Source organism: Engystomops pustulosus, chromosome 1 (assembly GCF_040894005.1).
Source record: "Engystomops pustulosus chromosome 1, aEngPut4.maternal, whole genome shotgun sequence".
Taxonomy (NCBI): Eukaryota; Metazoa; Chordata; class Amphibia; order Anura; family Leptodactylidae; genus Engystomops; species Engystomops pustulosus.
This window is the reverse complement of record NC_092411.1, coordinates 25,752,833-25,897,011: the sequence shown is the minus strand read 5'-3', so window position 1 is coordinate 25,897,011 and position 144,179 is coordinate 25,752,833. Positions and strand designations below refer to the sequence as shown.

Genomic DNA, 144,179 nt, shown 5'->3' with positions numbered 1-144,179 from the left:
CCGGTGCATGTGAGTGCTTGATCTTGCGACACAATTTGTTTTTTAAATTCCGCGTTTTTTCCTAATCCGTCAGGTTGTCCGATGGCCACACCCCCAATTTCTGTTGCGTGAAAGCCGCTGCCGAGGCACCACAATCCAATTGTGTGCACCAAAAACCCAGGGCAATTCGGCGCAAAATGGAAATATTCGGGAAACTCGACAAAAGTGCGGCGTTCAGACCCTAAGTAAATGAGCCCCATAGCATTTACAAATCACATACATACAGTACCATATACAAACATGCAGAATATACAAACACAAGGAGCATATACATACCACACACACACATACAACATTTTACACCCAATACCCCAGATGCAAGGGCCCTCAGACACTGCTGGCCCCATGGCAACTGCTATGGCTGTAACTGCTTTAGCTACGTCCCTGCTGCTCAGCGAACCCATAGGAGGGATGCAGCTGCTCCTCATAGGCTTGTATGGCCTCCGCTGGACGTATACGATCCTCAGCAAAAGGGAACAAGGTGGAAAGACATGGCATCCTGCCTTTTTCAGTGGATGCGACATATACTGGTCAGACGGAGGCAACAAACATGCCTCCTACTACCATTATGGGGCATATTTACTCACCCGTCCCGTCACAATCCCCGAGGTGCGTTGTCCGACGAGGATTTGGAGCTACCGCCGTTCACTAAGATCATGCGTCCAATTTCATGCATGTGTCACTTCCCCGCTCAGGTCCGCCGGAGTTCACCTTCTTCTTCCCGGTGCATGTAAGTGCATGGCTTGCGACACAATTTTGAATGTTAAATCCCGGGCTCAGTCCGAAGCCATCGGATCATCCGACAGCCCGCCCCTTGTTTGTGTCGTGTGAAAGCCAGGACCGATGCGCCAAAATCCAATCACGTGCGACAAAGAGCCCTTCTAAATGCAGCGCACATCGGAAATTGTTGGATATTCCGACATTAGTGCGGTCTGCAGACCCTTAGTAAATGAGCCCTGTGAAGGAAACCGCAACGTTCCGGACCCCTGAAGGGTACGTAAGTTCACTCAGTTATCCTTTTACAGACACTCCCAGAACGCACGGGTTCTGAGAGGCGCAGGAAGTGATTTAAAGTTGTCCACACAACTTCCGGATATGGCACAACCCTAAATCAAATCCCTGAATGGCTATAAGATCCCTCTCACTAGCCGCAGTGAGACAGAATATTATCAGCCTTATGCTGCCACCAGTTCTCCTTTAATATAAGCCCGGTCCGTAACGGGATTATATTGGGTGAGGAACCAACCCGGTAGCATGTATATAAGCGAGAAACCCGGACGTAAGATTCGTGATCGAGATAAAAGAGCAACACAGATTAGATTTTATATTTAATTGCCTTAAGGGCACACTAGACAATACAGTACACACAATAGATATATACAGTAAACAGAGTACAAATTACACGGGTAGCACCACAAGTCTAAGCAGTTCAGTTAGTTACCTTTGTGTGTGGCCTAATGGGGATGGATAGTCCACACTTTTAGATCCTCCCTGCGCTTAGTTGATGTTAGTTTTCCCCCAGGACAAAGACAACTGGCCCCTTCAATGGTGCCCGATTATATCAGGTGTGGACACACCTCTGTCCACCCTAAAGGTGTGGTCAATGGTCACTCCTACCTGATATTACATCCAGAGCCCTGGAGAAGCCACAGCTACCCCAGGGGAAGTCCTAGGGTCATGGTTCTGGTATCATTGGATCCGGGTGAATCCTAGGATCGCATTGATACCAAACCTGACCCATTTTCTATGGTCCTATCCAGAGATATTGATATCTCGGGATCTGAGTATCCTAGAGCAATGAACAATGGGTTGTTATGATGTACGGAGAATAACCAATCCAAAAATGTATTTGGTGTTCTGGTGAGATGGACCATAACTTCAGAACGGTCTCTATTCAACCTGGTGATTCAAAAGTTTTAATGGCTCTTTGTTTGACGAGTGGGGGTGATGCCTGGAGTCGGTTTGTCTGTATAGGTCTTTGAAGCCTGGCCACATGCTGGTTTTGTCAACAAACTGGCTCATTTAGGTTAATTTACTGAGGCTGGAGGATGGGGGGGGCTTGATGACCAAGACAATACCTGCAGGTTCCTCACACCTCCCTCCTATAGAGGGCGCTAAGGGGTAATACCTTTGTGTTTCCCCATGCGCCCACTCACTACCTCTCTATGCCTGAGAGATACCCAGCTTCAGCATCACGTCAGTCACCCAGCTGTGGCGCTGTTGCACCTCAGGAGGGACCCGGTATGCTGAAAACTGGGATGGGGTTTGGTCCCCGGGGTCCATGTGATGGACTGCCAACGGGTTCCTCCCAGGTTGGTTGCTAAGCAACTCCCGGAAGGGGTGAAGGGTTGCCCACAGCTGGGACCTTTGGTCCGCCCGGAGCTGCTGGCAAGCCTCTACATCCGCAATGGGTTCCTCTGCCCAAACTGGACAGAGTACCATTGCATGTGGGTCACTGGGCCATACCTCTGGTGTACCCTGCTGAATTGTCCTCTGGTACAGTCGCCCTTGGTCCCAGGCCCGCTTGGAGTCGGAGTCCAAGGGAGACTCTACCACCTGCTTCTCCTTAATTTTCAGGCAAGCGTCAGCGTCTAACGCTACCGTAAACTCCTGGCTGGACGTGGCAAGAATTGGTGCAACTGCCCCATCTTCTGCTGGCTTCCCAGGATCGATCTCCTGGCCTCTGTCTGACTTGGCAGCCAATTGGTCGGAAGGGAGGAAGGCAGTGGACCCCCAAAGGGCCTCGACGCTACGCCTGCACGTCACCGCGGCGATGGTCGCCGTGACCGCAGGTAGTGTCTGCTTCCTCTCAGCTTCCAACCCAGTCTCCAAGGCAGACAGACTGACCTGGTGCTGTGACATTCCAGTTGGGGATGGGCCATGTAGCGAGTCCTTGCCGTGAAGACCTACCTCTACCGGCACTTTCCCGTCCTCGCTGACAGGCCCTCCTTCCTGAGACCACTGACTCGACGTGGTGAGAGTAGAAGAAACCCCCACGCCTTCTGCCAGTTCCTCCGGATCTGTCTCCTGGCCTCCATCTGACCTGGCAGCCACTTGATCAGAAGGGAGGAAGTCGGCGAGCCCCCGAGGAGCTTCAACGCTCCAGCTGCGCGGCCCAGCGGCGATGGTCGCTGTGACCGCAGGTAGCGTCCGATTCCTCCCTGCCTCTGACCCAGTCGCCAGGGCAGACAGGTGGGCCCTGTCCTGAGACAGTTCAGTTGGGGATGGGCCATGTAGCGAGTCCTTGCCGTGAATACCTACCTCTCCCGGCACTTTCCCGTCCTCGCTGTCAGGCCCTCCTTCCTGAGACCACTGGCTCGATGTGGGAAGAGTAGAAGAAACCCCCACATCTTCTGCCAGCTTCCCCGGATCTGTCTCCTGGCCTCCATCTGACCTGGCAGCCACTTGATCAGAAGGGAGGAAGTCGGCGAGCCCCTGAGGGGCTACAACGCTCCGACTGCGTGTCCCAGCGGCAATGGTCGCTGTGACCGCAGGTAACGTCCGCTTCCTCTCCACCTCTGACCCAGTCGCCAGGGCAGACAGGTGGGCCCTGTCCTGAGACAGTTCAGTTGGGGATGGGCCATGTAGCGAGTCTTTGCCATGAAGACCTACCTCTCCCGGCACTTTCCCGTCCTCGCTGACAGGCCCTCCTTCCTGAGACCACTGACTCGACGTGGTGAGAGTAGAAGAAACCCCCACGTCTTCTGCCAGTTCCCCCGGATCTGTCTCCTGGCCTCCATCTGACCTGGCAGCCACTTGATCAGAAGGGAGGAAGTCGGCGAGCCCCCGAGGGGCTACAACGCTTAGACTGCACGTCCCAGCAGCGATGGTTGCTGTGACCGCAGGTAGCGTCCACTTCCTCTCCACCTCTGACCCAGTCGCCAAGGCAGACGGACAGGCCCGGTCCTGAGACAGTCCGGTTGGGGATAAGCTCTGCACAGAGTCCTTACCTGGGCACTTCACTAGTCCCGGTATTTTCCCGTCCTCCCCTGCAAGCTTTTTCCCCGCAGCTGTTAGCCCCCTGTCTCTCCCTACTCTAGGAGTGTCAGAGGACAACAGGTATCCAGAGAATGACAGGCCACTCCCCATAGTAGCCTGACCCTCTGCTTGGATGGTCCCCTCCCCCAAGGGCAAAGTGGGACCCATGACCCTACCCACCCCCACATTCCTGGCAGTAGGTAGGTCACACACATCAGTATTATCATTGACAATATCAACATCAGAGTCATAACAATCAATCTCAACAGTTACAGCGGCCGGCTGCATATTGCTGTCTGAGCGATCAGTCCCTGATGATTCTGGGGTCACATACTGTGACACTAGTCGGCCCAAGTCTGTTCCCAGCAGAACACTCACAGGAAGGTCAGGTGACACGCCCACCTCCCTCATGCCCCTCCCCGCACCCCAGTCCAAATACACCTTGGCGATGGGCAGTGCCGGTTCTGTTCCTCCAATTCCGGAAACAGTGAGGGTTTTCCCGGGTATCAAATCCTGTGGTGACACCAGTTCAGGCCGTACAAGGGTCAATCCAGCACCAGTGTCTCTCAGTCCCATGGCCCTAGCCTGGCCTATGGTGACGGGCTGCAAATTATCAGGGGACCTCCCACCACCCCCACCCACAAACAAAACAGGAGATGGTGTCAGGGACGGTCCTTGGCCTCTCTGGCGCTGTGGACACATGGCCTTGAAGTGTCCTGGTTGTCTGCAGAAATGACACAGATGGTTTTCGCCCACTGATGTGAAGAGGGGAGGATGGGCAGGTGCCCCCTTAGGTGCAGGGGTAACAGGGATGGTGTTCGTCTTACCCCCTCTCCAACCAGCCGGTCTCCTGGTCTCCAGTGTCCGGTTGTTGCTGTATTCATCTGCCAGGCCAGCTGTTTCCAAAGCATCCTTGGGTTTCCGGTCACGAAGGTGCTGCTGTAACTCTTCCGGGCAATTCCACAAAAACTGCTCGATGGCGATTAGCTCCTTCAGCTGCTGGAAGGTGGTAAGCCCCAGTCCTGAGGTCCACTGGTCCACTGCTCGGAGAAGAGCCCTCATGTGATCAGTCCAGCTGTCAGCAGACCCCCGCTGCAAACTCCGGAGCTTCTTCCGGTAATTCTCAGGGGTTAGGTTGTACTGATGGACCAGAGCCTGCTTGATATCCTCATAAGTCAGGGTGGTCTCGCTAGACAAATAGCCGAATATTTCAAGGGCCTTCCCTCTGAGACGAGGGGTAAGGTACCGAACCCATTGGTCCACAGGCACATGGTACTGTTGGCAAGTTTTTTCAAAAGCCAGCAAAAAAGTGTCCAAGTCAGTACCCTTATCCAGCAGGGGAAAGTCCTCAGTCCGCAGCTTTGGGACATGGTTCTCCGGCAACACTGGACTAGCAGGAGCAGACTGTTGTAGCTGGAGCATCTGCAGCTGGTGTTCACGCTCCCGTTGTCTTTCTGTGGCCTCTGCTTCCACTCGCTCCCGCCGTTCTGTAGCCTCTGCTCGCTCTCGCCGCTCTGCAGCAGCCATGAGGGTCTCGTATGCAGCATGGTTCCCCGCCTGTAAACTGGACAAGGCAGCTTGAAAGATGGCCGCCGAGCCCATCAGACCATGTGGGTGGGCGGGCAGTGGGCGGTCCAATGTGGGACTGACCACTGGCGACTGGCTCCTTGGGGAGTCTGGGCAGAGCTCCCCCTCGCCTTGAACAATAGCGCCCCCCACCTCCTCCTGGTCCAACTGCGGTACTGCATCGTCCTCTGTAATGTCCACAGCACTGGCAGCATTCTTCCTGCCTTTGTTCCTACCGGCCATTATCACAGCTGTTGGTAACTAACAAAGAACTGCAACTTGATGTACCTCACACCTTACTGTAATTGCACTCTGCTTGTGTCTAGTGCTGAATTGGTCTTAAGATCCCAACACAAACGCTGCTGTTGGCAATCTTTAGTATTTGAGAGTATGGATTACACAATCAAACACTATTATCTCGATTATCCCACCGCTTGCCACCAATGTGAAGGAAACCGCAACGTTCCGGACCCCTGAAGGGTACGTAAGTTCACTCAGTTATCCTTTTACAGACACTCCCAGAACGCACGGGTTCTGAGAGGCGCAGGAAGTGATTTAAAGTTGTCCACACAACTTCCGGATATGGCACAACCCTAAATCAAATCCCTGAATGGCTATAAGATCCCTCTCACTAGCCGCAGTGAGACAGAATATTATCAGCCTTATGCTGCCACCAGTTCTCCTTTAATATAAGCCCGGTCCGTAACGGGATTATATTGGGTGAGGAACCAACCCGGTAGCATGTATATAAGCGAGAAACCCGGACGTAAGATTCGTGATCGAGATAAAAGAGCAACACAGATTAGATTTTATATTTAATTGCCTTAAGGGCACACTAGACAATACAGTACACACAATAGATATATACAGTAAACAGAGTACAAATTACACGGGTAGCACCACAAGTCTAAGCAGTTCAGTTAGTTACCTTTGTGTGTGGCCTAATGGGGATGGATAGTCCACACTTTTAGATCCTCCCTGCGCTTAGTTGATGTTAGTTTTCCCCCAGGACAAAGACAACTGGCCCCTTCAATGGTGCCCGATTATATCAGGTGTGGACACACCTCTGTCCACCCTAAAGGTGTGGTCAATGGTCACTCCTACCTGATATTACATCCAGAGCCCTGGAGAAGCCACAGCTACCCCAGGGGAAGTCCTAGGGTCATGGTTCTGGTATCATTGGATCCGGGTGAATCCTAGGATCGCATTGATACCAAACCTGACCCATTTTCTATGGTCCTATCCAGAGATATTGATATCTCGGGATCTGAGTATCCTAGAGCAATGAACAATGGGTTGTTATGATGTACGGAGAATAACCAATCCAAAAATGTATTTGGTGTTCTGGTGAGATGGACCATAACTTCAGAACGGTCTCTATTCAACCTGGTGATTCAAAAGTTTTAATGGCTCTTTGTTTGACGAGTGGGGGTGATGCCTGGAGTCGGTTTGTCTGTATAGGTCTTTGAAGCCTGGCCACATGCTGGTTTTGTCAACAAACTGGCTCATTTAGGTTAATTTACTGAGGCTGGAGGATGGGGGGGGCTTGATGACCAAGACAATACCTGCAGGTTCCTCACAAGCCCCATTATGTCATTATATAGGCTCAGCCTATACGTTGGGGGCTTTCCCGACATATATGTTGAGCATAAACAAAAAGTGAGATGTGAACCCAGCCTTTTAAGACAAACTTATAGAGATTGTCTGGAAATCTATTTGTGCAGCTGACAATGTACATGTGTTCTTTTATTTTACCCGTGTGCACACATCCCCGTAAGATTTCTAAGGAAAACTGTCATTTTAGGCATACTCTTAAATAGGCATTGTCGTGCGCGGCTCACAAGCGATTTAGTCTTTGTTTTCTTCCAATACGGCAGGAAAGTTGCACTTTTGTCACAATGAAGTCTTCTCGGGCTGCGCTCCGGCTCGGCAATCAGTGTTGATTACTCCTGGACTTCTTACAAACCAAACAACCGACTCCTTGTCAGTCTATATTCATGCCCGGCCATTTTCTGTTGAAATAAGTGCCTAACAAACAGTGACAAAGTGTGTCTCAATAATACCGGGAATATTTCTTTTTTCTTATAATAATTGAGCAGACTCGGTGAAATTGTCAGCTAGTTGCTCAATATAAAATTTCTCGAGAAAACTCCGGCTTTACGCCGGTGAATGGCAGGTCACGTGGATCGCACCCATTGTAGAGGCGCAGTTACTGTACAAAGGGGCGCAGATTATATTTTATCTAGCTCATGGACAATAAGTTTCTCATTGTATTTCTGGGGTTTCGCTGCAATTGTAGTCGCAATGCCTTGGTCAAAAGAGTTAGATTGCTTTACGTGGTTTTTAATGTCTTTATTGTCCAGTTAGATTGTTCCATTAGCGTAAATTATAATATTTTGGCCACTTTACCTCATAATGTTTTGTAATGTGTGTGTAAGTGTGGGTGGGCAGGATATTAGTTAATTTACTAATTTACATCTATCAATTAATTAATCTCTTTAATTTCTTCAGGGGTCAGGAACCGTTTTGGCTGAGAGAGCCATGAACGCCACATATTTTAAAATGTTATTCCGTAAGAGCCGTACCATATGCACATGCCCTCCAGTAGATAGGTAGTCCCAGTGTCATGGGTGCCCCTGCGATCTAGGTCTCGTGCCCCTCTCCGTGGGGGTTCCCCTTTCCAAGCTCACTCAACTCACCACTTTCCGCCTCCTGTCCCGGCTGGCCAGCGCGTGCGCGCCGGCACTCGCAGATTTAAAGGGCCAGTGCGCCGCTGTTTGGCGCTGCCCACTTCCCGGGTTACTATAAAGACCGGCGGTTCCCAGCATTGCCTGTCGGATCTTAGTGCTTCATGCCTATGAGGAAGCTTTCCACAGTGTTTCCTTCCCAAGGGTTGACCTCCCACTGTGACCTCAGACCAGTAGATAGGTAGTCCCAGCACATACCCCCAGTAGATAGGTAGCCACAGCAAAAAAAAAAAAAGAATATTCACTTACCAGCGCTCTCTGCAGCCAGCTTCTCATCACTCCCACACTCTTCTCTTTGACCCTCTAGAAGACCCGGCTTTTTTATAGTGAGTGGAGCCAAAGGTTTACTATAAAAAGCCGAATTCCCATCACTACTGCATATGGAGGGTCATGTGATCTCTAACTGTCCATGAGCAATCGCCCTGCCAGGACCTTCTTCAATTTACACATCAATAAAGCAGTGCAGAACTTTTACTAGATGTATATTGGTAAATGACCTAATATCCTGCCCCCCACACTTACACCCGCAGTACAAAATACATGAGGTAAATTAGCCAACCCCTTTAATTGCAGTTCTTCAGGATCCCCGAGTGACCTTATTCTATGAGGTCAAGTTGGTAGAAGAACGGCAGCTACCCAGATTACTCTATTCATCTGACCTGAACATTTGCAGATATTTTTTCTCCTCAGTTTCCCTCTACAACAAAGTCAGTCACTGGAAGAGTAGCCGGTTCCCCCTGAGTGGCCGTGTACTTCAAGGTCCAACTGCTGGAAGAGCACCAGCAACCCTGGATTGGGCCTATACTACAAGGCCCTCCTGCAGGTAGAGTAGTATCCCCCCTACATGGCCCTATTTTCTGGGAGAATGTCCTATGGACGGATGAGACCAAAATTCAACATTTTGGCAAAGCACATCAGCTCTATGTTCACAGACGGAAAAATGAAGAATATCTTGTAAAAAAAAACACTGTCCCTCCTGTGAGACATGGAGGAGGCTGTTATGTTCTGGGGCTGCTTCACTGCATCTGGCACAGGGGGTCTACGTGTTCTCTACGTGTTTGCGTAGGTTTCCTCCGAGTCCTCCGGTTTCCTCCCACAATCCAAAACATACTGGTAGGTTGATTAGATTGTGAGCCCCATTGGGGACAGGGACTGATTTGGCAAGTTTTGTGCAGCGCTGCGTAATCTGTGTGCGCTATATAATAAAGAATTATTATTATTATTTGTAAGATGAGACCCATTACAGGTGCCCTACCGAGGCCTAAGGTGAAAAGTCATATAAAGTCTTATGAAAATCCGGTGCATCCACTTTCTTCTTTCTTCTCTTCCTTTCTATCCTGCTGACTGGAGATGAGCGCACCCGACGTTCATGGTTTGGCCGTCCAACACAGACATATTGGTTGCCAATCTGCAAAACTGATGCCCCTAGCAACTAGCCATTGCTATGACCAGGGTAGTTGCTAGGGGCAACAGGCAGATCTCCCCCTGGCCAATCATAGCCACGACTAGCTGCTAGGGGCATCAATTTGCCGTATGTGCTCATTTCTACTGCTGACACCACTGGGCAGGGTATAAAGTATAAAACGGGTGCACTGGCAGCTACAGCCCCGCCCCTGGTCCGCCTTTTCAGATAATTTGCATATAAATAAAAACTGAATTTTCTCTAAATTGACAGATCCCTGGATAATACTGTCTGAGAAGTTTGTAAAGTGTCTGCTATTACTTGTTGGGTGATACTGGATCCCTGTAATCCAGTTAATGGAGTTAATAATAATGGAGGTATAAAAATGCATAAAATATCTTATGATTCTTTTTATATCAGAATGTGAACATGTCTGTGATGCTGTAATGTGTCTCATACTCGGTCGGCCCAGATACACAGCGTAACACGGCGCTGGTTGCATCTACCAAGTTTTCCATTATCTAAAATTTCACTGCAAATGGAGAAAAATCCCAGCTGGGATATTTAGGAACCTTTCACCTTCACAGAGCTGGAGGCAGCAGATATAATGGTATGATGTACAATAGAACAAAGTTAAGAGCCCCTACAACATAGCCTTTGTTGTGCCACTACAAGGGTTTTATAACATGTAGCTACATTTTTTGCTCTCAATGGACATCAGAAGTATCTCTGCTAATGGAAGCAGACACGGGACAAAGTGCACCGAACGGATACAAGCCGGAGAACAGCAAATGGATCATAAATATAAGAGAAAAACAAGTCAGATGTTTCTTTTTTTATTTTGTAGCTGCTGTTCTGTTCTCCATTCTAGTTCAGAGTTTGGCTGTATATATAGTATACGGTATCTGCACTACTCAACGTTGAAATTGCCCCACCAAGAAGGATCGCTAGATATGTCATTAATATGCAAATGTTAGAAAATGGGGAGAAAATCTGAACATTTATTCATGGTTTTGTGCCTGTTTTTTGTCGTGCCATCACAGTGTTATTTCTTCTTCTGTTCCATGTACGGAGTGTTGGCACCACAAATACAAAATGTTTCTGACACTTTTTTTGAATTATGACACTTTTCCAGCTCAAAAGTCCAACTGCAAACGTGTTTTTACAGCCTTTCCACTTCACAAGCCTGGACAACCCCTTTAATCATGAAGGCCATGGGGCATATTTATCATACACTGGCGCTCGTGTGCCAGCGTATGATAGCCCCGCCGCTGCATATTCGCAGCCCGATACATCAAGAGGCTTCCCCGTATCGTGGCGTGGCGCAGAGGTCCTGATAGATATCCCCCCATGTGTGTATATACGAATATACTCACACACACAGAGACTTGTATAAATACATGAAAACAAAAACAAAACCAAGCTCAGTGTTGAGTGGATAATTGTGAGATATTGGGGGACATTTACTTACCTGTCCTGCATTGTCCGACCCGAATGCACATCTGCCACTATTCTCGAAGATCATGTGCCCGATATCCTGCATGTGTCACTTCCCCGCTTAGGTCCGCCGGAGTTCACCTTCTTCTTCCCGGTGCATGTAAGTGCATTGCCTTGCGACACAATTTGAATGTTAAATCCCAAACTCAGTCTGAATACGGCGGATCGTCCAATAACCCGCCCCCCCCCAACCCCCCCCAATTTCTGTGGCATGAAAGGCAGCGCAGCCGCGTGCGACACAATCTCCTGTTAAATACGTGTCACAGCGGGGCAAATCCCGAAAGTTTTGAAAATCCGACAAAAGTGTGATCCGCCGACCTTTAGTAAATGGGCTTATTTACTAAGGGTCGGCGGATCACACTTTTGTCAGATTTTCAAAACTTTCGGGATTTGCCCCGCTGTGCAACGCCGGCAATTACTGTAAATCCAGCAACACACATGGCGTCTATAGTCGGTGGATTCTCTTTACTTTCTCTATCCTTCTATTTAAAGGATACATCACCTTGTAGCACCTATAACTCTAAAGATCTAGAAACACAAAAGGGGCACATGTATTATCGCGTAAGCGCCCAAAAAATGCCGGTATTTTAATGTTTTTTTGACACAGAACTGTCACGGTTCATTTATAATGAGTTTGCGCCAGAAAGAACAGATGTTTCCGACTATCCCGACACCTCCGGGTTTTTTTCCGCAAATGGGCGTGGCCTAATATTTCGACATTATTCGTCACATTTATGTATATTTTGTCGCCATTTTTAGGCACAATTTTTGGCGCACGTTAGACCAGGAAAAAATTGGTCTGAGAGCAAAGTTAAGGTGCAGTCCATGAAAGATTTTGGCGCACACTTCATTACTGTCAGCATTTTTCTGGTGCACGACTGGTTAATTCCGTCTACACAGTAATGACTAACAGCCGAGCACCACTTTAATACATCGGGCTGTGCTTTGCGGACACTGATCTCCGATGCCGAGAGTCGTCCTTGCGGCACAATTAGTAAATCCCCACAAAAAGTTACGTTTCTCATTTTATCATCATCTCCTCCACCTTCGTATGACAAATGTAATTGTGTTCTGTTGTTCCCCTAGAGATCACAAGTATTCTCCTATAGTGGATATAGTCCCTTCCCCAAGTAGTCACAGGGCGCGCCCCAAGTAGTCACAAGGTAATCCCCCAGAAGCCAATGATGCTCCAGTAACCCCCCCAAGTAGCCACAGTGTTTGTACCCCCCTGCATAACAGCCATATCACCCTGCACCCCCACATTACATCCATGTCACACAGCACCCCCACAACCTCCTGCACCCCCACATTACATAAATGTTACACTGCACCCCCACATTACAAACATGTTACACTGCACCCCCTACACCCTTACACCCCCACATTACATAAATGTTACACTGCATCACCATATTTTTCCCCCTTGCACAGCCACAGCATAGCTTCCCATACCTCAGTAGAACACACGGCATCTCTACCAGGGCCAGTCCGACCCTGATTCTATCTATCTACTTGGTGAGCGGACGTCAGTGGGGGAGGGAGGAGCTGTACAAAGGTGGGGGCCAAGAGCTGAGGAGTGAGAAGCACAGACAAGTCACGTGTTGTTTTTTGAAATGCATCCAAACCAAAGCTCAACCCCTAGGACTACAAAGAGGATTCTGTCAGGGTGCAAGGTGTGGGGTACACCTGACTGTTTAAGGAAGGTACCCCTAGACTGGGGGGTAAATGTTTGGGTACTATTGCACTTTAATAGGGTTGGTGATCTGTGTCTTTAAGATGTGTTCTCACTCCTCCCCTGTTGTTTACCTCATAATGTCCTCCCATCCTACTGGACCTGAGGTTGTATATGTGACTGATCACTCAAGGATATCTCCCTCTTTTAGGCGACACTTAAGCTATTCCTCCCTCCCTCTCTATGTTATTAAGATGTTATGTGATTTTGTAATGTTTTACCTTTGTATTTTGTAGTTAACAGCTGGCGGAATGGTGGAAGATGTGAGATGGTGGTTGCTCGGTTGGCCAACTTGCCAGCTGGGAGTCCAGCTGGGCATACAGTTTCCAGAGCTCAAAAATGTGTAATTCTGTTCCAAGTGCCTGGATTTGGATATTACGGATTAATCTATTAAATAAATAAAGCTGTGACCTAATTTCTCACCCAGCAAGAAGTGTCTGTCATATTTTGGAAGTTACTTATATAGTTAAAGTTTACTGATATTTGTGTTATGGGTAATCAATTAAAGTGCCCTTACAGGTGGTTTACATAAGGTGTTCTGATTAGAGATGAGCGAACACTAAAATGCTCGGGTACTCGTTATTCGAGACGAACTTTTCCCGATGCTCGAGTGCTCGTCTCGAATAACGAACCCCATTGAAGTCAATGGGAGACTCGAGCATTTTTCAAGGGGACCAAGGCTCTGCACAGGGAAGCTTGGCCAAACACCTGGGAACCTCAGAAAAGGATGGAAACACCACGGAAATGGACAGGAAACAGCAGGGGCAGCATGCATGGATGCCTCTGAGGCTGCTTAATCGCACCATTATGCCAAAATTATGGGCAACAGCATGGCCATGACAGAGTGACAGAATGAAGCTAGATAGCATGTAAAACATCCAATAATTGACCCTGACACTATAGGGGACGGCATGCAGAGGCAGAGGCAGCGGCAGCAGGCTAGAGAGTGGCATGGCGACATACCCTAATTGGACTCAGGCTTCAAACCAATGGGTGTCAGAGAGGAACCAAAGGAGGTGAGCAAGAAGCGCTCAAATAATATTGGTACATGATAAAAGTTTGCCAGTATATTTTGTGGATTACACAGCAGGGTGGCGACAAAGTTAACATGGAAGCCATGAAAACAACCCAAAATTCTGCCTGACACAGCTCGTTTGATAAGGGGACCATGTATGCTTACAGTTCATGCCAGTCGCTGCACTGGCTGCCAGTCTCCTTTCGAATACAGTTTAAAATAATAATAACCCTCATCCATAAAGCTCTGTATAATGCTGCACCCCCCTACCTATCCTCTCTTATCTCAGTCTATCGCCCAACCCGTGCTCTTAGATCCGCCAGTGATCTTAGATTAACCTCTACCCTAGTGCGGACCTCCCACTCGCGTCTCCAAGACTTCTCTAGAGCTGCACCAATTCTATGGAATGCTCTGCCCCGGACTATCAGACTAATACCTAACCTCCAAAGTTTCAAACGTGCTCTTAAAACCCATTTCTTTAGGCAAGCCTATAACACTCATTAACTGCATGAAGTTTTAACTCTTCTACTAACCCGTCCTGTGTCGTCCTCCCATCTGTTATCCAGCAACCAACAGGCACCAGACTTCTCTGCAGTCCCATTCACCCTGGACCTGGTATATAAGATGACGGCTGAGTGGTTCAAGCGACAGCAATTCCATTTATTATATTTTTTTCTATTCCCTAAGAAGAATGGCTTGACCATTAAATATTCTTTTACCTCGTGTTACCCCATCATCTTCATAAACCGTAAGCTCTGGCGAGCAGGGACCTCACTCCTGTTGTTCCATACAAATGTTGTGCTCTGTTACATTACATTTGTATTTGTTTCCTATGATTTGTAAAGCGCTACAGAATATGATGACGCTATATAAATAAAGATTATTATTATTATTATTATGGAGGCAGTGAACTAGTAGTAGATTAAAGGTGCTGCAACTATGTTAGTTGGATCTTGGGATGGAGCTGGCGCTCTGCAGCCAGGCGAGCTTTTGCCAATCCAAGCCCCTGTCTCTAGGCTACTCCCCAAACAGCACTTCTAAGAACCTTTTGTATAAGATCAAGTGTAGTAGCGTTCTTATAAGTTTAGGATATGGCGGGTGAGGGGAATGTAAACAGATGCGCAAGAAGCGCTGAAATAATATCCCTAAATGGTAAAAGTTTGCAAGTATATTTTGTGGATTACACAGCAGGGTGGCGACAAAGTTAACAACTTTGATGTGGAATGCCCTGTAATAGCTCTTGGGCGGTGTGCCTTTTATCGCCTAGGCTCAGCAGTTTCAGCACCGCCTGCTGTCGCTTAGCGACGGCACTGCTGCTGTGCCTAGAGCTACCGACTGATGGCGCCATGCCCACGGATGGTAATTCGGAGGAGGAGGAGGTGGAGGAGGGGTGGGAGGAGGTATAGTAGGCCTTTGAGACCTGGACCGAGGTAGGCCCCACAATTCTCTGCGTCGGCAGTATATGACCAGCCCCAGGGTCAGACTCGGTCCCAGCCTGCACCAAGTTAAGTGTAGTAGCGTTCTTATAAGTTTGGGATATGGCGGGTGAGGGGAATGTAAACAGATGCGCAAGAAGCGCATGATGCGCATGGAGCTGGCGCTCCGCTGCCAGGCGAGCTTTCGCCAATTCAAGCCCCTGTCTCTAGGCTACTCCCCAAACAGCACTTCTAAGAACCTTTTGTATAAGATCAAGTGTAGTAGCGTTCTTATAAGTTTAGGATATGCCGGGTGAGGGGAATGTAAACAGATGCGCAAGAAGCGCTGAAATAATATCCCTAAATGGTAAAAGTTTGCCAGTATATTTTGTGGATAACACAGCAGGGTGGCGACAAAGTTAACAACTTTGATGTGGAATCCATGAAAACAACCCAAATTTCTGCCTGACACACCTCGTTTGATAAAGGGACGATGTATGGAGGCAGCTATATGGACGACTTTTGGAGGTAGCAATGGAGACAACGTGTGGAGGCTGCTATGGAGACAATTTAATTTGGATAGTGCCTGTATGTGGCAGTCCCAAACATTTTTCAAACCAGAGGAGCAGGTAGGTGGCCCTGCAGTAAAATGGAATAGATTGAGTGCCTGTATGTGGCAGTCCCAAAAATTTTTCAAACCAGAGGAGCAGGTAGGTGGCCCTCCAGTAAAATGGAATAGATTGAGTGCCTGTATGTGGCAGTCCCAAAAATGTTTCAAACCAGAGGAGCAGGTAGGTGGCCCTGCAGTAAAATGGAATAGATTGAGTGCCTGTATGTGGCAGTCCCAAAAATGTTTCAAACCAGAGGAGCAGGTAGGTGGCCCTGCAGTAAAATGGAATAGATTGAGTGCCTGTATGTGGCAGTCCCAAAAATTTTTCAAACCAGAGGAGCAGGTAGGTGGCCCTCCAGTAAAATGGAATAGATTGAGTGCCTGTATGTGGCAGTCCCAAAAATGTTTCAAACCAGAGGAGCAGGTAGGTGGCCCTCCAGTAAAATGGAATAGATTGAGTGCCTGTATGTGGCAGTCCCAAAAATGTTTCAAACCAGAGGGGCAGGTAGGTGGCCCTGCAGTAAAATGGAATAGATTGAGTGCCTGTATGTGGCACTCACAAAAATTGTTTCAAACAGAGGACCGGGTAGGTGGCCCTCCAGAAAAATTAAATGCATGAAGTACTATAGCAAGAGCCAGTGGGCCCTGTCAAAAAATAGCCATTTTCCTCTGCTTTACTGTACAAAGAGGAGGAGAAGGAGGAAAATGAGGAGGAGGAGGAGTGGATCAATTATTCAGGTTGAGCTTCCTTCACCTGGTGGAGATTGGAAATTCTGAGAAATCCAGCCTTTATTCATTTTAATAAGCGTCAGCCTGTCAGCGCTGTCAGTCGACAGGCGTGTACGCTTATCGGTGATGATGCCACCAGCTGCACTGAAAACCCGCTCGGACAAGACGCTAGCGGCAGGGCAGGCAAGAACCTCCAAGGCGTACAGCGCCAGTTCGTGCCACATGTCCAGCTTTGAAACCCAGTAGTTGTAGGGAGCTGTGTGATCATTTAGGACGATGGTATGGTCAGCTACGTACTCCCTCACCATCTTTCTGTAAAGATCAGCCCTACTCTGCCGAGACTGGGGACAGGTGACAGTGTCTTGCTGGGGTGACATAAAGCTGGCAAAAGCCTTGTAAAGCGTACCCTTGCCAGTGCTGGACAAGCTGCCTGCTCGCCTACTCTCCCTCGCTACTTGTCCCGCAGAACTACGCACTCTGCCGCTAGCGCTGTCAGAAGGGAAATACTGTTTCAGCTTGTGCACCAGGGCCTGCTGGTATTCATGCATTCTCACACTCCTTTCCTCTGCAGGGATGAGAGTGGAAAGATTTTGCTTGTACCGTGGGTCCAGGAGAGTGAACACCCAGTAATCGGTGCTGGAATAAATTCTTTGAACGCGAGGGTCACGGGATAGGCAGCCTAGCATGAAATCTGCCATATGCGCCAGAGTACCAACGCGTAAGAATTCACTCCCCTCACTGGCCTGACTGTCCATTTCCTCCTCCTCCAACTCCTCCAACTCCTCTTCTTCTGCCCATACACGCTGAACAGTAAAGGACTCAACAATGGTCCCCTCTTGTGTCTCGCCAACATTCTCCTCCTCTTCCTCCTCATCCTCCTCCACCTCCACCTCCTCCGATATGCGCTGAGAAACAGACCTGAGGGTGCTTTGGCTATCAACAAGGGAATATTCTTCCCCTGTCTCTTGTGACGAGCGCAAAGCTTCCGACTTCATGCTGACCAGAGAGTTTTTCAACAGGCCAAGCAGCGGGATGGTGAGGCTGATGATGGCGGCATCGCCACTGACCATCTGTGTTGACTCCTCAAAGTTACTCAGCACCTGACAGATATCAGACATCCACGTCCACTCCTCATTGTAGACTTGAGGAAGCTGACTGACCTGACTACCAGTTCTGGTGGAAGTTGACATCTGGCAGTCTACAATCGCTCTGCGCTGCTGGTAAACTCTGGATAACATGGTCAGTGTTGAATTCCACCTCGTGGGCACGTCGCACAACAGTCGGTGAGCGGGCAGTTGGAGGCGGCGCTGCGCTGCCCTGAGAGTGGCAGCATCTGGGCTGGACTTCCTGAAATGCGCACAGATGCGGCGCACCTTCGTGAGCAAATCAGACAGATTGGGGTATGTCTTGAGGAAACGCTGAACTATCAGATTTAACACATGGGCCAGGCATGGCACATGTGTCAGTCTGCCGAGTTGCAGAGCCGCCACCAGGTTACGGCCGTTGTCACACACAACCATTCCCGGCTTGAGGTTCAGCGGTGCCAGCCACAGATCAGTCTGCGCCGTGATGCCCTGTAATAGCTCTTGGGCGGTGTGCCTTTTGTCGCCTAGGCTCAGCAGTTTGAGCACCGCCTGCTGTCGCTTAGCGACGGCACTGCTGCTGTGCCTAGAGCTACCGACTGATGGCGCCGTGCCCACGGATGGTAGTTCGGAGGAGGAGGTGGAGGAGGGGTGGGAGGAGGAGGAGGCATAGTAGGCCTGAAACACCTGGACCGAGGTAGGCCCCGCAATCCTCGGCGTCGGCAGTATATGAGCAGCCCCAGGGTCAGACTCGGTCCCAGCCTCCACCAAGTTAACCCAATGTGCCGTCAGAGATATATAGTGGCCCTGCCCGGCAGCACTCGTCCACGTGTCCGTGGTCAGGTGGACCTTGTCAGAAACGGCGTTGGTCAGGGCACGGATTATGTTGTCTGACACGTGCTGGTGCAGGGCTGGGACGGCACATCGGGAAAAGTAGTGGCGGCTGGGGACCGAATACCGAGGGGCGGCCGCCGCCATGAGGCTGCGAAAGGCCTCGGTCTCTACTAGCCTATAGGGCAGCATCTCCAGGCTTAGCAATCTGGAAATGTGCACATTAAGGGCTTGGGCGTGCGGGTGGGTTGCACTATATTTGCGTTTCCGCTCCAGCGTCTGGGGTATGGAGAGCTGAACGCTGGTGGATGCTGTGGAGGATCGTGGAGGCGACGATGGGGTTTTTGTGGCAGGGTCCTGGGCAGGGGGCTGACTAGCAGCTGACACAGGGGAAGGAGCAGTGGTGTGCACGGCCGGAGGTGAACGGGCTTGTTGCCACTGAGTGGGGTGTTTAGCATTCATATGCCTGCGCATACTGGTGGTAGTTAAGCTAGTAGTGGTGGAACCCCTGCTGAGCCTGGTTTGGCAAATGTTGCACACCACAGTCCGTCGGTCATCCGGTGTTTCCTTAAAGAACCTCCAGACTTCTGAAGATCTAGCCCTCGCCGCAAGAGCCCTCGCCACGGGAGCTTCACTAGTTGACACATTTGGCGCTGATGCACCAGCTCTGGCCCTGCCTCTCCGTCTGGCCCCACCACTGCCTCTTCCAACCTGTTCTGGTCGAGGACTCTCCTCCGTCTCAGAAGCACTGTGTTCACCCGGCCTCTCAACCCAGCTTGGGTCTGTCACCTCATCATCCTCCGATCCCTCAGTCTGCTCCCCCCTCGGACTTCCTGCCCTGAAAACAACTTCCCCACTGTCTGACAACCGTGTCTCCTCATCGTCGGACACCTCTTTACACACTTCCACTACGTCAAGAAGGTCATCATCACCCACAGACTGTGACTGGTGGAAAACCTGGGCATCGGAAAATTGCTCAGCAGCAACCGGACAAGTGGTTTGTGACTGTGGGAAGGGTCCAGAAAACAGTTCCTCAGAGTATGCCGGTTCAAATGCCAAATTTTCCTGGGAGGGGGCAGACTGGGGGGGAGGAGGCTGAGGTGCAGGAGCAGGAGGAGTGGCGATTTCGGTGACATGGGTGGACTGCGTGGAAGACTGACTGGTGGTGGACAAATTGCTCGAAGCATTGTCAGCAATCCACGACATCACCTGTTCGCACTGTTCTGGCCTCAACAGTGCTCTACCACGAGTCCCAGTAACTTCAGACATGAACCTAGGGAGTGTAGCTCTGCGGCGTTCCCCTGCTCCCTCATCAGCAGGTGGTGTCTCACCCCGCCCAGGACCACGGCCTCTGACCCCTGCAGTAGTTGGACGCCCACGTCCCCGCCCTCGTCCTCTACCCCTAGCCCTCGGGTTAAACATTTTTAAAATGAGAGTTATAACTTTATTTTTTTTTTAACTTTTTTTTGTTTTTTTTTGTGTTTTTTGTTTTTTTTTGAGATTTTAAAACCAAACAATGCTATCCTATTGCTATGGCTATTTTCTAGCCAAGTATCAAAGCACACTACTATGCCAGATGAGATGACACTGAGTTAGTGCCTAATTGAAATCCAACCCCTACTAAATTTTCCCACTTCGGTCTTTGCTATGGATATGTGCGTCACTAAGCGCAGAACACAGCGGTCGCAAGTCTCACTACAAATTGCTCAGAATTGGCTAGTACATGCACTGCAGAAAGTACAGCCACCAGCAGATCAACCAGAAATCAAATATATAGAACGCTACTGTATGCGTAAGTAAGCTCTTTGTATTCTCCTATGGCTATTTTCTAGCCAAGTATCAAAGCACACTACTATGCCAGATGAGATGACACTGAGTTAGTGCCTAATTGAAATCCAACCCCTACTAAATTTTCCCACTTCGGTCTTTGCTATGGATATGTGCGTCACTAAGCGCAGAACACAGCGGTCGCAAGTCTCCCTACAAATTGCTCAGAATTGGCTAGTACATGCACTGCAGAAAGTACAGCCACCAGCAGATCAACCAGAAATCAAATATATAGAACGCTACTGTATGCGTAAGTAAGCTCTTTGTATTCTCCTATGGCTATTTTCTAGCCAAGTATCAAAGCACACTACTATGCCAGATGAGATGACACTGAGTTAGTGCCTAATTGAAATCCAACCCCTACTAAATTTTCCCACTTCGGTCTTTGCTATGGATATGTGCGTCACTAAGCGCAGAACACAGCGGTCGCAAGTCTCACTACAAATTGCTCAGAATTGGCTAGTACATGCACTGCAGAAAGTACAGCCACCAGCAGATCAACCAGAAATCAAATATATAGAACGCTACTGTATGCGTAAGTAAGCTCTTTGTATTCTCCTATGGCTATTTTCTAGCCAAGTATCAAAGCACACTACTATGCCAGATGAGATGACACTGAGTTAGTGCCTAATTGAAATCCAACCCCTACTAAATTTTCCCACTTCGGTCTTTGCTATGGATATGTGCGTCACTAAGCGCAGAACACAGCGGTCGCAAGTCTCACTACAAATTGCTCAGAATTGGCTAGTACATGCACTGCAGAAAGTACAGCCACCAGCAGATCAACCAGAAATCAAATATATAGAACGCTACTGTATGCGTAAGTAAGCTCTTTGTATTCTCCTATGGCTATTTTCTAGCCAAGTATCAAAGCACACTACTATGCCAGATGAGATGACACTGAGTTAGTGCCTAATTGAAATCCAACCCCTACTAAATTTTCCCACTTCGGTCTTTGCTATGGATATGTGCGTCACTAAGCGCAGAACACAGCGGTCGCAAGTCTCACTACAAATTGCTCAGAATTGGCTAGTACATGCACTGCAGAAAGTACAGCCACCAGCAGATCAACCAGAAATCAAATATATAGAACGCTACTGTATGCGTAAGTAAGCTCTTTGTATTCTCCTATGGCTATTTTCTAGCCAAGTATCAAAGCACACTACTATGCCAGATGAGATGACACTGAGTTAGTGCCTAATTGAAATCCAACCCCTACTAAATTTTCCCACTTCGGTCTTTGCTATGGATATGTGCGTCACTAAGCGCAGAACACAGCGGTCGCAAGTCTCACTACAAATTGCTCAGAATTGGCTAGTACATGCACTGCAGAAAGTACAGCCACCAGCAGATCAACCAGAAATCAAATATATAGAACGCTACTGTATGCGTAAGTAAGCTCTTTGTATTCTCCTATGGCTATTTTCTAGCCAAGTATCAAAGCACACTACTATGCCAGATGAGATGACACTGAGTTAGTGCCTAATTGAAATCCAACCCCTACTAAATTTTCCCACTTCGGTCTTTGCTATGGATATGTGCGTCACTAAGCGCAGAACACAGCGGTCGCAAGTCTCACTACAAATTGCTCAGAATTGGCAAGTACATGCACTGCAGAAACTACAGCCACCAGCAGATCAACCAGAAATCAAATATATAGAACGCTACTGTAGGCTTCAAGAAGCTGTTTGTATTCTCCTATGGCTATTTTCTAGCCAAGTATCAAAGGAAGCACACTACTATGCCAGATGAGATGACACTGAGTTATTGCCTAATAGAAATCCAACCCCTACTGAATTTTCCCACTTCGGCCTTTGCTATGGATATGTGCGCCACTAAGCGCAGAACACAGCGGTCGCAAGTCTCACTACAAATTGCTCAGAATTGGCAAGTACATGCACTGCAGAAAGTACAGCCACCAGCAGATCAACCAGAAATCAAATATATAGAACGCTACTGTATGCGTAAGTAAGCTCTTTGTATTCTCCTATGGCTATTTTCTAGCCAAGTATCAAAGCACACTACTATGCCAGATGAGATGACACTGAGTTAGTGCCTAATTGAAATCCAACCCCTACTAAATTTTCCCACTTCGGTCTTTGCTATGGATATGTGTGCCACTAAGAGCTAAACACAACGGTAGCAAGTCCCCCTGCTAATTCCTCACAAAATGGTAGCCCTAAGAAGGGCTGTTGGGTTCTTTGAGAATCACTCCTGCCTAACAGTAAGCTAATAGAACACCCTAACGCTTTCCCTGACCAGCAGCAGCTCTCTCCCTAGCGGCATCCAGACACAGAATGATCCGAGCAGCGCGGGCAGCGGCTAGTCTATCCCAGGGTCACCTGATCTGGCCAGCCAACCACTGCTATCGACGTGTAAGGGTACCACGTCATGCTGGGTGGAGTGCAGAGTCTCCTGGCTTGTGATTGGCTCTGTTTCTGGCCGCCAAAAAGCAAAACGGCGGGAGCTGCCATTTTCTCGAGCGGGCGAAGTATTCGTCCGAGCAACGAGCAGTTTCGAGTACCCTAATGCTCGACCGAGCATCAAGCTCGGATGAGCATGTTCGCTCATCTCTAGTTCTGATGCATGCCCTTCAGTCTAAGTTATAACACACAATTATATTGTAATACAAATGCTTAGAGAAAGCAAAAAGGCAGATGTGCACTACAGGTGTAAGGGGCTTCTGTAACCTGTCTTTAGTGAAAATGAGGTCCTGGTGACAGGTTCCCTTTAAAGGAAATCAACTTTTAAAATCCACCCCATGATAGACCAGTGCAGCGCAAAACAGTTCGTAAATGTGTCCCAGTGTCTCACCCTCCCTCCTGCTTCCGTCTACCTTCTGTAATCTCCTACAGTGGAAGCGGGGAAGTGTACCTGCACAGTGAAACAGCCTATGAAGCTACAGCACAGAGGGGCTCTGAACAGACCCCCTCAGGCGTTTAGCACAATATCATTCAATATCTCGAACAATGGGGCAGCATCACAAAATACAGGACTGTCCTGCTTAATTTGGGGTGATTGGGAGGTACGGATACAGGACTACAGCTGAGAACTGAATTTTTGCTGTTGGTGAAAAATACTGCGTGAGTCCTTTTTTGGCACATGGGATTTTAGGATGTAAGAGTTTAACAAATGAGTGCACAACCAAAAAGTGTCCGAAATGACTTCACTTTTATGAGGGTGAAATAGACTTTTTCCAGTTGTTCTCATTGAGCACAAAAAATTGCACCAAAAAATGTTGGGTAACTAGAAGGGCAGGAAAAGTGTTGGGATTCAAAAGCTGCTCCCAAATACAGGCGGTCCCCTACTTAAGGACACCTGACTTACAGACGACCCCTAATTACAAACAGACCTCAGGATATTGGTAATTTACTGTATTTTTGCCTTAGGCTACAATGATCAGCTATAACAGATATCAGAGCTGCAGTTAAGCTTTATGGTTAATCCTGGTTCTTAGGACAATCCAACATTTTTATAATCCAATTGTTACAATTACAAAATATACAGTTCCGACTTACATACAAATTCGAATTAAGAACGACCCTACAGAACCTATCCAGTACGTAACCCGGGGACTGCCTGTATATAATATATAATGATGAAATATTATTAGTTTCATTATTACTGTTATTGTCCCTCATGTCGGAGCTTCCATCCTCTTGTAGGAATAACACCCCCATCTAGTGGCAGATAGGAAATATGGCCCCTGCACCACAATCCATTTGTTTAGAGGTTCAGCTGTGAATTTCTAACACATTTACCAAAAAATAGGTACAATGAAGGCCATTGGATCCAGCATCAGCAGATGAACGTTAAAATATAAAGGTTTTATTGAAATCTACATAAAATCAATGTAATAAACCATTATACACGCGCTACTGTACAGCCAATGGGTTTCACACGCTCACATTATTACATTTCATTTTTTTCTGATAAAGAAAACTATAACTTACTTCATTCTTTGATTTTCTGAAAGAAAATACTGGGTCAGATTTAGGAATATAGGAATTATTTGCAGTATTGGCAGTGTGTGTTTGTTACACTGGATAAAACCATAGGATTCAGTCACAAAGTATCACAAAGTCAACTCACTGCACATTTCGAGCACACATTGGGGGACATGTTTCAAACTTGTGTCTTGCCTTTTTCTCTAATTTTTGAGACTTTTTATGGTGTTTGTGCTCATTTGCACCGTTTTTTTGCGCCTAAAACTGTCTCTTTTCAAAGTTCACCATTGGGAAACATGTATCACTCCTATTAGTTTCCTTTTCTTTGTGCAACTATATAATATTTCCTTTATTTATATAGCGCACACAGATTACGCAGCGCTGCACAGAGCTTGCCATATCATCCCCTCACAATCTAATCAACCTACCAGTATGTTTTGGAGTGTGGGAGGAAAACAGAGGAAACCCACGCAAACAAGTCACAGAAGTGATACTAAACAGGCAACATGTATCACAAAGGGGAAAAACTTAAGATACACTGCAATGGTCAAGTAGGCCGAGTCCAGGAAACTTGAAAAAGTGGCAGCTGAAAAACTATGATACATTTGCCACTAGACATTGGGGCTCATTTGCTAAGGGTTGTGAGCGTATATTTGTCGGACTTTGCACCTTTTTCCGGGCTAAAAAGGCTTGCACAGGTATTTTAGTAGCAGGTGCACTGGGGTTGTGGCGCGTGACTCTTTTTGTGGTGCAGCTGCACTGGCCTCCTTGCGACACAATTTAGGGGGACAGGCCATTGGACGATCCGACTGATTGGGACTGAGCGCGGGATTTAACATATCAAATTGCATCGCAAGATCCAGCACTTACATGCACCGGGAAGAAGAAGGTGAAACATGTCGGACCTGAGTGGGGAAGCGACACATGCAGGATATCGGGCGCGCGATCATGCAGGATAATTTCCGCACGATGCATTGGAGTCGGACAATGGACTTTCTGTGACCGGGTAAGTAAATGTGCCCCATTGTCTTGTTTTCTGCTGTGTTCCCTGAGTTATCACCTGAATACAGATGTGCAAGTTGCAACATTTTTAAAAAGTCATAAAAATTTTGCAAATTCTGGCGCAAATCTATGGCTGCCCCTGATCAAGCGTAGAAAATTGGTTGGAACTAATTGCAACTTTTGGAGTCTTTTGTTTTAAAAAATTCCAATTCACTAAAGGCCAGATAAGGTAATCCTTTATTAGTCCCACAGTACGGGAAATTCACAGCGTTACAGCAGCAGAGAGGGTACAGAGAGTGAAGCACAAACTATGACAACAATAATAATAAGGATAAATGAACAAAAAGAAAAAAAAGGGGATAAAGAGACGAAAAAAGAGACAACCAATAATCGGCAGTTTGATGTTTAGTCTGTGGATGGGACCTGCAGGGACTGGTTAGGTGGGGGCGCAGGTAACTTCTGTTGTTGAACAGCCTGATGGCAGCGGGGAGGAATGACTTCCGATAACGCTCCCTCTCACACTTGGGGTGAAGCAGTCACTGAAGGTGCTCCCCAATGCCACCACAGTCTCATGCATGGAATGGGAGCTATTCTACAGAATAGACTTCAACTTACACAGTGTCCTCCTCTCAGCTACCACCTGCACTGTGTCAGGAGGACCCCCAGGACAGAGCCGGCTTTCCTAATCAGTTTGTCCAGTCTTCTCCCCTCCCTCGCTGAGATGCTGCTTCCCCAACAGACTATGCCAAAGAAGATGGACAATGCCACTACATAGAAGGTCTAAAGAAGAGCCCCCCGCACTCCGAATGCCCTCAGCCTCCTCAGCAGGTGTAGCCGGCTCTGACCCCTCCTGTGAAGTGCATTTATGTTCTCTGCCCCCTCCAGTTTATTGTTGAGGAGGACACCCAAGTCCTTACAGAACTTCACTGCCTCAATGTCTGTCCCCTGGATAACCACCGGTTTAGAGAACAGATGCCACATGTATCAGTAAGGAAAACGCTATTATACATCTGACCAGCAGAAAAGCCAAGAAAAGTCCCAAAAAACTGACGTATGATACATGTGTAAATTTACATAAGTAAATTTTTCCGGCTGCAGGCAGCGGTCTCAGTTAAAGACACGTCCAGCAGACATGAGACCGGCCAGACAAGGCACTTATTGTGGTTTCATAGCGATTCGCCTGGTGACAGGTTCCCTTAAATAATAATCCCTGAATATTCAGCAAGTGATGCCTCAGCACAGCATCACATGTGCAGCTAGAGGCGTACCATCTCTCCTCGGAGGACAGTGTATTTATCCCTCGAGGCATATTCTACAATGTCTATGAGATCATAGCTATAATAATAATATAGGCTGTTAGCTACATCCCTATACTATAGCTGTGCCTGTCTAACCCTCAGCAGTGCCTAGTGACTGCACTGTATGGCAGCCGTATACAGTCTACAGCCTCCATAGTGCTTGTAGGGTGCACTATTGGCTGTAAGTTCATATCTTTCTCACTTCAGACCAATTTGACCTTTTGCCAGAAAAGAACATTTAGAAAACATGACAATTAGGAGGGTTTTTCTTTCTCCATCACAGCTGCCCTGAAGCCTCCCACCATGTGGCTTATTTAAAATACTCTTTCTGTGAACACCACGTGGGATCACCCGGTAGCTCATCCCATTCTGCCTTCTATTTATTATCTGGAACCTTGTTAATCCTGTATTGGAGGAACCTGACAGCCCAAACTATGAAGTTCTGCCCTTTAGAATGGAGGAAATGCAAAAACATAATACCCTGTAATATACAAATCAACCACTAGGAGGTGGTCAAGGACTCTAGTACTGCACATGATTGGACTTTTTCTTATTGTCTCTCATTAGAGGGAACATCGGGGCAGATACAGGGATGTTATGGATGTTATTGTCACCTGCAGACTATCTCTAATCGCTATGTCCCAGGGACGCCCTATTTTCTAGCTAGAGAAACAAGTTCAACCGACATTTGCATTGAGACGTACAAAAGCTTCATCACCGGGGGGCGGGTGTACATTTCACTTTCCAATGCAGTTTTCGAGTATAGTTAGTATACACACATTGATGTCACAGTACAGAGATAATACACACAATGGGGCTCATTTACTAAGGGGGCTGAATCGCTGGGTTTCCCAAATATTACAGATTTGCACCGTTTTTGGCGCACGCAATCGGATTGTGTCTCATCGGCGCCGGCTTGCACTTACATGCACCGAAGAGAAGAAGGTGAACTCCAGCGGACATCGGTGCAGCAGCGACACTTGGTGGACATCAGGCGCACGGACCTTAGTGAATCCTGGCAGAACCTGAATCCTCATCGGATGAGCTGCTGGATAGCGACTGGACCGGGTAAGTAAATGTGCCCCAATGATGTCACAGTACAGGGATAATACACACAGTGATGTCACAGTACAGAGATAATACACACAGTGATGTCACAGTACAGAGATAATACACACAGTGATGTCACAGTACAGGGATAATATATACAGCGATGTCACAGTACAGGTATAATACACAGTGATGTCACAGTACAGGGATAATACACACAGTGATGTCACAGTACAGGGATATTACACACAGTGATGTCACAGTACAGAGATAATACACACAGTGATGTCACAGTACAGGGATAATACACACAGTGATGTCACAGTACAGGGATAATACACACAGTGATGTCACAGTACAGGGATATTACACACAGTGATGTCACAGTACAGGGATAATACACAGTGATGTCACAGTGCAGGAATAATATACACAATGATGTCACAGTACAGGCATAATGAACAGTGATGTCACAGTACAGGGATAATACACACAGTGATGTCACAGTACAGAGATAATACACACAGTGATGTCACAGTACAGGGATAATACACACAGTGATGTCACAGTACAGGGATAATACACACAGTGATGTCACAGTACAAGGATAATACACACAGTGATGTCACAGTACAGGGATAATACACACAGTGATGTCACAGTACAGGGATAATACACACAGTGATGTCACAGTACAAGGATAATACACACAGTGATGTCACAGTACAGGGATAATACACACAGTGATGTCACAGTACAAGGATAATACACACAGTGATGTCACAGTACAGGGATAATACACACAGTGATGTCACAGTACAAGGATAATACACACAGTGATGTCACAGTACAGGGATAATACACACAGCGATGTCACAGTACAGGGAAAATACACACAGTGATGCCACAGTACAGAGATAATACACACAGTGATGCCACAGTACAGAGATAATACACACAGCGATGTCACAGTACAGGGAAAATACACACAGTGATGCCACAGTACAGAGATAACACACACAGTGATGTCACCGTACAGGGATAATACACATAGTGATGCCACAGTACAGGATAATACACAGAGTGATGTCACATTACAGGGATAATACACACAGTGATGTCACAGTACAGAGATAATACACACAGTGATGTCACAGTACAGGGATAATACACACAGTGATGTCACAGTACAGAGATAATACACAGTGATGTCACAGTACAGGGATAATACACACAGTGATGTCACAGTACAGAGATAATACACACAGTGATGTCACAGTACAGGGATAATACACACATTGATGTCACAGTACAGAGATAATACACACAGTGATGTCACAGTGCAGGAATAATATACACTGTGATGTCACAGTGCAGAGATAATACACACAATGATGTCACAGTACAGGCATAATGCACAGTGATGTCACAGTACAGGGATAATACACACAGTGATGTCACAGTACAGAGATAATACACACAGTGATGTCACAGTACAGGGATAATACACACAGTAATGTCACAGTACAGGGATAATACACACAGTAATGTCACAGTACAAGGATAATACACACAGTGATGTCACAGTACAGGGATAATACACACAGTGATGTCACAGTACAGGGATAATACACACAGTGATGTCACAGTACAAGGATAATACACACAGTGATGTCACAGTACAGGGATAATACACACAGCGATGTCACAGTACAAGGATAATACACACAGTGATGTCACAGTACAGGGATAATACACACAGTGATGTCACAGTACAAGGATAATACACACAGTGATGTCACAGTACAGGGATAATACACACAGCGATGTCACAGTACAGGGAAAATACACACAGTGATGCCACAGTACAGAGATAATACACACAGTGATGCCACAGTACAGAGATAATACACACAGCGATGTCACAGTACAGGGAAAATACACACAGTGATGCCACAGTACAGAGATAACACACACAGTGATGTCACATTACAGGGATAATACACACAGTGATGTCACAGTACAGAGATAATACACAGTGATGTCACAGTACAGGGATAATACACACAGTGATGTCACAGTACAGAGATAATACACACAGTGATGTCACAGTACAGGGATAATACACACATTGATGTCACAGTACAGAGATAATACAAACACTGATGTCACAGTACAGGGATAATACACACAGTGATGTCACAGTACAGAGATAATACAAACAGTGATGTAACAGTACAGGCAGTGGCGTAACTAGGAGAGGATGGGCCCCATAGCAGATTTCTGCATGGGGCCCCCCCCTTCCCCCCCAAAAAAATAGACATATGTAGGCTACATTCACATAAACGTGTACACGCCAGGCTAGAGCCTGGCAGGCACACATCAGACGCGCTGGGGAGGTGATCGCGGCTCACCCCTCCCCTCTCCATAGAGTATAGAGCCGCATGGTCATTCTTATGGCCACAGATCTCTGTTGCGGCCACGGCTCGAAACAGTGAGTACTCGTTGTGCTCACTGTACCGAGCCGAGGCGCTATAGATGCCTATGAGGGATGTATATCCGTCAGCAAATTGCAGCCAGATATACGTCCCCCATTCGTTCTTGTGAATTGCCCCTACACAGACATATTTCTACAATTACACAAATTTATACACTGATATATACACACCTTTATATACTTATATACACACACATAAAGTTCTACACGTGTATAGTTGCACCCATATACATACAAGTATACACACACATTTATGCACTAATACAGAGTGTATACAAACTCACAGTATATACACTGACCATATATACACATGCAGTATAAAAAGACCAAATACACACATACTGCATATACATATTGAATATACACACATACAACAAATACACACACATTCAGTATATACAGCATATACATACATACTATATGCACAGCATATACAAAAACACACATACATATATTTATATATATACACACAATAAATACAGCATTTGCATCTATGCATATATACACGCTATATTAATATATACACATATACACAGTATATTAATAAACACAGTATATACACATATACGCAATATACACATACACAGAATATACATATATATACACAATATACAAAGTATATACACAATATACACAGTATATACATATATACACACAATATACACAATATACATATATATACACAATATACACAGTATATACATATATACGCAATATACACATACACAGAATATACATATATATACACAATATACATATATATACACAATATACACAGAATATACATATATATACACAATATACACAGTATATACACAATATACACAGTATATACATATATATACAGGCAGTCCCCGGGTTACATACAAGATAGGGACTGTAGGTTTGTTCTTAAGTTGAATTTGTATGTAAGTCGAAACTGTATATTTTATCATTGTAGTTCCCGACAATTTTTTTTTTTGCCCCAGTGACAATTGGAGTTTCAAATTTTTTTGCTGTAATAGGACCAAGAATTATCAATACAGCTTCATTGCAGACAATTTTAAGCTGATTATTGCAATCTGGGACTATTTTAAAGCATCCAGAGAGCTTCACCAGAGGTCACAGTGGGCAGAGGGGTCTGTCTGTAACTATGGGTTGTCTGTAAGTCGGGTGTCCTTAAGTAGGGGACCGCCTGTATATACAATATAGACAGTATATACATATATATATATACAATATACACAGTATATACACAATATACACAGTATATACATATATACACAATATACACAGTATATACATATATATACACAATATACATATATATACAATATACACAGTATATACATATATATACAATATACACAGTATATACATATATATACAATATACACAGTATATACATATATATATACAATATACACAGTATATACATATATATACACAATATATACATATATATACACAATATACACAGTATATACATATATATACAATATACACAGTATATACATATATATACAATATACACAGTATATACATATATATACAATATACACAGTATATACATATATATACAATATACACAGTATATACATATATATACAATATACACAGTATATACATATATACACAATATACACAGTATATACATATATATATACAATATACACAGTATATACATATATATATACAATATACACAGTATATACATATATATATACACAATATACACAGTATATACATATATATACACAATATACACAGTATATACATATATATACAATATACACAGTATATACATATACACACACAATATACACAGTATATACATATACACACAATATACACAGTATATACATATACACACAATATACACAGAATATACATATACAGACCGATAAATACATATGTATTTACTTACCTTTTAGGATGTGTAGGTGACCAGCCGGCCGTGGCGTCAGGCGGTTGTTCCGGCGGTGTTCGGGCAGGAGGGGGGGGGGGGGTTATGGTTGTGCGCTCGGGCGGGGGAGGGGGTGCGTTCGCCGGGCGGGAAGGAGAGGGGGATGCGTTCGCTGGGGCGGGAGGGAGAGGGGGATGCGTTCGCTGGGGCGGGAGGGAGAGGGCGATGCGTTCGCTGGGGCGGGAGGGAGAGGGCGATGCGTTCGCTGGAGCAGGAGGGAGAGGGGGGGGTGTTCGCTGGGGCGGGGGGCGTGGTCATCAACTGTGCCTCGCTATGCAGGGGGTAGGCGGGCCGCGGTTACCTGTGCCGGCGGACGGGGAAGGGACTGGGCGATCCAGGAGTGGAGGGTGGGCCAGGAGAGAGGTGGGCGGTAGCCGGAACGCAGAGGGAGGGGCCCGGGGACACGATGTGCCAGGCACCTGGCAGTGCACTGCCGGACCACTTGGCAAAGCACTGACCACAGAGTCCGTGCATCCCCGGGCCCCTGAACCTCATGGGCCCCGTAGCAGCTGCTACTGCTGCTACGGCGGTAGTTACGCCACTGAGTACAGGGATAATACACACAGTGATGTCACAGTACAGGTATAATACACACAGTGATGTCACAGTACGGGGGTAATACACACATTGATGTCACAGTACAGAGATAATACAAACAGTGATGTCACAGTAAAGGGCTAATACCTCATCTCCTGGCGTTCCTATTCTGCACGGGCCATGCTAAACACACTCACAGACCAATGTACATCATATAATAAATACCAAAAAACAAGATAAACCCAAAACTAGGTATACTACTCCTATTACCAATACAAAAGCATATAATACCAAAAAAGATATATAGGGCAACAAAGTACTCAATTACATATTGCTCATAATCACTAAGTAGTGAAAAATATTAGATAAACTTTATTATTAAATATGGCCATCAAAAGACATTAAAAACATCAATTAAAATTCCACAGAGACAAGAGTGTGGCAATGGTCAACAGTATTTTAGACACATCACAAGCATTATCCAATGCATATCGATCAAAACAAATAACAGTGTATTCAATTTTGGTTATAATCAGTATATTACCTACCCGGGTGTTGCATAATACCAAAATTTGTCAGCCACTAAGTTAATGACCACCGCCACAGCACCCCGACGCACGTTTCGCCGTCGCTTCCTCCAGGGGGTGTGTGACACACCCCCTGGAGGAAGCGACGGCGAAACGTGCGTCGGGGTGCTGTGGCGGTGGTCATTAACTTAGTGCAGTGGCGTAACTACCGCCGTAGCAGCCGTAGCGGTTGCTACGGGGCCCATGAGCCGCAGGGGCCCGCGGCGGCTCATTCACAATGGCTGCACTGCAATTCCCAACCCAATCCAGCCTCCGCCCGGGCCCTGCTATTCTGCGCAACGCTGTCTACACAATCTTCCCGTCCCCTCTCTGTTCCTGCCTCTCTGTTCCTGACCTGCCTCTCTGTTCCCGCCCCCTCTAATTTTCTTACCCAGCGCTGCGTCGGCTGTCCGGTCCGCCCACTGTCCGTAGCTCCTCCAGGCTCGGCTCCTCCAGGATGCACTGCGCGCCCCTTGTCATGTGATTGAAGCCACCTGACGTCACTCACGTGACCAGAGGCGCGCGGTTTACCATGGAGGAGCTTGAGGAGCCGAGTCGCAGACACAGGTAAGAAGACTCGATCACCGGAGGGTGAGTATATAAGTTTATTATTTGTAAAGGGTGGCTGCTGGGGAATTTTATTTGTAAAGAGAGGCTGCTGCTGCTTGGGCATTTTACTTGTTAGGCAAGGCTGCTGGGGCATTTTATTTAAAAAAGAGGCTGCTGGGGCATTTTATTTAAAAAAAAAGAGGCTGCTGGGGCATTTTATTTAAAAAAGAGGCTGCTGGGGCATTTTATTTAAAAAAGAGGCTGCTGGGGCATTTTATTTAAAAAAAAAGAGGCTGCTGGGGCATTTTATTTAAAAAAAAAGAGGCTGCTGGGGCATTTTATATTAAAAAAGAGGCTGCTGGGGCATTTTATTTAAAAAAAAAGAGGCTGCTGGGGCATTTTATATTAAAAAAGAGGCTGCTGGGGCATTTTATTTAAAAAAAGAGGCTGCTGGGGCATTTTATTTAAAAAAAAGAGGCTGCTGGGGCATTTTATTTAAAAAAAAAGAGGCTGCTGGGGCATTTTATATTAAAAAAGAGGCTGCTGGGGCATTTTATTTAAAAAAAGAGGCTGCTGGGGCATTTTATTTAAAAAAAGAGGCTGCTGGGGCATTTTATTTAAAAAAAGAGGCTGCTGGGGCATTTTATTTAAAAAAAGAGGCTGCTGGGGCATTTTATTTAAAAAAAGAGGCTGCTGGGGCATTTTATATTAAAAATGGAGTGAAGTAGGTCCTTTTAGGTGTTTGTTGCATCATTTCTAACCCCTTATTGTAATTACTTTTAAAACTGTATAATTACAATTAAAAAACCCTATATATGTTGTATATGTTCAAAATGGGCAGGGGGTGGGAGGAAGTGCTGAGGTCGGCGTGGGGATGGGGGGGGGGGGGACGGGGCCCAGGCAAAAGTTTGCTGTGGGGCCCACTCATTCCTAGTTACGCCACTGACTTAGTGGCTGACAAATTTTGGTATTATGCAACACCCGGGTGGGTAATATACTGATTATAACCAAAATTGAATACACTGTTATTTGTTTTGATCGATATGCATTGGATAATGCTTGTGATGTGTCTAAAATACTGGTAGGAGTGTGGAGTGGGGTCTAACAATAATAATTTATCAGCATCCAATGAAAATATTAAAGTTGAACAAAGAGATAAGGATGCCCAAAATATGTAATAATTTGTAAATACTTTATTAGAAAGTCAATTACATACATTTAAAAACATTTAAAAAAGCACAGATTGTGCAAACACAAACCAGAAAATCCCGTGCCTAATTCATATTAGCTATAAATATCGTAAATAGTACATGATTAGAGTCAAAAAGATCTATATATATAATTAGTAAGTACTCAATCCACTAGTGTGGTATAGACAGAAAAGGGTATACAATAAATTAGATCATGATTACCTATATAGCATGAATATAGGAGCTGGGCACCGGGAGCTGGATAGATCCCCACGCGTTTCGCCTGTTAACCAGGCTTCCTCAGGGGTACCAGAGTGTATAAGCGCAAACATTATATAGTCCTGTTGCCCCCGGACGTCCGGCACAGACCAATCACATGTTGCGGTCCAAAAAATGCGGCGTGCGTGCCATACGCCGGAAGTATGTGGGTCACGTGTGCAGCTCGAACTGGAAGGGATGGAAGGAAATCCATGTAGATTATGGCGCATGCGCAGATGGCGCGACGGACACAAAGGTCACGTCACGTACTTACGGTAATTCATTCACTCCATATAATCGCGCATGCGCAATTGTGTACCGGCAGGGTTCACAATTATTGGCAAGGATTGTGAACCCTGCCGGTACACAATTGCGCATGCGCGATTATATGGAGTGAATGAATTACCGTAAGTACGTGACGTGACCTTTGTGTCCGTCGCACCATCTGCGCATGCGCCATAATCTACATGGATTTCCTTCCATCCCTTCCGGTTCGAGCTGCACACGTGACCCACATACTTCCGGCGTATGGCACGCACGCCGCATTTTTTGGACCGCAACATGTGATTGGTCTGTGCCGGACGTCCGGGGGCAACAGGACTATATAATGTTTGCGCTTATACACTCTGGTACCCCTGAGGAAGCCTGGTTAACAGGCGAAACGCGTGGGGATCTATCCAGCTCCCGGTGCCCAGCTCCTATATTCATGCTATATAGGTAATCATGATCTAATTTATTGTATACCCTTTTCTGTCTATACCACACTAGTGGATTGAGTACTTACTAATTATATATATAGATCTTTTTGACTCTAATCATGTACTATTTACGATATTTATAGCTAATATGAATTAGGCACGGGATTTTCTGGTTTGTGTTTGCACAATCTGTGCTTTTTTAAATGTTTTTAAATGTATGTAATTGACTTTCTAATAAAGTATTTACAAATTATTACATATTTTGGGCATCCCTATCTCTTTGTTCAACTTTAGTGTCTAAAATACTGTTGACCATTGCCACACTCTTGTCTCTGTGGAATTTTAATTGATGTTTTTAATGTCTTTTGATGGCCATATTTAATAATAAAGTTTATCTAATATTTTTCACTACTTAGTGATTATGAGCAATATGTAATTGAGTACAATGTACATCATAGCTGTAGGGGGGGGGGACACAGCGACAAACAATATTCTGGATTCAGAATGGATCAGATGCAGAAGCAGCGGCCACGTCCTGTCAAAGCGAATGGTTTTATTGACATGACTTAAAATTTGATGGAAAAGTAAAAAAATACTAAATGTTTCGCCTTCTCCTCCTGCGGCGTCTTGTGACCCCATTTCCAAGAGCTCGGTGGCGTCGGTGGGTTAGTTCAAGGACGTTCTGGCGAATTCGTTTTAAAAAACCCTACATCACGGACTAGTTCTAAATCTTTCTGTTTTGGCTTATAACGATTTGATGTTTCCCACCGTCAGGGTGCATCTCCGCTAGAAGGAGGGAGATATGGCGTCCAGCAGCAGTCGCGACACGTTACAGAGCCGTCTGCGGGGAAGGAAGACACGGGTTATGATCCAAAACAGGGGAAGGCAGAAATCCAGCCCCTAAACTCACCTCTCGTGTCTTTAGGCCTTGTTGGAGTCCTGTGCGTGGGGTACATCAGCGCGTGGATCCGCTCCAGCAGGTGCAGAGGTTTCTCCGCTCTGCCCCAGAACAGATCCTGAAAATTACTACACGAGGCAAAAGAAATAGGTCGCATATCATGGTAGTGGTCATATTTTGCCTGAAATGAGTCAAGTTTAGAGGATGCAGTGGGAGTGTGACTTCAGACTCTCCTATCTTCTATAGCACTGAAATATTCACAAATACTAGCTTATTGCTAGCATGAGGGGGGCCGCGACCAGCCGAGTGGGGGGGGGGGGGTGGCCGCCCGGGAGTGGGCCGGCGACATGTGAGAAGTCGCCGCCTGCGTTTATTTCTACGCCAGTCCCTGATAAACTTTGCGCAAGACGTTGCGCAACGTTGCACAAGACCTTGCTGGATACGCCGCCAGCCTCTTGATGTATCGCGCTGCGCCGCCCTATGATAAATATCACCCCTTATCTTTAATAGGGCACCATCATCAGAATCCTGTTTCTGGGTGCTATAGAGTTAAAGATAGGGGCGTCTAAAGTGACCCTCCCACTGCAGTTTTTAAGCTGGTCTCATCTAATGCAAAATATGACTCTTCTCTGCTCATTGTCACATGAATTTGGAGGAAGTAAACGGGTGAGATTTCACAGAAAAGAGGAGTTCTAGCAGGAGCATTTGGTACCCATCCACAGCTATTTTAGCTCTTATAGTGGACGCTTTGGGGCTCATTTACTAAGGGCTCCGCACTCGCACCGCCTTTCAAGCAACAGAAATGGGGGGCGTGGCCGTCAGACAACCTGACGGATTCGGAAAAACTGCGGAATTTAAAAACGGAATTGTGTCGCAAGATCAAGCACTGACATGCACCAGGAAGAAGAAGGTGAACTCCGGTGGACCTCGGCGCAGCAGCGGCACCTGCTGGATATCGGGCGCATGACCTTAGTGAATCCCAGCAGAACCCGAATCCTCGTCGGACAACGCGCCGCAGGATCGCGACTGGACCAGGTAAGTAAATGTGCCCCTTTGTCTCTTTTCATAACTTTTGAATCTCTTAAGACTTTGGGACAGAATCCTCTATGGGGCACAACCTGCTGGATATTTGGTTCACTTTTCATTATATGATTTTACATTAAAGCAGATTTTTTTCCGCTATAAATGACTCTCCATAGGGAATGGATTTGATTTTCTGGGACGGGGGCGACTACTGGCCACTGATAATCGGGTGTGCCCTTAAATGATGGCAAAAGTTAAATTGAAAAATTAAAAAAAAAAAAAAAGTTCATTAACAGAATATCTAAAAGAAGAAACATTTTTAACCCTATTAATTTATAAATTTTAATCCTGGAAATGCAATTGGCATATGGTCCATACACAAATCAGCCCAAAAAAAGTATTATTAAAACATAAAATATTTGAGCAAAAAAAATCAGGGGCCAGGATGATTCATTGTTGCAATTCAACATATAAGTCTTATTTACCAAAGCCATCATCAACTCGTGATCAGAACACAACTTCAGCCCAGAAGCTACAACCTAGTAAGTTAATAATACAGCAGACCCAATATATGGCTGACAGCCACCACTAGAGGGAACTCACTGTATATGGGTTTACTTCCATACAGTATTAGGGTTCATTCACATGGCCGTCTGTGGGGACGTACAAGCTGACGCAAATTTGTGGCCGCATGTACGTCCCCATAGACGGCAATAGCGGCACGGCCGGGATCCGAGCCGCACACCGCAAAAAGATAGAGCATGCTCTATCTTTCGGCGTGTGTGCGGACCGTGCACCGCTATTCTCTATGGAGGGAGGAGGGGGTCACCTCCTCCTCCTCTCCAGCACACGGCGGTATGCTCGCACGGCGGGCATACCGCGTGTGAATAAACCCTTAACGCTAGTCCTCCATAAGTACATTTATCAGAAAGATGGACTTACCGCAAAAATAACAACAAAATCACCAACCAGCACCAACTCTGTAAAAGGGGAAAAATAAAGAAGTGGAGAGGAGAAGCCATGACACCTACCTCCCAACTTTTGGGCAAGCAAAAACTCACACATAGTACTATCTGTACTCCTACCCCTCCTCACATGGTGTGGTCCCTGTTCTCCATCCTCCTCCATCCATGTCCGTATGTATATTGTCAATGTCACCACTTTGTCCCTTAGAAACAAGATGCAACGGGACGGGTAAGTAAATGTGCTTGGAGCTAAAGCCTGCAATTTGAATCTATATCAATATCGCATACCAGTAGCAAAGGGAAAAAAGAAAAAAGTGTGTGGATGAGCTTAGGTCCATAATGAATCACCTTTATATATGGGCAAATTCGATAAAATAGAAGATGAGTAACTCAGCCATCTCGTTATTATTTGTCAGCCGATGATTATTATCTCTCTATTTATCACTGTATAAAGAAAAAAATAACATACAAAAGAGATTTTGACTTTCCACAGGACTGCAACTTTGTGAAAACTTTGCAAAAATAAACAGTAGGGGGCGACCTAAGCCAATGATAAAAACAAAGCAAAAAAAAGCAGTAGGGAAAAAAATATTGGGGCTCATTTACTAAGGGCCCGCAGAGCGTATTTTTATCGGGTTTCCCGACAATTTCCATTTTGTGACGCATTTAACACGGGATTATGGCACACGTGATCGGATTTTGGCGCATCAGTGCCGGCTTGCACGCGACACAAATCGGGGGCAGCCAGTCAGACAACCGACGGATTCGGACAACGCGCAGGATTTCAGGATTTCAAATTGTGTCGCAAGACATGCACTTACAAGCACCGGGAAGAAGGAGGTGAACTCCGGCGGACCTCAGCGGGGAAGCGACAGTTGCAGGAACACGGGCGCACGAGCTACGTGAATTGCGCCGGACTTCATCTTCGTCGGACCGTGCAAATCAGGGATCGCGACAGGACCGGGTAAGTAAATTTGCCCCACTGTGTGGCTTTTGTGTGTTTTTTTACAGTAGTAACCAGCACCCTCAATGCACCAACAACCACAGTACAGTACACAATGCCGCTCCAGAAACCAAACACTGCATTTGTACAACTGCTAATACAGACCCCAAACCAAGCAATATATAATAATACAGACCCCAAACCAAGCAATATATAATAATACAGACCCCAAACCAAGCAATATATAATAATACAGACCCCAAACCAAGCAATATATAATAATACAGACCCCAAACCAAGCAATATATAATAATACAGACCCCAGAGCAGACAATAAATCCAGTGCTCAAACTAGACAATAATAACAATACTAAATGATATCGTCAAACTGATAATAATAATGAAGAAAACCTCCCCCAGAGCAGACATATAATACCGAAGACTCCCCAGCACACTAAAATACAAAAGACCCCGAAGGGTAGTATAATACAAGAGTATTTTCTGGGGGAGATTTATCAGAAGTGTCTGAGGTAAAACTGTTCCAGTTGTCCATGGAAACCAATGAGAGCTCAGCTTCAATTTTATAGACAGCTGTGGGAAAATGAAAGCTGAGCTCTGATTGGTTGCTATTGGTAACTAGTACACTTCTGATAAATCTCTCCCTCTGTGTCCTAAAGCTGGAGATGCTGATCCTCTTATACTTTCTACACTCCTGGTTTGGACATGAAAAACAGTTTTCTTCCAACCCCCCCCCCCCCCATTCTTATCTCGGCAGTCACATTGCCATATACAGACATTTCTTCAATTACATTTGATTAAGAAAATTTCCATGTGTGAAGATAATTTCCCGTCAATGTCACCACTTTGTCCCTTAGAAACAAGATACAACTTGGATGAACATGTGGTGTAAACATAGGGGCTCATTTACGAGGGGTTCGCGGAGCGCATTTTCGTTCGGTTTCCCGTCAATTTCTGTTTTGCGCCGCATTTAACAGGAGATTTTGGCGCACGTGATCGGATTTTGGTGCATCAGCAATACAAATTGGGGGCGGGCCGTCTGACAACCAGACGGATTCGGACTACCCGCGGGATTTAACATTTCGAATTGTGTCGCAAGACACTCATTTACATGCACTGGGAGGAAGAAGGTGAACACCAGCGTATCTCGGCAGGGAAGCGACGGATGGAGGATATCAGGCGCATGAGCTACGTGAATCGCGCCGGACTTCATCCTCGTCGGACCGTCCGAATCGGGGATCGCGACAGGACCGGGTAAGTAAATTTGCCCCATAGTGTTCACATTTATAAAAAGTAGTGCTGCACTTCGTGCCTGTGTAGTGTGCAGGGGGCGCCACATTCCGGATTTGTGGCGCTGCTTGTGAACACACTAGTAGGGGTCAATCTCTGCTGACAGGTTCTCTTTAAAGAGTTATTTCAGTTTCTTATAAATAATAATCACTGTACCAATGAAAGTTATACAACTTTTTGATGAACGTTATCTTCTCAATCTTCTCCAGGATGTTTGTCTATGTTCACATCAGCCTTGGAGGATGGAGGACCAAGTCCAGTGGACCGGCTGTAGAGTTTCCTGCATTGGCTCCCCGGCCGGCCTGGCTTCAGATCTCCTACATCACATTGGATGAACACTGCAACAGGTTAACCTCCAGAGATACCGCTGATGCCTCCTGTGACATATCTGACATAGACAGACCTGAGCTCTGAGAACCTCCTACACCGGAATATATCTACTAATTATAGCAAGTGACTAACACAGCAGAAGTCAGTACAACCGCAATAAACTCCCACTACTCTAGTCCACCCTGGAGACAGGGTGAGGGTGACACAGGCGCTGAGCGGAACGAGGAGTGAGGTATGTGCAACAAGTACTCAGCACGACTCTTGGTCATAGTATAAACGAATTAAAAAGATTATACACAGCTTACCTGAGGAACTGTGCCCCAAAGTCAACGCGTTTCGAAGCCAAGCATCATAATCATAACTAGGAGCAAGGTAAATGGAAATGTTTTTTTTTACTATGCGCACGCGCACAATTATCATACAGGATTCATAAGAATGGTGGTTGAGTGTCCCAAATCGCCCCTGACAGGTTCCCTTTAAGATTTCTTGGAAAGGCGAATACACAAGTCCATACATTTACTCAGGAGCTGCAGAGCGTGCGCATACTTAATAATTATCAACAGACCGTAAACCAGAAGATCATTATAAATATAATCGTGAGCTACAGTATGTAGCGTGCCAACTCCGGCGGTAAGCGTGCGCGCTCGGTATAGCGCTATCATGTATTATATACAGTGCAGATGTTCCAGGGAGTTTATCCTTTCCACAGACTTACTGTAAACAGCGCAGCCCGCAGGATCTGACTATATTTGTACATCTTAGGACGGGGATCACTTGTTCATTCACAAAGGTTAACGAACTTCTTAGCAAAATTTTTTTTTTACCACGAGAGGAGCCGATAGCAGGAAGATTGTCCACTCCCCCCCCCCCAACCCATACATCACTGCAAACAGGAAACTTCTTCAGTGCGAACCACAGACTTTTCATCTGTTCTGACTTGTAGGATCCAACCTCAGTCGTCTCTACCAGAAGAACATTTCCTATTTTACTTTGTTTTTATTTATTTATTTTTTAGGATAAGGAAAGAAAGTAAGAAAGGGAAAAGAATATATATTATTATTATTATTATTATTATATTTTCTTTTTTTAGCTTTTTTTGGGAAAGACCGCAGATTTTCTTTTGGAGCCTGGAGGGATTTGTTTGTAAATCTTAAGCAGATTTTCTCACGGAGATGCTGGCACTCCAACGTCTTCAGGAACTTTTGCAGACGCCTCTTTATGATCCATCTTGCAGCGCTGCTTGGGAAAAGTGACATATTGCTTTGGGAAGTTTCCTCGGAGAGACTCGTATATACAGGATCTCTGAGAGTAGGAAGATCAGCTGCTCGGCACAATGTGCTGGAGTCTGGCTGCACGATGCTGCCTGCTCACAGGTAAGGGATGGGGTTCTTGAAAGGGAACTTGTCAGCAGGTTTTACCTTAGTAATACTCATACTGAAAAGGAGCGGAGACGAGTCATATTTGCCTGGCTTTAGGGGGGATATTCTTTAGGTAAACATATAGGATTTCACATAAGAGGGAATTCTAGAAAGGATGTTTCATCCCCTACCTTCAGGGTGCTGGTAGTTTAGTGGGATAAAACCTGGTGACAGGTTCTCTTTAAGGGCTCTTTTATTTATGTTATGTTGTGTATAATGCAAAGTTATATTTGTTATTTGGGCTTTAGCTAATCTTATGTGTTCAGTAAATCATTAGTGTATGCGATGCATAAAGATGTAACAGAGTTTACATCGCAACTTTGAAGTTGAGAACTTTGAAGCAAACTTTAACTTGACTTTTTTTGCCATGTGAGTTGTTATGATGTAGCATGTTTTCAGATTCCATTTAAAATCTGTTGCATCCTTACTATATCATTATAGTTCTTTATGGACTGTGAATCCTGCAACAGAAGCTGCATTTATGTATATAGATACAGAGAAGGAGAAATGGGATGGACTTTCTTCATGCTTCAATATAAGACTACCTACAGCTTAAGTTTGGAGTCTACCATCAAAATCAAGCATGGGTAAACCAGTGACACTCATAGATCAAGGGATTGTGACTGTAGTAATACTCTTAAATTTGTTCCTTCTAAAATCAATTTTTAAAATTATGCACATTTTTGCTCTGGCTTCACATGCTGTTACACTGTCTCACTCTCCCCCCTCGCCACCTCTGCACTTCCCCCTTTCTCTGCCTGATGTAATCTGCAGGGGTAGCAGTGTCAGTGGGCGCTAGGTTCTGGGGTATTTGTATATGCTGTATGTGTGTGTGGTGTGTGCATAATTTGTGTATGTTTATCCTGTATGTGTGTATATGGTGTGTGTAAGTATATAAATATGTGTGTATATATGAGATTTAGAAATCTGCTAAAGGGCCCTGCCTCACCTAAATACGCGCCTGCCTTCCCCATCGAGCATAATTGTGAAAGTTGATTTACAAAGGAAGGAGGCCATTGATAACAAATCCAAATCCCTGGTTTATCATGCTTGAATGTGATGGTAGATTCTCTTTATAATTCACCCCACATACATTGGTAACAATCAACTCAATATACAGTAACTAAGCTATTATTCTGGATATCATTGGTCAAAGCCTTTGCCAAACTCCAGAAAAATGGAAAATTCCTTTAAAAAGTAAACTCTAGCAATAGACATATATTTCTTCCTCCCACACTAAAAACGGAAAGCTGATTATATCAATATCCTAAATAAACCTCATGCTAGGAGGAAGCATGGCAGTGCCACGGCAGAGGGAGATACGTGACTGTTTGGTGGAAGTCAAGAAGTCATCTGTGGGTGCTCCATCTGGTGTCTAATGGCCATGACACACCATCATAGTGTGATGGAGATATGTGTATTTGGTAAGATGAGCAATGTGAAAGGAGATGAAACACCATTCCTCCTCTGTCCACTATCCACAGCTGGAATCCGGTGGCTTTACATGACATTGCTGTGAATCTTATCCATATAGATTGATACTCAGTAGTTAGTTTCAGGGGATTCTAATGATGTCCCAAAAGAAGTAACAATTTTACATTGAATTCTAGAAAACAAAAGCATCTCCAGCAGTAATCTTCATAAAAGTGGATCTTCATTCTTACATACCTGCTCAGCCATTTCCTTGTAACATGCAAGAATAAAGATCTTCTTTTATGAAGACTGGTGCTGGATATTCTTTAGTTTCCAAGAATTCATGACATAGTTCCGTAGCCAGCGGACACGTTTCTCTACCTGCTCTCACCTACCCGGGGTAATAGGAGTTGGCGGATGTTTGTCTTTTCTGAATTATAACATTTTTACAGTGCTGCCAACTATTCAGGAGAATCCCTGGAATCCCTCCATTTATAATAAACTGGGGGGGTCATTTATCTTATTTCCCCCTTCTCTGCGCTCATTTTGCGCCTATTGTGAGTCTATTTTTTGCACCTCATTTGTCTTTGTCGTTTTGGCTCTTTGTCAAATGCAGGGTTGTTTTTGTGCCTTATTAGGTGCAAATTTTAGAAAAGTTGCACAAACCATACTATTGCCTTTCCTATGCATGGTCAGGACTGGCGTGTTATTGCACAATTATTTGCGCCCATATAGGCGCAATAGTATATTAAATCGAGGCGCAAACATCTGTAAAGAGTCGCAATGTAATAACAAATAGGGCGCAACAAGACATGGCGAATTGAGGCGTAACATGGCAAAAAAAGGAAAATAGGCACAAAATGACCAATACTTAGCAGAGGCCCAAAAACACCAATGGCATGGAAAAAAAAAAGAGATAAATGGCCCCCTATGTATTACATTATCACATTGATTGTAGATCATCTGGCTAGAAGCGAAATAATGGGAAGTTTATAGAACCGAAAAATTGTGATTTGTATGATCCAGGATATTGGGGCTTATTTACTAAGGGTCCACAGATCGCATTTCCTTTGTGACAGGGATTTAGAAGGGGATTGTGTCACATGCGACCGGATTTTGGCGCAGCGGTGCCGGGTTTCATGCAACAGAAATTGGGGGGGGGGGGGGGATTGGTGTCTGACTGATGATCCGACTGATTCGGACTGAGCACAGGATTTAATATTCAAAATGTGTTGCATCCAATGCACTTACATGCAACGGGAAGAAGAAGGTGAACTCCTGTGCACCAGAGCAGGGAAGCGACACATGTAGGATATCGTTATCGTCCGACAATGCACTTTCGGAAACTCTGAGGGACAGGGCAAGTAAATGTGCCCCATTGAGTGTGACAGACCCATAGACAGAACTGTATGATATTGAGTCTGACATACCCAAAATTTGAAGTTTGGTTTACAACATTATTTATGAACAATTCAGAATGAGATAAGTGCCACCATCCGTTCTCTCCCTATAAATAATCTGTGGGACAACAGCAGTTTCTAACCTTGTGTTGTACTTGTAGACATATGTAGAGGTTAGTGAATTCTTCTATCCTCTAAAAGTATCACAAATATAAGGATTCCATAAGAAGAAGAAAAACAGGAATGGGATGGCACTCATCAATCTTCCAATTCTTCAAACTTTTATTGAGGTAATATACTCTCATTGCCAAGCATGTCATGATGTAGGGGAGGGATAGGACAAGCTGGTAGTCTTCTCATGGCTGAGGGCCACCAGCTGGTCCTACATCATGAAAAGTTTGAAGAATTGGAAGATTGGTGTGCTCCATCACATTTCTGATGACTAATGTTGACTAGTTGACTAGTTGATTCTTCAGTTCTAGACCCTCATTGGGAGAACTTGATACACAATGGGGGTCATTTACTAAGGGCCCGATTCGCGTTTTCCCGACGTGTTACCCGAATATTTCCGATTTGCGCCGATTGTACCTGAATTGCCCCGGGATTTTGGCGCACGCGATCGGATTGTGGCGCGTGGGCGCTGGCATGCATGCGACGGAAATCGGGGTGTGGCCGAACGAAAACCCGACGGATTCGGAAAAACCGCTGCATTTAAGAAAAAAAATGTGTAGCGAAAATGACACTTACCTTCACCAGGTATAGGCCGGTGAATTTCAGGGCATTCCAGCGCGCCTCCAGGGGAACTTCAGCGCAGCAGCGCCACCTGGTGGACGGCGGAGGAACTACCTTAGTGAATCCCGGCCGGACCCGAATCCACCGCAGAGAATGCGCCGCTGGATCGCGAACGTACCGGGTAAGTAAATCTGCCCCTAAGTGTAAGCATAGTCACCATCGATGGACCTCACGAGCACCTTGTTTTACTTCACTTGTGCTGCTGCAGGGGCTGAGCTTTCGGTGTCCCTACTAACAAAAAGCGATTTTTATAACATCAGACGATCAAACTCTACCATAGATTCTCCATGCATCCAGTTAATGTGCTCAAACTGTTATATGGGCCTTCAATATCTCTATCAGTTTGGAATTTTGGTCTCCATGTGCTTAAAAATTTCTCAGCTTCCTCTTCATTCACATGAAAGGTTTGTGATCAGTGGGGTCCAAATGCAGATCAGCTTGTCTGTTAACTCTTGAGCACTGGAACCTTTACACTGGATGGACCCCAATTCAGAAGTCCCTATTCACTGGATAACCACAAAAGCTTATTCTTAGAATAGGAGCTCAGCAATCATTGGCTGCCGTTGCCAATATACAGTGGATACGCCCAGGGGTAGATTGAGACTGCCCTGGGCACTTGGATGTATGAAAATTGTGGGTCCCCCACACTGCAAATTTGTTTTAATGGTGTCACATATGGCCTATATATGGTGCCAGAACCAAGTGCCTTGGGGAAGTTGGATGGTCCTTTCTGTCACCTCTTAGTTCTTTAGTTTGAGAACCTTTGGAAGACCTTCAAAGGCCTTAGAATGGCTCTTGTATACATGTGTGACCAGTGTTGGACTGGCCCACCAGTTCCTGCGGATCCTTTGGTGTGTCCATGCTTTGATACAATTATGGGCTTCACAGGTCCTGCACTAGGCAACCTAATTAGAATGCTAGAAGGATTCATGGAGGATGGCATGGTGGGCCCAAGAAACCCCAAGATCCAGCAGGTATGTATGAGGGATGCAGAGCTGTAGGACTCTCTCTTTATTGTCTTGGTGGGTGCTTTGAAAGGTCATGGTTCCCCAAGAGCCTTGGGCTCGGGTGGTTCCCAAACCACCTACGTTATGATCCAATACTGGAAGGGATTTTCTGCTTCTGGCTCCATCAAGTGCACAAGTTCCAGGATCCAGAGGCTTCTAGAACAGTTGATTAATATGGGATCCTGCTGACTGACCCCCACAATCACATACTGACAGCCTATCCAGTGAATACAGTAGGTCATCAGTAAATTCAAGGCTGGCTTAAAAAAATCCATTTCATCTCATTCATTTGATTGACTTAGCACAAAACATAAGACAGCAGTTAGAGGTTTTTATGGCATTAGGGTGGAGCTAACAGAGATCATTGGCAGCTTTGACCAATCACGTTAACAATAGGGCAGCACAGTGGCTTAGTGATTATCATTACAGCCTTGCAGCGCTGGGGTCCTGGGTTGAAGTCCCAACATCTGCAAAGAGTCTGTATGTTCTATCCATGTTTACGTGGGTTTCCTCCGGGTCCTCCGGTTTCCTCCCACAATCCAAAACATACTGATAGGTTGATTAAATTGTGAGCCCCATGGGGACAGGGACTGATTTGGCAAGCTCTGTGCAGCGTTGCAGAATCTGTGTGCGCTATATAAATAAAGGAATTATTATTCTAATTATTATTGCTGAGCTGGGACTCTTGAGTGACATGACAGGCCAATCAGGAGGGTTTATTGGAGCACAACTAGGTAGGGGGCGGGGCTTCAATAACATCTTTATGATCAGCCATTCCAATGAAAAATGTTAAGAAATTTGGGAAAATTATAACATTAAATAAAAATGTATGTATTATACCTTACTAATGTAAAAGCCCCTGAGGTTGATGACAGAAGTTCTTCAGTCTCTGGAGCCGGATAAGTCGTGATAGAAAACACTTAAAGAATGTTCATACATACGAGATGCATCTGGTGGGATTCCTCTGGAGAGTGTGAGGATCTCTTCACTTGTGCAGCCGTTCACCCAGCCATGTGCAGCATAGTCCGAGAAGTTTGACACATTCCAAAATACAGAGGCTTGTTTCTGTGTGCGCTTCCCTCGCTGCTATCTACTGCGTGCCCCAGAGACTGCTGGAAGACTCCCAAAACCCCGGAAGATTGTGTAGACCAGAGCAGAGTCTGGGAAGATAAACTCCCCCCTACTGCTGATGCATTGCAAATCCTTATCAATGACACAGTGTTACTCGGTACCTAGTAAGGAATATGCAAATACGTTTTCCAGGGTGGGAAAGGAAAGCAATGCCTCCAGTGCTTCCTTATAAAGACACCTCCTCTACATCAATGTCTGACTTTTAAGAAGCCAAATAATAGCCAAACCACTAAGATGTTTCCAAAAGTTATAGACAGAGTAGTGGAGACAGCGATGTTTCAATGTTTGCCCGTACATTGTAGAGAACTGGATTAACTGGATAAAAGTTCATTGACATGGGTCAGGAAGGGATACATTCTCCTTTTGGAGAAGTCATTTTCAGGTCACCTTTTCAGGCTTATAGATTCTTAAAGGGAACCTGTCACCAGGAGACCCATTTAGCACTCCCCCAGTCCCCACAGAGCATAGTACATACACTGCCAAAGTGTTATTAAAAATTGGTTTTACAGAAAAAAAGATATGTTATATTGTACCTTTCATTATCATCTGCTGTGTGACTAGGCAGTTGCCCCCTGGGAGGGGCTGGAAAGGAGCAGTCCCCCCCCCCCACCCTTGGGGAACAGCTCTTCCATGTGACCTTTTCAAATATATGAAAACACCCATCACTTGGCTTAGCGACGCCCTTTGCTCCTCTACAGCCAATCCCGAGTGAGGGGAGTTATTCATATATTTGAAAAGGTCACATGTTTCCCAAGGGTGGGGGGAAACTGCTCCTTTCCAGCCACTCCCAGTGGGCAACTGCCTAGTCACACAGCACATGCTAATGACAGGTACAATATAACAGATCTTTTTTTCTGTAAAACCGATTTTTTATACAAAAACACTTTGGAAGTGTATGTACTATGCTCTGTGGGGACTGGGGGAGTGCTAAAAATGGGTCTCCTGGTGACAGGTTCCCTTTAAAGACAATCACTGGAGATTCTGGGTAAGGAATATGTTTTCAATGATAGGAAATGGAAAACGATTTCTCCAGTTCTCTAAAATGCACAGTTTTCCTTCTGAAGACGACTACATATGGTACTAGGATCAGCTTCTTTGGGAATGGATGATGCTGCCCTTCTAGATGATTTCAATCTGCAGTTTCAGGACCATTGGAGGTCCCATTCAAAGGTTCCGAAATGGCTCTTGTGTACATGTTTATTGAGAGCAGGAACAGATGTACAGGGGTTTCATGGGTGAAGGTCCTAGACCAGTGATGCCAAACCTTTTAGATGCCAAGTGCCCAAACCATGACCGAAACCCAAATCTTAAAGGGAACCTACCACCACAAATCTACCTATAAAGGTAGATCGGGTGGTAGGTGGATCAATAGGACGTGAGGATCGCCGGGCGAGGGCGCTTAGCTGCAAGGAGCTGCGCGCCGAAGATTGTGGGTAGGAGGAGTAAAGTGGCTACTGGGGCGTGGAGTACGCGCCCCAGTAGCCGCATAACAAAATTAAAAACATTTTTTTGGTGGCACTTATCAGACTTATCTGGCCGTCCTTATGTGCTGCTACCTTAACCCTCAAACACCAAAAGGGAAAAAAAAAAAAACTAAGTGGTTCGTAAAATATACATAGGTAGGCACTAAATAGGGATCGGCTCCAGATTTCTTATTAAAGGGATTAAAGGCATAACAAAATTAGCATAAACCTTTTATATAAGTTCACGAAACAGTGATTGATCCACCTACCACCCGATCTACCTTTATAGGTAGATTTGTGGTGGTAGGTCCCCTTTAAGCAAAGTGCCGATTTGACAATTTAAATAGTAACTTATCACTCACTGCTCTGTTACATGTTTAAATTTTATAGGCACCTGAGGACACCAATACAGTAGAAATAAGGAGAAGAAGTTTTGGATTATCATTGTAACTTCCTTCTAGGGTTCTGGGCTGCCTGGGACTGCAGGAGGCCTTGAGTCCTGTCTGGCGAACTCTGCGTTGGGGTGATTGCGCAGGTGCCCACAGAAAGGGCTCCAAGTGCCACCTCTGGCACCCGTGCCATAGGTTCGCCATCACTGTCCTAGACAGTAAAAAATTTGGTTGGTGGCCATTGGTCCCCTTGAAGGCCTGAGCCCCGGGCTACCACCCAAACTGCCTGTATAACTAGTGTTTGGATTTAAACCAATGTCATGTCACTAGGTTTCTTGAAAGTCAGGCATTGATGTATAAGGAGCTCCTTATTTAAAGTTGCACTAAAGGTATAGTTTTCTTTTTTCTACCTTGGAAAACTTATTTGCATATTCCTGACCCAGATTCCCCAGTGGAGCATGAATGGTCTTTATGACTCTTTATGACCTGCAATCTTATCTTTTTGCAATCTGGGCATCAGACTTAGCACAAAAATGGACTGTAAATGTCCTGCATATTGTCATTTGGATCTGACATTGGAGTCTACTTGATACTGAGGTTATTTTATGCATAGAGTAGCAAACCATTGCATTGTATTTGCACATAAACAGTAAATGGGGAGATTTATAATTTACAATGCTTTATGAAAATTGCATATGATCAAATCCCACCCAACGGAGCTTCCCAATACATCAGGAGGCTCCGACCTCTTTTGCGACCAGGCTGCGCTGATGCACTTATTACGCCGGCTTTGCGCTGTTCACTGTAGCGAGTGTGCAGGCACGAGGCGAGAATGAACGTGCGGGCCCACTCCACCCCAGTCTGCCATAAAGCCAAACCTGGCAGATCCATTGGCTTTATGGCATATATAATGTTACTATCATTTCAGAAAACGATGGGTCATCACTTTCAGATTGGTGATGGCCGAAAACCAAGGGTGATTACAGGGTTAAAAAAAAACCCAGATTTTTTCCAGCGTATGAATCTGCGAGATAACATATCTGGTGTATATCAGTGTGCACGGCGTCATACCGCAGAGGACATAAATGGCCATGTAAAGGCAAGAGATTCTTCGTATTGTAGAAAGACTGCAGGATCGCCATAAAACTGCAGGATCTCTGTAATAACAATCCCAAATCCTGTATGAGATGGGGCCGGGCCGCTCGCTGCGCTCCATATCCTGCCATTGAGCAGCTGAACAGTTGAAGGGTTCAGAGTTTTATCTGAAATTCTCCAGGAATGACACTGAACATCCTGCTCCGCTCCACCAACAGATTAACAGGAATCGTGTTTCTTCTGAAAATATTTGGATAAAAATAGTTCCATTCATATTTTGTACATTATTGCTCTGTGCTGATGGGGTGCTAATGTGGGGCACTGGGGAATGACACTGGAAGGGAACTTATCACATTGGATGTGAAGTTCAGTCTGCAGACAGCCTAGGAGTCCAGTGGGCGGTCCTACTCAGTGACTGATAGGTCTATCAGGTTATGTTTAAAGGGGATGTCCAGTGATTCCCAAATGACGATTGCAGTTTGTTTCCGATGGCTGTGGAATGGCGGTGGAATCCCCCTGCGGAAAATCTTGCAACTACCGTGTGCAGATACTCCTATTAGGTGCTGGTCCTTTTATCCGGTTTTAGTCTCTGAATGGCTGCTGGTTAAACCAAAAGATCATCTGTTGTGTCCAGCTCTGGCACTAAACCGATATGTGTAAATTCACCCTTGCGCTTAATGGGGCAGCGCCCCAGCAGTCATGGATCCATGTGGTGAGTCTGAATGGGTCATATTAAATCAAGTTTTTATTCACTTGGACAATCCCTTTAACGGGGTTGTATCAAGTTGTTATCCCATTTCCACAGGAGAAGGAATAACTATTGGATTCATGAGGGTCCAACTTCTGGGTTCCCAACTGATCATAAGAATGATGGTCCCAATCTAACTTTTTGGTGGAACCACCAACTGTGCATGTGTCCTAAAGCTGAATTCAATACTATGAGAACATCAGAAATTACAGTGCATAGCATTCAGGTATCTCCAGAACTCTCATAGACAGTGAAGGGGAGTGACAAAAATACCATAGCGCTGGTATCTATACAGCATTTTTTTTCTATAAAAGGGTTCGTCATCATTCTTATAAGGTATAATCAGTCCCTATATACAGCACAGTGAGTACCGGTAGTCCTATATACAGCACAGTGAGTACCGGTAGTCCTATATACAGCACAGTGAGTACCGGTAGTACTATATACAGCACAGTGAGTACCGGTAGTCCTATATACAGCACAGTGAGTACCGGAAGTACTATATACAGCACAGTGAGTACCGGAAGTCCGATATACAGCACAGTGAGTACCGGTAGTACTATATACAGCACAGTGAGTACCGGTAGTCCTATATACAGCACAGTGAGTAATTGTAGACCAATATACAGCACGGTGAGTACCGGTAGTACTATATACAGCACAGTGAGTAATTGTAGACCTATATACAGCACAGTGAGTACTGGTAGTACTATATACAGCACAGTGAGTACCAGTAGTACTATATACAGCACAGTGAGTACTGGTAAACATATATACAGCACAGTGAGTACCAGTAGACCTATATACAGCATAGTGAGTAATTGTAGACCTATATACAGCACAGTGAGTACCGGTAGTACTATATACAGCACAGTGAGTACCAGTAGTACTATATACAGCACAGTGAGTCCTGGTAAACATATATACAGCACAGTGAGTACCAGTAGACCTATATACAGCATAGTGAGTAATTGTAGACCTATATACAGCACAGTGAGTACCGGTAGTCCTATATACAGCACAGTGAGTACCGTAGTACTATATACAGCACAGTGAGTCCTGGTAAACATATATACAGCACAGTGAGTACCAGTAGACTTATATACAGCACAGTGAGTACCGGTAGTACTATATACAGCACAGTGAGTACTGGTAGACCTATATACAGCACAGTGAGTACCGTAGTACTATATACAGCACAGTGAGTACTGGTAAACATATATACAGCACAGTGAGTACCGATAGTCCTATATACAGCACTGTGAGTACCGGTAGTCCTATATAGAGCACAGTGAGTACCGGTAGTCCTATATACAGCACAGTGAGTAATTGTAGACCTATATACAGCACAGTGAGTAATTGTAGACCAATATACAGCACGGTGAGTACCGGTAGTACTATATACAGCACAGTGAGTACCAGTAGTACTATATACAGCACAGTGAGTACCAGTAGTACTATATACAGCACAGTGAGTACTGGTAAACATATATACAGCACAGTGAGTACCAGTAGACCTATATACAGCATAGTGAGTAATTGTAGACCTATATACAGCACAGTGAGTACCGGTAGTACTATATACAGCACAGTGAGTACCGGTAGTACTATATACAGCACAGTGAGTACTGGTAAACATATATACAGCACAGTGAGTACCAGTAGACTTATATACAGCACAGTGAGTACCGGTAGTACTATATACAGCACAGTGAGTACTGGTAGACCTATATACAGCACAGTGAGTACCAGTAGTACTATATACAGTACAGTGAGTACTGGTAGACTTATATACAGCACAGTGAGTACTGGTAGTCCTATATACAGTACAGTGAGTACTGGTAGACTTATATACAGCACAGTGAGTACTGGTTGACCTATATACAGCACAGTGAGTATCGGTAGACTTGTATACAGCACAGTGAGTAATTGTAGACCTATATACAGCACAGTGAGTACCGGTAGTACTATATACAGCACAGTGAGTACCGGTAGTACTATATACAGCACAGTGAGTACTGGTAAACATATATACAGCACAGTGAGTACCAGTAGACTTATATACAGCACAGTGAGTACCGGTAGTACTATATACAGCACAGTGAGTACTGGTAGACCTATATACAGCACAGTGAGTACCAGTAGTACTATATACAGTACAGTGAGTACTGGTAGACTTATATACAGCACAGTGAGTACTGGTAGTCCTATATACAGTACAGTGAGTACTGGTAGACTTATATACAGCACAGTGAGTACTGGTTGACCTATATACAGCACAGTGAGTATCGGTAGACTTGTATACAGCACAGTGAGTAATTGTAGACCTATATACAGCACATATTTCTGTCTAGGTCTGTTTCATGAGTTTTCATCTTTTAAAGATTCTGCTGAAGCATGGTTGATAAGCAATGTCTGCCTTTCATTTATTCATTTTCATAGAAGTGTAATTAAACGAGGGGTACCAACAATTTTGTGTAGAACAGAAGATCGGGGCTCCTGAGGTGTCATTCCACCTGCAACCACTAAACTTATGTAATAATGAAGTAAGAAGAGTCATACTTTCCTGACATTGGGGGATAATTATAATAATAATAATTCCTTTATTTATAGAACGCACACAGATTAGGCAGCGCTTATAGGTAAACAGGTGAGACTTCACATAAAAGAGAGAATTCTAGGAAGGATATTTCATCCCCTACCTGGGGGGGCTAATAGTTTAGTGGAGTGAAACCTTTAAATACTTTGTTTTTTTAGTTCTTGGTCATTTTCAAAGTGACTGAGACTAAAGGAGATTGTTTCATGTTTAATTATCCAGTAGAAAATTTTAACTAAATAGAATCCTTTTCACGGCTGGAGGTCTGTTACAGTTGTATCCAGTCTAGACAGAACAGTAATAGAGTTGTATCTCACACCATGATAATAAGATGCAGCCGGGATCCACTGCAGTGAATGGTGAGAGGGTATCATAGCTCTGCTTGCTTGCTTTGTATCCATGTTTTAAAGTCACTGAGCTCTAGGGAAGAGTAGAAGGGGTTAAGGAAGGACATTTGCAGGCGTGTAATAATAACCTCTGTCCCTGGTTACATCGAAGTCTGTTCTGGCTCAGCTCTTTCGGGTGAGAGTTTACTAATCTGAGAAAAGTTGGAAACAAAAGAAGTTTGACAGGCAGGGAAAGGGATCAGCGAACTTCCTGAGCAGAGCAATACTGGGGCGATAGAGAAGGGACCATCAGATAAGGTCAGAACAAACTTTATCTGGAGATTCGGGAGTGTACAAGACTCTTTCATTTGCTTCTGTGAGTTCAGAAGAAGCAGCACCGAATGTGCCAGCATAGCAGAGCTGAGTATGTCACTTGGCAGCACTTGATACACTTTATTTCTATAATTTTTTATAATGCAGCCCTCGGGGAGTGTGTGCGGGTCCCAAAGTCAGAGAGAGTCAGGGAGATGCTATATATATATATATGAAGCCCATATGCTTCAAGAACAAAAACGCTATATTTTTTCTCAAAATTTTTTTTATAATCAATCCTCATTAAACATTAATAAGAAATACATTCAATTGAAACAAGAGGTTCCATTCAACAAAGAGCCAGCAATTGAGATTATTTCCCCCAAGTGGGCAAGGAGGGGTGTGAGGGGGAAGGGGGGGGGGGTGTCTGGTGGTGGATCAAGCCAGTGTGGGGCGTTCCTCTCCTACGCCTACTGATATTCCTATATGATGAAGGCTTCACCCCTCCACATTACCTTTAAGAATCATTGTATTATATCCTATCAGAGGAAAGTGTTTCTTTCTCCCCATATCAGGCTTTTAATGCAACTTCTTTTCCTGATGGAGTGACGTTCACATAAAATCTCTACTGAAATTTCTCTTGCGAGCAAGAATGACAGGATCATAGTAAGGTGTTACAAATCTATGGAGGGGGGGAGAGAATAAACAGAAGCTAAGTGTAATGAAGGGACCACATACAAGAACACGGGAGGCTGGGAGCACTGTCACTGAACCCACCAGAGGCTCTAAGTTCTTGCCCCAACTATACTAGGCAGTACTGGACAACTAGACGGCAATCCCTCCCTACACTAAAGTGCAAAACACAGACTCAAGGACTAAACAATGCAAACGGATAAGAGTAGATGACAGAAATGGTTCAAACAGATAAGGCAGCGTAGTACAAAAACTCTAGACAGTGGAGAAGTCAGAATAACAAGCCAAAGTTGGAATACAAGAAATCGAAGATGCAAATGACAAGTAATGTATGGAGCTGAAAAACTTTGTAATAAATCTTATCAGAGGAAAGTGCTTCCTTCTCTGATTATTTTGGCTCTTATCATCTGTCCTTTTTTTTTAATTCCTAATCTGTTTGCCATTTCCGCTGAATTCTATCTTGCTAGTAAATCGAGCGGAAGCTTACTGAGGAGTCAGATGACAATGTAGATCTACGGAGAAGGGAGGAGAAGCAGTGAGCCACAGCAGCTAGATGTCCAAGTACCAGATGCAAAAACCGGAAGCCACATAATGCCCAAAAAGTGTGTTACTTCTCATGTCCATAGGTGGTATGCTCTAAGTATTGTTGATATCCAAATATTTTGACATTATTATAGCTAGTACCTTTCCAATTGTACATAAAGAATCTTCAACATGGAAAAATATTCTGTTCAGAAGGCAACATAACTATCCACAATACGGGAGCAGGATGGATGACTGTAACATGCTGTAACTTTCCAGGGACTTAGTAAGTGGAATTGTTTGTGACCAGGATAAACTGACATTTACAGTCCTGATGGTTTTAAGCAGGACGCATTCCTAAACCTCCGTTTCAGAAGTCAGATAACATTCCTGACAGAGGTTTGGATTTATTTTAAGTCTGAATGGTAGAACGGGTCAAGTTCATATGGAAACAACACAATTTCCCACCAGTTTTGAAAAATTGATAATTTAGTGGAAAGAAGTTTAAGTTCAGCATTCAGGCTTACCCCCTCACCCCTTCCTCGCGCCGGTAACAGGGAGTGACTGTCCTCGGGAGAAAGGGCATATAGAAGGTAACATCATCGATAGTAGGTGTCACTGTTGGGGGTGAGTGGTCAGGTTTGGAACCCAAACATGAACAGGTCCGTGTTATCCTTAACAATTAGGGATATTTATCAAGACTTGTGTTTTTTCATGTCGATTTTAATAGCCCCATGGCCCTGGCACACAGCAACCCTACCAGGCCTCACGACAACTGACTCCAGCAAAGGAGTGGGATCTATGATAGCAAAGCTTTTGTGACCGTTTCCTGGTGTGAAAGATGACAAATTCATTTGGTCTATATGCCTGACTTTCCTCGTCCTTGACAGTAATAAGCCTCCATCTGCACAAAATTTTAAGTAAAAATGGAGGATAAAAAGATGAAACCCGGACAAAATAGAAGGTGTTTATAACGATGCCCATTTTCATCTATATCCCCACTAGTGTTAGATGTGCCAAAGATATTAAGGAGTGGGTATCTCTAATAATTTTAGTCTGTCTCAGATGGTCCATCTACAAGATTCTAAAATCTGCACCAGCCAGGAGACAGCATCAATTAAATCATATGCACCAATTATCTATTACATTTGTTCGGCCACCGACCCCGTCCCCCTCCATGATCACAAAAGTGAAGACAGTGGTAGTGAAAGCGTAAAAAGTTGCTATTTTTTGAGCAAATACCACCATGTGCCAACATTGTAACTTTTATTATTCTTTTTCTAAACCCTCACACCAAATAAAGACCACGGAAGAAAAGGTGTACATTCCATATGGACGACCCATTTGGCTCTCAAACGAAATGGCTCCAACCCTGGTCAAAATAAATTTTAATGGATGAAGAAGCTGGAAACTTTCACCAATACTGGAAATCTGTTGGACAGTGGGCTAATGTTCTTTAAGAAAATCTACTAATGTTGAAGTGTTAAACTTTGAAAGCTCAAAGTTTGTGTCCTTTCCGAACTTTGAAAGTTTGGGCCCAAAACCCAGATGTGAAGTTCATTTGCTTCGTGTCTGTGTTTGGCTCAAAATAGCTGGAACCAATCTCGGGTAATATCTACTTAAAGGTCACCAGCGTCTTTTAAATGAATGTGGGGCACACACCGGCGCAAATAGCCGTGGCTGGTAAAAGCCGGTGCACACACCAGCACCAATTGCGTGTGTTACTGTTTGGAAAGGAATTTTAACTTTGGGTCAGGGCAAACTCAGCTGGCTCAAAATTTAATAGGGTCAATCCTAAAATCTACCGTCAAAATCCATCATGATAAACCAGGAACACGTACTCATAGATCCAGGAAGAAAGTGCTTATCTTATATTTGTTTTCCATGGCCTCTTTCCTTCTAAAAAAAAAATTAAAATTATCCTATAAAGGGGTATTAGAGTGTTAGAAACGCCCTCTTTGCATTGGGTTCACATACTGTGGTTACACTGCAGCAGCACAGCTCTCCCTCTGCACCTACTTCCCCTCACTTACTGTAATCTCAGCAGTAGAGAGCAGTGAGCAAGCAATGAGAGGGGGAAGTGCTCCTGCACAGTGTAACAGCCTGTGCAGCTACAGCACCAAGGGGATCTGGTAACACGACCACAGCCCTTCAGACTCATTAGCATAATTTTAAACATTGACTTAAGAAAGAAGGAGTCCATGGTTTATAAATATAAGAAGATTACCACAGTCAAAGTGCCTGGATCAATGAGTAAGTGCCCCTGGTTTATCATGATGGATTTTGATGTTAGACTTCATTTAAATCATTTCGCCCTGGGTCATCAAGTGTGTGGGAGCTCCATTTAATTTTTTTCTATAGATCATAATTTTTTTTACTGTATGGCCCCTGTTAGACAACCTCCAAATCCAAGATCTCATCTGGGGGACCACCCTGAAAGATTTCCAGTAATGTAAAGCATGTAAAGTGTTAGCGTGGCCCCTTGATATAATATTATCCTCCTGCTGTGTTCCTCAACCATTATCTGTAGGGAAACCACAGTGGAAAAAATTCATTACACACACAACCCGGTGCAGGAGAGGTCTTCCCCAGTAATGGATAGGATGTGCTTCTAATGTTGGTCAGACTAAATTTTGAACCCTCTGAATTTATTATTTCCAAAGCCCTCTATAATTTTCACATTATCAGTACAATAAGACAAAACATGTTTTCCAAGTTCTAACAATGATTTCAGGACTGAATCCGTGGACGTATAACCAGACCTCCAGCCATCCCATAATACTAATAAACCCGCTCTTCTTCTGGAGTATAACGTGACTTTTGTTCATTGAGACCTTCGGAGACTTTTACCCTTTCAGTTACTGAGCCTCGGCTGGTGAGATACATTCCAGCAGTCGGCACTAGTGCTTTATTATATGATTGTATGCGAGGAATATTTGTGAGATGAATCACTTGCTGTGTTTCTAATTTTGTAATTATTGTTTAGTATTTTTTGTATTTTCTATAAGATGAGACAGATCCTTGGATTGAGCCGAGAGCCTAGATCTTGTTATTGTGGTTTTACCTATTTGGTCTGCACTGAAATAGGCGTTCCAGTGCTCAATGGGACCTTGTGCCACATTTATCATGCAGTGTCTGACAGAATTATATTGCACGCCTTATATTTATGGTGCACCAAAAAAGAGTTGGTGCACTCTGTAGGAGCAGAGCACGGGGCGCCAGATCCATGAAGAATGTGCGCCACAAATGCTGAATCTGGCGCTCTCTGTACTATTCACTGGAAAATGCACTGTTTTTGATAAATGTGCGTCATTGTGTTATATTAAAATAATCTTTTATATAAAAAATTGTTATCGTTTTCATGTTGAGCCAAAAATGCAACTATGGGGGAAATTTGTTATTGTGCCACTGGCTCTGACAAAGCTCAACAACACTTGTGATACGGCAGATCCATCATTGTGATAATGAATCGGTCACAGTTTAAGACTATCAAGTTCTGTTTTTATGTTTTAAGACCTGCTTTTAGGTGGTCTAAAACTCTGTACCACAATGTTGTGCCCCCTCCTAATTTTTTTTTGGGGGGTGGGGAACCGACAATTTCCTGTCTGTCCAAGCCCCTTTCTTCTATCCCACACTTTATATCTCAGCATATTTGGAAAAGGCTAATAACCTTCACAAATGTGTCAAAAGGCAGTTATGGCACAAATTACGCCAGTGAAGCCAAAGAGGCTTCATTACTTCCCCTAGAGTTTAAAAAATTAAAGTGTGGTTTACATAGGAATTAAAAGGTTGTGCAATCTATAGCAAAACAATGACCTTGATTAATTGATCACCGGCAAGTGTGACAGCCTCTATAAAATCAGAAGTTTCTGTAGTTTGTATCAGCTAAAATAATGTTGTGAAGGAAAGATATCAGTAACAATTATGGATGTCCATCATTCTAAGGAGGGTTATGTAATGGCCGGTTCAGGGCAACATCTGCAAAGAGTTTGTATGTTCTCTCCGTGTTTGCGTGGGGGTACTTCGGTTTCCTGCCACACTCCATAAGCTACTGGTAGGTTGATTAGATTGTGAGCCCCATTGGGGACAGGGACTGATTTGGCAAACTCTGTGCAGCGCTGCGTAATCTGTGTGCGCTATATAAATAAAGGAATTATTATTATTATATGTACATTAACAACATAGCAATATAATTTCCCACTCAACCTCTTTAATAACTAATTCATTGAATAATATATAGCGCAGGGCCTGAAAGGAGGAACAGGACCCTTTTTTCAAGAGTCCTGCTCCTCCCTTCAGGCCCTGTACAAGGTATCATACAATGAATCAGCTGTGAATGGAGTGTTCCTTTAATAACATTATGTTGGCTGATGCTAATAATGCAATCTGAAGAATGTTTCATCATACAAATTACTATACAGTCTACTTTATTAGATGTATGTATCACTGTCTCTAAGACATTAGAGGAATACACTGCTCACTAATGTTGTAGATGGGTAATAATGCAGATGACCCCTTTAAGTCTTGCACTACATTCCCTTTTGAGGTCTTCTTGGTAATAAAGGTCTTGAGAAGCGGCACCAGGAATCCAGCATGGGGTGATGGCCCCAGCGGTGCTGTCCTGTGAAAGAAGTTATAAAAGTTGGAAATGTAGTCTCCTCCTAGTCCCATGTCCTCCTGGGGTTCGCTCTCAGCTGTGGTCCCTGTGAAGACCATCTTCCAGACAGTAACAGAAAAATAATGTTATTGACTTTATCTACTGGGAGCAGCAGAAATACAGACAGGAAGCAATGGGGCAGTCTGGCTTCTACTTATATCTCCTGTATATTGTGATAACCTCTCTCTATAGTTTCCTGGCTTCCTCTGTCTTGTATAGTGACGTCATGTAAAGTACTGTGCAAAAACTATAGGCAGATGTTGAGAAAAAATCAATTTGAATTAAAAACTGCATCTAGAATTCTTCTAGATTCACTTGGACACGGGTTTTGAAGGAACTCAGCAGGGAGGTTATTCCCAACATCTTGAAGGACTAAGCCCAGATCTTCAATGGATGTAGGCTTTCTCAGATCCTCAGGTCTCTCCATATACTTCATATCATCCCAGACAGACTGGATGATGCTTTGTGGAGGTCCTATGATCACTTCCAGGACCCCTTGTCCATTCTTCATAATGACATTGGCTGGATGTTTGGGATTATTGTCCTGCTGTAGAATAACACTTTTAACTTTTCTATTTACACTTCTTTTTGTGAAAGCATTCATTCTTGTTTGCACATTTGTCCAAAAAGTTTCCACACTACTGTATGTGACAGAAATGAATATTTTTGGACAATGATGTGGATGGAGATTAGATGCAGCTTTGTGCACTTTTTCACGACAATTTTATTTTCTCAAATATAGAACTAATTATACAATTAAAAAAATCATATTTCAGTATGTGTCCATGTGTATTTATCAATGTTGCATCAATATGTAAACGTATTTACTAGCAGGGGTGTAACTATAGGGGGTGCAGAGGTTGCGGTCGCACCCGGGCCCAAGAGGTTTAGGGGGCCCTTATGGTGTCACATTCCCATATGAGAAGACTATTACTATACATCATTCATTATAGTCGGGGGCCTGGCACAGACTTTGCACTGGGGCCCATTAGCTACTAGTTACACCACTGTTTACTAGAATTAGCGTCTGTAGCTGTAGGTACATCCTAATGTAAAGTAGAATATTAGATTGAAAGATATTTAGAATTTACGCATAATTTTTTTATTTATCAAAACGTGTATTTATCTTCCATTTTCAACAAAGTTAACTTGACCAAATATCTTTAGATGTTCCATACCAGGGTTGTACAGAGAACATTGGGTTGTGACCCACATGATGCTGAGAGCCGAGACCAATGCATGAGGTCGGGCAGCGGTGGGCACATAAGACAAGTCTTCCCCGCTACTGTGGTTATTGGGGCATCTAGTGTTCTGGTTACTAGTGCATGAGCGGGATGACAATGTGGCCCTCAGATCGATAAAGGTTTAACACCCCTGCAGTAAATATTTGAGACAGATGACAAGTGGCCTGACAAAGAAATACAACTTTTCAAGATTTGGTCCCAAGAGTAATAGGAACTATAGAAAAATTGTGTGATCCATAGGAACCAGCAAAAGATATATATAAAATCTTCAGTTTATTCTCACATTTTTACATCTAGATCTAGCAACAAAACCTTTTATTTTAAAAGGTACATGAATTGTGAAACGATATATGTAGTGTATCTTATAGAGTGCATTCATGCAAATTGCAGTACATGGGGCCCACTGCCCAAAAGTAAAAGTACAGAATCGCAAATCACATCACAGGTGCCAACCCCAAAACCATTCCTAACATGGACTGAATTAATGGAGCATCCAAACATTTCAAGGACCATCACTCTGGATTAGTTATATCCATGAAAGTCATTGCAGTTGATTTTGTTGCTCCCGATAAGGTGGTGGGGGGGGGAGGTTGAAGCAACCAACTTTTTTGCTGAGGGTGGGCAGATGGATTTTACTTTTAGAGACAAAGGGGCTTATTTACTAAAGGTTGCGGATCACACTTTCGGCGGACTGTTCACAGTTTTCGGGATTTGCGCAGTTAAGACAGGTATTTAACAGAGGATTGTGTCGGACGTGATCGGTTTCTGGGGCAGCTGCGCCGGCTTTCTTGCAACAGAAATCAGGGGGCGGGCCGTCTTATTCCAGTGTCCTCGTTGTTGTTAATAAGGTATGAATAAGGAGCTAAACTAAACTAGATAAAAAAAAGATTTTATATACATCTTTTGCTGGTACCTATGGATCAGATTATTTTTCTATAGTTCCTATTACCTCTTGGGACTAGATCAAGGACTCCTTTCAATGGAGCACACAAAGTACTGACCATATAACTTGAGGGTGAGCCACCAGCTTTTCTATTTTTCAACTCTTCAAGGGAAATTCCTTTACCCATCCCCTGGATTCTCTTTGTATGTACAAGGGAGACATGAAAGTAATTGGCTGTGATCTTCCTTCCTGATGACACTTGTAGTTTTACACCTTCTTCCTCTCCTTAACACACACAAAGGCTTAGAATGTAAAACTTTTCATGCTGTTCACCAATTTCAATCAAATGTGTCTCTAAAATATCCAAGACTAAGACTTTTGGCTTTAGAATTAAAACAAGATAAATAAACTCTGGCTGCGCTGTTTAAAGATGACCTTCCACCTCTTCAGCATCCTCATCCTGTAACAAGTACCCCTCCACTGATTCTGACATAGTTCACATAGTCCACAATGTTCCTGAGCAATCAGTTTTAAAATGTGGAAAATTCTACTGTCGGGTGGGTGGATCCAGACTGCATACTCCAGCCCAGGACCTAATTAGCATAGTTATAGTATCCAATATGCTCATTAGGCTCTATAGTGTCAGATAGGTGGCCTTTGGCAAGAGCTGGAAACCTGGCTCTGCCCATCTGAGAAAAAAAACAAAGCCACAACAATTAGTGGTGTGCACGCCATGTAAACCATTGTTGTCACGGCCACGGATGCACCTGTGACCCATATCGTGAATTGCAGGCGCGCCCATGTGTCTTATTTGGTGGGTAGGCAGGCTCCAGGGCTAACTTACATGTCCCGGCTCCTGCGGCGGTCCCCACGATGTCAGTGCAGCGGCGCACGCACTCCCGCCTCATAGGGCACGCTGTCTTATCTGTTAAATTCTGTTAAATTCCAGCCCCTTCCTGTGTCCCCTGGTGGATCTTTGTGCCTCACAGCCTTTAAAAAAGCTCCCTAGCGATTCTTCTGCGTTCCTGTGTATCCTGCATTCCTGCTCCTGAGTTCCTGTGTCTCTTGTTTCTGCTCTTTCTCCTGTAGTGAGAAGGATATCTGAAAGTCTCCGAGATCCATCCATTTCAGACAGATAAGGAGGCTAGTGATTAACTTTTTCCATACCTAGAGGATATTTCACTTGATGATTTAGCACTCTGCGATTAGACTGTCCAGGGACAGGACAGAAAGCAGATTTACACAAACTTCTTGAATAAGGAAGAAAGGAAGGGGGAAAAGAAGGACACAGGCACAGATTGATTTAATAAATTATATTATTTTTAATATTTGAAGATTCACTGAGGACTGGTTATGTTCCACAGGAATGGCGCATAGCAAATGTGGTACCAATATACAAAAAAGGATCAAATAGCGATCCTGGAAACTACAGACCCGTGAGTCTAACTGCTGTGGTGGGGAAAATATTTGAGGGGTTTATTAGAGATGCTATCCTGGAGTATCTCACTGTGCACAACCTTATAACCCAGCGTCAGCATGGGTTTATGAGAGATCGGTCCTGTCAGACTAATCTGATTGGTTTCTACGAGGAGGTAAGTTCAAGACTGGATCTGGGGGACGCTGTGGATGTTGTATATCTGGACTTTTCAAAGGCATTTGACACCGTGCCACATAAAAGGTTGGTATATAAAATGAGACTGCTGGGAATAGGAGAAAATCTGTGTATCTGGGTAAGTAATTGGCTTAGTGATAGAAAACAGAGGGTGGTCATGGCACATTCTCAGATTGGGTTGATGTTACCAGTGGAGTGCCACAGGGGTCAGTATTGGGGCCACTTCTTTTTAATATTTTTATTAATGACCTTGTAGTGGGTTTACACAGTCAAGTTTCAATATTTGCAGATGATACTAAGCTGTGTAAAGTAATAAATACTGAGGTTGATAGTTTAGCATTACAGAGGGATTTGTGGAAGCTTGAGGGATGGGCAGAGAAATGGTTGATGAGGTTTAATGTAGATAAATGTAAAGTTATGCACTTGGGCCATGGAAACAAAAAGTATAATTATGTTCTAAACGGTCAATTACTTGGTAAAACTGAAGCTGAAAAGGACTTGGAGGTATTGGTGGATGGTAAACTTAATTTTAGTGACCAGAGCCAGGCGGCTGCTGCTAAAGCAAATAAAATAATGGGATGTATCAAGAGAGGAATAGATTCTCATGATAAAGACATAGTTCTGCCCTTATACAAATCCCTGGTCAGACCACATATGGAATATTGTGTACAGTTTTGGGCACCAGTGTATAAAAAGGATATAGTAGAGCTGGAACGGGTGCAGAGGAGAGCAACCAGGATTATTAGGGGAATGGGGGGACTAGAATACAATGACAGATTACAAAATTTGGGATTATTCAGTTTAGAAAAAAGACGACTGAGGGGAGACCTCATTACAATGTACAAATACCTGAACGGACAGTACAAGGATCATTCCAAAGATCTTTTTATACCTCAGCCTGTGACCAGGACAAGGGGGCATCCTCTACGCCTAGAGGAGAGGCGATTCTACCATCACCATAGACAAAGGTTCTTTACTGTAAGAGCAGTGAGACTGTGGAACTCTCTGCCGCAGGAGGTTGTTATGGCCGACTCTATGTACATGTTCAAGAGAGGCCTGGATGACTTTCTGGAGAGAAAAAATATCACGGGTTATGGGGATAAAACATTTATTTAATTCTTGAAGGTTGGACTTGATGGACTTGAGTCTCCTTCCAGCCTTATATACTATGATACTATGATATAAGTTTACTATTATCATCTGCACTAATTATTTATAAAACTTTATTGAACGTTTAATTGCGCTTTAATACAACAAGATGTAACATGCATGGTCAGATATGCATCACGTCAATAGAAAAAAGAATGACATATAATTATTATTACCATGGTTGCATTCAATCTTACCAGTAAAACAAATCACCTGGGGCTTTGTGGTGAATCAGTCAGAAATTGGCAGCTGTTGGCAGAGCTAGAAAATAGAAAGGAGATAGAATTGAAGACAGACAAGAAATCTATACCTTCAAAGCACAAGCTTGAAGTAGTTGAGGATGATAGTAGCCCAAGGATCCCGAATTGAGCCGTTAGAGTGCAGAGTGGAGACCCAATAGAGCTGTTAGTAATGTGGGTGGTTAGTTGTGAATCCCACCATATACTTCATACCATTCTGAACTTATCTGGCAAGTCCCAATGTTTGTAAATCAGAGACTCATATGGATGGTTTAAGTTGACCTGCAGATTCCACATACTCAAAGTAGGCACATATGGATCATACCAACTCAAAGTGACACACTTCTGTGCAAAAAAGAGTGTTTCTTACAGGAAGATGTCCAATACTTATCCGATCCAATCCAAGAAGACACACTGTTGTCTCAGAGAATACTGGCAGGAAATTAGGTGAGCCAGAAAATACGTCACCACTTTCTAGGATCCTGTTGTTTACCGAGGTTGACACTCGAAGATGTGATGCTAAAAGTTCAGGGACAGAATGATCCTGTAATATCAGGGTAAGCCCCCTCCATTCTGCATCTGTCCCAACATAATGGGGCACATTTACAAAGTCACTGGAGTTCAGTAAAAGTGCATTGTCCGTGTATAATGCTGCGTGCCGCGAGTCACTAAGATCCTGCGCCAGAAATCATTAATCTTGCACTTCCCCGCGATGGTCCAATAGAGTTCACCATCTTTTTAGTGGTGCACCTTTAACATAGGGTATGCGACTACAATTTGAAAGTTAAATACGGCGCACGGTCCGAATCAGACGGACCATCCGATGGCATGCCCCCTAATTTGTATCGCATGGAAGCCAGCGCAGCAGCACCACAATCGCGTGCGACACAATCCCAGCGCAGACACCTCTTAAGTATCTGTGCAAGCCGTTTTAGCCATGAAGAAGGTGAATGGTCCGACTAAGCCCTTAGTAAATGTGCCCAATGTGTGGTGTATGTGGCTATGAGGGGGTATTTGGAAAATGGTGGCCGGAGAGAGGTAACTGGTTAGTCGGGGGATAAGTGTGTTTTTTTTTTAATTTTCTATTTTACTATAAATGGTATTTTTGCTCAGCTCATGCTCAGGCCTTATTTTCATGTTTTTGTCATCACGGGTAAGATTAAAGGAGTTGATCACTTTATTTCAAGGAGGCAAGTATAAGTATTATACTCACACACAACCACTGTGCACAATGACTGTAAGGCTCCTTCCATCCATCGTAAGTCAGCAGGACATGGGACGTAACAGGAAGTCCTTGGTCCTGCTTGCCGAGTGTCACATGACCACAGCTCCCTGTGGCCAAACTTTAACATATTAGGTGACCCTATTACAGTGTTTTACTTACCCTGTTAAAGTTTGGTATAGGTGACCAACCCCTTTAATATGCTCTAGTAATAAGAAGTAACATAGAAATGCCCCTCTTCTGTTCCCCCTCAATGCACCATGACCTCTACATAGGTCACAGAGCATGCCCATTACACTACTGCATAAAATTCAATGAGTAATTACCTGAATGTGAATCTCTGATGCACCGCTCTCAGCAGTAGGTTGGCTGCCACCATGACATAGTACAAAAATAATTTTTTTGGTTTATCTTATCACTAGAATTAGATATATTCTTTAGTTGCATATTTAGACAAGTTTAGAGAAGCGCCACTGATGCAGCAACTGTAACATACGTCTAGCAAAGAAGAAGTGCGCCCCAACCCTTGGCTTCAGGCTTTTCCTAAATTTCGGACAAGCCTTGTATTCTCAAGGCCATGGGTGTGGTGCCTGCTGTGACAAGGACAGCAGTGTCCACTCCTCTGAAATCAAAGATTTATGAGAACTCCAGGACCCTGTAACATACAGTCTTGAACGTGTCTTTGTGCTTGGGTCACTCTTTAGGGTCACATGAATTTTTTTCTGTAAATAGCAATGAGAATGTCCTAGAGGAATTCTTAAAACGAGAATTGGGGTTGAACATAAACAGATCTGTCTGGTGGAGAACCAAGCGCGGGCTGCAGAGATGTATTCATAGAAAATAGCTAATTGACTTGTATGAGGTGGTCCTGACTCTACATAACCTCTCTCCGTTTATCATAAAGTTTACTGTCATTGTGGTCTCTTATAGTAACCAACCAGGAATGTAATAGGGGCAACTGCAAATCTCCATATTTTGATGTATAGACCCAGGTCACCCTTTTATTTCAGAATTGTAATGGAAAATTATGTATCTTAATACCCCAGCAATCATAGGATGTGGAGGGACCTATCCGTCAGGAAAATGGCCAGAACATGTCCAGAACATGGCCACCACTTTGAAAGCCGCCATATTGGATCCCCTACAGAAACAGATCACAGCCTATCTTTTAGGCTAAGTCAAGACCACAGTCACGCGATCGGATTTCGGCCTTCATGCGACACAAATCGGGGGGGGGGGGTGCTTCGGATGATCCGACGGATTCGTACAAACCGCAGGATTTAACTTGAAAATTGTGTCACAAGCCAAGCACTTACATGCACCAAGAAGAAGAAGGTGAATTCTGGCGGACCTGTTCGCGGAAGTGACACATGCAGGATATCGGGCGCACGATCTTCATGAATCGTGGCAGAGTTCATCCTCGTCCGACAGCCTAGATCGGGGATCGTGCATGGACCGGGTAAGTAAATGTGCCCCATTGTTCAACAGATTGCAAAATTCAGTCTTCTTTGATCTATGGCATGACCACCTTCACGTCAGAAAGACCTGATCCAATATGGCAGCTTTTATGATGGCGACCATGATCTGGACATAGGCTGTGATCTGTTATTATCTATTAAGGTAGATTTGATGGTAGGTGCAGCTAACTAATGTAAGGATAGCCCTTTTTAGGGCTAATCCTTTAGTCCCCACAATCTTTTAGAAAGTTTAATGGCCTTGATATGCAAATTTGCGCTTGCGTTCTGCGCATGCACTGAACATATCTGGTAGGAGGATCAAAGAGGCTACTGGGGTGTTAAGTAGCTCCTACCAGATATCTTCAGCGCATGCGCAGAACACAAGCCAGCAGAAGCGCGATCTCGGCTCCAAAGGTAGAGGAGGGGGGTGCTGTGGTAGGAGGAGGGATGGGGAAGGAGACCATGGATAACACATATAAGAAGATTACTACAGTCATGGTGCCTGGATCTATGAGTAATGTCCCTGGATTATCATAATGGGTTTTGATGGTAGATTTCCTTTTAGATTAGTGAGAGGAAACATGTATCTTGATTTGTAAAGTCTGAATTATGTCTTATTCCCTATGGATATTACCACTGTGAGGAAGGATTCTACATATAGATTGTTGCTATCACACAGCTTTTCCTTGGAAGTGATCTTGTGAACTTATAGTGAAATCAAATGATCTTAATCCAAGTTTGATTTATTGTCATTGTCCAATAGAGATGAGTGAGTTGATTCATTGATTCAGTAGGAATCTTGTACTTTACAGGTGCCGGATCAAATCCATATCTTTAATTATTCACTTTGGATTTATCTTTTAAAATGGCAAATGCCATTCAAACCATAGCTGAGGGAGGGGGATGGGTGAAAGAGAATGAAATAATACACACAAATGTTGAAATAATTCAAAAAGAATTGATGAAACAAGCCTTTTATATGAAATAAATAATTAAAGAAAAACAATTTCCAGGTCAACTGGAGCAACAGAAATTAGGAATTTGTACCCAAATGAATTCTTCCAAAAATTAGTCAAAGCTTCAGCAAAGCGAATCTTGCTCATCTCTATTGTACAATTGCAGTGCAGTGAAGTCAGGAGTAGAATTTTTTGTAGATCTGAAAATTCACCTCAAAATCCAATCCAAAAATTTAATGTGAATCTGTACATCTTCCTGACATGACACCTATCTGGGAATGTGAATTATCTGCTTAGGAGTCTATAGACCAGTGATGGCGAACCTTTTGGAGATAGAGTGCCCAAACTACAACCAATACCCATTTATATGTTGCAAAGTGCCAACTTATTGCATCATAGGTTTTAATCGTATTGGCGGCCTGATTTCACCAATACCATAGGAAGATGATTGAGAAATTTGGATTGTAACTTCCCTCCAGGGTCCCTTGAAGAGAAAGAATCAGAGGACCCAAAGAAGGTGCTCCAACAATAATCCATCTCTATCCACATTTTCTTGCTCCTCCTGTAGTCCTGTCAGCCAAGGATGTTGCTTTAAAATGGCGCTGAGCTTGGCATGTGGACTTGGACCACAGGAGGAAGCTTGGAGTCCTGTCTGGCAAACTGTAGGAGTGAAGGCCTGGGTGCCCACAGAAAGGGCTCAGGGTGCCACCACTGGCACCCATGCCATAGGTTCGCCGCCACTGCTATAGACCATAGACTTGATGAGAAACCAATAAGTTATAATAGGTACAGTAATTAGAGATGCCCGGACCCAACGGGCAGGGTCAGGTCGGGTTTGGCCACATAAGACATATTGCCTGATTGGCAGTCAAACAGCTAGTCTGGCAAATGAATGTCCCTAGCAACTAGCCACGGCTATGATGGGCCAGTGAGACATCCTGCAATATGTCCTGGTCAGACGGCTGAACCCGAATGCCAAATCCAAACTTAAACTTCGGGTCCCTTCACCATTATCAGTAATTTGTGATACAACCAAAGTGATCAGTATTGTCTGTCCTTGATGATCCCTGTTCCTGATGCCCCAAATTTGAGACCACCAACCCAGTTACTATACACTTACATGCCTCCCCGATTTACCATTTCTGCTAACCATACATCCACTGATGAGCTTTATAACACTAACCTGCATTAACCACCAGTTCCTTCCTTAAGTACAGCCATCAGTTCATAATATTTCCAGATAACCATCACTCGTCTGATGCAGGAAACACTTCCTGGCCATGTGTAGTCATTGCTCGGTGACAACAGTTATTTCAGGGGTTTTGTGGTTGTCTTAGCAAAAGGTGAGACCTTGAGGTTACAGATATGTTTTTTGATGCAATAGAATTTTTTTGTACAATGCAAAAGTTGAAACAAATGAGAACCTTAAATGGTTACTAAATGTCTTAGTGAAGAAATTATGGTCTGCATGTCCATTATCGGTTGATCTAAAATATGAGGCCATGAAAAAATAGGTCACAGTTATTACTAATTACGAGTTTGAGGCCTCATGCACATGACTGTAATGGGGGCCATTTGAAACCAAATCACAGAGCCCATAGAGGTCTATGGCACCCGGTTACAGTGCCATAAGCGCACAGTGTCTCACCGCACAATGACCTGGCCAGGTGGCAGCTCCGGAACACGTAGGACATGTCAGAATCTGGCTGGACTTGCTGTGGTGTCGCATTATGCATTAATCAAGAGGCCACCAGGTGAGCATCCTCTTATTACCAACTTTTATCACCAAAAGTGCCGTCCTCCTTTTCTGTTTTTTTATTTTTTTAATTTAAATTTCCTATGGAGAGGGGAGGGTTGAGGAGCACCCCCTCCCCCCTCTTTTGTAACCAGTCCCCCAGATTAAAGTAGTAGTTTTGAGATTACATTTTTTTCATCTTAAATCTGGACCCACCAGTAGATCTCCTAGTACTCTAGTCAGCCAGTCCAACCCGAATTATAATCTTTATTATTTATGTTGGGTTTTCCACTTTGTCCATAAAAGAATGTCGGTTGACCTTAAGTCTGGGCCTATTCTTTTTGATAGGTCAAATATAACAAGAAACATGTTAACACCATTATGTATTAGGAGGTATCCCAACAAATAGCGGCAATCTACAAGATAAGTGATAAATTTATGGTACTGACTGCTTAGATTCCGCCAACCATTAAAATGGGGGCCAAGTCCACTCCTTTCTTTCAGATACATTTGAATGAAAGGGTGTCCATATGCTAAGATAGTGTTGTCGTAGTATCTAGATTATTTAGAATAAAGGTATGGTTGGGGGAGGAAATACCCTTAACCCTGTGCAGATGGAAACTTGTCTTATCTAGAGCATGTAGAAGAATGTAAGGCAGCACATGGTCATAGTCCTGAAGTGATGAGGTCATCCATAAGGGACAACGTAGACAGGAGCATGCCAGTAAAACCAGATCAGGTTGAGAGTTCAGAAGATTTTTCAAATACAAAATTAAAACGCATTTCGGGGTTGAATGACCCTCTTCATCAGACTTAGAATGCTGTACTATATTAGCCTGTCATCTGCCATGACATAGTTTTACTTGCACTTTCTGATTTGTTGTTTATCCATTTCAAATCAAAATGTCTACCTGTCCAGTGTCACATCTCCCTTTAGTCAAGATACAAGGACGCACATGTTGTGTGGAGGTAGTGTTAGAAAGTAAGAGCTCTCCTCACAGAGACTTTGCCAATAAAGGCCACCTTGCAGATCTGTGGAGACTTACAGCCATTGATGTTCCAATAAGGGAATTCTGGGAAATATGCAAATACATTTTCCAGGATTGGATAAGGGAAACATTGCCGCCTCTTTTGGCTACCTTGGAAGGCTGCCCCCTAAACATCTTGTGTGGAGGGAGGTATGACACAGGATCAGTAGGCAACTGTGCAACTGACAAGGGAGGTGCAATGAGATGTAGGTATGATTAGGGATTATTTCTACAATTATTACATATCCTCATTTCTTACATGTTTGGTTTGTTACTCTCGCAGCTTTTTTGAAGATCTCACAACCTTTTAATGTGGATGTGAAGAATGGTCTGTCCTTCAGCGGGTCGGTGGAGGATATGTTTGGCTACACTGTACAGCAATTTGAAAATGAAGAAGGAAAATGGTAAATGACTTGACATTGTTCACATGTTTTGGTATTATGACCTCGATTTCTTTAAGATAATGACCCACATGTATTGATAATAACAGCATATTTTGCATCAATGCAATTGCTGGTTCATCATAATAATCACAATTAGCTATTCACACCTTAATTTTAAAAATTATTCTATGTGTTATTAGCATAATTGTAAATACATTGGGGGGAATTTATCATTATAATTTGTCTTTGACTTAGTCGTCAATGTTCAATTCCATTTTTGTTTTATCTAAGCGTTTACTAAGGATCCGCACACAGCATTTCCGTCGGGTTTCCTGACTATTTCCGTTTTGCGCCGCATTTAACAGGGGTTTTTGGTGCACTCCATCGGATTTTGGCGCAATCACGCCAACTTTCATGCGACACAAATGGGGGGGGGCCTTCGGACAACCCGACTGATTCGGACTAAGCACAGGATTTAAAATTCGCAAGACATGCACTCACATACACCGGGAAGAAGAAGGTGAACCGGATATCGGGTGCACGATCTTAGTGAATCGCGCCGTATTTCATCCGCATCCGACAATGTACCACGGAGATCGTGACAGGACCGGGTCATAATGTCATAATGTTGGGGGTTTTTTACGTTTATCATGAAATGTTCTTTTTTTGGCGCACATCTCCCTCTTAGGAGCAATTGGTCTGGATAAATTAGCTTTTTCTCCTATTTCTACGCCAGGGGGTGTACTGGAGTAATTTTGCGGCAAAACATGCACCTAAAGAAAATGTGCGCCAAATTGCAAATCATGAATTCAGTTCAGCATTGTCAAACCTAGTCAATGCACATAATGCACATTTTAAAGTGACTTTGCACTGTCCTATGGTGCAATGAAAAGATGCAAAACAGCATTTATACCAAGACTGTGCCAAATAACGACAAACATAGACAAAAAAAGACAATGATGAATTCCCCCCATTGTATCTGGGAGAACATTTTAAATTTCACTTTGAAGTATTCAACTTTGATATAATTAGCATTTTTGTCTATTAAATAAATTTAGGGTACTCATTGGATCACCATTGGAGGGTCAACCAGAACGAAGAACAGGAGATGTGTATAAATGTAAAGCAAATGGGGGGTCAAAGTGCACAAAGGTTAATTTACCAAGTAAGTGAATATTTACAAGTAATCAATGATAGATTTATGTAAGAGAATTTCCGTCTCAAATCAAAATTCATGGGAAATATAAGGATTTGTGTTATCCACTTCAGTCACAGAAAATTTCTATTGGAAAAGATAGTCTTACTTATTAGACTTAAAGGGAACCTACCACCACAAATCTACCTATAAAGGTAGATCGGGTGTTAGGTGGATCAATGGGACGTGAGGATAGCCCTTTTAAGGGCTAATCCTCACGCCCCCGACCTTTTTAAGTAACTTTTATCAAACTTTTATGCTAATTTTATTATGCGGCTACCGGGGCGTGGAGTAGCCGCACCATGTAACCTCAGATGCAGCTACTCGCATCTGAGGTTACATGGTGCGGCTAATCCACGCCCCGGTAGCCTCTTTTCTCCTCCTACTCACCATCTTCGGCGCGCAGCTGCTCGTAGCTGCGCGCCCTCGTCCGACGATCCTGCTGTCTGCACATGCGCAGAACAGCAGGCCCGCGCCTGCACGGTCACTGCTCCGAAGCCGGGGCTGCACAGGCGCGGGCCTGCTGTTCTGTGCATGCGCAGACTCAAGGATCGTCGGACGAGTGCCGAAGATGGTGAGTAGGAGGGGAAAAGAGGCTACCGGGGCGTGGCGTAGCCGCCTCGTGTAACCTCAGATGCGGCTACTCCATGCCCCAGTAGCCGCATAATAAAATTAGCATAACAGTTTGATAAAAGTTACTAAAAAAGTGCAGGGACGTGAGGATTAGCCCTTAAAAGGGCTATCCTCACGTCCCATTGATCCACCTACCACCCGATCTACCTTTATAGGTAGATTTGTGGTGGTAGGTTCCCTTTAACACTAATTCGTGTAAAGGTGTATATTTTTTGAATCTTATGAACAGGCTAAGGTAAGTTCAAAAAGTTTATAGCAACTGTGATAAAAGGAATGCAAAAAAAATTTAATAAAGTTATATAACTTTATTAAGGCTGAGCATTTTTTAAAAGAGAATCTGTCATCAGGTTTTCCCTATGAAACTTAATGACAGGTTCCCACCAAAGTCTTCTCACGGTTTCCTAAAATCTATAGCTCGTATCTATATTATATCAATTTTAATTTTAAAGTAGGAGTTTAATAAGGCGGTATGTTTTCTCCCTCATTCCCCCTTCCCTCATAAATTTCTCTTCAAGGAGTCACTATTTTACGCGGCCAACGTCTCCCTTAACTACCTAAATGCTCCCTTCCTCTTTACTGAGGGAGGGGGGGTGAGGGAACTGAGGAAGAAGTTGGAAAAGAGAAGACATGTCCTTTGCGACTTGGCGAGTCACCTGGCAAGGTGCCACTTTGTCTGAATTTTAATTATTTTTAGGTCTTTTGGGAAAATCTTACAGTTTTTTTGAATTTGTTGCAGAATTTACAACCATCGCGAATGTTTCCGAGGTGAAAGAAAACATGACTATGGGATCCACTTTGGTCACCAATCCTAAAGGTGGTTTTATGGTAAGACAATTGCCTAGTGAAATATTCCCAGGGGTTGGAGGGGATGTGCCTAAGGCTATTCGGACACAAACAAGGGTCCCACTTTTGCCACCCATGTGTCATCCACAGGTGGGCTCAGTTCACACTCTGATGACTTTTGAAAATGACTATTAGGAACGCACATATGAGCAGGAATTGGACAAGCTCTATCTTTTTGTCTCAAACATGGGAGTGTGAAATCCACGTCTGTGTGCATGAGCCTATAGAAGTGAATGAGGACATGAGATGTAAAAAATTTTACCACCGCACACTCACATTTCCTCATTTTGTGCGGGTAGCTTATGAGTTGACCGAGCTTCGACAGAGGTTGGGCCGCCTCTTAATTCACCAAAGAAGTGACACCAGGCAGGATGGTGGATTTGGATGTGGAAATAGGACTTTTATCTAATTTTCTCATTGCATGTTCTGCCCCGTAGGATCCTTGCCTAATCCTAGAACCAAGGGAACAGAGTGTTGACAATAATCATGCACTGCATTATTGTATTTTGGGGGTTTGGGCACTTGTACTTCATACATCAATCTACTTCTCTGATTCTTCTGAAGGCTTGTGGACCCCTCTATGCTTACCGGTGCGGGAGCTTGCACTACACAACTGGAATTTGCTCAAACGTCAGCTCAACGTTTCAGGTTTTGAACTCCATTGCTCCAGGAGTACAAGGTTTGGGTTATTTATTATAGAATATTCTTGATATTACGTAACCGTCATGTTGAGTTTTATTTATTATGATGATGTCTTTCTAGAATGTATCACTCAACTGGACCTGGTGATTGTTCTTGATGGATCTAATAGTGTTTACCCTTGGGTCAGTGTAACTGAGTTTTTACAGAAATTATTTCAAAAAATGACTATACACCCGACACAAACACAGGTAATACAAGGATTTATCTTTTTAAATTATTTGTGTTAGTCTGTCCTCTATATCTTGCAACACTGGCACACCATGACTGCCAGGATCCTGGACCTCTTGGCATTTAGGTTGTTTTCAACATGCAGTTCTCTGTTCATTTTAGGGAAAGCCATGCCGCTTTCCTTGTTCTGCTTCGTTCTGAAAGCCAGTGCACACTGCTGTTTATTGTCAGCAGCCAATCCCCTTCACCAGTGCTTTAAGACACTGCTACAAATGATCACCATCTGGCTTGATTATTTTTCTGCCAGTATGCTGCGCTCGTTGGTAGCGGGGTAGATGGGGTTGGTAGAGGGGGCACTGTGTCCACAGGAGGAGGAGGAAGGGGGCAGTGTGTCCACAGGGGGAGGAGGAGGGGAGCAGAGTGTCCACATGGGGAGGAGGGGGGGCAGTGTGTCCACAGAGGGAGGGGGGAAGTGTGTCCACAGGGGGAGGGGGGGAAGTGTGTCCACAGGGGGAGGAGGGGGCAGTGTGTCCACAGGGGGAGGAGGGGGGGCAGTGTGTCTAAAGGGGGAGGGGGGGCAGTGTGGCTAGGCTGGGGTGGCTACTGGAGGGCGGCCCACAAAGGGCCCACTTTAAGGCTCTGTCATCCAGTTACCTACTTAAACCCGGAGCCGGCCCTGCTCTTCACCTCCCAGTTATATAAGGCACCTTCCCCCATAGAAAAGTACCTGAGCATTTTAAGGTGTTGCATCAACTTTTTTAGCGTTTCATATTTTGTGGCCATAGGAAAAAAATAATTGTGTGCAGGAGGCCTAACACCCTTGTCTCATTGACTAATTCTTCCTGACTGTTTTGTTTTACTGATTGTTCCTTTACTAGTATCTTGGATCTAGACCAGTCATTGCCTACATTAGACTTATATCCTCAAGTAGAGAACTGATCATCTCCCTGCAGTGAAGTGTAGGAGTTAAATGGAAGAACCTAGGGAAGCCACTCCATTAGAGGTTACACCAAAATTAAACCGGTTTATGGCACAGTGGGTCCAAAACATGTTGTCTGACACAAAAACAGAACTTTGATCTTGCCCAGACCACAAATTTATCCTACTTTTGTCAGCTTCTATTCTTCTCAAAATAGTTTCATGGCTTTGTAATTATTGTAGGTGTCCATAGTGCAATATGGAGAAAATGTAACTCATGAGTTTAACTTGAACACTCATTCTTCTACGGAGAGTGTCTTACGAATGGCAAGCAAGATAAAACAAAGAGGAGGGTCTATGACAATGACAGCTCTTGGCATTGAAACGGCGAGGTATGTATACAAGGGTGAGCAGGTTTTTTTTTTTGGTTTTTTTTAATGTAAGGATTGAACACCTGTCAATTTTGAGGTTAGTTTAAATGTAATATTGCAATAAAGATGAGCTATAAACAAGAAGGATAAGGCGTTTAGGCTGCTAAAACAAGAAGGTAGCGATGAGACGTTACAGGATTATAGAGAGAAAAATAAATTCTGTATAAAACAGAGAAAGGGAGGAAAAATGGACACTGAGAGAAATTTTGCTAAGGAAAGTAAAAATAATCCTACATTATTTTAAGTATATAAATGCTAAGAAACTAAAAATGGAGAGTGTGGGCCCTCTGAGGAACACAAGAAAAGGGCCAAAATTATGGGATGTATCAATAGAGGAATAAATTTTCAAGATAAGAACATAGTTTTGCCCTTATAAAAATCACTGGTACAGTTTTGGGCATTAGTGTATAAAAAGGACATAGTAGAAATGGAAAAGGTGCAGAGGAGAACAACCAAGATTTTTAGGGGAATGGGGGGATTAGCTCATGAGGGAAACCTCAATACCTGAATGGGCTGTACAAGGATCTCTCCAAAGATTTATTATACCTAGGCCGGTGACCAGGACAAAGGGGCATCATCTATACCTAGAGAAGAGGCAGGTCTACTCTTACTATAGACAGGGGGCATCCTCTACACCTAGAAGAGAGGTGGTTCTACCATCACAATAGACACGGGCATCCTCTCCACCTAGAGGAGAGGTGGTTCCACTGTCAGCATAGACAGGGGCATCCTCTACACCTCTAGGAGAGGTGGTTCCACCATCAGCATAGACAGGGGGCATCCTCTACACCTAGAGGAGAGGAGGTTCTATCATCACCATAGACAGGGCGCATCCTCTACACCTAGAGGAGAGGCGGTTCTACCATCACCATAGACAGACGGCATCCTCTACACCTAGAGCAGAGGTGGTTCTACCATCACCATAGACAGAGGGCATCCTCTACACCTAGAGGAGAGGTGGTTCTACCATCACTATAGACAGGGAACATTCTCTACACCTAGAGGAGAGGTGGTTCCACCATTACCATAGACAGGGGGCATCCTCTACACCTAGAGGAGAGGCAGTTCTACCATCACCATAGACAGGGGGCATCCTCTACACCTAGAGTAAAGGCAGTTCTACCATCACCATAGACAGAGGGCATCCTCTACACCTAGAGGAGAGGTGGATCTACCATCACCATAGACAGGGGGCATCCTCTACACCTAGAGTAAAGGCAGTTCTACCATCACCATAGACAGGGGACATCCTCTACACCTAGAGGAGAGGAGGTTCTGTAATAGACAGAGATTCTTTACTGTAAGAGCAGTGAGACTATGGAACTCTCTACCGCAGGCGGTTGTTATGGCGGACTCTATGTACATGATAAAGAGAGGCCTGGAAGACTTTCTGGAAAGCAAAAATATCCCAGGTTATGGGGATAAACATGCGTTTAACTCTTAAAGGTTGGACTCGATGGACTTGATTCTTTTTCCAACCATACATACTATATTACTGTGAACATGCTACAAAGCCATGGACAGGTTTACATTTACAAGACAAATGCTGTGTGGCATATATTTATTGTATAGCCAGGAACTTTTATATTACATATATGGATTGTAATTGTCTGTTTGTCTTGTGGCTATGAGTTAATAAAATTGATTTATTAGTATTTTAAAGTATTTAGGTGTGCATAGATAATTTTCATCTTGTGCATACTCTGGATATAAATTAAAGGATTGCTTTGCACCCCTTCTGTGTGTTTGCTATTTAGGGTTGTTACAAGCAGGGAGTAAACCTACTGATAATGGGTGCATTGGTGAGCAACTCTCCACTACCAGCTGCAAATCAGTGGGGAATGGATCCTTCTTTTAAGATAACGGTGGCCCCAGACTTAGGATTTGCATCTATGTAGCTCTTAGATAATTCGAAATTAATTGGAAAAGGTGCTGTAAGGCTTGATCTGGGAACAGGCAGGTGGCAAAGACAAAGACAGAGTGGCCATGGCCTAAAACTCCCTTTCCAATTTTCCCATCCTATTCTCAAACCCAACCAAGGTGGTGGGCAAAAAACCTGAAAAAGTTTCTAAGTGCAAAATATGGAGATGAGGATAACACAAACAAACACAGAAGGGTAGTCTCCAGAGCTAGGTCACAACAAAGGGGAAATGCAGTACAACTCTCAAGAGCAGAGAATAGTCTAAACATAAACCTAAAGTCAGAATACTAGGTGACAGAAATCATGAACACAGGATAATTGTGAACTTTCTAAGAAACATCTATACCAGACGATGACTACAGATCAGGAGGAGCTTATATGGGAAACCATAGTCCCAGTCTGGAAATTGATTGGAGAGGAACTCTCCAGGTTAACCAGAGCAGAATTTTCAGGACAATGATGAATGTGGTGCAAAAACAATCAAGTTAGCCAGCAAATATAAAGCAGTGTTCACATTAGTAACATCACAGTGAAACACAATGACACAATCAGCTCATCCTCATCCGTACTTTATGGATAGAGGATGACCGCCACCAGTGCGGAAAGTTCAGTCATACCTGGTCCCTGAAGCTTTACGATACCCATAACATGCTCACCCTTGACCCTGTGATATGCTCACTCACCTGTCCCTGTTCCTGACTCCCATGCTCACGCGTCTTTGCCTCCTAGGGCGCGCGTGCACCGGCTTCAGAGGATTTAAAGCGCCAGGAAACGGTTAAAACCAGGCGTCTTCCAGCATTCCCTGCCAGATCTTTGTGCTATATGCCGTAGAGAAAGCTTGTGTCCTTGGCATATATCTGTATATTGAGACCCTGGAGCTGTATATTGTGACCCGTTTACGCTCCTCCGCTGGCAGCCCTGACCTTCTGCTCTGCCTCTGAACCTTTCTTGACCTCCTGCCTGTCCCCGACCATGAACTTGCCTTCTGACTCTGTACCTCGCCTTGGCTGCCACCACAGAGTTGCACACGTGGAACGGCCTGGTCGTACCACACCTCAGCAAGTCCAACCCGCTTTGCGGCAGTCCCAGGTATCGGCTTATGTCATTGTCCGCGGTGGTCCAGTGGGTCCACTACCCCTGGAGCATGACAAGCAGCAATATACTAATTGGGGAACCGGGAACAGAATCTATATTGGGGAGCAGGAACTTCATGTCATGTCATAAATGTCCATAGCTGTCAAAGCTGCATATCGGAATAAATGTAAAGCTGATTGTATCACATGAAGGACACCATAATTCTTCTGAAAACATATTGTAACCTAAACAAATAACATGTTAAAATAATAGCAAATGTTCTTATTCCTTCCTCTTTCAAAAACTGTAATCCGTTCTGACTATAGATATTTCCTTACTCTGTTGTTGGTGGATCCTTGAACACATCTCCGAATATGGAAGCGTACCGTGCCTACGAGCCCCCATTGAGTTATGATGCTTTCTATATGTTCTGTCATCATGGAATGTAAGGCTTCTTAATGGAATTATCTTCAGGTTTTAGAGATGAGGTTATCCAGACTGGAGAACGACATACTCCGCTTATTAAACAATATATATTAGCTAGTAATGCTCTTCTACACACACTTCTACTAATGGAAAAACCTGAGCCCCTGAAACAAACTGATGCAGGAAACACCTCAAGCAAAACCTCGTTCTATCCAAAAAGTTACCATTTGCCCCTTCACGAATAACTACAAGGAAGATGTGGTTGCATGCAATTGTCTATATCCTTGTAGGAGGGTTCCGATAAAGCTAGCAGTGTAACACTGCTAATAATGGGGTCACAGGTCCTTTTTAAGCAGTTTGCGTAAATCAGCTTTCTGTCCTGTATCCACTGACAGCTGAGAGATAAAGGAACCCGATAAAGTGTCTAATGACAGAACTCTTTACAGACAAACGGTGGATAGTCTAATATTCTCTAGCTATGTAAGGAGTTAATATTTAGCCTCCTTATCTGTCTGATGTACAGGCCTCACAAGTATTATAGATACACTGCTCACTGCAGGAGAAAGAAACAAAAAAATGACACACCCCTAAATGTAAATGCCTTTGTTGTTAAGGAAAAAAAAGTCTTTCATGATTATGCAAATGAGCCTGAGGGGCTCCAAACTCCATGAACACCAATAGAGGCCAGAGCCACTCAGGCTCATTTGCATGATTTTGAATTGCTTTTTTTTGGAAAGGAAGAGCAGATCCTCACAGAGGGGGCACACACCAGTATGTAAGTGTGCTTGGTTTACAATGCTTCATCCTGGTGGTACAAATCCTTTAATGAAGTACATTAAAAGCTTATTATTATCACCTACTATTATCATTTATGAAATGTTTCAAAGGTTTAGTTACTCTTTAATCTCAGACACAGTAAAGGGACAGATCATATCCAAAGCTTATCCCATTTGGAGCCAATTACAGCTCTCGTGATCTTTTTGATCTCCTTACTTTCAAATAAATGAAATAAAATGTGATCAAATTATCCTTTTTATGTGAAATATTAATAATAACAATAGATCTTTATTTGTATAGCACCATCATATTCCGCAGCACTTTACACATCATAGGGGACAAAAACTAATAAAATGAGACATTACAGAGTTATTACATCGCACACAAGAGCTTACAATCTATGAGGAACAGGGTAACACAGAAGGTATAAAAGCTTGTACAATGGTCCAGGCTTTCCTTCTAAGGGATCAGAATAAATAAATGAATAATGCAGAATGAACCAGTCACCTGTCATTAGCTACAGGTACACAAACCAGACTGCATTGGTCTGCAAAGTAACCTGTTTGATGGGATTACAGAGATGGGAGGAGTACATAGGGTTGGTTAGTGATATGAGAATGAAAGTTACTTGCAGGTAGGTAGTGTGACAGTTTTGCCTAAAGAGATTCTTATTAAGAGCTTGCCTTGGAGATTCAGTATTACTCCAGGGTAGGGCATTCCAGAGAACAGGTGCAGCTCTGGAGAAGTCCTGGAGACGTGAGTGGGAGGTTTGATGTAAGGTAGAGGTTAACCTAAGATCACTGGAAGATGGAAGAGCACGGGTTGGACGATAGACTGAGATGAGAGAGGAGAGGTAGGGAAGTGAAGGATCATGCAGAGCTTTGTAGATGAGGTGGGTTAATGTGAATTGAATGCTGGCTGCTACATTAAGAGTAGAACATAGAGAAGAGAGTTTAGTCAGTGGAAGACCATTTACTTCCTGTGGATAAAACCCGGTCCCTGGTCATGTGACGTCAGACAGGTGCATGGCCAGTGGCGTAACTAGAAGCTGATGGGCCCCAGGTATAATGTATGGTTTATAATAATAGTCTTCTCATATGGGAAAGTGACACCATAAGGGCCCCCTAGACCTCTTGGGCCCTGGTCTACCGCAACCTCTGCACCCCCTCAAGTTACGCCCCTGTGCATGGCTCATTATATCTCTGGTCATGTGGTGTCACACAGGAATATAATATGACTCATTATAGCACAGAGAGTATTGAAAGCTGTGTGTAATAACAAACCGTGCGCCTGTGTGACATTACATGACCACGGATATAACTAGCGGTGCATCTGTGTGATATCACATGACCAGGGATATAGCTATGACTAAGGACAGTGAATCCGCCCGAAACGCGTAAGCTGTCGCTGTTTCCCCACAATGTGGATGTTGTAATTTCTTATGCAAGAATAAATGACCACAAACGCATTGCCTGGAGCTTGGCTGAGCCGTTATTTCGTTTTCCTTGGCTATAACGAGCTGTGCGCCTGTATAACATCACATGACCAGGGGTATAACGATCTGTGCACCTGTGTGACATCACATGACCAGGGATATAACAAGCCGTGCATCTGTGTGACATGACCGGGGAGGGGTTTATATACAGACAGTAAACAATGAAGCTTCCTAGAGAACGACAGCAAGTAAAACGGTGATGAATTGATACAGAAAAATTGTATCACCTTTCATTGCACAAACAATAGTAATTATTTGCTGGAATTTAGTGGGCAACCACTTTAAGTTCCTGTATTATCACTTATACATGCCATTGTTATATGTATCTTGACAGGATGCGACAGAAAAAGAAACAAATAAGGAAGTGTTATTAAATTTTAGAGGATTATGTTCTACATTTCTAAGGCCCATTTTTTTTTTTTAATTGAATTTTATTCAACCACTTCCTTCCGGCTGTGCGATTATATATGTATTACATGGCTGACACAGGCTGGTAACTGCTGTGGTTGGTGCTAGTACCGATCGCAGCAGGTCCCCCAGTCGAACCTTACAGCAGCACCTAACACTTCTTTACAAAGTGATAAAAAATTATAAAATCCGCAAAATGGTATTAATGAAACATCAGCTGTCCCCCAAACAATGACACCGATAAAAAATATATATCGAAACTAGAAAAAAAATGTAGACCAATCATTTACCCTATATACTCGAGTATAAGCCTAGTTATTCAGCACAAAAAAATGTGCTAAAAACCCAAACTCGGCTTATACTCAAGTAAAAAAAAAATATAGGTTTTACCAGGTTTTTGTGGTAAAATTAGGGGCCTCGGTTTATACTTGGGTCGGCTTATACTCAAGTATATACAGTATATTTTTATTCAATAAAACCTATAAAATTTGGTATCTCCGTGATTGTACTGACCCACTCAATAAAGAAGAGGTGTTATTTGGACTGCACCGGAATATGGCGGAAAGTGTGTTTTTTGTGGCAATTCTACCACATTTTTTTCCTATACAAAGAACAACACATAAAATAGTTCCACTAGAAAGTACATTTTCTCCCACAGATAATGAAAACTCATATATCTCTGTTTATGAAAACATAAAAAAGATATGGCTTGTGGAAAGAGGGAAACCAAAAAACGGAAATACAAAAATGGAAAAGCCCGGAAAGAGATTAAGACAACACAGCAGCAACTCTTTAAGGAAGTCGTTTTTACGCAATAGAAAGGGGATGTAGAAAAACGAGACACTTGAAAAAGAATTCAGCTAAGAAAAAAGTCAAAACTATTTGAGAAACTTCATTTTTTTTAAGGGGTGGACTCTTACCGTAATCACTGAAAAAAATGTAAATTGTAAATTGAGTTTTTAAAATAGGACAGTACAGCCTTTAAAGAGCCCATAATTATACTTTGAGGGGGGAATTTATCATACGCTGGCACTAAGTATGGCAGTGCCTGATGAAGTCCCAGGTCCTCTGCCATTCAAGCCTGAACTGGCACAGGCTATAGTAAATTTCCATGCCGTAAAGGGGGAAATAATCCCAATTTTTAGCGGTTCCGAAGGAATTGGGATTATTTCAGGGCCCTGATAAATATTCTGTGTAATTTTTTGTGCAGAATGCCATAAAATGGGGAAAAAATATGTAAAATAAACATTCACTTTGCCCATATGAAAAAAAAATACCAGTTAGAACTGCTTATCAACATTGGGGTGTGGATAGGTCTGAATATGAGATCAGTTGCTCCCCCAAACCCCAACAACATCTGTTTCTGTTCCTGGGGCCAGCCACTGCACAGAGAATGGCAGTCCTTGAGTTATTTACAGGATAGATGTATGTTTGATCTTAAAGAGGAACTGTAAAGGTTGTTTATTTTTCACAAATCAATAGCTCTTGGAATGTAAAACAACTTTGCCTATTATCTTTGTTACCTATATCCAGTAGTTTCTTTGCTATAGCCCTCATATTACCTCATTGTTGTAATGGCTGCCTCCTCTCTAGGTGCTGATAAACCAACAACTTTCTTTATGTGGGTTTCCTGGGAGGAGAGGAGCTGCTGCTCCCTGCTCACAGGGCAGGAGGTCATGTGTCAGTGAATGTAGCAGAGCTAGAAGTGTGCTGTGAATGCAGGTGTCTCCTGAACAGAATAGTGAGGTACAAGATCTCCCTGTTCCCTATCAGTTCCTCCATCCCAGTCTGTGATTCTACAGAAGTTTCTCTGTGTGTCTCCTGTCCTTATGCTGCTCCCTTTCCCCACCATGCCATGGCAGTATCAAATCTGTGCAGATAAGCTATTAACCCTTAGTGCTCACACAGCACAGGCTATAGACTTTGTGTACTTATGATTTTTTCCACTTATTACATGTTCCTTGCTCCTCCGTGAGATGGAAGCTGCCAGGCTGTCACCATATACATCCTGTATGTGCACTGTACATGTCCCCTGCTCCTCCATGTGATGGAAGCTACCAGGCTGTCACCATATACATCCTGTACGTGCACTGTACATGTTCCCTGCTCCTCCATGTGATGGAAGCTAATAGGCTGTCACCATATACATCCTGTATGTACTGTACATATCCCCTGCTCCTCCATGTGATGGAAGCTGCCAGGCAGTCACCATATACATCCTGTATGTGCACTGTGCAGTTTTCAGTGGATTTACATGTGGGAAACTAAATGGAATTTATGCTAAATTACTTTGAGAGAGAACACAAGGCATCATGTACTCTGTGGGCAAGCTAACTGGACTCAGCCTGAGGGCACAGACTGACAGACATTAGTCTCCGCCCCTTCACTTTTAGTGAGAAAGATTTTTGTCAAACACTTTCAGAACAGAAAATGCCAGAACTTGGGAAAGAAAAGGACAAGCAGCACAAAGTTGGCATCAAAGGGGGAACCACATATAATAATTTGGTAAAATCACTATAGCTTTACAGTTACACTTTTCAAGTTGAACCTGGTATATTCTGTATGCCTAACTCCAGGCAATTATATTTTTGTTTTTATGACAATTAGTTTCACAATTTTGAGCTGTTATGGGAATAAGAATTATTAATGAAGCTTCATTACAAACACCAATGATAACTCTTATGTTGACCATTGCAGCCTGGGGTTAAAGTTCAGTAAATTACCAAAATCCAGAGAACTTCCCCAGAGGTCACAGTAGGCAGAGAGATATAGGTCATCTGTAAGTCGGATGTTCTTAGGTCAGAGACCCGCTGTACTTACGGAATTGGTTTATTGATGGACTTGCGGATCTGAGAGAAGGAAACTGAACCGTATTTTTCATATGTCGAAATACACAAAAAAAAAAAAACATACTCCTCTACATAAATGGGAAAATTTAAAACACTGAACGTATCAATTAAGTAATTTTTATCATTTTATGTTTTAGAAAAGAAGCATTTAGTGAATCTAGAGGAGCTCGGAGAGGAGTAAAGAAAGTCATGGTGGTGGTGACGGATGGAGAATCTCATGATGGTTATCGCTTGAAAAAAGTCACAGATGAATGTGAACGCGATGGGATTGAAACATACGCCATTGCTGTAAGTATTTTACCTCTATAATGGCCAACGACCACTGTGTCTGCTAACCAGTAAGATTTTGGCCTACTCCGGAGGTTGTTGTTAAAGATCCCTTCTTAGTTCTCATCCTTACACCCATATAAAGTAATCTGGACTGTCCTTGGAATACCTAAAGACATCTTCCTGCTAGTGAAATGGAGAAAGAGGGACATTTTTTAGGATACATTTTTATATTTTAAGTCATAGACATTTGCCCCACCCCAAGTATAATTCCTTCTACCCTTTGCCAGCCCTCACATAGTATAATGCCCATATTGTATATTGTGGAGTCCCTAATGTGGACTCCTTATATAATGCCCCTATAACTGACCACCAACATATAATTCCCCTTTTCTCTGCCCTCCTCCTTACATCTAATGTCCTCTTTACTTTTGGTCCTCCACTTAAAGGAAGCCCTTTTAATTAACCCACTTACCCCACTTATAATACCCTTCATAATGTGCCCCCCATCTTCTATTTCATATTAATAATAATAAAAGATACTTACCTTTCCCAGCAACAGCAGCACTTGCTTCTCAGCTGCTGCTGTATGTTAAGCTGATAGGTGACGCCATTACGTCACTCATGCCAACCTCAGCCGCACACAGAGGCCTAATGATGTGGAGGCCTAATGATGTGGAAGGGAGTTATACATCCTCCGAAATCTGGGACTGTCCTGCTGGAGCAAGTCAGGTCAAGAATTGCTCGCACAATTTACCAAATGGCCAGAGAGAGAATAGTCAGTAGAAAGCTAAGGTCAGGGCAGGCAGCGTTCTTGCATAGTCTATTGGAAGGCCAATGGTCAAGGGAACCAAATCAGAAGTGGGGACTGTCCAAAGACATCACAGAAACACAGGAGAGCAAGGGGTCAGAATACAAGATCATAGTCGTAGTACCAAGGGACTGAAATATGGGAGAGTCAGTAACAAATCAGGACACCTTCACTGGACAAAAATCACTTTAGGACATATGAGATTGGCTAGGGATATTCTTACTGTGGCCCTTTACATTTCAAATAGTTGGCCTTTGAGAGCAGAGGACTAAAGGACACAGGAGTAGGGATTGAGGACTGTAAGTAACCGGACATATTTGGAGCAGAGCCTTTTCAACCACACTGGACGTCCCGCTACACCTCCATGTGATTTAGCTCTATCAAGCTTATTATGGTTGTATTGTGATAGCAAACCTTTGTCTTATCGGTTTATGTAGACAAACCAATGTGCATTTTACCTAGTTCTGAATTTATCATCTTAGATTCTTGGGAGCTACAATAGAGGTAACATCAGTACAGAGAAGCTGGTCAACGAGATAATGTCCATCGCAAGCGAGCCGAAAGAGAAACACTTCTTCAACGTCTCGGAAGAGCTGGCCCTGTCCACCATTGTGGAGTCCCTGGGGGAAAGGATATTTGCCCTAGAAGGTAATGATAGGAGGGATATTGTAGTGATACGATTAGTCATTGATTAGGCAATTTATTTTCTACTACCATGGTATTTATTAGTGTTGCATTGTGGGAAATATACTTTTATTCTAAACTAAAGTAAACCAACCATCAAAATCCATCAAGATAAACCAGGGACACTTACTCATAGATCCCGAGTGTGACACTGCTATTTTTGGAGCGCTGTTATCATTTCTTGGTTACTATTTTTGGAGTACCTCATGGCTGGTCCTGAATAGCGATCACCCACCATTTTTCAATTTACTGTTAGAGTTCTCTCATTGTGCCATATTTTATCTATCTATCATCTACATATCTATTTATTATCTATCTGTACATATAATTTGTGTATCTATTTAAGAAATTACTATGTGAGCATTTTGCCAATTTCACCACAAATCATGTTGCACATTTAACATCACAACAATTTTGAGAATAAATGACAGTATATGGTGTTTCCAGGACTGACATAAGGATCATCATTTAATATGGATGGTAGATTTGCTTACATCTTTACTCACTCTTTACTCTCCAGTGGTTTGTTGAGGAATTAGGAAGATGTTTGGGGCAGGAAGGAGAGAAGAGAAGGTCCTGGGAAGTTCAGTTCCAGAAAGGAAATAAATACTGGATGTATATAAATGTATATATATCCTATAATACATCTCCAAGGCAATGAACTTACGGTATGACAGTGTATTTATGTCAATCATAAAGGGAACCTGTCATCAGAAATTGGCCTAATAAACCACTAGTAGTATATTGTCAAGCAGTTGAACATCTTCTAGATCATGTTTCTCTCATGCCTCGGTGTACTGACATCACCCAGAAAATCAACTTTGAAGTTAGATGTAAGTTAGATGTATAAAGTCAGGGAGGTGGAGAATTTAACACTGAAGGCAAGCTCTCCCTGCCTCTGAACACCTCCTTAGGCACTGGACTTCAGGAGATCATTTCAATGATTTCCCTGGAAGTAGGGCTATCAATTAGAGTGAACGGGGCATTTTAAGGCAGGGAAAGCTTTACATCCCACCTCAAAGTTGATTTTCTGGATGATGCCACCACACTGGGCCATGGAAAAGACATCATCTAGAAGCTGCTCAGCTGCTTGATAACATACTGCTAGTGGTTTATGAGGCCAATTTCTGATGACAAGTTCTCTTTAAGCCACTGGTCCATGCTGTATCATTTATATGATAGAATAAGTGACTCTCATGTTCTTAATATCTGACACTTATTTTTCTTATGTTAAATTCATCAGGAAAAAACTTAATTAGTATATTATACTATTTGGCAATTATTTAAATAGGAACCGTCACCTCCTTTCACATCTCTGCTTAAGTAAATAATTGTATCGGCCTAATTTCGCCCGTTTCCGCCAGTAAACACCAGTGGAGTGGATATCCATAGGTAATGTATGGCCGCATTGTAGGTCGGAATAGGGTTCTTGATATTATGGGCTGCTCAGCACAGTCATGGTGCAGTAGCACATGGTGCATCCACTGTGCTTCAACTCAGTCTGGCCATACATAATATTCTCCCACCAGGGCCTAGCCTTTTCTTGGGGGCTTGGAGACAGCCAGGGGCCAGAATACTGGAGTGGCTGGCAGTTGCGGCCTGTGGTCACGGTGCTTGGTATGGGGACCGGAGGGCTGTCCTACAGCCTGGCAGGTCTCCAGCAGGTGTTGTGTGCAAGAAAATGTAGAGGAAGAGGCTGATATACTTGAATCTCTCTGGGGCAACCCCTTTAATGTCCATAGTGTGAGTCCCTGAGTAATGAATGGGGAAACCCTTGGTGTTGCAGCCGTACTTAGGGAACAGACGGAGGGAACGTTGTACAAAAGTAACTCACGTTTCTTTATTGGAACAACTGCAGGCAACGAGCCAAACGATCTGGTTACAGATGCCGGATTGATGGAGGAATTCCGGATTACTGGAGTGGTCATGGAGAGTGATCCTCAGGAGTAGATTCACCAGCCTGGTAGTAGGTGCAGGCTGGAAGGTAGCTGTGTCCAATACTGGAAGCTGCAGTTTTGTCCTGGGTGTTCTGTGTGTCTGTGCTAGTGGTGCACTATAGGCTGTGCTCTATATTAAGAGATGAGGCCTAGTAGGCCTGTAGTAAGAGAATGTGCTCTAAGATATCTCTCTATCTAGTAAGAGAGCTGGATTCCAAGAGGACTGGCCCCTTCCTGTCCAGGCAGAATCTACCGCTGCTAATTACCTCTGGATAGCTGTATTATCCCTGAAGTGAGTTGTGCAGGCTCACCTACTGGGGAGACACAAACAAAGGGGCTTATTCGCAAACACTCCTCTGTCTGCACATTGGCAGGGGTGTTGCACAAGTCTATGGTGGCCTTTCGCTCACGGCCAAAAACGTTTGTGTGCATGAGGATTAAGACTGTGTGGGAACATCTGCTTTGCATTGACTTTATTGCAGCACTACTTTGCAACGCTTTATTGCACACTTTATAGCAACACTAGGTTTGAAACAAAATTGACTCTTACTCTTACTTCCTGACCCAACCAGTTCAACACAGCACTGTCTACAGTTGGAATCTGTTCCTTCTGGAATAGATATACTGGTTTGGTTTTAATCCCGCATCATGTCATTAGGCTTCTTGGAAGTCATGCTTAGGGCCTTTCAAGGTAGCAAAAAGTGGGGCGTAGCTTGGCTGACGACTAAGGTGGCAGCGTGAACAGGGAGCTCCGTCCAGCTTCTCCTGCACATGTGGAAGAGGATTGTAGCATGCTCCCTCACCAACTGCAGCTACAGGAGAGCTCAAATGCTACAGAAACCTCATCACAGAGGGGAAATAGTGTCTCAAACACCCCGGGCATAATCCCAGTGAAAAACGAAATCCGTAAACATGGCACATATATTGAATCAGAAGCAAGCCAGTCAGCATACTTAGAGCCGCAAACACTAACAACACCTGACAGCTTTGTCTTATTTCAAGCATTTGAGAAAACAGTCTCTGAGACCAAACTAGAAGCTATGTTGGAAGCTTTTAAGTTATCTCTGCAGAAAAAACTACTCCAAACTCATTACCCCACTACAATATTTGGAAACAGTCTGGGTGAGAGGATGTCACATGTGGATGAAAAAATGGCATCTCTCACAAATTCCCACAATGAGTTAGTAGACTCACACAATGATATTGAAGAAAAAGTGACTACCATACAAGCTAAATTGGTTGACTCCAAAGACAGAGACAGGAGGAACAACGTGAAACTGAGAGGTATTCCAGAAATAGTCCAGGGTATCCATTTACACAGTTATGTGCAAAAACCTCACCAAAACAATATTATCAGACTTGGGGGACTATGATTAAAGCATAGACCGGGCTCATAGGGTCCCAAAGCCAAGCTCTCTGCCAGATACCATTCCCCGAGATGTTCTCATCAGATTTACCCTTTTCCATGTTAAAGAGCAGCTAATGGCCTTACAAACTGTACCAGTCCTGTACAAGTCCTCCATCAAGCTATATATATTCTGTAGACCTCTCAGCAGCAAGACTTCAAGCAAGAACAGAGTTAGCCCCAATAACAACGGCTTTGAGAAAAAAACAACACTCCATACAGATGGGATTTTCCAACCAAGATCTTGGTAAAACACCAAAATAATATAATCTCAATAAAAATATCATGGAAGGTTACACCATATTGAAAAAGTGGGGAATACACTACGAAGAAACACTTCCCCTGCAAGAAAGACAGGAACCAAGAAGGCTAGACCCAGAATGGCATACAAAAATCTGTCCGAAAGATCCTACGCGTGCTGGAACCTGCATAGGATGATGATACGGACAGTTGTGTGAGCTTCCCTGTCACGTATCCACATTGCAAGTACTAAAAAATCTACATTATTACTTTTTATGTTTTCTTTTCAAACGCAAACACAAAAAATATTTCAGTCACTAATAGATCCAAATCACAGGTCCTCCACTTAGGGCCAGCCAATATAATGCTCCACCCCGTACAATTCAAATGGGGATAAAAATAATGTCCCTAAATGCAAAAGTACTTAACAGTCCCTACAAGAGATCACTTCTATGTAAGGAGGTCCAAAAACAAAGTGGATATATTCTGCACTCAAGAAACAAAAACCCACAATTTCGAATCCTCAATTCCCCACAATGATCAAATCCTCCTACTCACAAAACAAGAGGTGTGTTGGTAGGCTTCCGATCCACAATAGCAGTGACACTCCTCCACCAAGTCATAGACCCCCAGAGTCATTATATTAATATCACATGTCTCATAAATAACCTCCCTTACACTATAGTTAATGGATAGGCCCCAAACACAGGTCTTGAGGAAACTTCTTAAACGGGTGAATAAACATAAGCAAGGAGAAATAATTTGGCGCGGTGACTTTAATACTACCAACCAGTTTGAACTAGACACAACTACGAAATCTCCCAGAAGGGAATTTTTGCTGGCAATGGAACACCTGGCTATGGAACAATGAGTTATTTGATGTGTGGTGGATACAACATGTATCAGAGAAAGATTTTACTTTCTATTCACATAGAGACGGCACTTACTCAAGAATAGATATGTTCATAGTGAGTAAAAATCTATTAGACAGAGCCGAACAAACCGCAAACGGATCCATACAATGGTCCGACCATGTACCTATCACTTTAACAATATCTGATCAACTATCAAACATAAATGATTTCGTATGGAGAGCTAACACTTCAGTTTTGTCTAATAACGAACATCTAACATTTTTGGAGAAAACCATAAAGGGATTTCTCATATTCAATACCAGGGAGGAGACTAACTTCTTCTCGGTATGGATTACACATAAGAAATTCATGAGAAAAGAACTCATTAAAATAGGCATTTTTGTGTGTTTTTTGTGTTTTATATACTTCATTTAGTTTTTATAAGTAATTGGGCTCTTCACTAAGATCGCACACGATCTTAGTGAATCGCGGCGCGTTGCTTTATCGTCGGACAAAGCACTTTTAGTGAACTCCATCGGACAGGTAAGTAAATGGGGCACATTTACTTACCCGGTCCGGAGGAGTTCCTGAAAGTGCATTGTCCGACGATAAAGCAACGCGCCGCGATTCACTAAGATCGTGCACCCGATATCCTGCATGTGTCGCTTCCCCGCTCAGGTCTGACAGAGTTAACCTAATTTGAATCTTAAATCCTGCGTTCAGTCTGAATCAGTCGGATCATCCAACGCCCCCCCCCCCCCCCGATTTCTGTTGCATGAAAGCCTGCGCCGCAACGCCATAATCTGATCACGTGCGACAAACACAATCTCCTGCTGAATGCCTGTCACAGTGGCACAAATCCCGAAAATATCAGGAAGTCCAACGAAAAAACGGAAATGCGATCCGCGGACCCTTAGTAAATAAGCCTAAAGTGCCCCACTGTGTTCATTTCCTAGCCTGTAAAAAGGAAACTTGTATTGATGGTTAACATGTTAATAGCAATTTTGTATGTGCTGGATGTTGAATAATAACAAAATTTTAAAAAATATATATATATATATTTTTTAAAAAAGTAGCAGTGGGTTAACATAGCTACATTTTAAGGAAATGATGTGGTTTCTGTGGTTTCCAAAGATCCATGTATGAGCCTCTTACCTGAGACACAAAACTCATATGAGCTCACATGAGAACGGCACACAGGCTGGGGAGTCCATCGTCGTGTGCAGGTAGCCTAATAAAAAAAATGCATGCAAAATTTTATCCTGCAGTCGCAAAGCATCGCATCCTACAGACCCCAGTTGTCATAGCAGACACCACCCTTTTTCAATGCAGTCACTGCAGTCCCGCTCTGTCCCAAGTTCACCTTTTATAGTTACCACAGTGGTCGCCCCCACCCCACACACCTTCTCCTTTACCTAGTTTCTCATTAGTGAAATTAGATGCTCTTATAGTAGGCCCGGTCACATGCCTCCCATTCCTATTCCCAACCCCCAGTGTGCTGACACGGTGTAATACTGACCAACCCGCACAATATAATGCCTCCTTTCTCTAGTCCTATGCTAGGAATGTCCCCTTTCTTATAGCCCACCCTCTCACACATATATGTAATTAGGGGCATAACTAGGAGAGGCAGGGCCCCATAGCAGACTTCTGAATGATGCCCCCTACACTCTTAGGCTACATTCACACGGACGTATAAAAACGGCCGTATACGTACCGTTTTTTTACGGGTTACATACGGCCACATTCATTTCAATGGACAATACGTTCAACCATTTATATTGCCGTTTTTGACACTGGAGTGTACGTACCGTATACTGGCCGTATAAAAATATAGAGCATGTCCTATTTTCTCCCGTATTTCAGTTCTGTATGCCCTAAAAGTCTATGGGCATGTATAAAATACGGGTTAAATACGTGCTACATACGGATGAAAAACGTCACGTATTTATACAGAAATACAGCCTGTAGATACAGGACTGGAGAAATACATGTCCGTGTGAATGCAGCCTTAGAAACATATTACACATATTAAACTCATATATATATACACACATTTATACATAAACATACAGGTATTCACTCATACACACACACAGTTATACCCACACATATACAGATCACATATACACACATAGGAGCAGTGTCGGACTGGCATATGTTAGGCCTACCAGAGGTGATCCTGACGGCTCACCCTTCAACCATAAGATACCGTAATAAGAATCGTAACATGTAGGATGTATCATCAGCTAGATTCAATAATCTATAATATTGGAATCATCATATGAAATAGATCATAATTTCAAATGATTACTCTATTTACTTCCAAATTAATATCTTTGGGGCCCATTATAACGAGTTAGAACTTGGGACCCACCGGAGGATTCTCTGATGCTCTGGTGGGCCAGTCCGACACTGCATAGGAGCTCATTTACTATGTTCTTTGCACTGCACTTTAGTTGGACTGTGCACATTCTTCATGGCTAAAACAGCTGGCACGGGTATTTAAAGGGAACCGGTCGCCACATTTTTCACATATACAGTTAGTGACAGGTTCCTATAGAGCTCTAGTAAATATCTGGCACCTTTCTTTTAGCTAAAAAGCATTGCTACAGCGAGTCCAGGTGGGCGTGGCCTCCTCAGGCTGAATCCAGCAGCTCCTCCCCATCCTATATCTGTATGCAGCTGTAATGTCATGTGACCAGGGTGACATCATCGCAGGTCCTTCAGCTTTTGTAGCATTAGAAACTGTACACCAAGCAAATATCTCATGAAATCACAGCATATTGTAGCACATGAAATCACAGCAGGTGGCATAGAGAGGTGTACAAGTCCATGGAAGCTGCTGTGATTGTTTTATGTGGTCAGATATGTACATAAGGTATAGTTTGCTAATATTAATTAGATTAAGGACCTTTGATGATGTTACCCTGGTCACATGACATTAGTCCACGCCCCATCGACTCACTCCAAAGATGCATAGATACCAGGCAAGATTATAACTATAATTTTATGGGGATCTGAGGGAAACTACTTTTAGCTACAAGCAGGGCATCAGATAGTTACTAGAGCTCTATAGGAACCTGCCACTATATGTGTTTGTGAAAAACGTGGTGACAGGTTCCCTTTAAGAAGTGTCTGAACCGCTGTTATGCACGCAACCCTTTTGTGGTGCAGCTGCGCATGACTTCATTCACAAATATATATAATGGTGCACATCCTCCATTCTTTAGTGTCTGGACGGATGCTGGGCCCCCCTGACACTGTGGGACCCGTAGTTGCCTGTAGCTGCGACCCTGTATGTAATGCCCCTTTTGTGTAGCCCCACCAACTATAATGGACCCATTTTTGTATCCCTCATGTTTATGTTGCCTTCTCTTCTGTTAGACCAGCCCTCCCCTTTTTTTTACCTTTTTTCAGTGAAAAAAATACAGATACTCACCTTTTCTCCTCAATTTCTTCACTATTGCTGCTTCATGCAGCCCTGAAGCCACAACGCGCGCTGATGTCAGCACTTTATGCCTGCCAGTCACTGCAGCACACAGCAGCAGTATAGGCTGGTTGGTGGAGCGGGGAGAGGACAGCTCCCTGCTTCACCCTTACATTCATGTCTATCTGCATCCCTAAGGTGTACCTCACAAGGACATACCTGCAGACCCCTGGAGAAAACTTGAAAATCTGTGACCGTTTTACTCCAACCAGGAGGGTTGGGAGATATGAGGGCATAGGTCCCAAGAGGCGTGTATGCGCCCTATTTGTCTGTTCCATGCCACAAACAATTTATACAGGCAGTCCCCTACTTAAGGACACCCAACTTACAGATGACCCCTAGTTACAGAAGGACCCCTTTATCCATTGTGACCTCTGGTGAAGTCTCTTGATGCTTTACTTTACTCCCAGACTGCAATGATCAGCTGTAAGGTGTCTGGAATGAAGTTGTATTGATAATCCTTGTTCTCACTACAGCAAAACATTTTGAAAATCCAATTGTCACTGGGACAAAAAAAGTTGTCTGGAGCTACAATTAAAAAAATGTACAGTTTCGACTTACGTACAAATTCAACTTAAGTACAAACCCAAGGAATCTTGTACGTAACCCAGGGACTGTCTGTATACAAATATTCACATCACACCATAAAAAGTAATGGCACAGGCATACGTCCAGCCTTGCAGTCACTGGTGCCCCTTGCACACCCCGTTAGCCTCATACGTTATGTGTACTGTATGAATGTGTCCTTATTACTTTGTATTATAATACGTTGCATTATCGCCTCGGCTCCATGGGAAGCTCTCATGTGGACATTGTGGTGGCCATTCTCCAGTCGGAGGAGCTTTTTCCCACATGTAAGAGGGATCAGCTCTGAGAATCCGGGGGTTTCATTCTTCTCATGGGCGCTGGTAGATTTTGTTTGTTTTTATTGAAAACGCTGAACCTCATAGATGGTGTAAGTCAGAGGAAGTGTCGTGTTCCTAGCAGGGATGTGCAGACTTTTCTTACTCTCCAGAGCCTTGCATCTCATTGCCAGATGCACACACCCGCGCCTGGGTTTACTTTACATGTTGTTTTATGACAGCGCGTAATTATTGTACAACATAAGTAACTCACAGGAAAAGCAGGAGACACAACTGTCAGAGAACTACTGGGAAGAAGGAACCGTTGAAGGAGAAGTACAACGTGCCTACATCTATTACATCCAGGGGTGAATCAGGGGCACCATGGGCTGTCCAGAAATTGAAACGCCCAGTAGCAAAGTTGTGCCGTATAGTAATATTGCTTCTCCAGTGTGACCTCTCCATGGCTAATAGTCGAAAAATACTTTTTTTCATTGGGCCCCCTTGTATCCCTGTGCCCTATGTCACATTGCCTGAGGTGTAATACGCCCCTGATTGCACCACCATACAGCCAATTGTCACATAAATTTCTAGGGGGGTTTACAGAGAAGCAACACAGCGATTTAAGGGAAGGTATTCCAAAATGGTTATTTTATGGGAAATAGAGAAAAGAACTTGCTAAATAATTAAAAATATCAATTATTATAATATTGTAACAATATAGAATTGAATTGACAAATCAGTATTGAAGGGGATCTTTTACCACCTGCTCTTTGTATTCTTCAATAGGTGATACATTGCTAATTAGGGTGCAAAAAATGTGTACATTTTGCACTATTTCTCACTATTCCAGATCAGTCACGTTAGTTTTGGCACCAGACATGCTAATTAAGTCAAGTGGGTGGTGTCCGAGCTTTGCTCAAGCCCAGGACCGCCCACATGACAGATAATATTCTAGTTAGCAGAATAAGGGTAAAAAATAATGACATATGTCTTTCTCAGAGAAGGCTATTTTGTTTTGCTGGATGCTTCTTCAAGCCAATAGAAAACTAAGCTAATGAATATTATCATAAAATCACATTACTCATTTTCAAAGTTTTCTTATCCTTTCCTTCTTAGCTACAAGTGAGCAGCAGGCTGTGTCCTTCGAGATGGAGATGTCCCAAACTGGATTCAGTGCCCATTATTCCAAGGTAATACCATAAATACTGTACAGTATATCATATTGCCTGAAGTCTGTACATATGCACGTAGATTTCCTATAGATTTCTGTATTATAGATCTATAGGGATACTGCATCATTCAGATACTGTAATATTTCCTTAAAGGGGTTGTTCAGTTTCATAACATAATTTTTGGCCCCAGGTGGACCAATGAAAAATTAAGAACTTATACTTACCTCCGGTCCAGTGTAGCACTTCCCATCTCCGTCGGTCGATGGTGACATCACACTGACATCATGCACCTGCTACACCCCCTGGCTGCCAAATGTAGTAGACTGTAGCGGCAGTGCACTGTCAGCATGACCGCATGGCTAGACCAGCAATGACGGTAGGTGTAATAGTGAACCGGAGGCCAAGGCAGTAGTGAGAATTACGGCTCTTCTTAGTGAGCTGGATCATTAGGCTCCGCTCACTAAGAAGAGCCGGCTCTATGGCTCCTGAACAGCTCCCTATTAAATGTATAATAGGGAGCCTTAGTCCAGCAAGTCCCCCACTCCACTCCCCCACTCAAGCCCACTTCACAAATGACCCATCACTGGCGGGCAGAGGTAAGTATTACTTCTTTACTACTTTTACACTAATAATGCCATTAGTGAAAAAATTACTGAACCCAGACACCGTTTTAAAAAAGGCACCAATATCCACTGCTGCCACTGTTTCCAAGCAATCATTACTTTTGGCATCCGTTATGCTAATTAGATTCATCACTATCAGCTGGGCGGTCCTGGCATGCAGCAGGCACCTTTGTGACACAAAAAATTCTAACTGAGCCTGAATTTTGTGGAGCAGGAACTTATTAATGAAGTCATGACAGGTGATTAATCTCTTTAAGTTAACCCCAAACAAGTATCCATATAGCTACATATTAACACTATACTTCTATTCTAATACTGTGCAGGACTGGGTGATGCTCGGAGCAGTTGGAGCCTATGACTGGAATGGAACCGTTGTCATGACTAAATCTGACGCCATAGTCACACCTGGAAATAATTCCTTTAGGACAGTGACAGAGGAAAAGAACGAACCTCTGGCAGCTTATCTTGGTCAGTAAAATCCTTGCTTCATCATTCTTTGCTTAATAGGGAAAATTTTCTGTTACCAAGCATTTTCCATCCGATCTGCTGCAAAGAGGAATAGACAATATGCCAGCCTCTAGATGTGCAGCGACTTACCCCAAAAGCTAAAGGTGGTCTTATAAAGTGTTAGGGACTGGATACATATTCACACACTTTACAAAAATTTGTAAAAGCACATCTCATCCCCATCTGATTATAAATCTTTCCCCTTCATTACTGGTATATTTTTATTGTTTAATAAAAAATAATACCTCAAATTCTTTTCTCCCACGCTGTCATCTAAATCCCCTCCTGACTCTTCTGGTCACCACCCATGACTTGACCAGAGGAGTCTGGGTCCGCTGCCTATCAATGGCATCCGTGTCTTAAGACACCAACTCCTTGCACTTGCCCAAATCTCCCACATATCAAATCACAATTATGCCGTCCCCCTCCGGGCTCGGCAGATGCGGCCCTGATCCCAACAGCACCATGACTAGACTGTGTATTTGAACCCTAAATGTAATAAACTAAATAATGTCCTTAGTGGTGTTATTTTACCTGTAAAGCCCATACAAAATGAAAATAGAAAACTTTGCCTAAATTGCCATTTCAACTCCTCCTCCCTCCAAATAAAATGTAAAAAAAAAATTGGATGCACCCTTAAATATTACCAATTAAAACTTTATCTTGTGCAGCAAAAAACAAGTCCTTATAACGCTCTTTTACAAGCTCTCAGAATTTGGTGACAAAGAAACAAATGAGTTTTACTTAAAAATTTTTTTTTTTTTAAAGCAGTAAAACATAAGAAAACCTGTACATCTTTGGTGTCTCCTTAATTGCACTAATTGCGCTAATTGCATAATTTTAACATAATTTTTAGATTGGAGGGTGAACAGTGCCCGAACAGTGAGTAGGCCCGTTCTACACTTGCGAGTGTGATCCGATGAACTCGCATCACACTCGCAACGCATGCTGCCTGGATCTCCCGGCCCAAACGCTGCACACTGGGAGTGAACTCAGCATGTCAGTTAAACATTTTTAATTTAGTTTTATAAAAAGATTTAATTTAATTTTTACCTTACAAATGCGGCCATTGGAAAATAAAACAATTACCACAAAAAACAAGCCCTCACCTCTCTATGTCAGATGACAAATGTAAAAAGTTTTGTTTTGTAGAAGTTCAGTAGGGAAAAAGGAAGAAAAAAAAGTGCTTTGCCCTGATAACCCAATCAAATTGTTATGACGCTAAATACACACAAAAATAAAACTCCTTCTACCACAATCAGAGTCCTTGGTGACTCCTCTCCATTAACTCTTCTGACAAAGCAGGAAACCTTTAACTATTCAGGTCCTGATATTTTCGGAAAGAGAAAACATCTTGACGGCTGTGGCAAGTAAGCAGAGGACTTGCCGCTTCCTCCACGTTCCTTCGTTGTACTACAAAGCTTTGTGCAGCGCAGGAAATGTGAGGGATGTTTTCGGGGAGAAGATGGTTGTTGTTTTGTCTGCTCATTGGAATCAATGGATTCGCTGAACTCTACGTTTCCTGATAAAAACCAACAAATACAATATCAGAGGGGGGCAGGATGCATTCTGCATTACCGCTCAATGCCGGGCGTTTCCCAAAATGCCTTTGAGAAAACAAAAACTTTTCAGAAAATACCATCATGCTGTCAGAGTCCTAATTCTAGAAGGCAGATCCACACTCCATACTCCAGAGCGAAGATGTTTCCTGGTAAAATAATCACAGACCTTACACATCAAAGCTGGTATGAGATAAGATAGGGGTATACGATGATGTTAGTTTTGGTCATTTTGCCTGGCTTGAGATATTTGGCATTAAAACAAACTCTACACCACCCATATGACCTCCTATGAATCGTGTTAAATTATAGATTACAATTATATATTTTTTAGAATTCTTATATAAAATCCTGCACGTTGTTAACATTTGACTTTTTTTGGTATCTTTAGGCTACGCTGTGACTTCTGCCTCTGCACATGGAGGACAGATCTATATTGCAGGACAACCCAGGCACAACCATACCGGCCAAGTGATCATCTACCAAATGAATGGGCACAAAATTAATATACTGCAGACATTGAAAGGAGAGCAGGTAAACAGAGTTTACTGTTGTATAGATCTATCATACTTTAGAGGGGTTTCCCGAGGGGAAAAAAAACATATGGTACTTAACGGCTCCGGCTCCGGCTCCAGGCTAACTTCAATAAATCTTTTTTCTGCAACTGTGTTCAGCCTGGAGATTCTCGGGGTCACAGGATCTGATTAGTCCAATTTGAGGCCTCCTTAGAAAACAGGATGTATCGTCATCTAACGTGATGTCCCTAGGTCTGGGGATGCCTCTTATTGGCCAAATTGACCCATGAACCATCTCAGCTTCCAGCTGAATGTAAGTACCGAAGAAGTACCAGAGCATAGTCTTGTTTATTTCTGCCAATTCCTACTCAGGCCCTAAAGGGTTTCCAGTAATTCTGTAAACTTAACATATTATGGACGGGTTGCAAGAAATTTTGGCTTATTATTTTTTACTGTAGAGGTATTCCAGTTGTATCAAGTTATCGTCCACTCATAGGAACACCATTGATCATGAAAGTGAGGGGCTTTCAACCCAAATGCAATTGGAGGAACATTCATGGCCTCTATAATGAGCCTGTCCTAGATAGTTGACCCCAGGTCTTGCCTTCAGTATCTATTGTGTAGGGTCATGTCAGGGTTAAACCAAGGGAGAAATCTAAGGGTAACTGTACAAGTTTGCGGATTGGCTGCAGGATTTAAAGCTGCGGTGATCATGCAAGTTTACTAAACAAGCAGCAATCACAAAATAGTATTGAATAATTATGGTTATAGGTTCACTTATATTTTTCATTAGAGATGCAGCAAACTTTAACTTGACATTGAAAATGTCAAGTTAGGCTTCATTTACACAATATTATAGTCAACTAGAAGTGGCTGTGTCTTTGTGATTGTCCTCTTGCAAGAACAAAAGTCCGGAAACTGTTAGGAATATTGGGAATTCCAATGCAGACCAGGATTTTACCTGGATTTTATGCTGGATAATGTTGGTCATATATTGTCGAGTGACCAAGATTCTCTGGATGTGGATGTTTTACGCCATAAACTGCTCCCCCAGTGACACCAGTCCCCTGTCCGGAGAGCAAAACAAATAGACTTGGATAATTTCAAAAACTATTGAGGAGAATGTTCTTAGGTCAGATGAGTCAAAAGTAAAAAAAAAAAAAAAGACACCATAGACATAATATCTGGAGAAAAGCAAATACAGCATTCCACAATAAGAAACTCACACCAAAACTCAGACATTGTAGTCTAGTATTATGATGTCTGGGGCTTGTTGATAGACTTGTGAATTCAGCACTCAAAGTTCTAATATAAACCCCGAAGAGGTGTTCTCCAGGCACATCAAGCTGCGCAAGGTTTTGCTAAGGCTCAAACAAGGTTTTGCTAATAGTGTGAACAGCGACTTAATACAAGGGTGCAGAAGAATGTAAATAGATGTCACACCTGGTCACTCAAGGCAGAAAGGACCCAAACACCCTTCTAAATTTCACCTAAGGGTCCACAGGTTTTAAGTCACACCACTAATTTTCAATAGTTCACCTGTTATTTATTTGTTTCAGATCGGGTCTTACTTTGGTAGTGTCCTCACCACAGTGGATGTTGATGAAGATTCAATCACTGATATTCTACTGGTTGGTGCACCAATGTATATGGGAAGTGAAAAACAAGAGCAAGGAAAAGTCTATGTCTATAGGATTGATAAGGTGAGACAATGTATTTCTTCTATTTTCTTTTTAATGGATTCATTTTCTCAGAACAAACCCATAAACCTCCGAAATGAGAACACTTGACATGGTAATAGTTGTAAATCAAATCCACACAAAAAAATCCAACTTGTAAAAATTGTATACATTTTATTAAGAGAACCAGTACTATAAACCACATAAATACTCACTAAATCTCAATGATACATAATAATAAGACATCAACACAGAGCATTCAAATAGGTCCTACTCAACACCAAGACTCATAGTTCCTGTTCAGACCTTCATCCCAAGTACTCAAAATATAATCACCAGAATATAGTAATAAATCTAGCCTACAGGAGCATACACTCACCGGCCACTTTATTAGGTACACCTGTCCAATTGCTCGTTAACACTTAATTTCTAATCAGCCAATCACATGGCGGCAACTCAGTGCATTTAGGCATGTAGACATGGTCAAGACAATCTCCTGCAGTTCAAACCGAGCATCAGTATGGGGAAGAAAGGTGATTTGATGCCTTTGAACGTGGCATGGTTGCTGGTGCCAGAAGGGCTGGTCTGAGTATTTCAGAAACTGCTGATCTACTGGGATTTTCACGCACAACCATCTCTAGGGTTTACAGAGAATGGTCCGAAAAAGAAAAAACGTCCAGTGAGCGGCAGTTCTGTGGGCGGAAATGCCTTGTTGATGCCAGAGGTCAGAGGAGAATGGGCAGACTGGTTCAAGCTGATAGAAAGGCAACAGTGACTCAAATCGCCACCCGTTACAACCAAGGTAGGCAGAAGAGCATCTCTGAACGCACAGTACGTCGAACTTTGAGGCACAGCAGCAGAAGACCACACCGGGTGCCACTCCTTTCAGCTAAGAACAGGAAACTGAGGCTACAATTTGCACAAGCTCATCGAAATTGGACAGTAGAAGATTGGAAAAACGTTGCCTGGTCTGATGAGTCTCGATTTCTGCTGCGACATTCGGATGGTAGGGTCAGAATTTGGCGTCAACAACATGAAAGCATGGATCCATCCTGCCTTGTATCAACGGTTCAGGCTGGTGGTGGTGGTGTCATGGTGTGGGGAATATTTTCTTGGCACTCTTTGGGCCCCTTTGTACCAATTGAGCATTGTTGCAACGCCACAGCCTACCTGAGTATTGTTGCTGACCATGTCCATCCCTTTATGAGCACAATGTACCCAACATCTGATGGCTACTTTCAGCAGGATAATGCGCCATGTCATAAAGCTGGAATCATCTCAGACTGGTTTCTTGAACATGACAATGAGGTCACTGGACTCAAATGGCCTCCACAGTCACCAGATCTCAATCCAATACAGCATTTTTGGGATGTGGTGGAACGGGAGATTCGCATCATGGATGTGCAGCCGACAAATCTGCGGCAACTGTGTGATGCCATCATGTCAATATGGACCAAAATCTCTGAGGAATGCTTCCAGCACCTTGTTGAATCTATGCCACGAAGAATTGACGCAGTTCTGAAGGCAAAAGGAGGGTCCAACCCGTTACTAGCATGGTGTACCTAATAAAGTGGCCGGTGAGTGTACATGTGTATAAGGTACTACTCAACTCTATCCAATGAGAGCCTCATCGATTCGCTAGTGTTCTGCAGTAAGGCAGGGAAGATGTTACGTGGATCTAAATTGTATATTTAAATAGTTGTGTGTCTACATTAGAGAACCCCCTTTAGACATCTTATATTACTGTATTATACAGAAAACATTTACACTTGAAATGACCTTGGAACCCCTGAACCAAACCTGTAAAGATGAGGCTATGAATGAGCCGTGCGGGGCGCGCTTTGGGACTGCAGTAGCCTCAGTGAAGGACCTCAACCTTGATGGATTCAATGATGTAGCTATAGGAGCTCCACTGGAAGGAGATCACAGAGGAGCGGTATATATTTATCATGGAAGTGGAAAATCTATCAAGAAAGACTACGCTCAGGTACAGTATGTTGTGTATTATGTTGTTTCCATTCTCCAGACATAGCTACACCTGCTGATTTTGTTCTGTCCGGGTCACCAGAATTCACCAGTTCTATGCATGGTTTAGATTAACATTATCTTTGTAGATGAAGACCATCTCAACTTCAAGAACATGATAGACTTTGTACAAGTCCCTCTTCTGACCTGCTCTTGGCTTAAAGAGAACTTATCAGCAAAAAATGACCTAATAAATCACTATAAGTACATTGTCCAACAAGTTCACACATCCTAATTCATTCTTTTCTTTCATGACCTAGTGTGGTGGCATCACCTAGATGATCAACTTTGAATCGAGATGTAAATTGGTTGTCTAAAGTCCAGGATGTGGAGAGTCCAGTGCTATAGTCAAGCTCTCTCCAGTGCCCTCCTTTACAGTAAATGACAGCTCTGCATCCAGGGACATCACTAACCGGAAGCCTCTAACATGATGTCCATTGATTTACCGGATGATATCCCAACACTGGGCCATGAAAGAAATATGATCTAGTAGATCTTTATCAACTTGACAGCATACTGGTTGTGGTTTATTAAGTTGTTGTTTTGCTGACTGGTTCCCTTTAATAATTGGACAGCATCTATACCCAGATAACCAAGAGTCCCACAAAGCTTCCATGGTGCTACACTGGCCCTGGAGTAGAAACCACATGGAGCCATATGTTTTTGTGTCCAATACAGATCACATCTTATTGTTTTTCATGCGTTTCTTGATCTCCTTTAAATATCGTCAACAGCGCATTCCATCAGGAGGAGATGGGAAAAAAGTGAAGTTCTTTGGTCAGTCCATCCATGGTGAAATGGACCTCAATGGAGATGGTTTAACAGACGTGACCATTGGGGGAGTTGGAGGTGCAGCTCTATTTTGGTATGTATGAAAGACTGTTAGCCCCATTAAAGATACCTCCAAAATATTACTAGAAAGTGGCAGGACCGGTTATAGAACGGCCCTCCCACACTGACCTGCCTGGGTAAAAAACTTCTAAATTTGAGCCAAGGTGCATTTCCTTCTAGTAGTATGTAGCTATAATGGTTTCAAAGGTAGCAGTCATAACTTTTTTATACTTTGGTACATGGAGCTGTGCGTTTTCAATGCTACCATTTTGAGGACTGTTTTTGAGGAGGATTTTAATCACTTTTTATATAATTTTTTTATATTTTGCTAATTAAGTGCCATTTTTGACTTTGGGCGCTATTTTCGGTTACAGGGTCAAATGCCGGGAATAACCGTTTATTATATTTTGATAGATTGGGCATTTTGGGATGCAGCGATACCTAATGTTAAAGGGCACCTACCACCACAAATCTACCTATAAAGGTAGATCGGGTGGTAGGTGGATCAATGGGACGTGAGGATAGCCCTTTTAAGGGCTAATCCTCACGTCCCCGCACTTTTTCGGTAACTTTTATTAGACTTGTATGCAAATTTTCTTATGTGGCTACTGGGGCGTGGAGTAGCCGCGCCATGTAACCTCAGATGCGGCTACTTTACGCCTCTTTTCCCCTCCTACTCACCATCTTCGGCGCGCAGCTCCTTGTAGCTGCACGCCCTCGCCCGCCGATCCTGCCGTCTGCACATGCGCAGAACAGCCCCCTTTAATATATGTTTAACATTGCCTAATACCTATGTTTATGATTTTTTGTTTGTTTATTTATATTTATATCAATTCTAGGGAAATGGAGGGGGGGATTTTTAGGTTTATTTATCTCAAGTCCTATTTGGTAGGACTGACGCAATCCCACCCTGTAAAGTGTATTTGTATAATTGTTTCCTAGAGCCAAAGCTAAGCTTCTACTGAACCTCTGAACCTGACTACAGAGAAGACTGTTTGTAGTCAGAATCCACCAGCTGTCAATTACCTAAGTAATTAGGCAAAATATATCATAGTGCATACTATTTATAGTTATGACCCCCACCATGTTTAATGGAACATTTGTAAAATTATAAAATTCTATAAGATACACTATACATAAACTTGGGTGCCTTCTTCAGGTCCAGAGATGTTGCAGAGGTGGATGTGAGGCCAATGTTTAACCCAAATGTCATCAATATGGAACATAAAAACTGCAGAATCAACAACAAGGAAACCGTCTGCATTTTCACTACATATTGTTTCGATATTCTTATTAAATCTGGGACCAGTAATCAGGAAAGTTTCGGTGAGTCTGCGGGAATCAGGATAACACGGGAAGTGTAAGTGACATTCTAATAGACTTGTATTGTGTCTACAGAGCTGGAATACAAAATTACCCTGGACGCACATAGATTTCTATCCCGGAGTCTTTTCAATGAGACAAATGGAAGGACTGTACAAGGCATGATCAGCCGAAGCGGAGAATGTGTTCAACACAACTTCTATATGGTGGCAAGTAATAGTTTATTAATACTAGGTTTTATGTATATTCCTCCAGTTTATAGATATTAATGATATTTTCTTGGGCATCGGGGGCAGTTGAATCTTGGGGCAGATTGTGGGATCCCTGTCAATCAGTGGATTCTGGGTGCCTTCACTGCTGAAACATAGAAAACTGAGCCTGCTTATGTAACCCAGCTTCTGTTCAATGGGATCTAAATTGCTGTAGCATAGGTCATCCACTATACAGAAAACAGTGCTGTTCAGGCACAGTTTGGGCTATTCGACCCCCCCAAATATCTGCTATTAATTGGCTATGCTTTAGATACGTCTTCAATATTGATAAAATGTAAATCCCCTTTAAAGGGGTTGACCTCTTATAGGATCACCCATATTATACTTAGCCCGTCAAAGTTTGTAGTTCATTGCCAGGAGCCGCAGGTCACCTGATCCACGGCCACCAAGACTTAGGACTTATATGGTACTGATATGGTAGTGGTTATGAGAGACAGGGCCTGCACCCAGTAATGACTGCAGAGGCACCTCCATCCACCGTCAGCCAGCAGGACATGGGACTTCACAGGAAGACCCAAGTCCTGCTGTCCAGGGGTCACATGACCTGCAGTGGACAGCAGACTCTAACAGGGAAAGTATAATATGGGTCACCCTCACATCAATGAGGTTATAGCACAGATAAACACGACCTATGCTTACGAGAAAGTCTTGGCCTACCAGCTCTCAACTACATCAAGGTTTACCAAAAACTGGGACACCTGGATGACTAGTATTTTCTACCATCAATAGCTTTATCAATTGACATCACCGAAATAACCAACTCCAACTATAACGCCCAACATAATAAGATCCTAAGAAATAGCCAACTGTTGCCAGACCAAAATAATCCCCCCACCCTTTGTGCAGGCTTCTCCCCCAAAGTTGTTGGTTTTCTCTCTTCTTATTAGTACGGTACTGTATCTATGCTCTGTTTGATTAAAGTTAATGGAACTTAGCAGATTAAAAATGGATCCATTTCTAACTACACATTAGAGACTCTGACAAAGAAGGATAACAACAACGGCTCCAGATCACTGGACGGACCCATTCCAGATAACCCAAACTTAGCTGAACATTAATGAATATCTACCTAATGTACGACTAATTGATCAACTCAGTCGTAATGTTCAAGAAATCTGTCCTCTAATCATTATGCAACCAAGTATGTCAGGTTGCAACACAAATTACTGTATGCAATTTTATTCTTTTGTTAAAAATAATTTTAAAAAATACTTAAAAAATATGGGTCACCCTATTAGGGTCTTATACTTTACCTCTTAAAGTTTGGAGAAAGTGGAGAAACTCTTTAAGTAACAAATGCTAAGTGACCTGGAAACCAAGTGTTGTATCCGTCTGTGGAAAAGCAGAATTGGAATGACAAAATTACGAAATGCAGAAAATTTGGAATTACAAAATCTCTATTGAAATCAATAGTCTGTGCATGTAATACATATGGATTCAAGGTCCTCCATAGCTGCTTTACACAAGGTTTAACATATAAGGTGCCCAACTGCTCGTAATAATCACTCCACATTTTCTACTGTGTTTGTGCTAGAGAGGAATTTTGACTTTTTGATTTTATCACTTTCTAGAAGTTCTGATGCCCATTACATCTACACAAAATACAAAAATAACAAGTGAAAACACTAATGTATAATATATCAACAATTCAACATCTAATTCCCTTAATATTTTTTTTTGTATTTCATCATAGGAAAAGCCAGATTTTCTAAATTCTGTCAATATATCAGTAGAGTTTAATTTTAAAGATCCAGAGAACGGTCCTGTTCTGAGCCAAGAACGTCCAAACGTTGTAAATTCCTATGTAAGTACTCAACCATTACTAATAGTTAAACTGGTATTTGCAGGTGTAATTGAATTTTAAAGGGGCTGTGCCACATTACCCATTATCACCTCTTAACCAATCTAATCATTGGGGAGCCCACCGCTAGTACCCCCACTCATCGTAAGAATAGTGCCACATGTTCATTGGGGATGAAAAGGTTTTGCATCTTTACTGCCCAGTAGGGTCCTAATAGATCTTCGAGGGAGTCTCACTTATCGTATGTCGGTGATGTGTAACTAAGTGGGAATATCAATGTCCAATTGAGGTACGTGGGTGGTCCTGATATAACTGCGGTTATTCTAATGTCTTTGAAGGACATTCCAGAAAACTGGAATCATTTGCATCTAAAATGCTGTGCACCACATTTATTGAAGGTTTTAGACCATTTTTTAGTACCAGCATCAGACACAGGGATTAATCTGACGCAGCAGAGACCGGTCTACTACCGGTTCTACTCTCCTCTGGTCTATAGACCAACAGATTAATGCATCTCCCTCTCTGTGTACCAATGCAATAGGCTCAATGATGCTTCTGATTTGCACTGAGTCTACTCAATGGGGCAGATTTACTTACCCGGTCCATTCGCGATCCAGCGGCGTGTTCTCTGCGCTGGATTCGGGTCCGGCCGGGATTTATTAAGGCAGTTCCTCCGACGTCCACAAGGTGGCGCTGCTGCGCTGAAAAGCATCGGAACGCGCTCAAGTTCATCGGCCTATTCCTAGTGAAGGTAAGTGCAAGCTTCGCAACACATTTTTTGTTTTAAATGCGGCGGTTTTACCGAACCCGTCGGGTTTTCGATTGCCCCCCCCCCCCATTTCCGTTGCGCGCATGCCAGCGCCGATGCGCCACAATCCGTTCACGTGCGCCAAAATCCCGGGGCAATTCAGGGGAAATCGGCCCAAATTTGAAATATTCGGGTAACACGTCGGGAAAATGTGAATCGGGCCCTTAGTAAATGACCCCCAATGTCTTCTGGGATGGGGACGGGTGTGGGCTTATACAACCTTCTCCCACCAGGGCCTGACCTGGCTTGGGGCAGCTCTGTACCTGAGTGGCTGGCTTTAGCAATCTTAGGCAGGCTCTGTATGTAGTCAGAGCTGCAATGTGTCTGATGGAGGGAATTACCCTCAGGTGAGACAGCAGCAGTAGGCCTTGTGTCCAGTAGCATCACTAAGAACTCTCCTTTCTCTTAGCACACTGAGATACTCCCTCTGGCTGGTGTTCCAGAGAGTTCTAAGTTGACTTCTCACTGGGCGAAGCTCCAGGCATCCACCAATTAGAAAACTCAAGGCAGTGCAGAAATGTATTTAATCAAACACAATTTATCATTGGTTAACATATTAACCCCCCTACCCAGGCGGATATTATTACATCTGCATTTCCAGTTGCAGGCAGCAGATGGTGCAAAAATATACAAGGCATTGTATCTGAAAACACATAGATCTGTACAATGGAATTGGCCAGATTCCATGGATTGTCCAGAGAGCAGATAAGTCTCTGAAGTTCCTAATGGCGCACAAAGTGGTCCGTGACACTGATGTCCACCTAGCAAAGGTTTAACATGTTTGCCTCTGCTCCAACCAAGTTTATTAGACTGATGAAGAGAACCTAGAGATTTACACAGCTCTTCATTGGTCCCAAGGAGACGAGATGGAGAGGCAGATGCATGCTGAATAGTCATTGTGGGAGCCCTAGGAATCAGGCATTTATCACCAGGGATTCCTGGATCCATTGTCATGGACAGACACTACTTGTCCTAAAAAATCAGCTTCCTCAGTCCCCCTGACCAAAGCTCTGTTATCCTCTGCTTTGTGATATACAGCGCACAGGATGACATAATATATACAATATCATCACAACCCATATACTATGGAAATAATCCAAAGGGACTTTGACACATTTTGCGTCATTTGTTACCAATGGATTAAATAACTAAATTTAGACTAATCAAGGAAGAATAGTCATAACACTAAAGCCTCTTACTGTATACCCAGGGTCTAGGTTAAGGATTATGTCACCATGGATATAGCAGGGAATTTCTGCTGGTTTTGTCCCCAGGAAATTGCTTCATTTACAGAAAGCGTACACAACAATCATGGTAACAAATACCAAGCGGCTGAGGTCATTCTGTATAAAAGTGAAGCTGCTGCTTTGAGATAAATCAGTTACTGTCATATAATGAGCAATTCCCCTATAAAATGGCATGTTATAGAGCATTGGGCACTGGAGAGAAGCATGCTTATAGGAAGGTATCAAAATAAGCAGGATAACCCAGGGACACTTACTCATAGATCCAGGCACTGTGACTGTGGGAATCTTCTTATATTTGTTATCCATGTCCTCTTTCATTCTAAAATCAACTTTTAAAATTATGCTATTGAGCCAGAAGGGCTCTGAGGGTGCCACAAGAGCCCCTCTGTCCTCCCTCTGCCTGTGTAATCTTGCAACAGCAGGGAGTGCAGAGGTTTGGGTGAGACATGCTCTACTCATTGTAACAGCCTGTGAAGCTACAGCACTGAGTGGCTCTGGAAACACCCACCAGACACTTCAGGCTCATTAGAATAATTAAGAAAGGAGGCTAAAGATAACAAATATAAGAAGATTACCACAGTCACGGCGCCTGGATCTAGGAGTAAGTGCCCCTGGTTTATCATAATGGATTTTGATGGTAGATTTCCTTTAAATATCAACAAAAGAGGTTATCTTGGAAAAAAAACATGGAAAATGTTACCCTTGCTCTTATAAAGGTATAACAGAGGCGCCTGGTTTATGCAGACTGATTTTTTATGACATGTCTGCTCATTGATTCCAGTTCTGCAGATATTAACCCTTCCACAATACAAGGTAGTATTTGGGACTGTGCACCACATGGCTGCCTCTCTCTCCCCCTATAGTGCCCACTGCCTTACTATTCATAAATGTGGGCCAATGGCTTTCAAATCAGATTTTAAAGCAATGCATAGTAATATTTGATCATTTGTTAGTATATAAGTCACTGTTGTTTCATATGTTTGCGCCCATTTTATAGATTCCATTCACCATGGATTGTGGACCAGAGAAGAGATGTACCGCCGATCTTGCACTGGATGCACAGTTAACTATTGGGGATAAAAGGTGACTTCTTACTTCTTATTGTGAACACTCCCAGCTCTGTCATTTGGAGAGGAGCTATGAATTAAGGAGCCCGAGTCCCAGAAGCCACACATAAGAAAACACTAGTATTATAAGGGGGTCATTATCGGTGAGACACTCTTGTACAGAGCTTTGGGGCTCGGACCTCTGGGTCTCCATATAAGAGAATATAAGTGGAAAACAGCTATAAAATGGGAGTTACTAGGGTCACTGAAGAGCACTTTCATATATATACCCCTTACTATAATATAAATCAAATTACTGAATAGTATATGGGAAGGACACACTTAAAACATCACTTTGTTAGTAATTCATTAAAAAGGCCCACATGGGTAACGTGTGTTGATGCATGAATGTGACCATTCACACATTAATAGATGGAATGAGCAAAAGGAAATATACTAGTGCATATGCTAGTCTAGTGTATAATAACCCCCCCCCCCCCAGCATGTCTTACCACAAATAGGTCAGAAGAGGGAGCTCAGGTACAGCACAACTTTATATAAAAAGTGTTAACCCAGCTAAAATACCTTATATACTCGAGTATAAGCCTAGTTTTTCAGCACAAAAAATGTGCTGAAAAAAAACCAAACTCGGCTTATACTCGAGTCAAAAAAATAAATATATCTAAACTCACCTTTCCGGTGACCCCTGTATATCTTCTGTGCGATCTGTCCGGCAGCGGCGGCAGGCTATATACACTGGGGCAGGGTCTGGCATGCTATATACACTGGGGCAGGGTCTGGCAGGCTATATACACTGGGGCAGGGTCTGGCAGGCTATATACACTGGGGCAGGGTCTGGCAGGCTATATACACTGGGGCAGGGTCTGGCAGGCTATATACACTGGGGCAGGGTCTGGCAGGCTATATACACTGGGGCAGGGTCTGGCAGGCTATATACACTGGGGCAGGGGCTGGCAGGCTATATACACTGGGGCAGGGGCTGGCAGGCTATATACACTGGGGCAGGGGCTGGCTGGCTATATACTGGGAAGGCTGTGCCCAGTGCATTTCCCACCTTCGGCTTATACTCGAGTCAATAGGTTTTCCCAGTATTTTGTGGTAAAATTAGGGGCCTCTGCTTATACTCGGGTCGGCTTATACTCGAGTATATACGGTAATAATAATCATCCCTTTATTTATATAGCGCACACAGATTACGCAGCGCTGCACAGAGTTTGCCAAATTGGTCCCTGTCCCCCTGGGGTCACAATCTAATCAACCTACCAGTATGTTTTAGAATGTGAGAGGAAACCGGAGGATTCAGAGGAAACCCACACAAACACAGAGAGAACATACAAACTCTTTGCAGATGTTGACCCTGGGATTTGGGTCACCGTGCTGCTTGTCTTAAAGGGGTTGTCTGGTCATAGCAGGATAGGCCCTATTCACGGAATAGGATGTAACTTGCTGATCAGTGTGGGTCTCAGTGATAGGGGTCCGTAAAAAACCCCGTTAAACTCGAGACGACCAGAGAAGCCAGACACATTTGTGCTGAATGCTCCATCTATCTCTATGTAGCTCATGGAGATAGACGAGTGCAGCGCCCAGCTATCTCCATCAGCTCCATAGACAGACGGAGCAGCCTGGCTCCAAGACTGGCTGCTCCGGTCACCTCGAGTGCAATGAGGGCACAACATATCCCCGGTTCTTGTGATCCATGGGGGTCCCATCATTGAGACTCCCAGTGATCAGAAAGGCAGGCCCTATCCTGTGTCTAGCGCCTAATTTGCTATGACCAGACAACCCCTTTAAGCAAAGGCTGATATCATGGCTGACTGAAAGGGGCTCACTAAGGGGATACTTCGGAAAGCTAGCTCCTCATCTATGCTACTGACTAAACTTCCGCATCTATAATCTAATCCTTATATGTTCATACACATTATCGGGCTCATCCGGAGAATAGGGTTTGCTAGCAATGACTGACTTTATGGGCGAGAGAATTTCCAAAATAGGCTTATGGATTAGGTACATAGACGACGTCTTATTACTGTGGCTGATACCAAAGATGTATTCTCACAGCTTGTCAGTGTACTAAGCAACTCCTCCATAGGTATAAAACTGATATCCGAAATTCATTCTGAGGCTATTTTCTCAGACCTTTCCATCAGTTTCCAATAAGATAGAAGCATCATGACCATATCACCTGCCATAGCTGTCATCCACCATCATTAAAGAGATGCTGAGCTATTTGGGGTTAGACATGCTGGGTCTGATATACACTAGTATATGCACTATTTTATTTTGCTTAAAGGGGTATTCCCACGAAGACAAGTTTCTTATATGTACTCAGGATAACAAAATAACACATTCTCTAATTCACTGTTATTAACAAAGATACAGCATTTCACAGATATGAGTCCAACCTGTCTCTATCAGTCCTGCCGTACACAATTTCAGTTAGCCCTAGACACAACCCTGTAACTTCTCACATAGGGTCGGACCGCCATCTTGGATTTTGCCCTGCTTTCTGAGTTTCTGTCTGTCTCTGCTCTGATTATGTAAATTTTGTAATATACCATATATTCCGGCGTATAAGACGACTTTTGAAGACAGAAAAATCTTCTGTCTAGTCTGGGGTCGTCTTATACGCCGGTAATCGCGACCGCCCGCCGTGTATTCACGGCGGCGGTCGGGTCACGCTGCATGGAGAGGGCTCACGGGCTGAGCCCTCTCCATAGCCGGTAAGTCTTTGCTGCATATTGCAGCAAAGGCTTATCGGTAACACCCGCGATCGGTGCTAGCACCGGGTGTTTTCACAGCGTTGGCTGCCGGCAAAGCTGCCGGCAGCCTCAAAAAGATAGCGGCGCATGGGCGTCGCCATCTTACCTGGGATCGCCGCTCCATGTGACGTCATCAGGGGCAGCGATCCATCTCCATGGTAGCCTCTGGTCTTCCGAAGACCCGAGGCTATTTCGTTTTAACCCCTTCATTACAATGTGCTGATAGGAAAATCCCCATATACTGCCATACTGTAGTATGGCAGTATATGATAGGATCGATCAGACAACCTAGGGTTAAAGTACCCTAGGGAGTCTGAAAAATAGTAAAAATAAAAATAAAAAAAAGTTAAAAAAAAAAATTATAATAAAAAAACCTAAAATTTCAAATCACCCCCCTTTTCCTAGAACTGACATAAATATAAATAAACAGTAAAAATCATAAACACATCAGGTATCGACGCGTCCGAAAATGCCCGATCTATCAAAATATGATAACGGTTTTTCAATGCGTTAAATAATGCGAAAAATAGCGCCCAAAGTCGAAAATGGCACTTTTTTGCCATTTTGAAAAATATAAAAGAATCTATAAAAAGTGATCAAAAGGTCATACAGTCCTAAAAATTATATCATTGAAAATATTATCAAATTTCGCAAATAATGACACCACCCACAGCTCCATACACCAAAAAATAAAAAAGTAATTAGCGCCAGAAGTTGGCAAAATCAAAAAAATTATTTTTGTACAGGAGGTTTTCATTTTTGTAAATGTATGAAAACATTATAAAACCTATACAAATTTGGTATCCCCTTAATCGTACCGACCCAAAGAATAAAGTAGACATGTCATTTGGGGCGTACAGTGAAAGACGTAATATCCAAGCCCACAAGAAAATGGCGCAAATGCGTTTTTTCACCATTTTCATTGCATTTGGAATTTTTTTTCCCGCTTCTGAGTACATGGCATGGAATATTTAATAAAATAAAAATTTAAGGTACAGTATGGTAACATTTACAGTAAAATGGACGATGGTAATGTTGTTGTTGTATGCCTTATGTTTATGAGCGACAGTTTTCCTGCTATATACCTGCATGTCATAAGAATTGAAATTAAAAAAAGGACCATGTTAAATTCAAATCTGTTTTTTTTAAAATTTTTACCGGTGTTTTGTATGCGTTGGAAAAGGGGTAGTCTTATACGGCGAATATATCTTAAACTCTATATTTTAACAGGAAAGTAGGGGGGTCGTCTTATACGACGGAATATACGTTAAAAACAGTCTGCTCACCGAACATTACATGTAGATGTTCCTTCCGTGCTGTAGATCCACTCCTGGACTGGAGAAACTTGCAATGTAACACTTTGTGATCTTGGATCCAGCTACAGGAAACTCAGACACCAATACTTGAAAGTTAAAACTCCATGTCTTTATTTTCGGACCATAGTCTTGGATACAACGCGTTTTAAACACACTATGCGTCCTTCCTCATTGCTGTATATGGAGTTTTAACTTTCAAGTATTGGTGTCTGAGTTTCCTGTTGCTGGATCCAAGATCACAAAGTGTCTCTGCTCTGAGCATGTAGCCACGCCCCCTGCAAGGAGCTCAGAGACACTCACTGATCACATCCAGCCAAGAGATTGTGAGCAGAGAGAGAGACTGCAAACTACAAACTACAAGGAGATAAGTGATTTCAGGGGAAGGAGGAGGCAGGCTCATATCTGTGAGATGTAGCAGAACTAAAAGTGTATATGTCAGTAATCTCATGCATCTCATCTTTCATCTGTCTCATCTCTCTCTCTGTGTCAGTGTGTTAGTACAATGTCAGAAGCCAGATGAAAGTGTATATACACCTGTACCCTGATAATCTAACCCCAGAACTAAATGGATCATAATGTGTCTACTCAGAGAGGCCCCGCCCACACCCTGGGATTTTTCACTGAACAGCCTAGGGAGTGATAGGAGCTAAAACAGCAATCACACTGAGTAAAATTGTAAAGGAAGGGGTTAAAATGATCTTTATTGTGTTAACATCACTGGGGGATTAAGAAGTGATACTTTTCTTTCGTGGGAAAACCCCTTTAATGTGAATTTTTCATTGATCAAATAAATTGATACCCGTTTTAAGTGTATCCTACCTATATACTATTCAGTGATCACATAAAATGTAAGTTACTCTATGTTTTATGCTGTAGGTTTTACCATGGCATCAATGTCTCTGCTTTAATCCACTTCATATTTTCTATTTTTCTCCAGTTTTAACCAGACAATTGTGAAATATAACAAGGACAAGTTCAACGTTATTGTGACATTAAGGAACAACTGGGACAGCGCTTATAACCCTACTGTAACAATGAAATACTCCCCCAATATTATATTGGCTGGAATAGAGGTAAATTATGATAACTGTATGTCAGGAAAATATGCACAGTGTCTGCAGTCACCACTAGAGGGAGCTAAGAAGAATACCATTACAAAAGTAACAGTATGCCGTTAACTCATTAGCTCCACCTAGTGACAACCAGTTATATTGTCATCTTTTTAAATCTATGTTTATGCAGATGATTGGCTGCTTTATTTCAGAAAATCAGAGTTAAACTTGCATCCATAAAAGATCCATAAAAACCAAGAGGTTTTAACCTACTGTACAGATTATGACACATGCTAAGTTTTTGAAAGCGAATTGTCAACTTAGAACAGGAGGAAAATTGTGACGGACTGAAAACGTCAACAAGCGGCGGCTCCGTCTTAAAGGGAACCTGTCACCAGGACACCCGTTTTTAGCACCCCACCAGTCTCCACAAAGCATAGTACATACACTGCCAAAGAGTTTTTGCATACAAAATAGGTTTTACAGAAAAAAAGATAAGTTATATAGAACCTTTCAATGCCATGTGCTCTGTGACTAGGCACTTGTCCCCTGGGAGTGGCTATAAAGGAGCAGTTCTTCCCACTTTTGGGAAACCGCTCCTCCATGTGTCTTTTTCACATATATACGAAAATACGCAATGCCCCCTGCTCCTCTATAGCCACTCCCAGGAGACAAGTGCCTAGTCAAAGAGCACAAGGCATTGAAAGGTGCTATATAACATATCTTTTTTTTCTATGAAACCTATTTTTTATACAAAAACTCTTTGGCAGTGTATGTACTATGCTCTATGCCGAGTAAGGGGGTGTGTGCTAAAAATGTGTCTGTTGGTGACAGGTTCCCTTTAAATCTAAATGTACATACTCTAGTGGAAGAACATTTACTGCATTTGACATAAAAGCTTAAGAAATAAAAACTGGTATTTAGACAAAATACTGTCTCTAGGGTCTTGTTAATATACTGTACATTTTTTTAAGGTTTTTGTACAAGTACCAGTTTTTATTTCCTTACATTTTAAGGGAAATACAATAAACTGTTCAAATTTTGAACTGTTCAAAATTTGGTGACAATTTCTTTGGAAGTTCTACTTGAGCCCCCAGATTTTCATAACTGATATGCTTGTAATTGTTACAATTTTTTCTTAAAGTGTAACTCTCATTTCAGAAGATTTTTTGTAATGTGTGGAGGGGAGTGTTGTGAACATTTTTTTAATATACTTAATTAAGAAATTCTGCTTAGTTCATAAAGAAACAGGCTGCTACGTGGCCATGAGTTACAGTGTTACTTCTACGTTGCTATGGCAAATCTGTATTGGGTCTCTCTCTCATGTCCTATTTGTTACACAGCTATGAGGGTTAACCCTTTCAGCTCTCTTCTTGGCTGCAGTATTCTGTGAGCAGTTAATCCTCCCTTCTCAAAGCTGTTTAACCAGAAACAGGAAAATAAGATGCCTCCATAAACCCACACTGTACTGGCTGGAATATGCATCTCTACAGGATGTAGGGAGTAGAATGAAGCGAATCAGAAAAATGTTCACCACATCCCTCCACACACATTATAGAAAATTATCTTGAATGACGACTACGCTTAAAGGGAAATTACATTCTATATGTAGATTTCTTCTCTAATAGTATTTCTTACTTACCTTTAAGGATAAACCAAAAGTGAGCTGTGAGGCCGACACAGATTTTACATGTAAAGTCGGATACCCTTTCCTAAGGAGGGAGGAAGCGGTAGGTTAAAGTTCATCACTTTCTACTTTGTATACAGGAAAATCCATAAGTGCCATCATTGAGAAGAGGAGGTGGAAGTGACAGACACATAAATCTAGTGAGCTACAGTCTGCATGATTCATCTAGACCACTATCTACACAGTAGTGGGAGTCCCTGGGCTTCCTTAGGGAGATACAGCTACAGAATCAAGTCTAACAGGCAATGCCCCATGGGGAAAATATGCAAATTAGCAGTGCTCCACCTCTCGGAGGTACAGGAGCTTTACTATAAGACAACGGCCGACCCCTAAAGAAGCCCTGGAACAGAAGTAACAATATAAACCTCATCAGAAAGTTATCTGTAGGCAACTGGGTTTCTAGAAACTGACTCAGAATTTGGGATCAGAACTGGACAACCAGATACTTCTCAGCGCTGACCAGGGCCAAGTAACATGAAACAGTTCGATTTTCTCATTGGGTAAGCTAGTGCATATATGTTCTTGTTAGTGTGTTTGTTACAATGGGATCATGACTAAGATGCCGTTGCGTCGAAACGCGTAGATCATTGTACTGTCCATTCTAAATGTGTGCAGTTATCTAAATAAAGAAGAATTTTAATGGAGCCAACGTGTGGATTTACTTGGAGTGCTGCCAAATTCTGTTTATGAAACAGTTCTGATCCAGTTTAAATCCTAGGTCACCTTGCAAGGTTTCTTAAAGGGTTGGACATTGACTTAGAAAGTAGGTTAGGTCACCATTAACCTTTTTCAAGGAAATTTTTAAAAAAAACCACACACATGTCAATCCTGGTGGGAATTTTTTGATCCTGTAAAACAGTGGATAACTACAATACTTGCTGCTGACTTTGTACTGTATGTCATGTATGTTCCATTATTCTCGTTATTAAGGTCTCCTTCACAGTAACTTTCCAGTTTAACGTCTCGCACCTTCTGGATACAGTGTCTATATCTATCAATGCAGTAAGGTACAGTATGGATAACCTGCTCCTGCTATTATCATAGCTCTGCACATAAAGAGTATAGTAAAGTTTGGTTACTGTGCAGTGGGTGAATATTTTTGGTTCTAAATTTTCGCATTACATCATTTCTCTGATATGGGGGATTCAGTGCAGAGGAAGAGCAATGTGATGTCTTAGTCTGTACGGCCCGTTATCCCCCCTTCCTTATTGTACAGACAAACTATTGTAAAAGATACTTCATGGTGACTGCAATTTTCCCCTATGTACAGGATAAGGGAAAACTTGCAGATATGTGAGGGTCCCAATGGTGGGATCTTCCAAATCGCGAGTAAGGGGGTCCATTATATCCCAAATGAATAGAAAAGCTGGTTCCTCATCACCTTTCTTTCTATACATCTTAATGGCACTTACGGAGATACCTGAGCACTGTGCTCAGCTTGGAATGGAACGTCAGCAGGCATGTCCGACCTCCCACTCCTTTCATTTGCGGTCCAACGGACCTCCATTCTCATGATTTTGTTATTTAATGATGTCACTGATCACCAAATGATCCCCTATCCTGTCGCTCAGAGAAACCGTGTAGGAAAATTCCTTTTAAGGACAGACGCTGTGCACTGCTACATATCCAGATAATACGGATTAATGGAGATCTGTTTTTATCTTTTCAGTGACAGCGAAGAGAAGAACTTTGATGATAACAGAAAAAACATTACATTTCCTCTTAAATACGAGTCCTGGCTGACATTTACTGGGTATAAACTGAGCTTATTTTACATCAGAAAAAAGATACTGTATCTATCTATCTAATGTATCTATCCATCTATCTATCATCTATCTATCTATCTACTATCTATCTATTCATCTATCTATCTACAGTATCTATCTATCTATCTATCTATCTATCTATCTATCTATCTATCATCTATCTATCTATCTATCTCTCTATCTCCTATCTCATATCTCTCTATCTCTCTCTCTATCTATCTATCTATCTATCTATCTATCTATCTCTAGTGTACACATACAATATCACTATCTTGGCCTCAATGATTGTATACATTTTGATTTATTAGTTTTTTTCTTTTTCTGTTTTTTATTTGAAGGTCTAAAAAGGAGTTTCACATCAGTATTCCCACCAATGATACAATCCCCGCCTCCATTAACTCTACAGACGCAATTGGACCAGAAATTCATCTGAACTATATGGTAAAGTTCATTTTAGAAAGTGGTATAACATTAGTAGGAACTAATCATAATCTGTGACCTAGAGATAAATAACAGTGGTCCCCAGGTTACATACAAGAGTCTTTAGGTTTGTTCTTAGGTTGAATTTGTTTGTAAGTTGGATCTGTATATTTTATAATTGTAGCTCCAGACAATTTTTTTTGTCCCTGTAACAATTGGATTTTCAAAATGTTGTGCTGTTATGGTAATAACTACTACAGAACATAATACACACCTCAAGTACTACAGAACATAATACACACCTCAAGTACTACAGAACATAATACACACCTCAAGTACTACAAAACATAATACACACCTCAAGTACTACAGAACATAATACACACCTCAAGTACTACAGAACATAATACACACCTCAGCTACTATAGAACATAATACACACCTCAGCTACTACAGAACATAATACACACCTCAGCTACTACAGAACATAATACACACCTCAGCTACTGCAGAACATAATACACACCTCAGCTACTACAGAACATAATACACACATCAACTACTACAGAACATAATACACACCTCAAGTACTACAGAACATAATACACACCTCAAGTACTACAGAACATAATACACACCTCAGCTACTATAGAACATAATACACACCTCAGCTACTACAGAACATAATACACACCTCAGCTACTACAGAACATAATACACACCTCAGCTACTACAGAACATAATACACACCTCAGCTACTACAGAACATAATACACACCTCAACTACTACAGAACATAATACACACCTCAGCTACTACAGAACATAATAAACACCTCAACTACTACAGAACATAATACACACCTCAGCTACTACAGAACATAATACACACATCAACTACTACAGAACATAATACACACCTCAAGTACTACAGAACATAATACACACATCAGCTACTACAGAACATAATACACACCTCAGCTACTGCAGAACATAATACACACCTCAGCTACTACAGAACATAATACACACATCAGCTACTACAGAACATAATACACACATCAGCTACTACAGAACATAATACACACCTCAAGTACTACAGAACATAATACACACCTCAAGAACTACAGAATATAATACACACCTCAGCTACTGCAGAACATAATACACACCTCAGCTACTACAGAACATAATACACACCTCAGCTACTACAGAACATAATACACACCTCAAGTACTACAGAACATAATACACACCTCAAGTACTACAGAACATAATACACACCTCAAGTACTACAGAACATAATACACACCTCAGCTACTACAGAACATAATACACACCTCAGCTACTACAGAACATAATACACACCTCAAGTACTACAGAAAATATTACACACCTCAAGTACTACAGAACATAATACACACCTCAAGTACTACAGAACATAATACACACCTCAAGTACTACAGAACATAATACACACCTCAAGTACTACAGAACATAATACACACCTCAGCTCCTGCAGAATATTACATAATGCTCTGTCATATGTTGCCATTTACAATTTTCTGTTTTCTATATGATAAGAGATCTCCTCTGGATTTTCTCTACCTCTATATATACTTTATAGCAGTGATGGCGAACCTCTTAGAGATCGAGTGCCCAAAATGAGACCCCAAAACCACTAGCTTTTCCCAAAGTGCCAACACAGCAATATTGTCAGTAACAAACGTTTTGCTACCAGAATCTTTGAGCTCCAATCCGACCCTGTCCACACCTTCTCACTCTTCAGACAGGACCAAGCAGCACAGGATGGGTCACTTTAAAATAGCAGGAAACTACTTGGACTACCTGAAACTGCAAGACGATGCCATATCTGGCAAACTCTGTGCCCAGGAGACAGCCTGTGTGCCCACAGAGAGGCCTCCGAGTGCCATCTCTGGCACCAGTGCCATATGTTTGCCACCACTGCTCTATAGTGATGTAGCCAACCTATGGATAACCCTCCGCTGTATACTGTCTGTGACACCTCTGTGCTCTATTCTATACACATCATTACACTCCATTATCTCCATCTAGTAGCTGGTTTCCGTAATTTATTGGATACATTGTGTTCTTTTCCAGATTAAGAGGAATGATTACATTCCAATGCCCCGGGTGAAATTCCGACTTTCATTCCGCTCCAAGACTCCAGATGGCAACATCCTCCTGTACTTGACCAATGTCTCCTACTCTGATGTAAGATTATTAGGATTGTACATATTATGCTTCACTCACAATATGTGGGAACAAATTATTATCCCAAATTCCACACTTCTGATCCTAGATCCTTCAGGGATGTGAAATCATGTATTTTTACTGAGAATTTTTTCTTGAACAGTTTTATAGTAATCCACAGGACAAGGGGATAACAATCTGATGAGTGCGGGTCCGACTACTGGGAGCCCCACCAATACTGAGAATGGTTATTGTTGAGGGTCCCAGCAGCTGTGCCCCACCAATAAGACTGTTATCCCTTATCCTTAAGATCAAATCTTGTGCAATCCCTTTAACCCCTTAACGCCGCAGCCCTTTTTCGTTTTTGAGTTTTCATTTTTCACTCCCCACCTTCAAAAATCTATAACTTTTTTATTTTTTCATGCACAGAGCTGTGTGATGGCTTGTTTTCTGCATAACAAATTGCAGTTCAAAAAGGTGTACTTTAATATTCCATGCCGTGTACTGGGAAGCGGGAAAAAATTCCAAATGCTGTGAAATTGGTGAAAAAAACGCATTTGCGACATTTTTCTTGTGGGCTTGGATTTTACTGTTTTCACTGTGCGCCCCAAATGACATGTCTGCTTTATTCTTTGGGTCGGTACGATTACGGGGATAACAAATTTGTATAGGTTTTATAATGTTTTCATACATTAAGAAAAATTAAAACCTTCTGTACAAAAAAAATAATAATTTTGCCAACTTCTGGCGCTAATAACTTTTTCATACTTTGGTGTACGGAGCTGTGGGTGGTGTCATTTTTTGAGACTTTTGATGATGTTTTCAATGCTGCAATTTAAAGGCCTGTGCGACCTTTTGATCACTTTTTATAGAATTTTTTAAAATGGCAAAAAAAAATTGCCATTTTCAACTTTGGGCACTATTTTCCGTTACGGGGTTAAACGCAGTGAAAAATCATTATTATATTTTGATATTTTGACGCGGCGATACCTTATCATGTAATATGATTTTTACTGTTTATTTATATTTATATGTCAGTTCTAGGCAAAGGGGGGTGACTCGAATTTTTAGTTTTTTTTATTATAATTTTTTACTTTTTTTTATTTTTACTCTTTTTCAGACTCCCTAGTGTACTTTGACCGTAGGTTGTCTGATCGATCCTATCATATACTGCCAGACTGCAGTATGGCAGTATATGGGGATTTTTCTCCTCATTCATTACAATGTGATGATTGCACATTGTAATGAAAGGGTTAAAACTGTCCGTGAAGTTCACTTTTTTGGAATCTTTTTCCCGACTTCCCAGTACACGACATGAAAAACCTAATATTGCCACTAAGAAGTACAATTTGTTAAACAGAAAAGAATCCCATACATGGAAATATATATATATATGGATATTTAAAGAAGGGAAACATAACAGGGAAATGCAAAAATGGAATTGGCAGAAAGGGGTTAAATTTTAATTATCCTCTGCAACCAATTATTTAAAAACAATAATTTGTTTGACCTGTTATCTAACCAACTATCTATCATTGATACTTTTGCAGTCATAGTCATAACATGTTAGAGGAAGATCCTAGTGCTGACACCATCCCTTTAAAAGCACCAGTTACTATATAGAAGTTGACATAATGATATTGCACCCTCTAGTGGCCATAGCTTGTAACAGGCCAGGGCTCACCTTAACACCGGTTGGATGCTACAAATTCACACATGGCTGATGTGCACCAATCAGCAGTGCAGTAGAATGGGCGGGATGTGTATGTGTCCAATCCAACTAAGTGAATATATTGATACATAGCAGAAGATTTGTTCTAGAAATATCTGAGCTTGTCCAATTATTGTAAAGAAGACTGCAGGAATCCATGCACTTGCTGCAGAAACGACGACATTTAAATGAATGGACTTGATTTTTTTTCTTTGACTCTGTCAAAGAATCTGTATAAAGTTTAATTAAAAATTATAGCTTTTTCCCCCAACAAGTGGCTTAAAGGGAACCTCTCTCCTTATCTTTTACACTACCAGGGTAGACGCCCCCTCGGGTAGGATATCAAATATCAGTATAATATACATTATTAAAAAATGACCCCCAGAGTCATGTGATAATGAGCTCAGAAGAGTCACATTTTGTCTGAAATGAGTAATTTTAGAAGCTGAAAAAGGAGCACAAATCCAGATGCCCCCTATTTTGGGCTATATGGAAGCTAGAACCAGGAGTCAATATAAAAATGAAACAAATTGTATTAGGATCGGGGTTCAGAGAGCTATAGAAGCAGAGATACAGGGTGTTAAAGACACAGAAATGTGAGCTGCAGACAAAAATCTTCCCATATTTCGTCCCTATTGTACACAGATCCACAGGTCTAATTGTGGTTCTATGTAAAAACGATTTGAAAGATGGAATTCCTATCTTTATGATGGCACCAGAAGCATTGTTCTAACTGCTCTAGAGCCCGAGAAAGAGGCTGTAAAAGTGACGCCCCCCCTTCAGACTGTAAAAGTGACTCTTTTTAGCTCATTTGCATAAAACGAAATGTGACATTCATTAGAAAACCTGCAAAGTTTTACAATAAACTAGCCAGGGGATAGGTCATCCGTAATTGATCGATGGAGTAATTACTTTTCCTCTTCCCAGAATGTGAACTGCGATATTGATAAACTGCTGGATCCTTTCCATATAAATTCAGGAAGAACGTATTATCTGGAAAAATTTACAGAAAGTATAAAAGACACCATTCTGGTAAATATATCTGTATACAATGTATGCCGGTGCCATGCTGCTTTTCTATAAAGTTTCTGTTACCCTAATAAGGACTTGATTGTACAACCACATTGCGACTTGATAATATAATATACTGTAGTGTCTACCACGTATTATACTCTGTGTACATGGCATTGCTGTGTGCATGATGTCTGATGGAGTCCACCAATATTCATTATAAGTTATGGCAACAATACCTGTATATAATAATTCAGTGGTTATACACAGGACTGCAAGAGAAACAGCTGCCCAGCCTTCTACTGCACGGTGGAGCCATCGGACAACACCCATATCAACATCTCCATGAGAGTGTGGAAAGCCACGTTTATTAAGGTAAAATGAAGGCTGGTGAGCTTGTCTGTGTACTTTATCTCCAACCTCTATAAAGATAATGGATGTTATTCAGGCACGTAACTACAGGGGTAGCAGCCATAGCAGCTGCTATGGGGTCCGCAGTGTCAGGGGGCCCGGAATCCGACCTGACACACTAAAAAATGGAGGATGTGAACCATTATTATACGCATACCATGCTGCACATTGTGCAGCATAATATGTATATAACAGGGCACATTCTCCACAATACATAGCATTAATCAGCAGCTGCTGGGGGAGAGGGAGGGGGCAGCAGAAGGACAGGAGTAAGGATCTCTCATCTCCAATTCCTTCCATGTACTTCCAGTGCATGTGAAACCACCACCGGTGCATGGAGAAAAATTGAGCTGGGCCAGTACAGCAATCTAAGAGAAGAAAGTATCTAGCATCCAGGGGAAAATTAGCTTGAAGAAATAGTTTAAAACATTGCTTTTATTCTAAACACAAAAATTTGTTGAAAACATAATAATGTAATTGACAGACTGACGCGTTTTGAACAAATAGTTCTTAATTGTAAGCGGTCTCTCCCTGTGCTTGACTGTCTCTCTCTGTATTTGACTGTCTTTTACTGTCTCTCTCTCTGTACTTGACTGTCTCTCACTTACAGTCTCTCTCTGTATTCTGTAGCTCACTGTACCTGACTGTCTCTCTCTATCCATATTACCTCACACATATACCGTCTTATACTCATGGCCTAGCCCTATACTAACCAGTCAAAGCTCAGATTAATGACCGGTGGCAAAATAAAAGCTGAGCTGTGATTGGTTGATAACTGCCACAGAAGCAGCAGACAATGGCTTCTGTATATGGTGGTTAATAAGTGGATTTTGGGAAGAGCGGTGGTTAAAATTTATTCTCAAATCTGAGTCTATGAAGTTCCCTGAGTCACAGAGAGCGACTGGGCAAAATTTGGTGATTTGAAAGCGACGGTACAGATTTCTTTAGCGGACATACATACACACATACTCACACATACATACATACATACATACATACATACATACACACATACTCACACATACATACACACACACATACATACACACATACTCACACATACATACATACACACATACATACATACACACATACTCACACATACATACACACACACATACATACACACACACTCACACATACATACATACACACATACATACGTACACACATACACACATATACACACATACACTCCGCTTTATATATTAGATAGCGGTGACATAAAGAGCAGGTTATCAAGTTGTGAATGATGACTATCACCTCTAACTTTGAATTGTCATTGATGTCTGTTTTGCAGGCCAGTATCCACAGCCTAAACCTTGTACTGAGTGCTGCACTGAGGAGCGACTCCCCTATCATAGCCCTCAACCCTGAGAGTGAAAGTTTTGAGGTAATACAGTGGGACTTATTTATCAATCTCTTTATGCCCAAAAACCATTGTAATTTGTGCATTTATCACGGGTTTTAGACAAGTTTTCAACACATTTACAACCATTTACAATAGGGGTCCGGGTCTAAATTGACCCAAAGGGACATCAAAAGTTGATGTTCTTTTTATAAGACATAAACTAAGACAACTAGTATTCATGGAGATCCAATAGAATGATAGGTGTGGGCCCAACCTCCAACATAGGATTCTGCTCTAAGAAAGACCAGTTCTGTCTAAGTTGTGCCACTCAGATCATCATTTTGTGATGCGCTGACCACAAGGTAGTGGAAGGTGCTGTGTGATGTTTAGGTGCCAGTTACGTATGGGGTCCCGAAAGAAATAGCTGTAAATGTACATGTTAAAGGGATTTTACAGAATAATGATGAGCTATCCATCAATGTCAGAGGGGTTAGTCCAACATTCAGGACTAGGGATGACGGTACTCGAACCTGAAATGTTCTTGTCTGTGCTAAATATTGCGGGTTTGGGTCCCTAAACTTCAAACAAAAGTTCGGTGTTCAGGCTTAAAACTACCGGAAACACCTACGATTGTTTCTGCCACCAATGGATGGTGTTAACCCTTTAAAAGACCCCGATGATGTCACAGGGAGCAATGATCCTAGGGAAAATTGCATAGAACAATCCTGAACCTTAAGGGGCCTGCTCATCCCAACTCAGGACCTTATCGATTCCAAGTTGAACAAAAAATTACATAACAGGGTAGCAGGGAACTGACCCACTTAAGTTCAGGACCCAAAAATCTTGCTCTGGCACAGTTTCCGGTACGGAACCTGGACCAGGTCACTCAGTAACACCCATGGACCATGCTGGCACCAACCATGGTTGTTAAAGTGGTTCTCCAGTCATAGCAAGCGAGGCCCTATCCGCAGGCATTACCAGTGGGAGGGAGCCGGACCCCAACCTGGACCAGGGCTTCTAATGACGTACGTTCAGGTCTGCTCATCCCTGATCGGGAGCATAGCTCTGTGTTCTGTGTATTGGACAGAACAGGGAGCTGCAGCTTGGTTCTTATTAAAGTGTATAGACATTACACAGAGGTCATCTATAATTTTACTTATAACCCTTTAAAGTATAAATTAGGTACAGATTGAGCTGACATACAATGATTGACTCTCATTGCAGACAATGGTTAAACTGTCCAAGGAGCTGGAGCACGGCCGGGTGCCCATCTGGGTGATTCCTCTCAGTATAATCATTGGACTTCTCATTCTTGCCCTCATAATATTCGCAATGTGGAAAGTAAGTACAGACATGGAAGTGCCTACAATGGACTCCACATTACAATGGTTCACACTTACAACGTCATCTATATTGACCTGCAACCAGGGCCGGTTTTAGACAAAGTTGGACCCCAAAATAAAACTATTTAAGGGGTTTTCCCATGAAGACAAGTTAGGCCCTGTCCATGGGATAAGGCCTAACTTGCTGATCAGTGGGGGTCTCAGTGCTGACACCCCTGCAGATTGTGAAAATGATGGGTCCAACCAACCCCTCGTCGCTCCTCAGACTAATGGAGCAGACAGACGTACATGACAGTTCTGCTCATTAATCTCTATGGAGCTGACGGAGATGGATGAGCGCGGCGCTCGGTGATCTCCGTCAGCTCCATAGAGATTAATGAGCAGAACGGTCATCTACGTCTGTCTGCTCCATTAGTCTGAGGAGCGACGAGGGGTCCATCGGATCCCAACTTTTTGCAATCTGCGGGGGTCTCAGCACTGATACCCCCATTGATCAGTCCTGCACAATAATAACCCTTTGTAGTTACAAGCAGTAGTAGGTAAGTATCTGTAATATGGGACTTAGGAGAATTATATAGACAGATGATAGGGAGATGGATGATAGAAGATAAATATAAAAGATGATAGAGAAAATTGAAATCGAAAAAATAGAAATTAAAGCTCCACTAGGGATTCTGGGAAATATGCAAATACATTTTCCAGGATGAGACAAGGAAAACAGTGCCTAGTTAGAAGAAGAGAATTTTAAATTGATGCCCAACATGCCTGGACAATTGTAACACAATTCCATCACATACATTTTCAGACATTACGTGAAACTGTTAAAACTTAGTAAATTGCTATAAAATTTACTTATTTGTTTAGGAAATTATAAATCAAAAATTATCATATAACCAGAATCTTTGTCTTTCTGTTCATTTTTCAGCTTGGCTTCTTCAAGCGACCTCTGAAGAAGAAGATGGAGGAATGAGGAGCCGCGTTCCCCAGCAGAACACATTCTGATATTACTTGAACGTTGTCTCAGGATTAATAGTGAAATATTGAACAAATAGGTTACAAAATGGTCCATTAGTTTTTTTTATTTTGGGAAAAGTGTTACACACATAACTGATGTCAGATCGATCTACAGGCAGGGGCGTATCTACAAGGGTAACAGCCGTAGCAGCTGCTATGGGGCCCGCAGTGTGAGGGGGCCCTGGCATCTGGGGTATTGGCTGTGTATATGCTTTATGTGTGTGTGGTGTGTATATGCTGTTTGCATGTCTTTATACTGTATGTCAGTATATGGTATGGAATGTATGATTGTATTTGCTGTATGTGTGTATATGTGATGTGTATATGCTGCATTGGTGCTTATGGTACTGTATGTATGTGTGTAAGTTGTAAATGTAAATGTTTGTGATCACTCGCATCTGTGAGTATACATTTTTTTTTTTTAAAGGGGGTCCCATTCAGAAATCTAGTATGGGGCCCAGCCTCTCCTAGTTACGCCCCTGTCTACAGTAGGCCTTTACCTATAGGCAGCCAGGGAAAAGGGGGACGTAAAGTTTATGTATGAATGTTTATGTGAATTACATGTACATATATCTTACCCACACACTTGATAAGATTTCAATCTCTACTCACAGGAACTTTTTGAGCATGAATCCGCCCTTATAAAAACTCTAAGGAAAACCCACTTTGGGTATATTTCCAAACTGCCCCTCTATGGGATGATTAATGGGACAATGCTATTGTATTCAGGACACTCGGGAGTTATGTTTATAGTGTTGATAGCTTAGGATCTTGTGATTGGTGTTGGTCTCAGCAGTTGGACCCCCACCAATCAACTTTGTCACAACCCCTTTAAGGCTCCCATACCCAAGTATAACTGCATTCTCTGTACCAACTCAAGTTACAACCCTATTTCTACTAGGTCCCTCAGGCAGAACAAACCGGAGAAAAAAATGCAAGACATTGGACAACCCCCACCCCTAGCTCCTAGCCAAGTCTGTTCCTTTAGGATGTCATTCTGGGCCCCCCTGATTAGGGCCCCAAGTAATTGCTTGTATAGCTTGTACTGGTAAACTCCAGCCCAGGGTATACAGTGAGGGAGACTTAAAGGAAACCTACCACTTGTAGTGGCAGGTTTCCGATGGAAATACCGGGCACCAGCTCAGGGTGAGCTGGTGCCGGAGCTTATTTTAGTTAGTGTTTTAAACCGCGGTATCGCGGTTTAAAACACTTTTTAAACGTTATAGCCGGCGCAGGCAGGTACGCGCTCGGCGCTTACCGTGCACGCGGCTCTCATTCACTTCCTATGTAGCCGCGTGCACGGTAAGCGCCGAGCGCGTACCTACCTGCGCCGGCTATAAAGTTTAAAAAGTGTTTTAAACCGCGATACCGCGGTTTAAAACACTAACTAAAATAAGCTCCGGCACCAGCTCACCCTGAGCTGGTGCCCGGTATTGCCATCGGAAACCTGCCACTACAAGTGGTAGGTTTCCTTTAAGAAGCAACTAAACTATATCTTTATACACAATAGCATAATATAAGAATATATTTTTACAATTCAGCTCTTGTAATGTTCTGTTTGAAACTTTTTTTGTATAATATTGTATATTGTCTTCCATCTTTACATAATGAATGGTACTATGATGTAATAATATACTGTGTGTATTACCGATTGTAAGAACATAGGTAGCACAAGTTGTTTAGTAAACCGGTCTAATACACTGTACAAATGTGTGTAGTATAGAAATATAAAAAAAACTCAAAAGAACTATTGGACGACAAGTAAACCATTACATTTCGGCGCCTCAATATACAAAACTGTCCCAATGCCACCATATGCCATGAGCTTATAATTGAGACCTATTGTGCCTCTGAAATGTTTTTGTATATTTTGCACATTTTGGAATTTGTTGGGTTCTTTTTTGCATGTTAGAACTAGCTTTTGATTATGATTAAAGAGAACCTGTCAGTTAAACTAACCCACATTAACTAAACATATCTTTGAAAACTGCTATAATACTGCAGTATAACTATCCCTATATTGTTCCTCCCCATGCCTATAAAGTTCCACAGACTGTCTGTAAAGTTGACTCAGCATCTTTGTAAATTTATGTTCTTCCAGCTTCCTGATTGACAAGGGAAAAGCTTCCTCTTCAGCCCAACCAACTTTGCTAACTTATTCCCACCTCCCCTGGCTGTGTGAGACACGCTGAAGAGAAATCAACTTGCTCTTTCCCCTTCCCTTGGGAATTCTCTTCAGCAGGTCACACACAGACAGAATCTCTGTGCTATATATACGGTAGAAAGCAGGCCCCTTGCAAATCAGGAAGCTGGAGGAGCAGCTAATCTGGAAGAACATGAATATGTCAAACTCAGCTCAAGGGAAATATGACTATCAGACTCACATGGGGTCATCTGCATAGAGTCAACTTTACAAGGTATGGAGAGGAACAATATAGGGATATTATTGTATAATAGCAGTTTTCAGGGGTATTTTTAGTTAGTGTGGGTTAGTTTAACAGGTCCCAATTAAAATGAAATGTTACCTAACATTTAACATGACCTTTTAGGATGTTCTGGCATTTGTAGCTGATGAGTGGCACTAGTTCTGGTCATTATATGACTTGTGTACTACATTTTACAAGGTTTTATCTAAGCAGTTGGTTCTATCTCTAACTCTTAGTTGTTACTGCGCCATTGGGTAGAGCCAGATTGTTATAATGTCTCCTGTAGACAGTGTCCCATAGACAGAGAAAAATGAGCATTTATATGTAATTAAAGGGAACCTGTCAGAAGAAATTGACATGTACTACCCCCAATGAGTAGATTATTGTCCACTATCCTGGTAATAAAATAGTGTTTATAGGAGAAAATGTTGTATTGTGAATGTATATAATGCTCATATTGTCTGTTATGCCACCGCCGGATGCACTCTTTCTGTATTTTTAGTCTTGTTTCGCACACACTAACAATTTTTGCACAGTTTTTTCATGTGTTAGTATCGTATTGACTGACAAGCACTCAGCAATTCGAAACCTGTCACTGTAAAACTAGAATAAAGAAATTGTTTTACCTTTAACTAACATGGCTTTGTATTACTATTTCACGTGAAATTGCTAAAAATCAGGAGAATTAAAATTTTATTACAGCTTTATTACCCTTAATTACTCTTGCTGTGGGGTAGCTCCGAGCAGTGTGATTGTAGACATACCGTATGTATATTAGTAGCATTGCTCCTGTACTTTTAACTTGTAATTTTATATTTATGTAAGTGAAGCACAAGTGCTCTGGGGTTGTTGCCAGAGCCCTTAGGGTTCTCTGTCTATTGCACAGAACCTGTAACCTTCCTGCTCCTTCGGCACTTCCCCTGCAGAAATCTCATGAGAGCAAAGAACTGATACTCCCTGCGGCCATGACATTTGAGCAGATACAGGAGGGGGGGAGTGCCGAAGGAGCAGGGAGGTGGGTCACAAGTTATTAGGGGTGGGTACTAGCCAGGGACCCTGCAGCCTGGAGGGGCTCTGGTAACGCCCCTGAAGTACTTGTGCTTCATTCATGTAAATATAAAACCTAATTATATGAGTAAAGTACAGGAGCAATTCTGCTTTTAAACTTATGTCTACAATCACTCTGCTGGGAGCATTTAGGGTTAATAAAGCTGTAAGTGTATGCTAGATGGGACCAACCTCCATAACCACCACCAGCCCATCTAGAGACACCTACCTTGGGGCAAGAATTTTAGACCCCAATACAAAGCAGGACAGCAGCTTTTGTCCCTATATTTGACATAGATTTCTTCTAAAAAATCTAGGGTCAAATACCACCATGTAGCCCTTAGTTAAAGTCATGGGAGCAGGGGCGTAACCAGGAGATGCAGGGCCCCATAGCAGGTTTTTGAATGGGGCCCCCTTACGCACATATTTGTAATACTCACACATGCGAGCTACAATCATACATTTACACACTCATGTGGACACATATAGAGCATATACAAGCACATAAGGTGGCATATAAAAACATACAGCACATATGCACACATACAGTATATAATACACCATACACATACAGCATATACACATCACATATACAACATATATGCATCACATGTATGTTATATACATATTATGCTGTACAATGTGCATATACATATATATATATATGTATATAATGGTGCACATCCTCTACTCTTTAGTTTATCAGGTAGGGTGACAGGGCCCCCTGACAATGTGGGCCCCATAGCAGCTGCTATGGCTGCTACCACTGTAGTTACGCCCCTGCATGGGAGAAGACGAGAGGTCCGGCATTTTGATTAAATCGATGCAGCTTACAGAAAGCTACTGACTAGTGGGGAAAGGAAGTTCTCCAGTCAAAAACATAAGAAAGAGCAGAGAAGGTAGTGACATGTAGTGACATGACATCAGAGGACATACACAAATATTAGATATTAGAACTATTACATTGTCTAATGCCATAATAATCCTATGCCCATGATGATATCGTTGTCTGTGTTACCCCTCACGTGGCGGCCCTCTCTCTCCAGGCTTTGCTGGGCTTCTCCTATACATTACATTATTGTGTAGATACTTAATGTCTCTTAAAATTATACTAGATGTTTTACCCGCAATTAGACCCAGGAGAGATCCGCTAAGTGGCTGAAACCTAAAGGATCCAGATTCATAACATGAAGATTTACATGTAAGAGAGGAGGTCACCTAGGGATATACAATACATATACAAAACGCTGAATGAGACGCCTCATGTCATTCCCCATCAATTTGCTATTAGTTTTTGTACAAATTTACCTGTTCAAAGCTTTGGTCCATATAGGTTTGTATGTGAAATATCTTTTACTAGCCAAGGAGGCGGTAACCTTTCTTTATTTTGGGGGGTCTCTGTGTTTTAAATAAAAGTTTATCACCCACTTGACAAATAAGAGCAAAGTCACATTAAAAAACTACTGAGGGTCATATCATATGAACGTATGGACAGATTTTTTTTTTTTTTTATGTACCAAATCTATCTAGAGAACATTGCACCTGATAACTGATTTTAAGAGGGTTAAAGGGGTTTTCCTATGAAAGAAAATTGTCAAATTTCAATCCCATAGTGATGTTTACACAATAATTATAATTTTATCCCCCCTTTTTACAATTTTACTCAGTTTAATTGCTTCTATCACTCCCTAGCCTGCTCAGTGCAAACTCCCAGGGTGTGGGCAGGGACTCTCTAAGCAGAAACATTATGATCCATCTAGTTCTGTGGGATGACAATGTGGTTATATTATCAGGGTATAAGGTATATATGCACTTTCATTTAGGTTCTGACATTGTACTAGCACACTGACACATAGAAAAATGATGAGATGAATATTACACAGAAATCACAGTTCCACGGCTGTCACACAGAAATCCAAGATGGCGGCCACCCCACCCTTAAGTCAGAAGTTACTGGGTTGTGTCTAGGGGCAACTGAAATTGTATACACCAGGACTGATAGAGACAGGTTGGACTCATATCTGTAAAATGCTGCATTTTTGTTAATAACAGCGAATTAGAGAATGTGTTATTTTGTTATCCTGAGTACATATAACAAACTTGTCTTCTTGGTAATATCCCTTTAAGTCACTTGTGCGGCTGTCCCACAGTTCCAAGCACACTTTAACAAGGTAGGTATAATATAGGTGACTCTATTAGCTATTTATATAGCGCCATCATATTCTGTAGCTCTTTACAAATCATAGGGAACATATACACATATTATATTACATTATAGATTACAAACAGTCATATGGAACAATCAGAATGAAGGCCCTACAACAGCTTACAGTCTATGAGGATGAGGTGGTGACACAAGAGCTTACAGTCTATGAGGATGAGGTGGTGACACAAGAGCTTACAGTCTATGAGGATGAGGTGGTGACACAAGAGCTTACAGTCTATGAGGATGAGGTGGTGACACAAGAGCTTACAGTCTATGAGGATGAGGTGGTGACACAAGAGCTTACAGTCTATGAGGATGAGGGGGTGACACAAGAGCTTACAGTCTATGAGGATGAGAGGGTGACACAAGAGCTTACAGTCTATGAGGATGAGGTGGTGACACAAGAGCTTACAGTCTATGAGGATGAGGGGGTGACACAAGAGCTTACAGTCTATGAGGATGAGAGGGTGACACAAGAGCTTACAGTCTATGAGGATGAGGGGGTGACACAAGAGATTACAGTCTATGAGGATGAGGGGGTGACACAAGAGCTTACAGTCTATGAGGATGAGGGGGTGACACAAGAGCTTACAGTCTATGAGGATGAGAGGGTGACACAAGAGCTTACAGTCTATGAGGATGAGGGGGTGACACAAGAGATTACAGTCTATGAGGATGAGAGGGTGACACAAGAGCTTACAGTCTATGAGGATGAGGGGGTGACACAAGAGCTTACAGTCTATGAGGATGAGGGGGTGACACAAGAGCTTACAGTCTATGAGGATGAGGAGGGGACACAAGAGCTTACAGTCTATGAGGATGAGGGGGTGACACAAGAGCTTACAGTCTATGAGGATGAGGGGGTGACACAAGAGCTTACAGTCTATGAGGATGAGGGGTGACACAAGAGCTTACAGTCTATGAGGATGAGGGGGTAATATAAGAGCTTACAGACTATGAGGATGAGGGGGTGACACAAGAGCTTACAGTCTATGAGGATGAGGGGGTGACACAAGAGCTTACAGTCTATGAGGATGAGGGGGTGACACAAGAGCTTACAGTCTATGATGATGAGGAGGTGACACAAGAGCTTACAGTCTATGAGGATGAGGAGGCGACACAAGAGCTTACAATCTATGAGGATGAGGAGGTAATATAAGAGCGTACAGACTATGAGGATGAGGGGTGACACAAGAGCTTACAGTCTATGAGGATGAGGGGGTGACACAAGAGCTTACAGTCTATGAGGATGAGGGGGTAATATAAGAGCTTACAGTCTATGAGGATGAGGGGGTGACACAAGAGCTTACAGTCTATGAGGATGAGGGGGTGACACAAGAGCTTACAGTCTATGAGTATGAGGGGGTGACACAAGAGCTTACAGTCTATGAGAATGAGGGGGTGACACAAGAGCTTACAGTCTATGAGGGTGAGAGGGTGACACAAGAGCTTACAGTCTATGAGGATGAGGGGTGACACAAGAGCTTACAGTCTATGAGGATGAGGGGTGACACAAGAGCTTACTGTCTATGAGGATGAGGAGGGGACACAAGAGCTTACAGTCTATGAGGATGAGGGGGTGACACAAGAGCTTACAGTCTATGAGGATGAGGGGTGACACAAGAGCTTACAGTCTATGAGGATGAGGAGGGGACACAAGAGCTTACAGTCTATGAGGATGAGGGGTGACACAAGAGCTTACAGTCTATGAGGATGAGGGGGTGACACAAGAGCTTACAGTCTATGAGGATGAGGGGGTAATATAAGAGCTTACAGACTATGAGGATGAGGGGTGACACAAGAGCTTACAGTCTATGAGGATGAGGGGGTGACACAAGAGCTTACAGTCTATGAGGATGAGGGGGTAATATAAGAGCTTACAGACTATGAGGATGAGTGGGTGACACAACATTGACTAAGTTCAAGGCGAGAGCCCATCAGCCGGTTACTGACAGGGAACATTACCATCCTAGGAACATAACCATCCAAGGCAATGGTCAAAATATTTCTTTACTACATTTTAGAAACTTGTGAATGTGTCTCTGCTAATACATGTTGTTTAATGGTGGCCCCAAAAAAGGATTTTACTGATGGACCTCACGTCTCCTAATATAGAACTGGCTCCAACGTCTACATCTTGTAATAAGCTTACACACTTTTGGGTCAGGATGAGGACTTTTACAAATTTCTTGACGAATTAAGGAGTCATCTGAATAAATCCCAATCCCATGAGCCCTTCCCCCAACCACCCACCAAAATAAAACTAATTGTAACTATATGAAATAACTCGTACACGGAGGCGGCAGATCTGTAATAACCTTCTTATCACTCTGCTCTGCTTTGTAAATTGGCAATATTTCTTTGTTTCCTGAGCAGACATCTGATAACTAATTGAGTAAATTGCTGAAACACATCAATTTCTAGAAAGTTTTAATTTTTAATAAGGCACTTCCGTATGCATAATATATCACATTCTCACAGAGCAGAATCACGGAGCTTTGCTTTGTCTTCCCAGCTTGATGTTCACACTACAAATTCTGTAGACACCAATACTTCATGACAACTTCTCCCATGACTTGTTAGATGGGAGGTCTTTGGACCAAGCATGTGGTCCGCTGTGGTGTTAGGAGTATGTATGATATATTGGGTGCACAGTGTGGTTTATATATGATAAATATGGGGGGTACAGTGTGGTCAGTTCTGGTGTGAGGGATATATAAGATATATGCAGGGGGTACAGTTTGGTCAGTGTGGTTAGTTGTAGGTAGTATACAATGTTTAGAAGCACAGTGTGGGCCATAGTTGCCAGCTAGAGGGCACTATACTGTAATTGACTGAAATTTTGTGTAATGCAGTTTTGCGAAGTGAAAGATGTGCTGTTTACAGGGCCGCATCAACCATGAGCCAAAATTAAAATCTCGTCTCAGGCGGCAGAATGCAGAGCCCTTTGGGGAAGCGGCAAAATTTGCTACTCTAATGTGTACTATTCACGCACCCGCTTAGCAACGATTGTGGGTGTTACTGGTGGGTGTTTGCTGTAATATGCAGCAAACACCCTCGAGGTATGGAGAGAATTCTCAGCCTGTGAGCCCTCTTCAAACATTGCCTTGTGACGTGTGATGTGCTAGTACCTCACCCGTTGTTAACAGGTTGATTGTACTGACCTACAAAACAATTTTATCAAGTTTATTATGCTGTCGTGTGCACTACGTAAACAACTTAATTACAAAACAAGTTAAAGGGGTTTTCCCATCTGGGCATTTACATTTCATTGAATTAATTTGCCATATGTAAACATTTCTTCAATTGGATGTTATTAAAAATAATGTTCCCGTGTGAAGATAATTTCTCATAAATGTAGCCATGTTGTCCCTTAGAAACGAGATGGCTTCCTCAGATACGACCACCTCACATTTTGGCAGCGGTGGCCAGACATGCGCTATTGAGTCCTGCCTGACCACCTGGATTCAGCAATCATTACTACAGGACGGCTGTGGGTTATGCAGTAACTCCCGGACATTTCACATACAAAAACCTTTTGTTTCTTTGTTCAATCCCTCCAGCAGAGGTGGTCGTATCCAAGGACACAGTCTTGTTTCTAAGCGACCAAATAACTACATTTCTGAGAAATTATCTTCACATAGGAACATTTTTTAATAACATCTAATTGAAGAAATGTTTATATATGGCAGATTAATGAAACAGAATGTGAGTGCCCAGATGAGAATACCCCTTTAAGGAATAGCTGGTTTATTCTGCTTTCCCATAGGATAAAGTTAATACATTTTTATCATTATGTTATTTTACCCTAAAAAATGAACCCATTGGAAAATACAACTCTTACCTCTAAAATCAAGCCCTTGTTATGCAACTTTCCATGTGAACGCATAACTTCCAGCATCTTATATATGACAGCGTCCTGTGGAAATGTTCAGTCCGGGAGATCTTTATAGCTGTGTGAATGGAATATAATTCTGATTAAATTCAGCAGACACATGTTTTCACTCTTTGCAACCAAGGGATACGTCACTTCTGAATCTCTGTCACTAGATGGCAGTAACATGTACAGAGTGACGGTTTTCACAGTCAATGTCATATTTTGATCAGCTGGTACACATCGGCTTCTCAGTGGAGATGTTCGGCTTCTTAAAGAGGTTTTCCCATCCCACACATGTTATATTGAAAGTAAATATCATAAATGTGCAGGAGATGTAGGTCTCCATCTCTGAGATCTGCGCCTATTTGGGGGTTGGGAACCCTTGACCCTCTTTTTATGGCAACTATAAATGGTTAAGTGATCGCCCGTTCCTTAGGTCGAGTGTATTAGTCCTTGTTACTGTTTTGAGCCCGCAGGGAGTGGTGGGAGATTTCAGCAGACAGAACCTGTGAGCAAAATCCAGAATTGTAAGTTGTGTTACTATCCCATGGAAGATGTGGAAGGACATGTCCCGGGGCAGGGGTGACATAGGCACATGCCAGGCTTCCACCAATCTTGCGTTATGCACTATTATTGGGAATTTTGTCTCTCTGCGATGTCACAACTATTCTGCTGACTGACAAATTGTAAGATACAGGAGGTTGTGTCGTGAGTTGTGGGCGACACAGACATCAGAAGTTGTGGGAAAAAATCGTCATTTTACTGGTTGAGCAACACAAGGCCAATATTTCAAAAGGTTTCATGCAGACGGCACCGTCCTTGTGGAGGAGCTCCGGCCTGCCAGACCTGCAATGGTTCTCTGAAATCTCACGTCTATGAGGAGGACTCGGGCACATCCAGCTCATGAGACGTAACTTTTTATTATATTCATTAAAAGTGTATAATAACATGTGAAATGTATCAGTAATGCACACTAATGATCAGGAAATACTACAGACTAAAATAAAGTGGAAGGACAAACATGGTCATGGACAAACAGAAATTGCATAGGACAAGGGGAGGGGGGTGTTTCAGACAAACAAACATGTAGAGGATAACCTAATCTCCCTGTACAATGACCTCTATATAGATAGCACTGACCCATCATTACATCACTACTAACAATAGATGATGTCACAGCTTATCTCCTCCTCCTCCCTGTACAATGTCCTCTATATAGGTAACACTGACCCATCATTACATCACTACTGACAATAGATGATGTCACAGCTTATCTCCTCCCCCTCCCTGTACAATGACCTCTATATAGATAACACTGACCCATCATTACATCACTACTGACAATAGATGATGTCACAGCTTATCTCCTCCCTCCCCCGTTACAATGACCTCTATATAGATAAAACTGACCCATCATTGCATCACTACTGACAATAAATGATGTCACAGTTTATCTCCTCCCCCTCCCTGTACAATGACCTTTATATAGATAACACTGACCCATCATTACATCACTGACAATAGATGATGTCACAGCTCATCTCCTCCCCTCCCTGTACAAGGACCTCTATATAGATAACACTGACCCATCATTACACCACTACTGACAATAGATGATGTCACAGCTTATCTCCTCCTCCTTGTACAATGACCTCTATATAGATAACACTGACCCATCATTACATCACTACTGACAATAGATGATGTCACAGCTCATCTCCTCCCCCTCCCTGTACAATGACCTCTATATAGATAACACTGACCCATCATTATATCACTACTGACAATAGATGATGTCACAGCTCATCTCCTCCCCCTCCCTGTACAATGACCTCTATATAGATAACACTGACCCATCATTACATCACTACTGACAATAGATGATGTCACAGCTCATCTCCTCCCCCTCCCTGTACAATGACCTCTATATAGATATCACTAACCCATCATTTCATCACTACTAACAATAGATGATGTCACAGCTTATCTCCTCCTCCCTGTACAATGACCTCTATATAGATAACACTGACCCATCATTACATCACAACTGACAATAGATGATGTCACAGCTTATCTCCTCCCTCTCCCTGTACCCTCCCCTATATATAGATAACACTGACCCATCATTACATCACTACTGACAATACATGATGTCACAGCTTATCCCCTCCCCCTCCCTGTACAATGACCTCTATATAGATAACACTGACCCATCATTACATCACTACTGACAATAGATGATGTCTCAGCTTATCTCCTCCCCCTCCCTGTACAATGACCTCTATATAGATAACACTGACCCATCATTACATCACTGACAATAGATGATGTCACAGCTTATCTCCTCCTCCTCCCTGTACAATGACCTCTATATAGATAACACTGACCCATCATTACATCACTACTGACAATAGATGATGTCACAGCTTATCTCCTCCTCCTCCCTGTACAATGACCTCTATATAGATAACACCGACCCATCATTACATCACTACTGACAATAGATGATGTCACAGCTCATCTCCTCCCCCTCCCTGTACAATGACCTCTATATAGATAACACTAACCCATCATTACATCACTACTAACAATAGATGATGTCACAGCTTATCTCCTCCCCCTCCCTGTACAATGACCTCTATATAGATAACACTGACCCATCATTACATCACTACTAACAATAGATGATGTCACAGCTTATCTCCTCCTCCTCCCTGTACAATGACCTCTATATAGATAACACTGACCCATCATTACATCACTACTGACAATAGATGATGTCACAGCTTATCTCCTCCTCCCTGTACAATTACCTCTATATAGATAACACTGACCCATCATTACATCACAACTGACAATAGATGATGTCACAGCTTATCTCCTCCCCCTCCCTGTACAATCACCTCTATATAGATAACACTGACCCATCATTACATCACTACTGACAATAGATGATGTCACAGCTTATCTCCTCCCCCTCCCTGTACAATGACCTCTATATAGATAACACTGACCCATCATTACATCACTACTGACAATAGATGATGTCACAGCTTATCTCCTCCCCTCCCTGTACAATGACCTCTATATAGATAACACTGACCCATCATTACATCACTACTGACAATAGACGATGTCACAGCTTATCTCCTCCTCCCTGTACAATGACCTCTATATAGATAACACTGACCCATCATTACATCACTACTGACAGTAGATGATGTCACAGCTTATCTCCTCCCCCTCTCTGTACAATGATCTCTATATAGATAACACTGACCCATCATTACATCACTACTGACAATAGATGATGTCACAGCTTATCTCCTCCCCCCTCCCTGTACAATGACCTCTATATAGATAACACTGAACCATCATTACATCACTACTGACAATAGACGATGTCACAGCTTATCTCCTCCCT

General features: G+C 42.9%; 1 protein-coding gene and 1 long non-coding RNA gene across 3 annotated transcripts; one reads left to right on the top strand and one right to left on the bottom strand.

Annotated features, from left to right (window-relative positions):
- Positions 1–36,626: 36,626 nt before the first annotated feature.
- On the bottom strand, positions 36,627–38,909 carry LOC140068954 (uncharacterized). The gene is made up of 3 exons (XR_011848666.1): positions 38,871–38,909; positions 36,918–37,033; positions 36,627–36,848 (listed from the first exon to the last, which is right to left on the bottom strand). It is a non-coding gene; the product is annotated as an uncharacterized lncRNA (long non-coding RNA).
- Positions 38,910–42,431: 3,522 nt separating this feature from the next.
- On the top strand, positions 42,432–132,280 carry ITGA1 (integrin subunit alpha 1). 2 transcript variants are annotated; one of them, XM_072136252.1, is made up of 30 exons: positions 42,432–42,847; positions 73,245–73,365; positions 74,403–74,509; positions 75,909–75,997; positions 76,580–76,694; positions 76,778–76,905; positions 78,047–78,195; positions 87,322–87,472; positions 88,745–88,910; positions 98,834–98,907; positions 99,836–99,980; positions 101,970–102,112; positions 103,653–103,796; positions 105,529–105,759; positions 106,532–106,662; positions 107,788–107,954; positions 108,027–108,160; positions 109,917–110,027; positions 113,077–113,162; positions 118,159–118,294; positions 119,923–120,003; positions 120,891–120,967; positions 121,630–121,713; positions 122,065–122,167; positions 124,266–124,379; positions 126,997–127,101; positions 127,351–127,455; positions 128,792–128,884; positions 130,067–130,183; positions 131,111–132,280. In XM_072136252.1, the coding sequence occupies exons 1-30, from the start codon at positions 42,808–42,810 to the stop codon at positions 131,153–131,155; spliced, it is 3,492 nt and encodes a 1,163-aa protein (XP_071992353.1). In that variant the 5' UTR covers positions 42,432–42,807; the 3' UTR covers positions 131,156–132,280. The 2 variants fall into 2 exon arrangements, with proteins under 2 accessions (XP_071992353.1, XP_071992360.1); XM_072136259.1 differs by lacking the exon at positions 42,432–42,847 and adding an exon at positions 49,425–49,465.
- The last annotated feature ends 11,899 nt before the right edge of the window (positions 132,281–144,179 follow it).

Bases quoted from the DNA above. Each gene is read 5' to 3' on its own strand.
- ITGA1 (XM_072136252.1), top strand. From the start codon at position 42,808: ATGTGCTGGAGTCTGGCTGCACGATGCTGCCTGCTCACAG. The intron at 78,196-87,321 runs GTATGTATACAA...TTTATGTTTTAG, and splicing joins CTTGGCATTGAAACGGCGAG to AAAAGAAGCATTTAGTGAAT. The intron at 103,797-105,528 runs GTGAGACAATGT...TGTATTATACAG, and splicing joins ATGTCTATAGGATTGATAAG to AAAACATTTACACTTGAAAT.